This window comes from Xyrauchen texanus, chromosome 32, assembly GCF_025860055.1.
Source record: "Xyrauchen texanus isolate HMW12.3.18 chromosome 32, RBS_HiC_50CHRs, whole genome shotgun sequence".
NCBI classification, from domain to species: Eukaryota; Metazoa; Chordata; class Actinopteri; order Cypriniformes; family Catostomidae; genus Xyrauchen; species Xyrauchen texanus.
Genome location: NC_068307.1, coordinates 16,427,592 through 16,571,770, shown reverse-complemented (window position 1 = coordinate 16,571,770; position 144,179 = coordinate 16,427,592). Strand labels below are relative to the sequence as shown.

Here is a 144,179-nt window from a genome sequence, read left to right as displayed (position 1 = left end):
ATTGCAGGTGAGCGAGTTCTGTGACTGGCCCATTGACTGCTGTACAGACATTTCCAGCCGCCTGTAAGGGGACTGGGTAATGTTTCACAAGTTTTAGAGAGAGTGGTCCGGCTTTTGCGAGACACGCACTCTCTCTTTTTCTTCCTATTGCTAGGAAGACTTACGAGGCTCCGGGTTCAGCACGATCTTGGGCCGAGGACCCCGTTGCTCAGGCGGCTTCCTTCGGTTAGGCGAGCGGCGTTGAGCGCCCGTTTCAGGTCTGCTCTTTGGCTGGGAGACGGGAGGCGCCGCCCAGGCTCGCTGCTGCTGCTGAGGCGGTCTCTGGCGGCTCTGAGACGAGCTGGAGCGCTTGGGCAGGAAGTGACGCATAGCCTGCGAATCCTTCCGAGCTTCAGTGAAACGTTCAGCAAACTCTTTTACCGCCGGTCCGAACAGGCCGCTTGGAGCGATAGGCGCGTCAAGAAATGGTGCCTTATCCGCGTCCTTCATCTCTGTTAGCGTCAGCCACAGATGGTGCTCAAGGACAGTCAGGTTAGCCATGGCCCGGCCGATGGATTGGGCGGTGGCCTTTGTGGCTCGCAGGGCTACGTCAGTGGCACTGCGCAGGTCCTTGAAAGCCTCAGGTTCAGGTCCCGACTCGTCCATGGTGCAGAGAAGTTTGGCCTGATAAACTTATAGAACAGCCATGGAATGAAGCGCTGACACAGCTTGGCCGGCGGCGGCGTATGCGCGGCCGGCGAGAGCTGAGGTAGATCGGCAGGGCTTCGAGGGATGAGAACGGCTTTGGACAGGATGCGGACGATCTCAGAGTCCATACTGGTTCCCGTGCTCGTGTCCGCTAATGTCGACGGCGCGGGGTCGAAGGCCAAGCCCGGCCAGTCGTCGGATGCAGCGTCAATAGAAAGGCTGTCATCCTTTTCACCGTCGCCCCTGACGCCCGAACGAGACGAGACCCACCGCTCTGTTGGAGGGTGCTGGTCCGCCTGCGTGAAATGGACTGGCGGCGGGAGATCTTGGGTAGTGGTGAAGCACGCGGGACTGGCCCGGCGTGACGTCACTGAATTCAGCGTGCTCTGGCAGCCTCTGTGAGCGGGCGCTTTTCTTGCGCTGCTCGAACGGAGGAGACGGCAGCACGGTGGAAGCAGGCTCGCTTTGCAGCAAAGGCGGCAAAGCAAGCGTGCAGCTCGGCGAGGCCCAGGGAGTCACATTCGGGCATCCGCCCTGAATGAGAGCAGCTTCTGTGTGGTCAGGTCCCAGGCAGCGAGTGCAGATAACGTGACGGTCCCCGCCAGGAAGAGGGCCTCTGCACGAGGCGCAGGTTAAAGGCATTTGGAACAACGCCTGAAAATTGCTCTTTACTTAAATCAAAAGCGCCGCAGAGGCGTAACACTTGTAAGTAAAAAAGGATATCAGTGATGCGCGCCGGATGGCGTAGCAGAAGGCTTCGGCGGCTGAAGGCGCCGGCATCCTCTTAGCAGTCCTGCTGTAGGCTTGTCAACGGCGGGCGAAAAGACTCCAACAATCCGGAGGATCCAGCGAAGAGAAGGTCTTCGCTGAAGGAGATTAAATCTAAAGAACTCTCATGATGGGGCGCCTAATATATAGCCCTAGCCACGCCCATCTTGGCGGGCTCTGAGCGCGGGAGCGCTAAGCGCACGCCCATTGGTCGCGCGTTCAGAGTCGCCCCGTCATTGGTTCGAGCAAGTTGCCACAGCACAGCTAATGACCGAGCTGCCTCGCTCATTGCTGTATGCTGTGCAGCTGCAATGCGTTTTACATAAAGACTTCAATATTTCTCGAGAAATTGAGTTTTCCCATAGCATAAGCTACTTACGCAATAGGAGAGGGAACTTTGCACTCCTCCTTTAAACAGCAGACGCTCTGGCCTGTGACGTATAATCCGTGAAAATGCATTTGATTGGTTGCGAAAGTTCCTCGGCTGTGTAGCAACCAATAAGATTCTTAGACCCTTCCCCCATCGACTTGACTGTAAAGGCGGATTATTCTTTGTTTATATTAGGCGGAAAGAATTTCCCGGGAAATATTGAAGTATTGACACAACACTCAGTGGTGTAATTTATGCTGTTTGCAAATCAAAAATTTAAATATTTAGCCTCATAATGTTAAATATCGTGAATATGTAACAGGCTCCATCATATTAAGTCACTTTAACCCCAAAAAGCATTTCGAGTTTTATGCACCAAGTATAAAGAAATGTTTCCGCTTTCTAATGATGGTATTTTTAATCCAATTTTGGCTGATTTAATCATTTGAATGCTTTCCTTGTTACTTTAGTGCATACAACTATAAATGTTTTACTGGGTCAAAGTGCCTAAATCTAAACGACTCGTAAACTATACTCACGTAAACCGTCGCGTTCAATCTCTTTTTTTATTTACTAACGATTTACACAGATCTGCGTGTTTCATGAACGTGGCAGGGTATTTATCTGTTGGCACATTTATTTACGTAACATAGCTAAAAACGAGATTAAATTAAACAAAATAATAAACCGCACACGAATTTTCCCATTCCCTTTTTTATTTCAAAATGATTAAGTTGACAAGCCGTTAAACATATTCAGAGACACGGATAACATTACATTCAGAATGATCTTTGACCCCAGTAAAATCTTAAAAAAATTAATGGCCAAAAATGCCTCAACATTTAAAGATTTAAAGTGTTCTTGGTACTGACATTTCATTCTTTATGACACAATGTCACAAAATTGAAACAGCCCTAAAAAAACGCCCATACTTGTAGTGTTGTATACAAAATAATCTACAATAAAACTATTTCCTGATATTCAGCTTTGTTTAGGTATATATATATATATATATATATATATATATATATATATATATATATATAAAAGATTTAAAAGGCAATGCATAATGTCCTTAAAACGTGGTACCCAGTAAGAGAAAGGGTGCAGATGAGCCAGATGATGGTACTACAAGACTGCATGAAGTACAAGAGAAGCAGAAATGCAAAAATACATTTAAAAAAAAAACATTTAAAATCACCGCCAAGTCTATGGGAGATCACATGGCACTTAGTGTATTCGGTCAGTTATTAAGTAGTTTGGATTCAACAAAAACTGGGTTCTTCACTTAGTTGAGATAACAGTACAGGCTATTAAAGGTACTCATGACAGAGGTGAAGCAAACAAGGGGCGTTAGGCTCAACAACAAAAAAAGGAATGATGTTCACTGATGTTCTCACATACTTAGCTGTTCAACAAACTATTAGAAAGTTAAAATAAGTGAAAAATAATTATAATATTCCCTATCTACAGCATACTGCTCTGTATTGTGACCAGGAAAATAAAATAATACATGACTATGGTTTAAAGAAGGAAGGGCCTTTTCATGGCCTGTGTGGTGTGAGCAAACACTTTTAAAATTTAAATGAACTTATTCCTGGACACACCTCTTTGAGTTGAAGAAAAAAAAAGAGAGAGAGAGAGAATAAAATACATTTAAAATTTAAATGAACTTATTCCTGGACACACCTCTTTGAGTTGAAGAAAAAAAAAGAGAGAGAGAGAGAATAAAATATATAAAATATAGAGAGAAACACGCACAAAACATAAATTGCTACAACAGAATGATTGTCCAGAGAAACACAGACATGCGTCTTATAAGAATCCATATGCATAGACATCAATAATCTACAAGTGCTACACATTTTTCCATTTATTAAACAAATCTAAAACTTTGGTGGCTGTGAGAAAGAGGTGGAATGCATGCATCTAGCTCCATGGTAATTGGAGTCGTCTGCTCTGGATTAATCGCTACGCTGTGCCTCTGTTTTCGGGCACAATATGAGAAGGTGCATTTTCTAGGCAGCACAGGGATATTGCACAGTGTTTTCAGTTCTAGAGGTCTGGAATGGTTTGGATGATAAATCATGTAGTGTATGTATATAGTGTTGCTGTATTAGTGTGTTTGTATATGTAATTATTGTTTGTATGACACCCAAACACACACATATAAACACATTATGTGCCATGTATTTGTGTGTATGCATCCTCTCTTTTTGGTCCTTCACGTCCCTGACTGGTTTTCACCTTCCTACAGGAGGCAGTGGAGGAGCACCTCTCACTATTTCTGGAAAAAGACAAAAAAGGAATTCAGGAAATTAGTGGAACCAAATCCTTGAAATTTAAGTGAGTATTATAATATAAAAATAAAATATAACGTTTTTTATATACCAAAATTTTAATTGATACCAATAGCATTCTTGATATTTATAATTATAATATCACAGTAAAAAAATATATAATATGCTATTATGCTAATGAACACACTTCTTTCTTTAAAAAGTTCAATCTTAATCTAAATATAAACATATTAAATGAAAAAAATGGCATGTTTCCTTAGTGTTTCTCAATTACGTAAACACTGCTTCATGTTTTTTAATTATTCAGGTAATAATAATAAAGTAGTAGCCTCAGTGTTTAGTAAACGAAGAGCATAGCAGGCTAATAATACAAATAAATAAATTGCAGTCAGTGACTTTCTTTTCAATATTGTTTTTGGGTTAATATTAACAACATAATAGACAGCTGCAGATCAAACCCCTTACAAAAATCGAGAGTTTATGGCAAATTGGCTGCAAATTCGTCACTGATTATTTTCACATGCAAATGAACAATTGTCCAGTTGCCAAACGTTTGCTGCAGGTTTACAGCTACTGGTGAAAAGCTGCAAACTTCTAGCAATTATTTGTGTAGAATCACAACCATGTTTTACGGCAGTAATAATTTAGTAGTAACCATGGTTAATTGTGTCGCAATTATGGTTTACCTAAATCCAATGGTTAAACTATAGTTACTGTAGTGAAACCATGGTTAATTTTTGTAAGGATAAACAAAACAGAAGTCTAATAATTTTCTGTTTAGGATCACAAATAATTACTTGAATAATTACTAAAATTCTATTTTAAATTACCCATTTTATTCCAGGAAATCAAAAAAAAAATTTTTTTAAAGAAGTATCAGTATTGTTATCGACAATATTGGACTTGAAATTTCGGATCTAATAGAAAATAAGTTGTATCGGCCATCCCTACATTTAACCGTTACATTTACGCATTCACCAATAGTGCTCGTGCCTCACGGTAAATGCAGTTATGTGCATGTGTTGTTTCACCACTCAGTAAAGCGTATTTACACCTTGTTTTTAAGATGTTACTCAAAGCTTTAGCTCCATACCGTCTGCGCAGGAGCAACATCAGAAGTGCACAGATGCATATGGGTACAGCTTAGAAGGAACATAGGCCTGTGCTATACTACAATGATCAGCCACATTAAAACCATCTGCCTAATATTGTGTAGACACCCTCATGCCACTAAAACAGCCCCAAACCGCATCTCAAAATAGCATTCTGAGATGCTATTTTTCTCACCACAATTGTACAAAGCGGTTATCTGAGTGTAAAGGGATCAATGGAAAGGAGGAGGCAAGAACCGGCTTGATGATATAAATAATATTTTAATGAGAAACTTAAAACAATGACACAAACACACATGACGGACACGTCCGTAAACTATCTCTCTCTCCCGCACGATCCTCTGCAGTGGAACTTTATCCCTCTCGGGAGGCTTGATTAGACTAATACGGGACCGGGTGTGTAAGATCAGGACCTGGCCCCGCCCTCCGCCCTGCCACACTGAGTTACAGTAGACTTTGTCAGTTCGAACCAGTCTGGCCATTCTCTGTTGACCTCTTTCATCAACAAGGCATTTTCATCCACAGAAATGCCGCTCACTGGATGTTTTTGGCACCATTCTGAGTAATTCTAGAGACTGTTGTGTGTGAAAATCCCAGGAGACCAGCAGTTACAGAAATACTCAAACCAGCCCATCTGGCACCAACAATCATCCATACGATTATCTAATCAGTCAATCATGTTGCAGCAGTGCATAAAATCATCCAGATACAGGTCAGGAACTTCAGTTAATGTTCACATCAACCATCAGAATGGGGATAAATGTGATCTCAGTGATTTGGACCGTGGCATGATTGTTGATGTCCGATGGGCTGGTTTGAGTATTTCTGTAACTGCTGATCTTCTGGAATTTTCACACACAACAGCCTCTTGAATAGGGGTCGGCAAACTATGGCATGAGTGCCAGCATTGGTATGCCAGCAACGGTGAGAGAGGAGTAGAAATTCCGTACCTGCATTACAAACTACATCTTGATGTAATCTTTCCTCATGATCACACAGTGTGTTTCATGAGCTGAATGGGAGGCTACATAAAGAGTTAAAATATAACAAGACTGCAGTAAACACAACAGACTCATGTATCACGAGCTGGCAAAGCTTCACTTTCAGTTAATCACACCAGTAAACGTGCCCACTTTGCTACAGTCAGTCTGAGCGGATGACAGTCTAGATTCTGTGTTTCATTTGTTTCTTTTTGCTTTCAGAACAACATGTGATGTAATAAGGAAAACACCACTATTATCCTTGAGATTCCAACCCAGCATACAGGTACACCCTCCTTAAACCATGGTCACACTCAAAATTATATTAAACGATTTAAAGAGAAATATATTGTGGGGTTAAAAAATCTGAATCAATTCAATATATAAATTAAAAACTTTAAATAAAGTTTTAGGATTTTTCAGGTGCAATTCACCGAAAAGGGCTAAATAGTTGAACGGCTTGTGATGTGCGAATGGCTTGTACGAGCAGCGTGAGTCTCGTCAAACTTTAATAGTGTTTAGCAGGGTCAGACTGGCCGTCGGGAGCACCAGGCCTTTTCCCAGTGTGCTAGTGTTGTCAAAAATACCGGTACTGATACAAAAATATGTTTAAGGTACCAGAATTTCTGACGGTGCCGGAGTACCGAGTACCAGGTCTACCCGGTACCCATGCAGCGTCGGGAACTTTTTAACGCTCACAACAAGTAAAAGATGGTGACAAGCAAAGCTGCTGCGTTGTCTCAACTGAATCTTGTCGAAAAGAAAAGTGGAAAAGAGTGGCTGATGAAAAGGGAACATCATAGATCAGCAAAAACCTATTTGTAAACGGTGCTTTCACAATTTTCTGATGAAAGGAGGAAACACATAAAACTTAATAAAGCACCTGAAAGACAAGACACCAGGATTTATTCAAGCAACCAAAGCAGGTTAGTTTAAAAGCATATTATCATTTGCATTAGGGCTGAAACGATTAGTCAACATTATCGACAACGTTGAAAATAAAAAAATTACGAGAAATATTTTCATTGTCGAATAGTCGTTTGATCTCATTTAACGTAAAATGAAATCATATTAAACTGTAATGACGCGTGAGAGCAGCACTGCAGATCACGACTGACGGAGGAGAAGAATTACACAGATCACAGTCCAGTGCACTCTAATCTTTCACAGCTTTTTATCTGCATTTTATGTAGATCCCAAAGTATTAGGGAAAAACATTCAGAAGCAGTCTCGTTGTGGAATAAGCGGAGCCGGAGCACTTTAAAGGAAACATCCCGGCGATACAAATGCAGTTATATTTAATGTGTTATAGCTTTATTAAAGTTCAAATAATACAGAAGCAGGTCATGTTAATAAATTTTAACTCAGAAACTGGCATTTCTCTGTGTGGTCAGCGCCTCTTCAATGAGTTGCGCGAATGTCCCGATCTAAGAGGGAGAGATTGAAATTGCACCCGGCTGAGAGAGACTCTGCCTCAGGGACGCTCATCCCTCGAGCGCGCACACTTAATGCAGCTAGATTAGAATGCGATCACTCGTGACTTATTTTATCATAATATATGTCACTGTGCATTTCTTATTGTGAAGAAAAATGTCAATATGCAGCTTTAGTAATATGAGAGCACTTTGCACATAAGTTTGGAAATTGTTTTTTTTTTTTTCATTCTATTGTATGCTTGTTTATTTTTATTTTTTTTAGTACTTGGTAAAAACTTAAAGTAAAAGTTGCAAAAGTTGAAGCAAATCTTATATAAGTATTCAAAAATACTTTAAACATACATTGTACAGTTTTGTTATAATTCAAAAATAATATATTTAAATTAAAGTGTTGCTCAATGGCATATTTCAGTTTTTAGTTCTGCTGCTAATGTTTTGTTAACTTTGTTAATAAAAGAGTGTTGTTTAGTAACCTGTTTCTGCTTTGGTACCGAAAATGGTATCGAGTACCGTGAAATTTCAATGGTATTGGTACCAACTACTGAAATTTTGGTACCGTGACAACACTACAGTGTGCTGCTGAGTAATTTGGCCCAGCCCATCCTACAGGCGATATAGGCGGCCACCCTGGGCTCCAACATGCCAGCGCAGACTCCATTACAGAGTTAATATTGAAAAAACCCTGTAAGGTAAAATCAATTCAATAGCTTTTATTTTGAAAAGCTGACATGAGTGAATATTTTGAATATACTTACACATCGTAGCGCATTTCTGTTTAAGGGCATTAACTTTGTACCTCGCTTGGACCTCATTATTTGACATACAAATCACAATAATGGTGACAACCAAAGACAACATATTAAGTATAAGATGAGCTCTGAATAAATCACAAAATGACAAATAACTGCAAGTTACAACATATACAATAACAGCAGAGTATATAAAAACTGCAAACAGTAAAGCTATGAGCAGTGTATATTAATTTGCATCATTTATTCATACCGCAGGGAGCTAAAGTACAGCTTGCTGAATAATGCCCATGCCTAATAAAAATGCAGAACTGGTAAATTAAAAATATTACTTTGTGGCTATTTGAGTCTTTGTGACCTACTTTGTTTAATGGATAGCAGAAACAGCATTTGTCAAAGCATTGGGCTTTTCACTTTTTCTCAAAATGAATCTGGGGAAGGGACTAAAACACTGCAGATATAAAGATGTAACAAACTCACATAGAGTGAAAATAAGAGCAATTAATCTGCAAAATATCTGCAAAGTTCTACACTTTAAGAGGCATGTTTATTTAGTTTTACATATATTTATATATGTACATATTCTGACCAACTTTGATTTCATTGATTTAAAAAATAAATAAACATTTAAACATTTATATGAGTAACTGACATAACATTTTAAGCATTGTCATCAGTGTCCAGCTGTGTGACACCTTCTTCATCTAACTATTTTAAAAAACATTTTATGATCTTGTATAGCTATATATACATTAAAATATATCATTATTATTATACTTGTTTCCAAAACCTCATATTAACGAAGACAATAGTTTATTTGCATTTCTAGAAAAAAGTTGAAAGATGATTAAGAGCTTTATGTTTACTTGTCACAGCACCTTAAATACACATTTTCCTTTGTACTTTCATGTACATTTAACCTAACATCTGTATGTTGGAAAAAAGTTTTCAAAAATGTTATTTTTCTGAGCTATACAGTGCTTATTTTAGTGCATTCTCAAAAAAATCCACTCATCACATTTACAGCCTTTTTTATGTTTTAAAGTTATGACAATTTTTGCACTGGTGGGGCCCGTTGTCATGATTAGCAGTCAATAGAAATGTCTTATTTTTTCCAACACAAAAATGTTTAATTGAGTCGAAAAATGAAATCAATGAGGCGATTTGTTATGGTGTGGTATGCTGTGGGCCGGGTTTGGTGGGCCGCTCTGGGCAAGAAAGTCCAGGGCCACTTTTTAGTCCCAGACCACCCCTAATGTTTAATCTCCCATTCAGCTGACGAAAACACGATCATGAGGAAAGATTATATCAAGATGTAGATTGGAATGCAGGTCAGGTGGAAAAAAATTTAAATAGACTGCTCCTCTCTCGCTGTTGCTTGCGTACTAGTGATTACCCCTCTGTGTGATTTTGAAAAAGGTACGACATAAAATATAAAAAATATTTCAGATTCCACACAAATTCGTGATCAGTAATCAAATAAGCAAATTTGTGACATTAACGGCACAGCCATTGACCAGGAAAATAAAAAAAGGTTGCCGACCCCTGCTCTAGAATGTACTCAGAATGGTGGCAAAAACAAAAACATCCAGTGAGCGGCAGTTCTGTTCACTGAAACGCCTTGTTGATGAGAGAGGTCAATGGAGAATGGTCAGACTAACAAAGTCTATGGTAACTCAGATAACCGCTTTGTACAATTGTGGTGAGAAGAATATCATCTCAGAAAGCTATTTTCAGATGCAGATTGACGCTGTTTTGGCAGCATGAGGGGGACCTACACAATATTAGGCAGGTGGTTTTAATGTTGTGGCTGATCATTGTATATCCGAATAGCTCCATATTGAATGCAACGGTTCTTTCATTTTTGTATTAGAAAATCTAAATTCTAATCAGAGGAAAACATGATAATATAATATAATAACATTCTTAAAAACATTCAAGAAATTATGTAGTTCAAAGATAATGATGATGTCTTTACCCCTGTTGGTTTTGCTGGGATAGATCTTCTGGAAAGGTCTGTATTCTTCAGGAAGAGGCAGATCCTCTATTGGGTGGAATTCGTACCTGGTCTCGAAATCATCTAAGAGAAGAGAATTGAAACACATTGTATGCCCCAAAATCAATGACTAAGCTTTTTATGCACCAGGGGATTAGATGAGTGGCTGTGCATGTGCTAATGCTTAACTGACAGTTTGAGAAAAATCGTACCTGTCCTAACGCATCAACATGTCCACATTACTTTAATTAAGCACATCATTCATATTATCTAAAAAATTACATATATCCCACAGTCGTTGGCACTGTGCAGCTTGTGTACACGTAATTACCAGTATCAGGCTATTAGGTCAGATGATGACCTCATGTTTCAGGACTATACATCTCTATGTTCTGAGAAGCTATGTTGGTGAGTACAAGGAAATAAAAGGGCCGCATTTGAATTACTGAGAGGTAATTTGACTGCAGGGTTATTTTTGAATGCTGATAAAACAAAAAAGGCTAGAGATGAATTCCGGCAAACTACCTAGGAATCAATGTTCTGATCTTTAGACACTCCCCATAAACAAACTAATTTACAAATATTAATACATGAATTGATGGTGATTGTGGCAAAAAAAGGTAACATTATCATGTCTGATGAAAAAAGAGGGATATTTATGAAGGAAGATTCTGCAGCTGAATCAAACTTACCAGTAAAGGACTTTGAGACAGATGGTGTATGTCCATTCCGGAGAGGTGGAGGATGAGGTGCATGTCCTGAAGGCTGACGTCCGGTGGAGGAGAGAGGAGGGGGCTTCCCTCGACAAAGGGGTTCAGAGGAGGTTTGTGGCCTATAAGGAGGCGGAGGGGGTGGCGTTTCCCGAACCCCATTACGAGACCCAGGAGGAGGAACCTGAGGAGCTGAATGAGCAAATCGATTAAAATCTACATTTTATTGTTTTGTTGCTACAATACAGCGCTTCCTGCACTACTAATGCTAAATCTAAAACACCATCGCAAAAAAAGGGTATTTTACCAGAGTTTGCAGTATGAATTGAGAATGTGGTTAGTCAAAGTTAAAGAGTGTAACCATATGGAAATTGCAAAAACAAACACTGTTTTCAAACAGCTTTTTCAAATACTCCCCTGTCTGTCTTTGAACAAACAAACACATAGTTCCGCCTCAAACTCACACCATTGGTTGAGCTAATGTTGTTCCTGTCTGGCTGGAAGGGCTGCTCATAACAAACAGTACAATTTTTATAGTGCCAATTTTTATAGTTTTACAGAGACACAGCGCATACAGTTTTATAAGAAATCAACCAATAGAAAGCTTACTAGTATTTTATTAGAAAACATTACACACTTCAGCTTAAAAAGATTCAGCCAAGACAACACATTACTATTCTAAAATCAGAATGTTATATTACATTAAACTGTTAAATATTTCATTTTGAAACAGAGTTTGACAGAAAAAGGACATCTCATGTAAGACAAAATGAGAGGGATAGTTCACTCAAAAATGAAAATTCTCTCACCCTCATGCCATCCCAGATGTTTATAACATTCTTTCTTCTGCAGAACACAAACAAAGATTTTTTTTAAAGAATATCTCAGTGCTACAAGCAAATGAATGGTGACTAAAACTTTGAAGCTCTAAAAAGCACATAAACACAATAAAAGTAATCCATAAGTCTTCAATGGTTTAATCCATGTCTTCTGAAGTGCTCCAATTGGTTTTGGGTGAGAACAGACCAAAATGTAACACCTTTCCACTATAAATATTGACATTAGTCTCCTTGGCTCATAATTTCAAGCTCGATTACACTTCCTAGTGGCATCTAGCGCTCTACGCATACATAAACGAATAGGAAGTGTAATCAAGCTTGAAGTCATGATCGTGCCTAGAGACTGCAATGGCAAGATGTACAGTGAAAATTGAGTTTCATGTTGGTCTATTCATCCAAATCCGATTAGACCGATGTTAATGTCCTTATGGAGCTTCAAAGTTCTGGTCAACATTCACTTTTATTGTATGGACCACAGAGCTGAGATATTCTTCTAAAAAAGAAAGTCATACACATCTGGGATGGCATGAGGGAGTTAATGATGAGAAAATTTATATTTTTTGGGAAAACTATTCCTTTAAGTCGGAGAAAACAGGTATGACTAATCATGACAAAGATGCTTCACATCTCTCTGACTTTCACAAATTAATTATGACAGTATCCGAGCAATATCCTAAATTAAATTCAGCAAGCATGAAATGAAAATTCACCCCATCTATTTTCTAAATGCATGCAATTGATCTTATTGTAAACGGTCTTATATGTTGGTTACTGGTCAGCTGGCTTGAATTTACATTTTGAATGAGGGGGAATAACGGCGAATTTGTTGTTGTGTTTAAGACATCTCCCGCCTGATTTGCTGCGGTGATCACTAATAAATACAACACGAGTTTATTTATATTTTTGAATGCAGTTTTCCTTGGGATGCACAGAACGAGTAAGTGTTTTTTTTTTCCCTTTATATTTATTGTATTGTGATTCAAAACTTTAAAATACAGTATGGTTATTTTTTCCTTATACGTTTTTCAAAGGCTACAGCCTCTTTGTAAGCTAAGATGTGCTTGTGCATTTATGTTGTCAGTTTGGTCATAAATATGTTGAGATCGCTGCTCAATTTCACCAATAACCGATTCTGATGGTGGCAGGTGTGTGTCCACTGAAAACTTGCATTCACATCTGCCTCCGTTCCGCGAGGTAACGTCCACTTTTCACAATCCAATCAACAACAGATGGATAAACTCAAATCCCTGCCCTATGTATTTTTTCTTGTTCGATGAGCTGTTTCACTCAGAAATATGATGCCAAGTGTCAAATGCAAGTAAAAATTGGCTTTACTGTTTAATAACTGTATTAGAAACTGCACCATAATGCATGGTTTAAAATCGAACTGTAAGATCAATATTCTGATGCTATATGATGTAAATCCAGTACAATTCAAATCAAAAGACAGAAAAAACATCTACTTAGGAAAACATTTGCAACATTCAAATTATAATTAGATGTTTATCAAGGATTCCTTAAGTATGTTTTTTTTTTCTCATATGGTGACGTGTGTGGAACATTCATCACGTTATGAGACCAAAATGACAACACATGAAAAAAAATGGGACCACTTTTTAGTGACTTGAAGTTTCACAGAGAGACAGAGACTGGATCATCTAGTACATGATACTGCTGCTAGTGACACAATGAAACAAGCATAAAAAAAAATCCAGCTAAAAAAAAAAATTTTCATAGGGACAGAAATCTGTATTTTTATTTTTTTTAAAACTGGAAATTCTGTTTCACGTCCGGAAGGAAACACATTCTCAATTCAACCACCATTGGTAGGTCATTTTACACCCTGTGTCTGCGTTTACAATCTTTACAAAAGCCATAATCTTAACAAAATAAAAAACAACAGCAAGCATACCTGTGCTGCGGCCCACTGGGTCACGTGCTGGTGGTGGGGGTCGTCTGTTCTGTTGGGCAGGAGGGGGAGGAGGTGGAGCCTGGCCACGAACGTTAGCATTGGAATGTCCCCTCTTGTTCAATGAGTTTCGCCTCTTTGGCAACTCAGGTGCTGGCTCACCATTTGCAACATTAGGTGGCTGGCGATAAGGAGGTGGTGGTGGGGGTGCGTTTGAGGAGGATGAGGATGAGGATGAAGAAGAGCGAGATGAAAGGGGGGGGTGTCTAGGAGGTCCATCACGAGAAGATGATGGCGGTGGAGGAGGACCTTTGGTTGCAAGAGGTGGTGGAAGGGGTTTCTCGCGACTGTGAGGCGACCCAGAAGCCTGTTGTGCTGAGGAGGCTCCACGGTTGCCGGTGCGATTGAACGTCGGGGGTGGAGGCGGGGCTGAGTTGCTGGGTTTTGTGGAGCTGCTGACTGCAGATGATTTGGAGACTTCTGGCAGTGAAGGACGTTGGTTTCGTGGTGGTTCAGGAGGTGTTGCGCGATCTCCTTCTCCACTACGGCCAGAACCATCCAGCTCTGAATGACTTGCAACACGGGACACTGCAGGGCGAAAGCCAGGTGGCCGCAGTGCTGACCTTCCCACAGAACTGTCTGTGAGGACATATCAATATAGATAAATATTAAACTGTTACAAAATTTTGCAAGCTGCCTATCTAGACAGAATTTTAAAGGAATATTACGAGTTCAATACAAGTTAAGCTCAATTGACAGAATTTGTCGAATAATGTTGATTGCCACAAAAAAAATATTTTGCTCAATCCTTTGCTTGAAAAAGGCACAAATCAATGTTACAGTGAGACACTTATAATGAAAGTGAATGGGGCAATTTTTTGGAGGTTTTAAAGGCAGAAATGTGATGCTTAGAATTTTATAAAAGCTCTTACATTAATTCTTCTGTTAAAATGTGTGTATTATATGAGCTGTAAAGTTGTTTAAATCATTGTTTTTTTTTTTGGATTTTAAGGATTTATGAGGTTTAGTCATCATGGCAACAACCTTGTAAAATTGGCTATAACTTTACACAGAAAAGATTATTAAGCACATTTTTAGCGATCATGTTAACATGCATTTTATTTACATCTTGTGGCTATAGTTTTAAAACAGTGTGTACTTTAACATATACAGATTGGCCCCATTCATTTTCATGGTAAGTGCCTCACTGTAACCCAGATTATTTGTATTTTATTTTTTTCTTAAAGAGGGACAATACATTTTGTGGTAATCAACATTGTGCCCAAATGCTGTTGATTGAGCTTAACTTTAAACTTGTAAACTTAACTTGTTACTTATAAATATACTTATGTTTCATTCAATGCTGAAAAGGAGGGCAGCTCACTTGATTTTGGAAAAAGGATACTATTTGCAATAAAGTTAAGGCAAGCTTTAATTCCACATCAAATGTAAAGGGAACATACCTCCAACTGGCCGTAGTTTAGGTACACCTCCACTGAACAACCCTCCCATGGCCATCGGCCCAGAACCACCTCCAAATCCTCCTCCTCCACCACCACCACCACCTCCACCTCCCCCACTGGCACCACTACTGCCACCTCGACCTCCAGGCTCTGCCAGAGAAAATATACCATGATTAGCAATTGGTCTTGTCAATCATTAACTGTATATTCAACAAAGCATAAATGCACTACTGATGACTTACTTTCAATGACAGGGGCACTTCTGTCATTAACCACATTGACTTTCTTTAAATTCTTTCCTTTGCAGATGTCTGTCAGCAGAGCACCTCTTCCCTTGCCTTCATCTCGAGAAAGTTTTGGAGGAGTGGTTTTTGCCTAAATGTAAACACATTCAAAGTTTTCAGGACTTGTGATAAATCAATTAATTAGATGATTAAGTCACGGGTATGGTTTGTTTTTCTGCGTTTCGGATTGGATCATGCCTGGTTGACCGCATTGCCTTTCAAAGTATACTCATTTGCATTGTAGACGCATGTGCACTATGACTGCATTGTGATACTCTTTTAGTACAGTCAATGGCATACGTCGCGTGTCAAGAAAATCTGGGATGAAATTTGCATTAATGGACAGCCGAAGTTTAGTTTAGGCTTTAGGTTAACATAGTTTGTCAATCTGTCTAGAGTGGTCTAGGCATGTCAAACAATATTGATATGTTGGTTATTGATTGGAACGTTATTTTATCAATGTATTTTTGAGGCATCGATACATTAACTTTAGTGACATTTAAATTATAATCCTAATTTGCGTGCTTTCCAATTCACTCAGTTGGGCTTCTAGTGAATGGCTGGCTTAATAGCATTGGGAGATCAAGAGGGGGTGATATAACATTTACTGAAGCAGGTCGAAAGGCACAGGTATCACAACACAGGACCGTTACTATATGGCTCTTTGCACAGTACACATATGGTCCTTTGCAAGAATGAAAGTGACGTTGATGAGTTTACAGGTTAGTGAAGGAAAAACCAAACTTAAGCAATTTCTCTGTATGTAGCTTTGAGGAGGTTACATTCAAGTTGTCAAACCACAAATAGAAATACTTAGAACTGAAATTAAATTGTGTAGGCTATGTGAAAGATGCATATACACAATGACAATATATCATCCACTGATGGCTAGAGTAAATAATCTTTGTCCTTTGATAATGATTTGGGTTGAATTTAATGGAAAACTATGTTTTGCTCCCTGGCGCTGCAGATTTTTAAACAGTCTCCAGAGATAGTGAGCCCGCGCTGTGTATGCACCTTCATAGAAAATTTTTGAATGTGCCATGTCGTTCACCAGACACATCCAGTGTGCCTTAAATTTATCCTGCTGCTCACACTTTACCAAAGTTGTGTTGAAAAATATGCTTGAAAAGACAAAGACTATTGTGCAATGGGTAGCCCTATTTATATCTGAAAAAATCCTGATATATATCTATAATCATTGGGAAAATCTTCAGATTATCGATGCATGAAAAAGGCATCGATCCCAAGCCTAGTAGAGTTAAAATCTACAACTTTTTGTCAAATGTGATTAAAAATTTTGTAAAATAAGAGTTTGTAAAGAACGATACTGTAAAATTATAGTTATTTTTGTCTGTATTGATCTTATTTGCTATCATTAAATTGCATTATATAAATATAATGGGGTGCAAAGTCTAAGACCACTTGTGAAAATGCATCTAATTTGCTATTTTTCTCATTGAATAAACATTTTTACTATTCATACTCTATACTGTATAATCAACATAATGATTTGGATGTAAAGTTGAATTAAGGATTTTCTTAGTATTTGGTATGTACCCCTTCAAATGTTTGCTTATTTGATTAGTGATCTAGATGTGCAGAATGATAGTGTGATGTGATTTTGCAAATGTGTTTTCATGGTTTAAGAACAACAGGGAGAATAACTTGTTGCTTCTGTCTTAGTGAGAATGGTATAAATGCAGTGCTCACTTTATACTTTATACTGACCTGGCTAAAGGTGGGTGGCGGTGGAGGTCCAGGTGGTGGGGGAGGAGGAACAGGCATCTTTACAAATTTCAAAGACTTTGACGGTCACCTCAGTCTGTATGTGGTCTGATTTCTGCACAAAAACTCTGCAAAATTAAAGAATTATACATCTCTGTTTACATGCTATTAATTTTTCCTCAAGTGTGGACAAAGAGATGACTGTCACAAAAATAGCACATACAGGCTTATAAACCAGGAATCAAAGAAGTGACTCATCGCTTTGGTATATTTATCAGTGGTTAAAGTCACGGTACCTCATAAGCACACCTGACACTTCCAGGAACTAATCTGCATTGGGTAAAGATATAAAAAAATATTTGAAAGATAATAAATACTCATTCACACAGGTTGATCTACCTGCATCCAGTGGGCACTCCAAAAACTTTCCCTGTCAAACTTTCCCTGACAGTTCCTGCCTGGGATTAGCACACACTCACATGTCCTCAGATGAAGTAGGGTGATACAAAACTTGAACAGGACTAACTGGAATGTTGCTAAGCAGGATCTGCAATGACACAATGACTAATGGAAGTCAGAGTGTGTGAAAATGGGGGAAGCAAACCAAAACTTCATATAAAGCCTGTGCTTACAAGTTACTTTTGAACCGAATGGGTAATCTTCATTACGTACAAGCTATAAGCCTGTCACTGCTCTTCATTATGATCATGGCTTTGTCTTTATATTATTTTCAATGCATACCTACAGTTTATGAGATCTGTAAAAACATCAGTCTTTAAAGAGAATTGTAAACTAAATGAACCCAAAAACTATTTGATTGTTTCAGGCAAAGATATCCTATTGAACTGTTAACGGTATTAAATATGCTGTGAAACGCCCCAAACCATTGTTGATCTACAGAAAAATAGGCTCTCCTCTAAAAAGCATTCTTTACATTGTCAGATAAAAGGCAGTTTATCTTTGCCCTGATCACCCAGGGGGCTTTTTATAACACCCTGACCATAAATTGCATTTTCAAGAATGTGTTTGTGAATAATGATAAGCATATATATTAGGGACAAAAGTTTTATGGCAAAATTTGTTAACTTAGGCAAATACATAGAGATGTCAAGATGCTTTTTGAGTAACAAATTAAGATAATGATAATAACATTATTTAATAAAAACTATCTGTTCACTTATTTGACAGATATTTAAAAAAACTTTTGATTTAATCACCTTGACCAAAAAAATAAAATAAACAATAATATTAATATATAATATATATATATATATATATATATATATGATACATGTGATAATTGCATTAATTCTCATTAGCTACATGTATTTGCAACATTTAAAAAATTATTAAATATTAGATCAACTTACCTCAAAATCAAACTTTAGATATTGCAATGATCTCATGGATCAGGAACATTTTAGTAGTGTACAGTGAAAGTACAATACTTTCTTAAAGTACTGTGGTGGTATTGCTGTATTACTTTTGATTATCATAGTCTTTGGTGTATAAAAATTTGGGTTCGTCGAGATAACATTTCAGAGCCAAAAAGAAGGAAGAGTTCAAACCAGCTGGTGTGTCAGTTGACACACGTCAGTATCTTTATGGCAACAGATATTAAACTGAGTATGCCTGTCATACCGAAAATCAACAGTCATGAAATGTGATTCAATAACTTACAGGTATGCAACGTCAAAAACAGAAAACATGCCAAGGTGGACTTTGCAGAATATGCGAAAATAACAAAGGTTAAAAATAACAATCGTACATCATTTAGGCGGCTGATGTTGTCATGTTGAATAATAAATTGGTTGACTGGTGAAGAACAATCCTAATGCAACAGTATGTATGCGAACAGGATTGAGAAAAAACCATTAAAGCATGTCATAAGAACGTTAACAAACAGATTAAATAAATAAACTGTTTCTTTCTTCCGGTTGTAAAGACGTTAGCAAAACTTTATTTCTTACCTGTCTGTCGTAAGTTATTGTCCCCAACAACATGAATGTTAAATCGTAACAGGCTGTTATTTTCGTCGATTACCTGCTGTCTGACCGGTCACCTATTTAAAACTGATAACTAAGTAACTATTCGGAAGAGAGCTTGTTGTTGTCCGCTGTCAAACTGAGTTGGTTGTTGCCAACTCTGGAAACGTATTCCAAATAGTTCACAGCGTGAAAGGAAAGCAACAAAAAAGGGCCACGATCACGATTCACAGTATCGATTGTCTTGTTCCTATTAACATTTTTGCCCAGCGATTGAGGGCGAAGTTGTTTCACTGGGCTTGAGCGAACCCAGTTCTACGAAATCCCGGAAATCCCGGAGTCGGTTCAAAATGGAGGCAGGTGGCCGAAAAACTACGAATGCAACCGGAAAGCGAGACCTTTTGCTATAAGACAAAACCTATTTCACTTACAAACATGTAGTGGTGGTGAGCGTAGTTTCAGTCAAAATGCAACAGATAGGCTACTGAAGTAATTGGTGTACTAATTTAAACAGTGTAGGAAAACTTTATTTTAATTTCTTTAATAACTATTAGTGGCAAAAACCGTTGAATTATTGGAAAAAAAATCATAGTTAGGCTACCATGGTCATTTTTTGTAGTTAAACTTACTTAGGCACTCTAACTACTCGATATGATGCAAGAACACATTTGAATTTATTTATTTATTTATTTATTGGAGACATCAAACTGCCCACATGTGGATACTGCCAAATTGTTTTATAGTTTAAGTGTTATAAAAGAGTGCTTTCAAATGTCACATTGCAAAAAAAGGTAAATATTAACAGTGCACTCCTTAGTATTTTGCTCATTAACAAAGTTTAACTTATAAAGACATGAATTATAATTTTGCAATATATGTAGGAGATCATGACCACTAACATCAAAACTAAGACTCCAGTCATATCTATAACATTATAAAAGCTGTTTTATTCTACATGGAGAGGGTGCGACCATGGGGGCTGCCATTTTATTATCACATGACCAGCCGAATACTACTCGCTTATGGTGCGTTCATGTCGGAATTACTGTAATTGCAACTCTGAGGTTCTACTCAGAGCCATTCACATCCGCAGACCTCGTAAATCATTACTTTCTATGTAACACTTATAACGGCAAAACGCCTTTTGTTGTTGATAACAGTGAAATGATTATCACTTCATTAATTCACCTTCAAATGTTGTATTATGCTCAATGACGTAATAAAATAGCATATTAAATAGAAATATGTTCACTACCTTCAACTGTTGAGGCCACTGCATTGGTTGTTTCACATGACTCTCAAGTCGGAGCTTTCATAGATTTCTGAGTTTACGACTTGTAATTATGAGTTCAGTAAAAACGTGAATGATTTTTACAAGTCGGAATCTCATAATTACGGTTATTCTGGCATGACGTGAATGCACCATTATTCTCGGTAACCGTCCTGTTATTTAACACTTTCACTTATTGATTAAAGTAATCATGGCTGACTGTGATTACTACATTTCTACAATGACATCTGAAACTGAAAATTATTGATTTTAAATGATGCAGCATCCAAACCACTAGGTGTCAGTGTAAGTCCAAGATGACACAAAGACAAAAGTTACTGAGTGCACCTTTCAAACTTAATTCAATTTAAAATATAAAAATGTCACTAAATATTAAATCTAAACATGATCTACATTTAAACCAGACGGTCACTATCTAGAATCCTGCAAGCAACTGAAGCCATCTTTACACAACAAAGGTGGCACAGAAGCTGCATCTGAAGTGGCATTAAGTTGTATTTACACAGACTAGTTAACGCTGCTCAGAGGAGACATAAATGTATTTACACAGCAATTACACTTTTATAAATAATGTTATAAGATTTATTTTAAATATAAAATTAGGAATAGAGAAATATGAAATGAAAGAAAATTATATGTTTATTTTATATTAATTATCCTTTTAAATATACAATTTAATTGTAAAATATATGCTCTGTTATGAGAACAACAAAGTTTGAGGCTGGTCTGATGCTGCATTTCATTTACACAGAACCAAAGCAGCATCAGAACAGACTTTGATACTAGGTACAGAGGTGGGCCAAAGCAGGCATCATTTTGTCTGGTTTTTATGTGGCAATGTGTCTCTACAGAGAATTTTAGGAAAGCACAGAGCAGGCTTCATCGTGCTCTCAGTATTTTTTCCTCATTAAAAAATTTTAACTCCTAAAGACATAAATTGTAATTTTGCAATATATCTAGGAAATCATGACCACTCAGATTAAAATGAAGGCTCCAGTCATATCAGTAACATTATAAAAGCTGTTTATTCTACATGGAGAGGGTCCACACATGGGGGCTGCCATGATAGAATCACATGACCAGCCGAATACTACTCGCTTAATCTCAGTAACCGTCCTGTTATTTGACACTTTCTCTTAAAGTAATCATTGCTGACCAGGACTGGACTGGGAAGAGAAATCGGCCCAGGATTTTACATTCGCTGTCCTTTTCTGCATATCGCAGGGCCGTTTTGTGGTCTGTTTTGCAATACACGGCGGCTCATTTCAGCTTATTGCGACCAGCCTGCCCGCTCAGTTCTCCCGATGGCCAGTATGCCTCTGATCGGCCCCAAAGTGCGTTGGCCAACCGGGAAAATGCCCGGTATTCCAGATTACCAGTCAGCTGTTGCTGACTGAGAATACAAAATTTCTACAATGGCATCTGAAACTGAAACCTTTCTATTTTAAATGGTGCTGTATCTTAGCCACTAGGTGTCAGAGTAAGTCCAAGATGACACGAAGACAAAAGTTACTGAGTGCACAAAGGTAATTTTGTAGCCAAATTACCGGTCAGAGATTTTCTGAGTATGGTGTCATAATTCAAAAGCAATGACAATTAGAGATGTGAACAAAAGTTTCCTTTATTATATTTTATTCAAAGTGCAGATTCCATTGGAAATGTCTTGGCCTATAATGGGGCTCATTTAAAAAAAATTAAAATGCCTTTATAATATGCGGTGCAATGGAGCTAAATGCACCCCTTATCGAAAATAAATACACACACACACACACACACACACACACACACACATATATATACTCATGAGGTTTTTATTAGGAACACTATGGTATTAAGTACCCAAAGTTGTCTTCTGCTGTTGTAGCCCCTCCACCTAAAGGTTCGACAAGTTGTGCATTCTGAGATGCTATTCTGCTCACTACAATTCAGATATGCTTGTTGTATATAAACCTAACAGACCTCTCAGATCATTAGGATCAAGTCAGTTAGACATACATAAGTTCATTCAAAACAATTATTTATATGTGCCCCAACAGTAGCCACATATCCAGACTGAATACACTTCTGTTTAGCTGTGCATTTTCTGAGCATTGAGCTGCACTTTTAATTTTACTTTTGTCTTTCTTTCATTTTAATTATCTATTTTATTATTTTTATAAAAAATTTTAATAACTTTTTTCAATATGTGTGTAAATTATAATTATTTTGGGTTATCCTCCGTTTGATCAGGGAACATTAACAACAGTTACGAATGGTGTTAACAACATAGTTATCCTCTGTTTTATCAGGGAAGGTTAACAACAGTGATAGATTGTGTTAACAATTTAATATTCTTTCTTATTATACATTTTTCCAAATTAATTTTATAACTTTTTATTCTTCATGTTCTTAATTTTTTTTAATCTTTTTTTTATGTGTCTTGTATTTTCTTTAAAATGTATATGTAAAGTACTTTGAATTGACATTTTGTATGAAATGTGCTATATAAATAAACTTGCCTTGCCTTACAATAGTACAGAGTGGTTATCTGAGTTACTGTAGCCTTTCTTCAAGCTCGAAATAGTCTGGCCATTGTCTGTTGACCTCTCTCATTAGCAAAGCGTGTCCGTCCGCAGAACTGCTCCTCACTGGATAGTTTTTATTTTTGCCACCATTCTGAGTAAACTCTAGAGACTGTTGTGTGTGAAAATCCCAGGAAATCAGCAGTTACAAAAATACTTAAACCAGCCAGTCTGGCAACCAACAATAATGCCAAGATTGAAATCACTGAGATCATATTTTTCCTGATTCTGATGGTTGATGTGAACATTAACTGAAGCTCCTGACCCGTATCTGTGTGATTTTAAGCACTGCAGCCACATGATTGGCTGATTAGGTAATCACATTAATAAGTAGGTGTACGGGTGTTCCAAAAAAGTACTAAGTGAGAGTATATTTAAATTGGAGAATCAAAATTTGTGTTAACAGAAATTATCAACATTTGTCTTATATTTAAAAAGGCAGAGAGGGGAAATGAAGGTAGTGTTGAGCCAAAGGCAGTGATTTAGAGGCAATAGTAATACAGCAATATTTGCCACCATTTGTAAATACTTTTAATACAACAAAATATTTGTAGTATAACATTTCATATGTTAAAATAACCACATTATTTAAAAACCATTTCCTGTTTATTTCATTAGACTTTAGTCCGTTTGTACCCTAATGTATAGCATTGAATCTATTAATTAATTTGTGCAATAACAGTAACAATCCAAGATGGCACAAAATTAAATAATCACTTTTTACACAACTCATCCACATTATATTCAGAACATGTAAAGAATACATTTTACATAATTTACAATGTTGAGTATTAGCTTTAAAATATTGAATCAGGATTGCTCCACATAATAGTATCAATATCCTATACATTAAATAAATAGATATAAAATCACCTTGTACTTGGAATATATTTGATTTAGAGGCATATGGTCTATAAGTGCAAATGTACATTCACATATATAATGTAACACTTCTTGTATGTAGATGTTTGTCCATAAGTGTTCATGTTAAGATAAGAAGTGTAGAGATAGTTTGTGCAAACCCATTTACAGTGTCTACGTATGTTGATTTATACAAACATGCTAAATAAATCAACCCACTAATAAATTATCAGCTCAGTAAACATGATTACCAATGACAAGCTCATTTTCATCTCCTATTTCCCTTCTTTTTAACTATACCATTATATTAGTTTAGGAAGGTTAAACCTTCCTTTCAATGTGCTTTCTGGAACCTCTAGATCCATTGCATGTGACTGCAGTCCTCTCATTGTTTGTCTACGGCCACTGGATGTCTGTCCATTCTCAATTTGCCTATTTCCCCTTCCATCTATACTAGGCATTCCTTTCCAAGTATAGCATATGTCATCAGTAGTGTAATGACTCTTAGGAATCTTATTAGTTCTTCCATAATAATCTGCTCTACCTCCAATATGGGGTGATCCTTGCATGGTGTTCATTCCCATATTTGAATGTGTCACAGCAAAATGTTCTCTACTTCTTGAAGCATGGGGTTTAGGCACTGACATAGTGTTCCAGTTTTCATCAATATCAAATCCACCTGGTATTCTAATGTCTCTTGAGGGTACATCCATATCATATGTTTTGACTCCTTTGATTTTACCCTTTTGAACTGCAAGATCTTTAGCGTGCATTTGTGCATAGACATCATAATCAGACCCCATGCCTTGAAAATCAGGGCTATCAATTCCTCTTCTAATTTTGGGGTTATTCATCTTTGGAGAATTTACATTAAAGTCCTGTCCTTCTAGCTTGCTTCCTGAAAGACTCAATTTTGGCAGTTTCATTTTACCTGAAGGAGCATCAATGTCAAAGTCTTGTGCGTTCATGTAAAGATTAGGCTTCTCTATATTTAGTCCTTTAAGTTTCCCTTTAGGCATGTCAACATTCATGTCTGGGGCTGTAATATTTGGCTTATGTCCTATGATATTGAAGTCTGGGGAATCAAAGTTGGCCTTAAACAAATCCATTTCAGGGGCCTTGAGTTCATAGTCAGGTGTCTTTATTTTGGGACCTGAGAGACCCAAATCAGGCATCTTTAAAGTGGGCATTTTCCATTTTCCAGAAGGCATGTCCATGTCTGGACGTTTAAGGTCTGTTTTTGGACCTTTGAGCTCAACATTAGGTTCATTAATGCCCATATCAGGGCCATTTATCCCTGCATTTAATTTTGGAATTGATGTGCTCAGATTAATATCTGGCCGATCAACGTCGGCATCCACATTCATTTGTGGCCCTTTCAAGCCTGACATGCCAAAACTTGGCATTTGTAACTTTGGCATTTTGAATTTACCTGAAGGGGCATTAACATCAATATCAGGTGATATGATATCTAGGTTCGGGCCTTTCAAATCAGACTGAGGGAGAGTAAAATCCATGTTTGGATTATCAAGTCCCCCTGTCATTTTGGGGCTTTTGAGGTTCAGATCTGGAGAATTTATTTTAAGATCAGGTCCTTTTGGCTTGTTACCAGAAAAGCCAAATTTTGGCAGTTTCAATTTACCTGAAGGGGTATTTATGTCAAAATCAGGTGCATTCATGTCAAGATTAGGTTTCTTCAAATTTAGTCCCTTAAGATTACCTTTAGGTATATCAACATTCATGTCTGGAGCTGTGATATCTGGCTTATGACCTTTGATGTTAAAGTCTGGGGAATCAAAATCTCCCTTAATCTTTGGAGCTGACAGATCCATTTCAGGAGTCTTCAGTTCATAGTCAGGTGTTTTTAATTTGGGTCCTGACAGACACAAATCAGGCATCTTGAAATTGGGCATTTTCAGTTTTCCAGAAGGCATGTCCAAGTCTGGAAATGTAAGGTCTGTTTTGGGACCTTTGAGGTCAACATTAGGTCCATTAATGCCAATATCAGGGCCATTTATCCCTGCATTTAGTTTGGGAGTTGATGTGCTCAGATTAATATCTGGTTGATCAATGTCGGCATCCACATTCATTTGTGGCCCTTTCAAGCCTGACATGCCAAAACTTGGCATTTTTAACTTTGGCATTTTAAATTTACTTGAGGGGCCATTAACATCAATATCAGGTGATTTGATATCTAAGTTTGGGCCTTTCAAATCAGACTGAGGGAGAGTCAAATCCATGTCTGGGGTATCAAGTCCTCCCTTAATTTTGGGGCTTTTGAGATTCAGATCTGGTGACTTGAATTTAAGATCAGGTCCTTTTGGCTTGCTACCTGAAAAGCCAAATTTAGGCAGTTTCAGTTTACCTGAAGGGGCATTTATGTCAAAATCAGGTTCATTCATGTCGAGATTGGGTTCCTTCAAATTTAGTCCCTTAAGATTACCTTTAGGTATATCAACATTCATGTCTGGAGCTGTGATATCTGGTTTATGACCTTTAATGTTGAAGTCTGGGGAATCAAAGTCTGCCTTAATCTTTGGAGCTGACAAATCCATTTCAGGAGTTTTCAGTTCATAGTCAGGTGTCTTTATTTTGGGACCTGACATGCCAAAACTTGGCATCTTTAACTTTGGCATTTTAAATTTACCTGAAGGGCCATTAACATCAATATTAGGTGATTTGATATCTAGGTTTGGGCCTTTCAAATCAGACTGAGGGAGAGTAAAATCCATGTCTGGGGTATCGAGTCCACCCTTAATTTTGGGGCTTTTGAGATTCAGATTTGGAGAATTGATATTAAGATTGGGTCCTTTTGGCTTGCTACCCGAGATGGCAAATTTTGGCAGTTTTAGTTTACCTGAAGGGGCATTCATGTCAAAATCAGGTGCATTCATGTCAAGATTAGGTTTCTTCAAATTTAGTCCCTTAAATTTACCTTTAGGCATATCAACATTCATGTCTGGAGCTGTGATATCTGGCTTATGACCTTTGATGTTGAAGTCTGGGGTATCAAAGTCTCCCTTAATCTTTGGAGCTGACAGATCAAAGTCAGGGGTATTCAATTCATAGTCAGGTGTTTTTACTTTGGGTCCTGACAGACCCAAATCAGGCATCTTGAAAGTGGGCATTTTCAGTTTTCCAGAAGGCATGTCCATGTCTGGAAGTTTAAGGTCTGTTTTTGGACCTTTGAGGTCAACATTAGGTCCATTAATGCCAATATCAGGGCCATTTATCCCTGCATTTAGTTTGGGAGCTGATGTGCTCAGATTAATATCTGGTTGATCAATGTCGGCATCCACATTCATTTGTGGCCCTTTCAAGCCTGACATGCCAAAACTTGGCATTTTAAACTTTGGCATTTTGAATTTACCTGAGGGGGCATTAACATCAATATCAGGTGATTTGATATCTAGGTTTGGGCCTTTCAAATCAGACTGAGGGAGAGTCAAATCCATGTCTGGGGTATCAAGTCCTCCCTTAATTTTGGGGCTTTTGAGATTCAGATCTGGAGACTTGACTTTAAGATCAGGTCCTTTTGGCTTGCTAACTGAAAAGCCAAATTTTGGCAGTTTCAGTTTACCTGAAGGGGCATTTATGTCAAAATCAGGTGCATTCATGTCAAGATTGGGTTTCTTCAAATTTAGTCCATTAAGATTACCTTTAGGTATATCAACATTCATGTCTGGAGCTGTGATATCTGGCTTATGACCTTTAATGTTGAAGTCTGGGGAATCAAAGTCTGCCTTAATATTTGGAGCTGACAGATCCATTTCAGGAGTCTTCAGTTCATAGTCAGGTGTCTTTATTTTGGGACCTGACATGCCAAAACTTGGCATCTTTAACTTTGGCATTTTAAATTTACCTGAAGGGCCATTAACATCAATATCAGGTGATTTGATATCTAGGTTTGGGCCTTTCAAATCAGACTGAGGGAGAGTCAAATCCATGTTTGGGGTATCGAGTCCACCCTTAATTTTGGGGCTTTTGAGATTCAGATTTGGAGAATTGATATTAAGATTGGGTCCTTTTGGCTTGCTACCAGAGATGCTAAATTTTGGCAGTTTTAGTTTACCTGAAGGGGCATTCAAGTCAAAATCAGGTGCATTCATGTCAAGATTAGGTTTCTTCAAATTTAGTCCCTTAAGATTACCTTTAGGCATATCAACATTCATGTCTGGAGCTGTGATATCTGGCTTATGACCTTTGATGTTGAAGTCTGGGGAATCAAAGTCTCCCTTAATCTTTGGAGCTGACAGATCAATGTCAGGGGTATTCAGTTCATAGTCAGGTGTTTTTAATTTGGGTCCTGACAGACCCAAATCAGGCATCTTGAAAGTGGGCATTTTCAGTTTTCCAGAAGGCATGTCCATGTCTGGAAGTTTAAGGTCTGTTTTTGGACCTTTGAGGTCAACATTAGGTTCATTAATGCCCATATCAGGGCCATTTATCCCTGCATTTAGTTTGGGAGTTGATGTGCTCAGATTAATATCTGGCTGATCAATGTTGGCATCCACATTCATTTGTGGCCCTTTCAAGCCTGACATGCCAAAACTTGGCATTTTAAACTTTGGCATTTTGAATTTACCTGAGGGGGCATTAACATCAATATCAGGTGATTTGATATCTAGGTTTGGGCCTTTCAAATCAGACTGAGGGAGAGTCAAATCCATGTCTGGGGTATCAAGTCCTCCCTTAATTTTGGGGCTTTTGAGATTCAGATCTGGAGACTTGACTTTAAGATCAGGTCCTTTTGGCTTGCTACCTGAAAAGCCAAATTTTGGCATTTTCAGTTTACCTGAAGGGGCATTTATGTCAAAATCAGGTGCATTCATGTCAAGATTGGGTTTCTTCAAATTCAGTCCCTTAAGATTACCTTTAGGTATATCAACATTCATGTCTGGAGCTGTGATATCTGGTTTATGACCTTTAATGTTGAAGTCTGGGGAATCAAAGTCTGCCTTAATCTTTGGAGCTGACAGATCCATTTCAGGAGTTTTCAGTTCATAGTCAGGTGTCTTTATTTTGGGACCTGACATGCCAAAACTTGGCATCTTTAACTTTGGCATTTTAAATTTACCTGAGGGGCCATTAACATCAATATCAGGTGATTTGATATCTAGGTTTGGGCCTTTCAAATCAGACTGAGGGAGAGTCAAATCCATGTTTGGGGTATCGAGTCCACCCTTAATTTTGGGGCTTTTGAGATTCAGATTTGGAGAATTGATATTAAGATTGGGTCCTTTTGGCTTGCTACCAGAGATGCCAAATTTTGGCAGTTTTAGTTTACCTGAAGGGGCATTCAAGTCAAAATCAGGTGCATTCATGTCAAGATTAGGTTTCTTCAAATTTAGTCCCTTAAGATTACCTTTAGGCATATCAACATTCATGTCTGGAGCTGTGATATCTGGCTTATGACCTTTGATGTTGAAGTCTGGGGAATCAAATTCTCCCTTAATCTTTGGAGCTGACAGATCCATTTCAGGGGTCTTTAGTTCATAGTCAGGTGTCTTTAATTTGGGACTTGGCAGACCAAAATCAGGCATCTTGAAAGTAGGTGTTTTCAGTCTTCCAGAAGGCATGTCCATTTCTGGAAGTTTAAGGTCTGTTTTTGAACCTTTGATATCAATGTTAGGTCCATGAATGCCAATATCAGGACCATGTATCCCAGTATTTATTTTGGGAGTTGATGTGCTCAGATTAAGGTCTGCTTGATCAATGTCAGTATCCACATTCATATGTGGCCGTTCTAAGCCTGACAGGCCAAAACGTGGCATCTTTAACTTTGGCATATTGAATTTACTAGAAGGACCATTAACATCAAAATCAGGTGAATTGATATCTAGGTCCGGGCCTTTGAAATCAGATTGAGGGAGAGTCAAATCCATGTCTGGGGTATCAAGTCCTCCCTTAATTTTGGGGCTTTTGAGATTCAGATCTGGAGAATTTATCTGAAGATCGGGTCCTTTTGGCTTGCTACCCGAGAGGCCAAATTTTGGCAGCTTTAATTTACCTGATGGGGCATTAATATCAAGGTCAGATGCATCTATGTCAAGCTTGGGTTTCTTCAAATTTGGTCCCTTAAGTTTACCTTTAGGCATATCAACATTTATGTCTGGAGCTGTGATATCTGCCTTATGACCTTTGATGTTGAAGTCTGGGGAATCGAAGTCTGTGTTAATCTTTGGAGCAGACAGATCCATTTCAGGAGTCTTCAGTTCATAGTCAGGTGTCTTTATTTTGGGTCCTGAGGGACCAAAATCAGGCATGTTGAAAGTGGGCATTTTCAGTTTTCCAGATGGCATGTCCATATCTGGAAGTGTAAAGTCTGCTTTCTGACCTTTAAAATCAGCTTGTGGTCCATCAATCTGACTATTAGAACCATTAAGCCCTGCACCTAATTCAGAGGATGACAATGCCAATTTTGATCCCTCTATTTTTCCATCATAATCAATGTCTGTCTTGTTGAATCCAGGGAGGTTAAACTTGGGCAGTTTTAATTTTGCCCCTTTGAGCAGACTTGATGGAACTTCCATATCAATATCATGGTCATTAAGCTCTGCTTTTGGGCTTTTGAAGTTGCCTTTTGTGAGATTTATCACAGGAGCTCCTTTGGTATTTGGCAGTGTAAGATTTGAATCTGGTGTACTGATACCGAGATCTATTTTTCTATTTTTAAGTTTCCTACCATGTATGTTAATTTCATTATCAACATCACTTGCAATGTCAGCTTTGATCTTTTCTGCTCTCATCAGATCAGGTCCTTGTAATAAGTCTGAGTTGTATTCACTTGTAGAATCCCTGGTATCATCATGTGCCATAAAAGCCCCAAATTTATAAGCAGGTTCTGTTGCATATGGAGTGGGTCGCATACGATCTGCATTCTGGAGGCAAGCTGCAACATTTACCTTGCTTTTACAGTCAGCAGTAGGGAAATCCATTAAATGGGATTTACTGATGTCAGAAGTAGGTCTTTCCCTCTGGCCTGTCAATGAATCTCTGTTTTCTTGAAAAGATTTATTTCCTTTCATGTATTTCTTGACTTTGTTATTGTAGAGCTTGTCATAAGAATCTTTCCACATCTGCTGACAGATTTGAATCATAACATGTCAATGATTTTGGAATAATTCAGGGTTGCAAGAATATGTGAATGTGATGTGCACACACCTCATCTGGAGCTCTGACATTCTGATCCAGACTGTCCATGCTCTTGCTGGATTTCAAATCATACTTTGTCAACACCTGCACCTTATCATTAAACTTCAAAACGTCAAGACCTTCTTTCCTTTTTTTCTGATTGAAGTGAATGTTGGCATCCACAATTCCATCTTCTAAAACATCAATGTAATGTACAATATAGTCTGTTATCAACACTTATCCTTAAGACCTGTTCAACTAGGTTTTCACCATGTCAATGTTCAACACAAAGCAATTTTCTCCACAGTATAAGTATTTTCAAACAGTCAATCTGATGATATCAATAAATATAGGTTGATGTACACAATACAAAGGCTATTCAAACATTCATGAAACTGTACCTTCATGAAAGTCCAGGTCTGTGAACTCAGACATCCCTCCAGAGACATTATCATCAAGAAGCAGGCTGTCAGAGAGGCTTCTTCGATGACCAGCCTGCAAATTCCAAGAATTTGTCATGCCATTATTCATTAAATAAATGTATATGTATATTTGTACAAAAGTGTAGAACTGCATAGAAAAGGTATGAAAAATATATATATATGATTGGATTTATCTTGACACAAAGTGCACACACATAATAAAGTTAGGATATAGACTGGAAAATAAAATGTGATAACATACCATTTTAATAGTATATATTGTATTTACAGCAAAGGAACGCCTCAAACTCAAACCTGTTAATGTAAAAGGAATTTTTAAGCAGGTGTAACTCTATGGCTTGTCATCTCTAAATAAACTTCAAAACACAGTGCTGATGATTTTCAATCTTATAAAAAAAACACATGTAATTGTTAACGGTTGTTAATACTGCACTGACAGATTTTTCCATTGGAGTACTTTTTGAACACACGAGGCAATCAGTGAATGAAAAGGAGCACTTCCTAAACAAAGTTAAGATTGTGCTAGACTCACTAAGCAAACATCATTCCTTAATTAATTTAAAGTGATACTGCAATTTGTTACTTGTAGCAAGAACATTTCTTGTTGTGCATTACACATCTTTGCTTTAAAATATTATCTCTCATATTGCTAAAGTCTGAATCATCCCACTGGAATAAAATGGATGTTTAATCCCACAGGGTTGTTATCAGAGCCAAAATTGTGAGGTCTTCAAGGAATTGTTCTGGGATAGTGTTACAGACAGAGCTAGGAACAGGTTATACCAGAACAAAGTAAACTAAACAGACCTCACCTTGTTAACCACACCCTCTGATTTAAACATGCATGATCACATTGGTAGTGGGCATTTTTATAATCATTCTTATAATCATAAAGATCTGTAATGACACACATTTTTAAAACCAGTTCCACAATAAGTTAATGCAATCTTATGTCATTGAAACATAGACTCCAAAAACAACCCAATTATGAACTAATATCTACTTTCTCTACTACAGTCAGTTTCACATGCCTGAAATGTGAACATCCATGTGTAATGCTTTGTTTTAATGTACATCTATTGTGTAAGCTGTTATATGAATACATTAAAAATTTAAACTAATTACAGTAAAAAAACTAATTTAATCAGTACAGCATGTTTTTTTAATTCTTGGAATATACATTTTCAGCACAATCATTCATAATAGTAACAGCAGAATGCATGCATTTCCTATACATTCATACTTTACCTTCACCACAATACTGACTGTTTTACACAAACATTGTATAGTACAAAATACTAATGTAAAATCAACAAACAGAATAACAAAGAAAAGTCATACCTTGTATCCAATGAGACTGTATTAAGATTTTAGATCCTTGTTACATAGCACTGATAATGTGCCATGCTGAGGACAACAGTTTCCATGCACAGCCGAATGAAAATGTGTTTACCTCTGTTCTCCTCTTACTGTTTATGGAATTCCCATTGCAGCAGGTAATACACATAAAGACTGGACGAACTGGTTTAACCTCAAACACATACCTCAAACCTCATATTCCTTCAGCATAGCTGCCTGTCCTGCACTAGAGTTAGGGTTACATAACAAAAACAAACCACTCCCTGAATCCAGATTGATGGGAAAAAATCAAAAGGAATTGTAAAAAAAAAAAGAAAAAAAGGTACAACTATGCATGCATTTACTCCCTTATGACTCATATGACTCATACACCCACCTGCACAAGGCGTAGTCTCTCTTACCCGAATGAAAACGGTTGTTCTGGGAGGAGATGATTTATTTACACCTTTAATGGAACTGGTTATGCATTATGAACATTCTCAGAAGAGACAATGTGCTGAAACCACAGTAATAAATAATAATAAAACACAGTATAATGCTCACGCCTTACTCTGAAATAAAATAATGTACCTCTTTGAAAAGAGAAAAAGTACTTTTGAGTAGATTTTCTAAAATAAAAAAAAATATAGATTATAAATATATATATAGGATATAAAGTTGACTGAAAGAAATCTGTAAACGCCAAAAAGTAGAGAAAAAAAACTATTTACTTTTGAGACAGCCAGATCATTTTACATAAATTTAACATGTGACCATTTATAAAAGACCAACACAATTTTCTGAGTTTTACATGGGTTTACATAGTATAACATGATAAACTGCAGGTATCTGTAAGTATCTAATGACCATGCACCTGACTCTGTGAGAGCCAGAGTGATGGATCAGTGCTGCACCTTTTTTTAAACTACATTCTTAGCTGAAAAGTCATAAAGCCGGGGCTTAGTCATCCCTTCCGCGTAAGAGTTTCTGGAAGACAGAGCCCTCTCTTTGGCACAGGGCAGCAGGGCTGTCAAACTCCACCACCTTCCCAGCATGCATCACCAGTACTTTATCTGAGTCCATGATTGTATTCAGTCTGTGGGATAAGAAAGGCAGGTCATGTTTACATGACTGTGAATTGATTGACTTTAAACCCAAAAATGACATTTCAGTCAAACTTTTATTAACATCATGTCATTCTAAACCCATAAGACTTTATTTCTTATGCAGAACACAAAAAATACATTTTAATGAATATTCCTGTTCATCAGTTTTTATAATCGCAGTTAATATGGACTCACTTTAAAGCTCAGTAAAGGACCCAAATGTATCATAAAAGTAGTCCAAGTGCAGTAACTCGTGTGTCACATTCCAAGTCTTCTAATAAGGACTTTAGGTCATTTTCAGTGAAAATCTGAAAAAGGCTGTTGCACATTCATGACCGCATAAGAGAAGCATGTTCACGTGAGAGCTTGCATTATTTTTATCACTAAACACACAAGAAACTGCAACCGAGTTTCTTTCTTAGCACGCATGAATGTGCAACAGACATCAAAATTGTCTCTAAAAAAATATTTTTGTGCTGTTTCTAACTATTGCTGTTAGAACACTTGGAATATGACACATGAGTCACATGGACAACTTTTATGATGTTTATTTTATGATAGGCTTTAAAGTGCGTCCATCAACTGCCATTGTATTAAAAAAAAACACATCAGAATATTCCTTAAAATATCTTCTTTTATGTTCCACATAAGAAAGTCATACAGGTTTGAAATTACATGAGGGTGAGTAAATTATGACAGAATTTAAATTTTTGGGTGAACTATTCCTTTAACTGCCACATCTTGCAGAGCTAATTGTGGCAACCCTGTTCAATACTTTGACATATTTTACACTGATATTGTTATTCATAACATTTGGCATTAAAATGTCTAAAGTAACACATCAAAGTATACCAAGTATTAAGAGCAATTTGTGACCTGTGGGCGATGGTAAGTACGGTTTTATCCTTGAATTTTTCTTTGATCGTTTTCTGTAGAAGCAGGTCAGTCTTCTGGTCCACACTTGCTGTGGCCTCATCAATGCATAAAATCTATCGGAGCATAAATTTATAATAAAATACATAGTTAGTAAGATGAGTACCAGGTATTTGCCATAGTTTATATTCCATTTTAACTAACACCCTGTCTACACTGGAAGTGACCAATCGTGTGTAGTATGAACATCACATCAGTATGTTAACTAACCATGGACCAATCAGCTGTGAGCTCAAGTGTAGACCTCATAGGCAGTAAAATTTAAATAAAATACTACTTTGTTTTCAACAAAAATATATAGTTAGAAAGATGGACTTTGCATGGGTGCCTTATGAATAGCAAAATAATTTTACACAATGTAAAATTGCAAATACAACTGCATATATGGTTAAAAACAAAAGATGATTTAAATTAGATAAGGCCCCAGACCCAAAAATCACAAGTTAGCTTTAATGTAATGGTTAGAAGTTAAATACATAACAAATAAAACTCAAAGCAAAAAATTATTTCATTTCAGAAGGACAGTTAAAAATAGCTGTGCAGCACATAAAAAATAGAAACGGCATGCATCAACTGAAGGCACGTCACAACACAACAAAAGCTTTCAGTGTAGACAGCTTCATTAATTATAATAGGAGTGATTTAGTTTGATGCATTGCAATGTGCCATTCGGGTGTAAACATGGTGTAACATGCAATGTGTACATTTGTATCTGTGAGCAGAGCACGAGCAAGACACATCAGCTGCCTTTGGCCCACAGAAAGAGACTTTCCCCTCTCCCCAACCTCAGAATCCAGGCCACCTATCATGGGACAGACAAAACAAATAAAAAAGATTTCACAAATTAATTGAAAAAACCTGAAAGCATAATTTCAGGCACTGGGCAAATCCTTTTAGAGCATATAGATCAAGTCTCACCGATTCTATGAACTACATCTCCCAGGTGACATTGCTTAAGAGCGTCCAGTAACTGGTAGTCTGGATGACGTCCATGGGGATCAAGGTTCTCTCGCACCGAGCTGGAAAACAGGAAGGGATCCTGAGGGATGATAGCCAGCTTTGACCTATAGAGTGCATCACAAAGTAGATCAGGATTTATCAGAAGCATGTTAATTTACAAGTCCGGAACTACCAGAAAATACTAAACTGTTTTATGGGAAACTTATCTTACTATAACCTCACCTCAGTTGACTTAGTCTAACCGAGCTGAGGTCAACTCCATCCAGCAGGATCTGACCCTGGTTCAGCTCCACCATGCGGAACAAGGCAAGGAACAATGAAGATTTTCCCGAGCCTGTACGCCCCACAATACCCACCCTCTCACCAGGTAATACCTCCAGGCTCACCCCATCAAGCGCATTGGGAAAGCCTGGCCGGTATGCCAGCACAGCACCAATGAACTCAACTCTGCCCTGTTCAGGCCACAAGTCATCAACCTGCAGATATAGAGTTCAGGCTAAGGTTGTGTATTACACTTTAAGGACATATTGAAATGTTTAACATTGGGTTCCCCATTCAGGATTTTTTAAATAGACCCGAAGAGATTTGTTATATTTTTACAGAAATTCAATGGCAAATTATCAAATAATTATTTTTTTAAATAAAATATATTTAATTACAACAATCAAAATATAACATTTTACTCTGACCTTTTTACTATATTTTACTATATTTATTGAAAGGTGAGAACATTACTTTTAACTTCTAATGGTGCTGAAAAGCACCACTCTAACCTCAGTGTTGGCTTGCTCAGGCTCCTGTGGGATCATGGTGGAATACTCCTCGGTACGCTCTATGCTCACCAGCTGCATCTCTGTCTGTGCAAAGCTGAAAATCAGGCCTGACAGCAGGTTGGTGATTGACAGCGCATAAGACAAAGACAGACCAACCAGACCTGACAGAAAAGAGAAAAGACAAGAAAGATTTTAGCTCTTCTTCAAACTTCTTCTCATAAATTTCAACTTTGTCATCATTAACTCACCCTCATGTAATTCTAAACCCATAACACATTATTTCTTCTGTGGAACACAAAAGTAGATGTTAAGAAAAATGAAAAAGATGCAAAGAAAGCAAATGGTGACTGAGGCTAACATGCTGCCTAACATTTACTTTTGTGTTCAATAGAAGACAGAAAGATATACTTCTCCACTTCTCTTCTATACGCCGCACACTGCATCAAATTGGTCTGCATGGCTGTCATCCTAGAAGGAAGCCTCTTCTAAAGATGATGCACAAGAAAGCCCACAAACAGTTTGCTGAAGACAAGCAGACTAAGGACATTGATTACTGGAACCATGTCCTGTGGTCTCATGAGACCAAGATAAACTTATTTGGTTCAGATGGTGTCAAGCGTGTGTGGCAGAAACCAGGTGAGGAGTACAAAGACAAGTCTGTCTTGCCTACAGTCAAGCATGGTGGTGGGAGTGTCATGGTCTGGGCTGCATGAGTGCTGCTGGCACTGGGGAGCTACAGTTCATTGTGGGAACATGAATGCCAACATGTACTGTGACTAGGGTTGCAGCGGTATACCGGTTTCACGGTATAAAACGGTTTGAAAATTGACGGTTTTCATACCATGTACATTTGCTTATCTACGGTATTGAGAAAAAAAATGCAACCGGACGGAGAATCTCACATGCGCATGCGCATCTCCTTTCCTCCTTGTCTGCCTACTACCGCAAATTGGAAATATTCCGCCTAATGTAATACTTATTTTGTGCAATCTGGCAACCATGCACGCGAGTGCGCAATTTATATCTGGCTTTCCCCCTTTGATCAAATTTAGTAATCTGTAGTGCAATATTCTGATCTAGGAAAAGTGTTATACGGCTACTCTGTGTTCATTCTTGAGGCTGCTTGTGATGTTTGGTACTACTAATTTTGCAGGTAAACCTTCTCAGTGATAAAAGTAGATCTCGGCATCATTGACACACGGAGGAGTAATCATTGACATGCGAGCAAAAGCAAGCCAGAGACGAATATGTAAATGTATTTATTATTTGTGCAATTTAGAAATGTTGAAGTCCCTTCACGCCTGTATTTTAATCTAACTCTTGCAGTAATCATTTATCATAGTCATGCAGTCTGTGTTATTCAGTTGTGTGATGAAAGTCAAAAGTTGAATTCAACAACAAAAATAATGTCACTTGACGCATCTCCTTGTACTGGAAAACCATGAACAAAACTATGCAACATGAAAGGAAATGCAACCCAGGATACATTAAATGCAGGTTATGTTTGATCTATGGCAGGTCGAGACTTGATTTCAAATGTAAAATCTGTCCTGAAGCAAAATCAGTTGAGAAGCACTGAGATAAAGGGACAGACAGGAGCAGTCTTGACTGTGCTGTCATGCACCTACATTATATGTTAACTGTTAATAATCACAGGACATTACTTTAAAAGTTCACACAGCTGATGTTATTTTTCATTTAGTAGTTAATTTAACATGTAAACTAACATGCTTTAGTTATATAACATGTTATAGTTACATGCTATTTTTTAATCATGTTTATAATTCGATTTATTATTATAATTCTGTTAGCTTTCTTATTTTTTCTATTTATTTTATTTTCTGAGACAGTTATCATACCGTGAAAATCTCATACCGTTGCAACCTTAACTGTGTGTGGCATGGGGGGCGTGGTCGTGTGTCGGTCTGCGGGCGAGAGAGAGAGCGGTAAGGCTTGTCACCTGGAGTTTAATTACCTCTAACACCTGTGTCTTGTTATAGTGATACGGAGAGAGACATTTAAGGAACGCCAAATGTCGAGAGGGGGAGAGAGTGAACGCGTGGTTAGAGGTAATTAAACTCCAGGTGACAAGCCTTACCGCTCTCTCTCTCGCCCGCAGACCGACACACGACCACGCCCCCCATGCCACACTGTGATATACTGAAGCAGAGAATGATCCCCTCCCTTCGGAGACTGGGCCACAAGGCAGTATTCCAGCATGATAACGACCCTAAACACACCTCCAAGACGACCACTGCTTGCTAAAGAAGCTGAGGGTGAAGGTGATGGACTGGTCAAGCATGTCTCCAGACCTAAACCCTATTGAGCATCTGTGGGGCATCCTCAAACGGAAGGTGGAGGAACACAAGGTCTCTAACATCCACCAGCTCCATGATGTCGTCGTGGACGAGTGGAAGATTACTCCAGTGGCAACCTGTGAAGCTCTGGTGAACTCCATGCCTAAGAAAATAATGGTGGCCACACAAAATATTGACACTCTGGGCCAAATTTGGAAATGTTTACTTAGGGGTGTACTCACTTTTGTTGCCAGTGGTTTAGACATTAATGGCTGTGTGCTGAGTTATTTTGAGGGGACAGCAAATTTACACCATTATACAGGCTGTACACTCACTACTTTACATTGTAGCAAATTGTCATTTCTTCAGTTTTGTCACATGAAAAGATATAATCAAATATTTACAAAAATGTGAGGGGTGTACTCACTTTTGTGAGATACTCTATGGATTTAGAACAAATATGATGGTGAGGGAATAATGGCAGAATTGTAATTTTGTGATTAACTATCCCTTTAAGGCTCAACTTGTGAATAATAATTTGAATCCTGTCAATAGTGCAGTTGAGTTTTTCTAAATTTCATGAAAACAATTCAACCAATGAAGTATGTTAATCAGTAAATACTCAAACCAGTGAAAGGCTTTTTAGATTATTTCAGATGAGATAATGCTAAGAATGTTTCATCCTTTGTTAACAAACTAATTAGCAGTTAATAATACTAACTGCTGTACTCACACCCAAACTGTGGAATTTACTTCCACATCATGAGAACACCAGAATCCCTCTCAATAATCAGGTTCAGTCTCAAGATTAATATACACTTACTGAGCACTTAATTAGGAACACCCATACACCTACTTATTTATTTGATTATCTAATCAGCAGAAGACCACATTGGGTTCCACTTCAGTCAGCCAAGAACAGACAAGAACAGGCTGCAGTGGGCCTACCATCTGCGCACCTAAGCAGAAATCAAGATCCATTGGACCAGGCTATGTTTTTCCAGTCTTTGACTGTCCACTTTTTGTGAGCCTGTGCCCACTGCAGCCTCAGTTTTCTGTTCTTGGCTGACAGAAGTGGAACCCAAAATGGTCTTCTGCTGTTGTAGCCCATCCGCCTCAAGGTTCAACGTGTTGTGCAATCTGAGATACTTTTCTACTCACTACAATTGTAAGGAGTGGTTATCTGAGTTACGATAGCCTTTCTGTCAGCTGCAACCAGTCTTGCGATTTTCCACTGGCCTCTTTCATCAGTCTAACACCTAAAGTCCTTATTTTAATTAGCCCTTTATAGGAGTGTCTGCTAAATGCTGTGGATGTAAGTTCTACTCTTATCTCATTAAGTGATTTACCTGGATCAATGGATTTGATCTGATGCTGGATCACAGCGATCAAGCTAATCCCAGTTACCACAGTGACACCGATCATCTGTAGCCGAATATCCAGCCACTGCATGGCAGCATTACTGTTGAAGAGACACCGCTGATTCTGTTCCAAACGCTTCTCGTTCTCTTCCTCAAATCTGCACTCAAACACATAAAAATACAACTTAACACAGAATAACACTCATAGTCAGGTAATCAACAAATTTGTGGTTTTAGAAAAATTAAGAATTGTTGCATTGTGATATTATTTTTGTAACAATTAAGTATATTTTCCTCAAAATCTCATTACTGTAATATAGTAATTAAAATAATTATTTACAGACACAAAGTTTTTTTTATTTTAGAAAAATCTGCATAAATTATGTGAAAACAAAACTTAGTATGGTGAAATATGATTCTGACATTTCACACAAAGATATTTAATCTGATTCAGTATGTAAGGAAAAACACAGGCAGCTTTTAGACCTGGCTGTGTGTCCACTGGCCCGCACTGTGGCCAGCCCACTGAGAGTCTCTGAGAAGTGTGAATAAACTGGAGAGAGAGTGAGGCTGCACAGTCGTTTGAGCTCACGGGACGAGTGGCGATAGAAACACTGAGTCTTGTAGTAGAGTGCCCCCAATGGAACCAAGGGAAGTAGCACCCAAGGTAGTCCATAGCTCATGACGATCAGCATTCCAAGCAGCCCAAAAACATTAGCAAGGAGAATATTTAAGACAAAGGGGAGAGAGTCATCCACACTGTATATATCTGATGAGAATCGATTCAGGATGCGTCCCAAGGGTGTAGTGTCAAAAAATGTCATAGTGCCCTAGAACGGGAGAAGCATATAAAATATGTAAATGATAATCAAAAATTATAATTTAAATAAATACAGTATATTTTATTTATTCAACATTTACAGAATACATATTATATAGTCAAATCAGTAATCAAAACAGGTCATCAATACTATGTCGTAGCATATGCTAACTCAATTTTTAAATTAAGCAAACCTAATATTTCTACCATATTAATTGGCACTCACAACTCGAGATATAGACATGAAGCATTACCTTAAGCACACTAGACAGCAGTCTCTTATGAACGATAGTAGCAGCACAAATCGCTCCATAAGCGAAGAGAAAGGCTCGAGCAGCTGTGAAGACCATGTTAGCTGCCGCCAAAGACCCATACACGGTCATATAAAACTTCAGTTCAGAGCTTTCATTCCCCATCTCTGGACCTCTGACAGGAACATACAACCTGAGACGGGTGAAATCAGAATATTTATCTAGTAAGAATAAGTCAAATGTGCTCCACTGTGGGATTCCATAAAGTTAAAAAAATAAATATAAATTCTGCAGATAACAAATCTTACATAAATTATGATATTTAATAGATATATAACTGAACTATGGTGAATGTTTTTGTGGATTGTTATAAGTTAGAAAACCTTTGGAATTATTGGACCATGTGCCATTCTGACCACACTTGGTTATTCTTTAATATAATCAAAGTTTAAATGTTAGTGTATGTTTATAAGAAAATGTATCTGTATATACTTAATATACACACATGTATATATACACTACAAAAATGGCCTAAATAATAGAAAATTTTCTAACTCACACAAGTCTCTCGGGAGATAGAAAGGTCAGTGTTAAGAGTGGACCAGTTGACAGAGACACCATTTCAGTAGCATTGTCCTTTATATGAGAAATCCAATGGGACAGCCACCAGTCGGACACATTTTTAGAGGCTATGAAGGGCAAATTAAGGTGATCGATTTAATGCAATAATTGTGCTAATGTGATATGATCACATTTTAATATAGGAAGATGATAATTTATTGACTGTCGGCTGTTAGCACCTTGCATTAGGAAAAGGGACAGAAGAACAAAAATAGCCATGCATCCACCCACTGCCTTCCAATACGAGCGATAGACGGCCCAGGAAAGTTTGCCCATTTGCTTCTGCTCCTCCCCAAACATCTTTACCTCTGCTTCTGGTTTCATCTCATTTGCTGCCTCTTCCTCTTTGCCTATCCCATCTGAAAAGGATGGCTTGTTAACATGATTACAGTTCAGGTGTACTATGAAAACAGACTAGTGTAAATGGTGTTGTCATTCAGCATTAATACCTTTCTCCTTTGCATTGCTGTTGTTCTTACTGTCTTTAGGCACACCTTTGACCAGAGACAGGACTTCATTTGGTGTCCCTTAAAAAAACATGAAGCATTTAGCAAATGACAATCACAGCTATTAACAGGTATTATACCCAAATAGATGAGTATTTATATTAATTCATGAAGAGATAGATGGTTTGCAGTGTAAGAAAATATGACATTGCAAATAACAAATAATATTATATAAAAAATATATTGTTTCTATATTTCTTAATATATTATACACTCACCTAAAGGATTATTAGGAACACTGTGTTTGACCCCCTTTCGCCTTCAGAACTGCCTTAATTCTATGTGGCATTGATTCAACAAGGTGCTGAAAGCATTCTTTAGAAATGTTGGCCCATATTGATAGGATAGCATCTTGCAGTTGATGGAGATTTGTGGGATGCACATCCAGGGCACGAAGCTCCCGTTACACCACATCCCAAAGATGCTCTATTGGGTTGAGATCTGGTGACTGTGGGAGCCATTTTAGTACAGTGAACTCATTGTCATGTTCAAGAAACCAATTTGAAATGATTCGAGCTTTGTGACATGGTGCATTATCCTGCTGGAAGTAGCCATCAGAGGATGGGTACATGGTGGCCATAAAGGGATGGATATGGTCAGAAACAATGCTCAGGTAGGCCGTGGCATTTAAACGATGCCCAATTGGCACTAAGGGGCCTAAAGTGTGCCAAGAAAACATCCCCACACTATTACACCACCACCACCAGCCTGCACAGTGGTAACAAGGCATGATGGATCCATGTTCTCATTCTGTTTACGCCAAATTCTAACTCTACCATCTGAATGTCTCAACAGAAATCGAGACTCATCAGACCAGGCAACATTTTTCCAGTCTTCAACTGTCCAATTTTGGTGAGCTCTTGCAAATTGTAGCTTCTTTTTCCTATTTGTAGTGGAGATGAGTGGTACCGGTGGGGTCTTCTGCTGTTGTAGCCCATCCGCCTCAAGGTTGTGCGTGTTGTGGCTTCACAAATGCTTTGCTGCATACCTCGGTTGTAACGAGTGGTTATTTCAGGCAAAGTTGCTCTTCTATCAGCTTGAATCAGTCGGCCCATTCTCCTCTGACCGCTAGCATCAACAAGGCATTTTCAGCCCACAGGACTGCCGCATACTGGATGTTTTTCCTTTTCACACCATTCTTTGTAAACCCTAGAAATGGTTGTGCGTGAAAATCCCAGTAACTGAGCAAATTGTGAAATACTCAGACCGCCCGTCTGGCACCAACAACCATGCCACGCTCAAAATTGCTTAAATCACCTTTCTTTCCCATTCTGACATTCAGTTTGGAGTTCAGGAGATTGTCTTGACCAGGACCACACCCCTAAATGCATTGAAGCAACTGCCATATGATTGGTTGATTAGATAATTGCATTAATGAGAAATTGAACAGGTGTTCCTAATAATCCTTTAGGTGAGTGTATATGTTTAATATATTATATATTATATATGTTTAATATATAACATTCCTGCAAAAAAAAAAAAACATGCAGCTTTAAAATATGTTTTATTTGTGTAGAGCCAGGAGGTCAGTGTCTGATGTTTCGATCTTCTATTGGTCACGCGTCGCCTTGTCGTACAAATTCACGGTTCAGAGTACACCAAGCTTGAAATTTGGTACACAGCGTCATACAGAATTTCTTCGCACGATCTTGCCTTTCAGATCTCTTGTGTTCAGATGCGTTTGAAAAGGAGAGAATGGAGCGCGAAGTGTAGAGTGACTGCCCCTTTAAGTTGTAGTAATTGTGCAAGGCCATTTTGCGATTTCAATCTTAATTCAATCAATCACGCAGCTGATTTCAAAGCATTTTGGATGGTTCCCCCCCATCATGTAGCCTATAGGTAAGTGCCACTTTCACAACTGTCACATCCATTTTGGGTGGTTTTTCTGCATTAATGTGAGAACGATAAAGAATAAAAATTAAGACTTTTTACAAAGTGTGTTACTAATTAATTATAAATAAACCATACATTTTTAATATCTGCGTTTTCATGCTTATAACCGATATGCCGATGGTTTTAATTTGGTCAATAATTGCCCGATAAATATCGTTAGCCGATATATCTGTGCATTCCTACATTATATTCACTGCAAATACACAATAATGAATAATAAAGAATGGTGCAGCACAGGTGAGGTTTGGTACCTGTTCTTACAATCATCCCATTGTCCATCAGCACCACTACATCTGCCTTATCAACAAACTCTATCCGATGAGTACAAAGGATTCTGGTTTTGTCCTTGAGAATTCCCAAGATACATTTCTCCATGAGATGGTGGGCAATATCAGCATCCACAGCAGCTAAAGGATCATCCAGCAGATAGATTTCTTTTTCCTGAAATACAGACAAAATGTTCAGTTAAACTGCATATCGCATTTCTGACCAAACCATTACAAGCTTTCAATTTGAGCCTTTAAACACAAATATATACATTTTTAAGAAACCTCGCACCATGTAAACAGCCCGGGCCAAAGCAAGACGGCTCTTTTGTCCTCCGCTCAGGGTCACCCCGTTCTCCCCCACCTCTGTCTGATCGCCATCAGGTAAGATCTGAAACACATCGCCCAGTTCAGTCTGACTCTACTCTACAACACTAAAATTGTACAATCACATTGTAGTTCTCCATTAAATAAACTATATAATATGGTGTCCTAACCAGATGCATTGCAATAAGATTCCAGTGATAACTAATTTGTCTATCCACACTGAGCCAAAACTGATACACGACGTGGTACAACTATAGCCAATTACAATATATTTAATGTATAATGTACATGAGGAGCAGGATTTTAGACCAAGGAGAGTTCACAGTGGGCAGGGCTACCATGTGCAACCAGTCTACAAAAAGTCTGGTCGCCCCTCACATGAAGAGATTTGTCATAACATGGAAGCTTGTCACTTTATTGCCTAGTATGTGGTTCAAACATACAATTCATTGGTTAAAATGGTATTTAAATTACACCTACATTAAGGTCATCAGCAAGGGCACAGGCTTCAATCACAGCCTGATAGAATATGCTGTCAAAGCCCCTGCCAAACAAGATGTTGTCCCGCACTGTTGCATGCTGGATCCATGGCTCTTGGATGGCCAACCCAAATCCCTGCTCTCTTCCCTGAACATACACTTCACCTCCACACCTAAAGGAGACAACTTTTTTTTTTAATGATATGATGAATGTAAATACCAAAATATGTACACCATTATACTGCTTTTAACCATCTTCTTATTTATTTCCTTTATGGCGTTATCCTTTTGTTTTGTTCATATTGTTGAAAATGGTAACCACATTCACAACCAAACTATAAACTGTTACCTGTTAAGCTCTCCTGTAATGGCAGCCAACAGGGAACTTTTCCCACAGCCAACCTTGCCAACCACAACCACAAGAGATCCCTGCAGTACAGAGACAAAGCTGTATTAGTCACCAAAGACAGAGACATTTACAAAGCAACCAACATTTCCATTATTAAAATAAAAGGAGATATATAGAAAAAGTGAAAACACTCCTCAATATCTATACATCAAAATGCAACATCATCTAATGGACCAACTATTCTAAGTTGAAGCATAATTCTGCATCCTGTACAACATACCCTTTTAATGCTTAAGTTGAGTGCATGCAGATAAAAGCTCCCAGGTGATGACCTGTCCTCTGCCTTGCCATCATATACACTGACAGAATCTGGCTCCTCTGACTGCTTCCAGGAGAAACTGGCCTGGTCCATCTGAACTGCACAGAGAGGGTCCTCAGGAGAAACTGAAGAATATCATAAAGTTATGAAGGATGTGAAACATAATTATCAATGAATCAAACACATTATTAATTATATGCCTACATTTTTACATTTCCTGAGGAAAATTGAAGTGATGCTTGCAAATGAACTGCCATAAAGGGTACTGTTATGCAGATGTCAAGGTGTTCTGAGCGGTTTTTAGAGTGTTGCTATGCTGTTGCTAGGGTGTTTTGGGTAGTTGGTTACAGGCCCAAGTCAAAAAAGCCCATCACCAAGTCATATAGAGACTCAAGTCTCTCCTTCAGTGCCTTTGGGATTTCACAGATTTCATCATTCGCTGCATGATTTGGAGGTATTTTTCATCCCAATAGCACAAACAGAGCGGGACAAGTTATGTGCAAAAGTTTAATACTAAGGTAAGAGGTTTTTTTTCAAAACCCTATCCATCACTAACAAGTAAGAACAATTGTATAATAGTACTGTAATGTGCCATTGCAAGAACCACTTACAGTTACAGTGTATCAGCCTTTAAAGGAATAGTTCACTCCAAAATGAAAATTATCTCATTTAATCACCCTCATGCTATCCCAGATGTGTATGGCTTTCTATCTTCTGCTGAACACAAACAAAGATTTTTAGAACAATATCTTAGATCTGTAGGTTTATACAATGCAAGTGAATGGTGGCCACAAGGCAGCATTTAAGTAATCAATATTTAAGTAAATTTTTTACCATAAATGTCCACCTTTGACCAGTTCTGCCCAGTAGGTGGCAATATGCAACAAATAATACGAATCGTCAAAAAACAAAATAAAAATTTGGACATGAAAGTCGAGATTTAAGTAAATAAAAAATAAAAAGACTTATTGATCTGTGTCTCACCCACACCTATTAGATCACTTCTGAAGATATGGATTTAACCAATGGAGTCATATGGATTACTTTTATGCTGCCTTTTGTAACTTCAGAATACTGACCACCATTCACTTGCACTGAATGGACCAACAGAGCTGAGATATTCTTCTAAAAATCTTTGTTTGTGTTCAGAAGAAGAAAAAAAGTCAAACACATCTGGATAAATTATAAGAGAATTTAAATTTTGGGGTGAACTATCCTTTTAGTGTTATATGCTATAACACTATAGTCAATAACAAAACTTTTTAATAATACCTTCATTTATTTCTCTTTCATGTTGATTCCTGAGTTGTGCTCAAGTATGGACTATTTTTAACCATTCAGAAATAAGTCAGGTACCTTGACTGTAATAGACAGTGAGGTCCTGATCCTGTAGTTTGAGGAAGCGCTGAATGCGGTCCAAAGACACCTTAGCCTCCAGTGTCCCATTCAGCACCCAGGGGAAAGCATTGAGTGGCAGAATAAGCATCCCCACAAGAGCCAGAGTACTAAACACCTGCCAAAAAAACAATACATGTAGGGGAGTATAACAATAATTGGCAATTAAAATTCATGAGATATTGAGACACTTAATCACAGAGATTCTTGCTGGACTGTTTGGACTATTTAAAAGAACATGCACACCTTGGCAGCTGTGAGATTGTTTCCCAGCAAGACGTATGTGATGAAGGTGAGGATTGAGATGACCACAGGTAGAGCAGCCCAAGTGTACACACATACAGCATCCAGGTACTTCAGAATCTTTAGATGATGTAGCTCTTGTTTGCGGGCCTCAGCAACCTTCTGAGAGAAGTGCTCCTCCCAATTATAGTACTTTAAGACCCGAATTCCAAACAGTAACTCCGTCATTAGCTTCAGGGAAAAGGAGCATCAGATGTGTTGAGAACTGCTGGAAGCTATTCACTTAAAGGTGAAGTGTGCTATTTCTGCCCTAGTAGAAGTACCAAACAGAATGGCAAAAATAACTGTTTTCAAACAGGTCTCTGGAACACTGCCAACATCTGCCATTAGTCAAACAGACAGTCCTGCTCCAAATTCACACCACTGGTTGAGCCAATATTTATATGCCAGGCAGGTCGGGGATGCTCAGACAAACAGAGTTTGTTGCTCTGGCTAGAGAGAACCAGTGTTTACATTTTTCAAGGAAATAAATCTACAAACGGCTTACTTGTAGTTCTGCATATTAAGCTGTCATAGTACAAAAAATATTTTAACATCAAACAAATTACACACATCACCTTTAATACCAAAGAATATTAATAACAGGGCAAATGTTGAAGTAATAGATGAAGAAGTCACACCTTAACTCTTGCATCCTTGTACACCAGCATATGTTTGTTGTTTTCCAGAATTCTGGACGCCAGGACTTTATTTAAAGGCACAAGCAGCAGGGCCACACCCAACCCACCCAAAACGGCCACACCCACTTGTAGGTAAAGTAGGACAAGTGCGAGCACAAACTGGAAGGGAAGGCTCCAAACTTCATGGAAGCTGTTGAAGAAGTTTACCAGACGGTCTGTATCTGTGCTCATGAAGTTGACCACCTCGCCCATGTTGAAGCGTACCAGTGCAGACACACTGACCTTTAGGGATTTGCTGTATATGACAGATATCACAGCAGCCCGAGCCTCCAGTGCAACCTTTGAAACTTCATAAACAAAGATGTTCCTCAGGAGGGCAGCTAAAAAGGTACTGGCAAATAGTCCGACAGTACACCACACACCCTGACTTAGTGGTGCCCCCTCAGTCTCCATGAAACCTACTAATCCACTGAGAAGCAAGGGTCCTGCAAAGGCTAGCATGCTTGCCACTAACTTCAACATGCCCAATAGGTAGTAGCGTAGACCAAAAGCCTTATGCAACACTTGCAGAAGCTTGACATCCTGTTGTCTTTCATCGTCAGATATCCTCTCTGGCTGGGCTTCACTCCAGGAGTTTTCCTGCAGGTTTTCTCTAGAAAGTCTATCCTGTCTTTCAGATCTCTCCAGCCCACTTTGATTCAGACATTTCTGCCAGCATTGGTGGAACCGGAGAGTGACTGCTTTGGTACGTAGTCGATAGGGCAGCTGAAAGACGTCACATGGTCTCTCCAGCTCTCCACGTTTGCCTTGCCTCAACAATGGATTCAGCCATAGGTAGAGGAACCTGGATAGCCAGCTGCAGCCTTCCTCTGCAACAGTCAATCCTCCATCAAGCTCTGAGACAACCAAAGGAGCCACATCTTCGGCATTACAGGAGAGGAGGTCCCTTTGAGTTCTGTAACAGGGAAAGGTATAACCAAGCAAATAGACCAAAACCAGAAATGCCCTGGTTACCGTAAAGGCTAGGCGGACAACCTGCAGAGGCTCTAAGACACCAAAGTAAATTTTTTCTTGAATGTTAGCAGTGAGGGTGAAAACTAAATTGGGGATGGAGAGAATAACCACCACAGGAAGCACAACAGGACCTCGAGTTCTTCTGTACATAGATCTTAGTAGGGCCAAAACTGCACCAAAATGAACCAACCAGGCCAACACACCACAGCCATCAGCTAAAACGTCCAGGTATATGTCTGGAGCCTGGAGCTCCAAAACCAGAACCAAGTCTCCAATAAAGAGTAGAGCCAACAGTAGGGTGGATGCAGCCCTTAAGCCCCAGCCAATGGGGAGGGAGGACACAATATGGCTCAGTCTGAGGAGAATAAGACAAGAATTATGAAAAAGACAATTTGAGAATTGTAAAAGCAGTTTCTCATTAAAAGAATATTCCATCATCAATACAAGTTAAGCTCAAAAGCATTTGTGGCATAATATTGATTAACACAAAAAATAAATATGAATACACCAACCTTTTTTTTTTGTAAAAGCAAAAATTCTGGTTACAGTGAGGCATTTACAATTGAAGTGAATTATATATATATATATATATATATATATATATATATATTTAGTATTTAAAGACAGAAATGTGAATCTTTGAATTGTATGAAAGCACACATTAATTTGTCTGTTAATTCTTCATGGGTTATTTAAGCTGTAAAGTTAAATTGTATTTTTTACAGTTGTTTTAGTGTTTATGGTGTTACGTTGAAATGGAAAAAGAAGTTGTAAAATTGGATATGACTTTACACAGAAAAGGTTAGAAAGTGATTTTATCACACTAAAATCATGTAACCATGCATATTCTTTGAGTCTTGTGGCTATAATTTAACATAAATAAAACCAATGTTACTTCCCAAATCAGAAATATTTCTAAGAGAAACAGGTAAATCGACAAGAAAGAAATGCAGGCGGGGACTTGATTTTATAAATCAGAATTGACTGGATGGTACAAAGTGGCCGTACATACCAGAATGGAGCTAGGTGTTTGCAGGGAAAGTGTTGAAAAATATGAGGGATTGGCGATGACAGTCAAAGTTGTTTTAAAGGTGACCAAATTGTTACATTTAAATTAAATTTTAAGGACCATATTGAATCCATCTTAAGGACCACAATGGAAACAAGCCTTTGGGCTTTTTTGTGTTTTTATCCTTTTGAACACTTCGTGTTGATTGTTGTTGTTGTTCAATAAAGTTTTCATTCATTCATTCATTCATTCATTCAAAGATTATGAAAACAAACTTTTCTTTATCTTTGGATTAATGGGTCATTCTCAAAACATGTCTGACTTATTCAGTTCAGTTTTCACCCATAAAAGCTGAGGGTAAACATTTTTAACATACTGATATTATTTTTAACCATAAAGGACGGCTTGACTGTTGTTCTTTACTTTATTATTTTATTTGGCTTCATGAATGAAGCAAGATTTGTAACACCTGTGATGAAAACATAAGTGACAAATTCTCCTGAATTTTGTATGAATTGCATCACAAAACATCCACAATTGATCAGCCTAATATCAATAAATCATACCATTAAATAAAATAATCAATAAAAGTCTTTCACATGAACATTAACAAATATAACACTAATGACATATAAATGAACCATGTGAAAAAAAAAAATCACAGTTAAAATTTAAATCACTCTCCATATATATATATATATATATATATATATATATATATATATATATATATATATATATATATATTATTATTATTGTTATTAACTTATTTTGTTTTGCACACTTGTTAGACATTGACCTGGTACAAGTTTGTCACCATATTTTGATAATGACTAATGTGCACTGATATATTGTGAATAACATGATCAGAAACATTTATTAAGGAAGTAAATAGGGTTGATTTGGATTTCATGTTGCCTAAATAACAGAGATGTACACCTGTTCTGTTCACACACATATATCGGCATATGCTTCCAAAGTGGAAATAATATATATTTATTTTACTACACCTACCTAGGCACACTAATGTAACAAACACTGATGATTGCAACAACAGCATGTGAAAGTGATCCCAATAGCAGCTGGTTCAGACAGGGACTGATGGTGCCATTCTGCCACGCAGGAAATGGATTATCCAAATTAGTGTGACAGAGTTCTGATATGAGCTCAGATGGTCCAAACACACCTGTATTTCCCCCCATAGCTCTGACATCTAAAGGCTGGAACAAGGACAAACAGGTTTGAGAAGCTTTGTACAGGTTTTGTCTAAACCTTTTTTTATTAAGGGGCAACATATTCCCCCTGCAATTGATTGTATATATACTGTATCATATTATTTTGACAGTGAATACAAATATATGACAGCTAAAGGTCACTACAGAGTGTACAGGTGCAAACCCATCAATAAATAAGCTTAACAGAGAAAATAAAACATATAGGGCTACTTGTCTGCTATATTTTTAAATATCTGGGTAATTTCTGTCACTTTCGTTGCCATGGTGAATTTCTGGCCCTCATTTGAATAAGAATGTAATGGGTAGGCTATGAATGAATGCACTGACAGAACCTCGCATTACAAAAACAAAAACAATGTGTATATATCCTGGCAAACATGCGGTCTAGGCATACAGCTCACTTAGTTTTGAGACACAGCCGAGGTCATTCTGGATTACCATTTCCTTGGTATATATTTAAATACTTTTTTAATATCGACAGAAATATTTGTTTCAGCACAGGTAATGTCTGCTATGTTCTCTATTACATAAGTAGCTAATCTATGTGAATTTATATTAAATGTTAGGATTAAAAGCTCACGTTTCTGCTATTACATTAGTAGTTTTGTCAAGGATCTGTACCTGAATGTTTTTATTCTCCTAGCATCATGTTATCGCGGACTGTGAAGCGACACACTGTGAGTGAGTGCCACGATTGCGAATGTTAAATTCAAAATAAAAGTCCCATGTCATAGTTGTACAATTTAGGAATAGTTAACTCAAAAATCAAAATTCTGACATTTAGCAGACGCTTTTATCCAAAGCGACTTACAGTGCACTTATTACAGGGACAATCCCCCCCGGCGCAACCTGGAGTTAAGTGCCTTGCTCAAGGGCCCAACAGCGGCATCTTGGTGGTGCTGGGGCTTGAACCCCGACCTTCTGGTCAGTAACCCTGAGCCTCAACCACTGAGCCACCACGTGATTTACTCATTATCACGTCGTTCCAAATCCCTATGATTTTTATTTTTCATCCGTGGAACATAAAATTACAAGCTTAGCAGAAGTGGATGGGGACTGGGGCAGTCAAGTTCCAAAATAGACAGGAAAGTACCAAAGTGGTGCACATGACCTGTGTGCCATATTTTAAGCCATTTCATTGCTTTGTGTGTCTGTCCAGGGTTGGGGAGTTGTATTACCTGTAATACATACGTATTTTAAAATACATAATAATGTATTATAATTGACGTGCATAATATATATATATATATATATATATATATATATATATATATATATATATATATATATATACACTCACCTAAAGGATTATTAGGAAGACCTGTTTAATTTCTCATTAATGCAATTATCTAATCAACCAATCACATGGCAGTTGCTTCAATGCATTTAGGGGTGTGGTCCTAGTCAAGACAATCTCCTGAACTCCAAACTGAATGTCAGAATGGGAAAGAAAGGTGATTTAAGCAATTTTGAGCGTGGCATGGTTGTTGGTGCCAGGCGGGCGGTCTGAGTATTTCACAATCTGCTCAGTTACTGGGATTTTCACGCACAACCATTTCTAGGGGTTACAAAGAATGGTGTGAAAAGGAAAAACATCCAGTATCGCGGCAGTCCTGTGGGCTGAAAATGCCTTGTTGATGCTAGAGGTCAGAGGAGAATGGGCCGACTGATTCAAGCTGATAGAAGAGCAACTTTGCCTGAAATAACCACTCGTTACAACCGAGGTATGCAGCAAAGCATTTGTGAAGCCACAACACGCACAACCTTGAGGTGGATGGGCTACAACAGCAGAAGACCCCACCGGGTACCACTCATCTCCACTACAAATAGGAAAAAGAGGCTACAATTTGCAAGAGCTCACCAAAATTGGACAGTTGAAGACTGGAAATATGTTGCCTGGTCTGATGAGTCTCCATTTCTGTTGAGACATTCAGATGGTAGAGTCAGAATTTGGCGTAAACAGAATGAGAACATGGATCCATCATGCCTTGTTACCACTGTGCAGGCTGGTGGTGGTGGTGTAATAGTGTGGGGGATGTTTTCTTGGCACACTTTAGGCCCCTTAGTGCCAATTGGGCATCGTTAAAATGCCACAGCCTACCTGAGCATTGTTTCTGACCATATCCATCCCTTTATGGCCACCATGTACCCATCCTCTGATGGCTACTTCCAGCAGGATAATGCACCATGTCACAAAGCTCGAATCATTTCAAATTGGTTTCTTGAACATGACAATGAGTTCACTGTACTAAAATGGCTCCCACAGTCACCAGATCTCAACCCAATAGAGCATCTTTGGGATGTGGTGGAACGGGAGCTTCGTGCCCTGGATGTGCATCCCACAAATCTCCATCAACTGCAAGATGCTATCCTATCAATATGGGCCAACATTTCTAAAGAATGCTTTCAGCACCTTGATGAATCAATGCCACGTAGAATTAAGTCAGTTCTGAAGGCGAAAGGGGTCAAACACAGTATTAGTATGGTGTTCCTAATAATCCTTTAGGTGAGTGTATATATATATATATATATATATATATATATATATATATATATATACTATACACACACACACACAAAATATTAGTAACTGTATTCCACACCAATTACAATTTAAATCACTGCTAATAAGAATACATAAAACATTTATTTTGATTACTTAAGAGATTAATTTGCATTTTATTTTCATTTGTTTTGTTTAATATTTAGTCTATTATTCAGTTGGAAAACATCGATTTGTCAATTTTTTTACTCTAAATCTACACTTTCACTTTTCCATCTGAAAGGGAAAGTGGAGATTTAGAGTAAAAAAGGACATAAATATTTATCTTCTTCTCACCCACATCTTTTAAGTTTATCTTTATGTGATTTTGGAGCTACAAAGGACTGGTCACCTTTCACTTACATTGTATGGACTTACAGAGCTGAAATATTCTTCTAAAAATCGACTATTTGTATTATTTGTGCATATTGCCACCTACTGGGCAGAACTGGTCAAAGGTGGACATTTATGGCAAAATGGACTCAAATATGGTTACTTAAATGCAGCCTTCTGGCCACCATTCACTTGCATTGTATAAACCTACAGATCTAAGATATTGTTCTAAAAATCTGTGTTTGTGTTCAGCAGAAGAAAGAAATTCATACACATCTGGAATGGCATGAGGGTAAATGAGAGATTTTTCATTTTGGGTTAAACTATCCCTTTAAGATGTCAAATAATGTAATTTAAACACTTAATTACATTTTAAAATGACATGTGTCAATAATTACAAAAAAGCATGATCTCTATATTGCGTAATGTGCATCGTTACAGAAAAAAAAATATATATTTCTCGTTCAGATTTTTCAAAATATTTGGACTATTATATTAACATATAAACTTAGCAACTCCTTAGAAAGTCCAGGCCAATTTAATAAAACAATTAACATTAGTCAGAGATATGATTCATAAAATAAACGTGGTTAATGTTCTGTCAAATGATTACTGTATCATTAACAACGTTTAATTAACATCAAGGCTATTTGATGTTATATATTATGTTTTTGTTACTATTATTAACTACATTTTAGAATTTGATCATTTTAGCGCTTGAGCGCACACACATGGTGAGGTGCGTGAGAATTGACCGTCTGTGCGCGTTATTGGCGGGAGCATCCGCCACTGACTCTGCAACATCTGCACAACGGACGGCACGAAACAAATACTGTTCAGGGAACATTCAAATGAAGAATGCGATGGATATATTAATTTGGAACTATATCAGATTGCAGAGGATTTTTTTTTTCCAGAGCCCCCGTTAATTTCCGGCACTAGAAAGAACAAGTCATTTAGCGATCTCTGCCTTTCTTGCAAACGTCCTGCATTATGAATGTTTAAATGGGATGCAAGAGATCATATTAAAAGATTATACGGTGTTTTTGTAAATGACGACTTCAGTCTGTATTTCATGCAAGGATTTTTCTGTATAGACAACTTTTATTGTACTTTTCTGTCCTTTTTGGAGTTTGAAAGCCCCAGTCTACATCCGATTTCATTGTCGGTAAAAAAAGAAACAGCTTGGACATTCTGCTATAAATCTCCTTTTGTGTTGCAAGGAAAGAAGAATAGATACAGTGAGTTTAAATGACATGAGAAAATTTACAGATTTTTTATTTATGGGTGAACTATGCCATTAAATGTAACAATCATGTTCACATCAAAAATAGAGATAAACCATGTGTTGTTTTATGCTTTATTATGTGAGCTGCAGAGGTGGTCTGACTGTAGAAAAAGAGAGCAACATCTCTGGTCTAAGCTCCTCAATACAAGTTATACAAACACAGGTTTACCTACCAATTTTCAAAGCCAGGGATCCTTAAAAGTGGGGTACACTGTAAAAAATGACCGTGAAATTTACAGAAAAACTATGTAAAATCCCTACAGAAAAGTATTGTAAACCCAAAAACATATATTTTTTGTTTGAATTACAGTGATTTTTTGTAACCTATTAAACAGAATGTTTTTGTTATATTTACAACAACAATATGTGATTATAATCAAATTTATTTGTTAAAACTACAAATATTGGTATCAAAAACAGAGAAATACTGTAATACTCATAACAAAACAATTTTGTTAATTTGACATGCAAATATTGTAAAAAATAAAGTTTTAGTCAGTTGTTCTTAAAAAATACAAATGTAAATCACTTTACAAGTTTATGCTGTACTTTTATCATGATTGATGAAACGATGCAAATTGAGGTAATAAAAATGTTTTCACAAAAAAATTAATTGTGAACCTGAGAGATTGCCTATCTTATATATAAAAATAGGCTACAATTATAATAACATTGTTTTTATAATTTAGGCTTTATTGTTGAGTGTGTGTATAAGACATTAAAATGATTGATATAAAGTAATAGCCTACTTCTGTTCAGTCCTTATCCTTGTATAATGCCTTATGTTTTAATGTAATAGCCTGGTTTTCTACATTGGCCTATTGATAAAATAATAGTAATAATTTGAGCATTGTGTCATTATCACAGGCTAAACAACCAAACAGTGCCTTCACATCACTTTATGATTTATTTGTGTAGCCTACTGTATTTATAGAGTGTGTGTATAAGGAATTAAAATTATAATTTTCTGTTCAGTCCTAACCATAATCCTTGTAGGCTTTACGTTTCTTTTAGTCTTTAAATTTTAATGTAATACTTAGCCTAGTTTTCTATTTATATTTATAAAATTTGAGCATTGTATCATTTTCACAGGCTAAACAACCTAACAGTGCTTCCTCTAACCACAGACTTGTACCTGTCCTCTCTCATTGTGCACTAGTCTGCCTAATTTTGAATTTCATAGTGCGCAATTGAAGCTCGTCTCTGATTGGATACTGAAGTGAGAGCGGGAGAAGCACGAGCTCGTTGTTCACGGCTGCTGCAGCTGCTGTGCTAACGTCAATTAACTTGCGAGCCAGCGGCGATTGCTAGAGAGAAAACAGAGGCACAGCAGAAATCTTCGGACCACTTTGTCATTTTAAAAGTTTTTAGGACAAATCTACGATTTTAACACAAGTTTTTTGGAGGGTCTGCTGCTGTTCAATCCGAAAATTGAAAGTTTGCAAGGTAAGCTTCACATTTAGCCTACTTTTTTTTTTTTTTCCCAAGACCAAACGAAAATGTGTAAGCACATGGTGTAAGCTAGCACCAGTTGATATTTAATACCAGTAACGTTAATGTTAACGTTAGCTAGCTAGCTAGATCAATGCGTGATAACTTAGTTAAGCTGAATAGCACAGGCAAACACTTAAAATACTAAAAATGATCACCTGCGTCTTTTGTAAAAAGAAATTGGATACATTAAGAGGCTATGTACTACATTGCAGAGTGCATAGAAATGAGCCCCGTTGTCTTTTCAAATGTGTTGGCGCCAACTGTAGTCAAACATTTACCACTTACTCAGCTTTCAAGGGCCATTTTTATCGTGTGCACAATGCACCTGCACCGCAAGCTGCTCCTATAGCTGTTGTTGCGGATTTAAAATGCGCAGTTTCATTATGTGCCCGCCATTTTCACACGGTGAAAGAGCTAGTGTCTCACTTAAATGATCATATTGGAGAGGGCAGGTCGGTGTCATGTCCAGTAAGTGGTTGTAAGCACGTATTTACAAAAAAGTCATCATTTACTTCTCACATGTGTAGGAAACATAAAGCATGCTCCCCAGATGGTATTGATAACATGTACAGGAAACTCGACCTCAGCCCCCAGATATCATTGCCAGTACAGATGATTCAGAAAACACACATGAAGCCATGCCAACAGCTAGTGCAGCCAGTGATATGCCAGAGAATGATAGTCAGTCTTATCTCAGAAACATGTGTCTCTTTTACCTTAAACTGCAAGGACAGCTGCTTATTCCTGCCTCTACTATACAGACTATTGTTGAGGAAATGCAAAATGTGCATGAGTTAGGTCAAGCCTATACAATAACTAAAGTAAATACTTTATTAAAACATGATATGAGCCTATCAGATGAAGCAGTCACTAAAATCTGTGACTGCATTAAAGAGTCAGATTTGTTCTCTGCCTGTCATCAGGGACAATTAAGAACAACATACTCCAGAAATCAGACATTCACAAAAATGTTTAAATACACAGAACCCCAAAAAGTGGCATTGGGAATGGATGAAAACATGACAGAAAAATGTGCTTACTACATACCAGTGGCAGAAACTCTGAAGAGCTTTTTGCAGTCACATTTAGGGAGGAATACACAGTCAAAACAGTTTGGAGATCCTGATGTAGAGGTTTTTACGGATTTATATGATGGACAAAATTTCAAATGTCACCAGTTCTTTAATGAAAACCCTGAAAGCCTCAAACTGATTTTGTACCAAGATTCATTTGAAGTTGTGAATCCCCTGGGTTCTGCTAAAAAGACGCACAAAGTTCTTGCAGTCTATCTTTCATTAGCAAATTTACCCATTCATTTGCGTTCAAATACTGATAATATGTTTTTAGTCTTGTTGTGTATTGAGAATGACCTTAAGCGTTTTGGAGTAGCCAAAGTTTTCTCAGAGTTGTTGGCAGATCTGAAATCCTTGGAGACCGATGGAATAAATGTAGATGGAGAAACCGTAAAAGGGGTCTTTACTGCATTGCTGGGGATAACTTGGGTTCTCATTGCATAGGTGGGTTTACAGAGAACTTCAGCCGCTCTCATTATTTTTGCAGGTACTGTGAAATCACAAGAAGTGAGTTTGAGGCTGATCCGAATGTCTGTGGTCCTCCACGCACCCCAGAGACGTATGACGCGGCTGTTGCTGATCTCCAGGCTGAAAACATCCAAGGTGTCAGAGGAATAAAGGTAAAGTCTATCTTTAATACCCTTGAGTCTTTTCACGTATCCCAGCCTGGTCTCCCGCCATGTTTAGGTCATGACCTCTTTGAAGGAGTCTTGTCATATGATCTAGCACTGTACCTGAAGAACATTATAAAAAAGCAAAAATGGTTCACATACTCCCTCTTAAACAGGCGCATCAAACAGTTTAAGTACAAAGGATCTGAAGCACTCACAAAGCCATGTGCTGTCAACCCTGACGGAGCCAAGTTATCGGGGCAAGCCATTCAAAACTGGAACCTTTTGAGATTGCTACCAGTTTTGATTGGTGACAAAGTGCAAAACCATGAGGATGAAGTATGGCAGTTAGCTCTCCAGCTAAAAGACATTGTGGATCTTATTTGTGCTCAGAACATTTCCTTGTCCCAGATAGCATATCTTGACATTTTGATCCAAGAATATTTGGAGTCGAGAAAGATGTTGTTTCCTGAAATTCAACTAAAACCCAAGCACCACTATTTGCGCCATTATTCAGCACTGCTCTTGAAATTTGGTCCATTGATTAGGTTATGGACAATTAGGTTTGAAAGTAAACACAGTTATTTTAAAAGATGTGCCAGACACTTGAAAAACTTCAAAAACATTTGTCAAACTTTGTCAGAGCGTCATCAGATGTATCAGGCATATCTTTTAGCCGGGCAAGAATGCAGTAAACTACTGCAAGTGAAGGACAGCTGTGCGTTTTATCCCAACCTCTACAGTAACGCTATTAAACATGCAGTCAGGGAGTTAGCCTTTTCAGAGAGCAATACCACAGTTACCACAAACATTCAGTACAAAGGCACTGCATATAAAAAGGACAGTTTCTTGTGTACAGAAATTATGAGTATATGGAGATTGGTGAACTTCTACTCATCTTGATTCAAAATGACACATCTGTGTATGTTTTGATGGATATCCACAAAGGCATCTTCCTCTCAGAATACCATCTGTATTCTGTGACAAAGGACAGTCTTGGGTTACAGTGTATCAACATTAATGACCTGCCCGATTTCTATCCTTTGGTGTCATACATTCTTGATGGATACCAAGTCATTCCACTAAAACACAGTATTGTGGCAAAATAAAGTCCAATTAAAGCTCACTTCTCACTCTAAATAGTTTGACATTAATAAAAGTGTTACCTGATGCATGTCCCTGCTCTGTTAAGTGTATGTACTGTATATTTTTTTCTGTTCTGTTCGAAGGTGGCATTTTTTCTTCAATGCAAATATGAGTGACTCAGAGCAAACATTCCTAGATGTCGCCATCATGGAAGTCCTACCACAACTTCAAGCAGTGAACAAAAACATCCTGGAAGAGCACTTGCAGTCCATTGGAGTCGAGACGTATGATGATCTACGCTCGTAACGGAGGCTGATTTGATGACTGCATTAAGACCTGTACAAGCCAGAAAGCTTCTTTCTGTTTGGAAACAGAAATGTAAGTAAAAACACCACACAACCCACAACTATTCAAAATCAAAAGCAGACATGGACATTGTGTAATATTGTACAGTGTGAATCATAATCTTATTTTTTTTGTCATTTAAAGACCACACTCCTGAGAACAGCTCCCTATCATCTGTGGAAGCCTCACCTTCCCAATCGCGGTCATTGCTCTCTGTTTCACCCCAAAGTACATCGTCAACCTCCTCCAGCAGCCCAGGAGTTGACACACATTGGGATGACAACTTTGAAATTCCATGGAGTAAATTTCCTGACGAAGTGATGCATTCTTTGGAGAGGGAAAAAGGCCAGGCCCAAAACTGAGGAGGAAAATGGTCCGGATTGTTGTGACTGAGATGATGGAAAAATGCCCTCATGTAGGTAAAAAGCATTCAACTGACGTTGCAACAAAAATGGTGGCAAAATATCCCAAATCTCTCCAGGATGTAATAGATGGTGATATTGTTGGAACAGGCTACCATTCACTTGTCAAACAGTTGCTAAACAGAATTGAAAATGTGAGGCGCACTTCAACACCCAAAATAAGAAAAAGAAAACATCAGACTGATGTCTCAGACCACACAGACGAGATCCCATTAGAAGAGAGAGCAGCAATGCAGGATACTTACGGATGCATTAAATGGAATGTAAAATTTCTGCCCCTTGAAGAAACTCAAGAGAGCCAGCAGCAAAAGATGGAAAAACTCAAGGTGATGTTCCAACACTCTGATGCCAATCCAGAAGAGGTAAAATGTCTAATGAAGTCCACATTTTATACCCAGCGTCAACATGTCAACCAGGGAAAAAGTATCAAATGCCTTAGAGAGGAGTGGCCGTTTTGGTTTGATGAACTTGGCATGTCAGTCCACTTCATGGAACTGACTGGGATTGACCTCAAAGAGACATTCACACGAAATTTGGATTTGAAGGGAAAAAGGCTTCTCAACTACATGACCACAGTTTGTGTCAACAAGAGCAAGAAGCTCCTTCAGAATTATGCAAGGCTTCAGAGGATCGCGAGGACTGCAGACTGGCTGCTCAGATGATGTGATAGAGATGCTCCTGCTTCTGCTCAGCTACTTTGATGAGGAGTCCATGTTCTTCCATGTAGAAGATACATGTCTGGCAGAAGAGGTCCAACTGGAGCAAGTGCCTCTGACACCCACTGTTATTGTCTGTGGTAAGTCTGTTTCATATCTCTTTTTTTTAAATTGCACTGTTTATAGAATTTGTCATGTGAGTGCAGCACTTATTAATATAACCTGTTAAATTTGTTCATAGGACAGTCCTGCTATTCCGCAACAAGGTACATGCTGAGTCTGGATCGGAACCTTATCAACACAAACATCTCCTCCTTCATTTCTGCATTGTGCCTCATGTTCGGGAGTTACTACTGTTTTAATATCCATTATCCATCTGAGCTGGCTTCAACTCTGGAGTTTCTTCAAAGGTGAGTAAACATGGCTTACTCATTTTTCAGACCTGGGAGTCTGTCTCTGAGGTCCCGGTCTTAATCCGGACCTTAACTAAGGCTGGGACTCAAGGCCAAGAGTCAGACCCAGACTAAGAGCCGGACTCAAGCCCGGTCTTAGTCTGGGTCTGACTCTTGGCCTTGCCTCTGGGTGTGGCCTGAGTCTCGGCCAAGCTCGGACCCGGACTCAGACTGTTATATGTGTGTGTCTGTCTCTCTCTCTCTCTCTATATATATTACATTACACACACGCTCAAAAAATAAAGAACACTTAACACAATGTAACTCCAAGTCAATCACACTTCTGTGAAATCAAACTGTCCACTTAGGACACTGATTGACAATCAATTCCACATGCTGTTGTGCAAATGGAATAGACAACAGGTGGAAATTATAGGCAATTAGCAAGACACCCTCAATAAAGGAGTGGTTCTGCAGGACCTGCAGAACCACTCCTTTATTGGGGGTGTCTTGCTAATTGCCTATAATTTCCAGTTTGATTTCACAGAAGTGTGATTGACTTGGAGTTACATTGTGTTAAGTGTTCTCTTTATTTTTTGAGCAGTGTGTGTGTGCATATTTTTTTTCTTTTTTTTTTTTTACTGATCAATTAAAATGCTTAATATGCTTTTATTCTACAGGTGTTTTTTCTCCATAAACCCAGAAAAAGGAACCAAAGTAGAGAACAAAAACTCCAAGCGTCGTCTCAACGTGAACCCTCGAGTCCTCACCCTGATACAGGAACTCTCCGATCACGAGTGGTGTTAAGCCTAAGTATGGACTCTTTCTGTGGACTCTGACTGTTTGTTTAAGAGGTACTGTTAGTTTTCGCTTTAAATCCACAATGTGTATTATGGTTAAGGCACAATAAGTAATTTTTGTTTTAAATGCACTATGTAACTTTTTCTGGTAGAGGGTCCACCACCTGCTTGTTTCATGAAGATGTTCTTTCTTTGTGGGAATGTTCCACAGTATGGTATAAAACTTATCTATCTTGCATTTATTCAATTAGAACTTTTTTTATTGCAAAAAATAATCTTAAAAGGAACTTCGCCGACATTTTGGGACTTTAGCTTATTCACTGTATCCCCAGAGTTAGATAAGTCCATACATACCCTTTTCATCTCCGTGCGTGCTGTAACTCTGTCTGACGCACCCACCGCTAGCCTAGCTTAGCACAAAGACTTGAAGTAAATGGCTCCAGCTTGCATACTGCTCCCAATAAGTGACAATAACGCTAACATTTTCCTATTTATATGTTGTGATTTGTAAAGTCACAGTGTGTACAAATGACAAGGTCATATGAGAGACAGCCATCTTTTAACCGTATACATACTGGGAACTATATTCTCAGAAGGCGAAGCACTGCTACTTGGGCGGAGTGATTAGCGCAACACTCTGAGCGAACTCTCTGCTCCTCACCACGGGGCTTCTCAGGCGCTGCGAGTAAATCACTCCGCCCAAGTAGCAGTGCTTCGCCTTCTGAGAATATAGTTCCCAGTATGTATACGGTTAAAAGATGGCTGTCTCTCATATGACCTTGTCATTTGTACACACTGTGACTATACAAATCACAACATATAAATAGGAAAATGTTGGGCGTTATTTTGTCACTTATTGGGAGCAGTATGCTAGCTGGAGCCATTTACTTCAAGTCTTTGTGCTAAGCTAGGATAGCGGTGGGTGTGTCAGACAGTTACAGCACGCACTGAGATGAAAAGGGTATGTATGGACTTATCTAACTCTGGGGGATACAGTGAATAAGCTAAAGTCCCAAAAAGTCGGCGTGTTCCTTTAACAAACATGCATTCTTACTTTGAGGGGGCTCGCCTCTCCACAGATCTGACCTGTAACTTGGCCTTGTTGGCATCACCTGATTGTCTCCATGGAGATAGATAAGTTTATGCCATACTGTGGAACATTCCAGACAGGGAGAGTGGGTGGTTGTTGTGAATTGGGTTGTTGTTGAGCACCTGACACTTAAACTTTGTGACAAAAAAATGTCCAGATTTAAAGAGGAGTAACTTCTGGAGTATTTCAACTGGGATTCATATTAAAATAACCATTGTAGCTTCTTTGCATGTTGTATACATTGAAAAAAAATGCATCCAATTGTTTTATGCCATACTGTGGAACATTCCAGACAGGAAGAGTGTGTGTTGCTGTTGTGAATTGGGTTGTTGTTGTGCGCCTGGCACTTAAACTTTGTTCAAAAAACGTTTGAAAAGTTTTCAAACTTTGTTTGAAAAAAAAAAAAATGCATCCAATTGTTTACAACTATTGACTATGGCTGTTGAATAAATTTCCCAAAAGTGATATTTTCCTCTCTTGTCTTTTCTCAAGATGTATTTTTAGATCTACCACAATATAACTTCATTATTAAAACATAAAAATACAGCATATTATGAATAGATTTTATGTTTAATATACAGAACATCTCCATTTAAAACGCAGTTTTACTGTTGTTTTTAGCAGTTTAAATTAGTTTTATGTATGATATTTCCCTGTTAATTTTATAATTTATTGATGCACAATAAGCAATTATTACATGTAAAAAATACAGGAAATGGTCTATTTATATACAACACAGTTATGCAAAATTAACAAAAAACATTTGTAGAATTAACCGTTTTTTAATGTGATTCACCCGTGATTTCATTCACTGTAAATCAATTTACATATTTCGCCAGTAAAGTTATCTACTGTGCTGCTGTATTTTTTACAGGAATTCTCTGGTAACCACAGCTGCCAGCGTTTTCCTGTAAAAACAACGGGTTTTTTTTTACAGTGTATATCATGGAAAGATAAAAGGAATCCTTTAAAACTGTCAAATCAAATGTAGGTATATGAACCAAATAATTAACTTATCCACTCAGTGAAAACCCTGAATTTGGTCAGTGCACATAAATTGGCTTTTCTTAACACTTCATAAGTTAGACAAAAATAAAGCAGTTCTACAAATGCAGTTCCATGGAAAAAGACAATTCTCTTTAAATACGGGTGCAACAGACTAAGGCAACTTTTAGTCAATAAAATGGGAAATCTATAAGTCTCGCATATTATAGGAATTAAACTATACAATGTTTTTTCCTTCTCGTTTACACTGTACACAGTCTACATATTTCATGATTGGCAGCACCAGCCAATACACATTTGTGTAACAATTATCCTCCATTTTATGTCCAAACACATCAGTATGAATTCAGACACTATACAAACATAAATGAGCAGACATTTTTTTTTCCTATTAAGGCCTCTTTTAGAGAGCTTGGACAAAAAAAAGGTGAAATTAAAAGGAATGACTGACTTTCACCAACCATTAATTTGAGACTGGTTTAACTGTACCTTAGTTTAAATAAAACCTTGTATATATTCATAACCAATCAGATTATCACCATAGACATTTCTTCCTGCTTCATGAATTCAGAACACAATAGAACACAAACATGAGTTCTTGTTTATCTACATTCTTGCGTGGACAGGCAAGCGATCTTTTAACAAACAGACATGTTTTTTTTAAATATAAATTATTCCTTATTTCAAACTTCATAAAAGAGGGTTCCCACCTTTTCACCTGCAGCAAGTCCAATGATATTGACCTTATCTCCTCTGCAGACTAGATACGATTGTCAAACCATGGAAAAGTATGTAAACCACCCCAGATATTAAAAAACAACCAAACAAGGTTATATGCTATCAAGTTTCATAACTTTCAGGCTTCTGTTTAAAAGTCTAAATCAGCCAGAAGTCATTCAACAACTGAAATTACTTCAAATGGGTTAAAGAGTTGTCCACAGCATTGTTTGTGTTCAAATTTGCCCATGTATGTACAAATGTTGGTTTGTATGTATGAAAACAAACATTTACCAGTCCAGAAACCACTGAGGGGGCATGATAGCTAAAATAGCCAAAAATATACATGTGAAAATTTGGAAATAACAGGGGATAGGAACTTTTTTGGCTGGAGTGTTCATTGATGCTGTAGTTCAAACTGAGAAAGACTTCCTTTCAACTCAACCAAGACAAGAATGGTATCCATGTTCTTTGTTTCTCAGGTGAGAGCTATACTTGTTCAGCCGGCCAGCCTTCCTCTGACAATGAGGGTATGTTAAAAAAGGAGACAGCAAGAGTAAAGTCGAACCGGAAATGGCTGGTATTAACAGGCTTCTTTACAGGGGCACATCGAACACATGAAAGGGGGTTGACCTCTTTATTTTCTCCCTTCTTTCAAGCCCCTGGGAAGAGTGTTTCCCTCCCAATGTTCTTGCAACCACCTGAAAGTAGCTGTTTACAGAGTCTTTGTGTTGATGTGCGTTTTGTAATGCTTTGTGAGGTGGTCACTCCGCATAAAACGTTTTTGACACTTATTGCACTCAAAACGTTTGTCTCCTGAAAACAGACACAAACACACACAATTTGGATTATATCTACATACAAAATATCCAACTACTACACCACATTTCCTATGTACATTCAGAGCAACTAAGATCTTAACCTTAAAACAGTGAAAGTGAATATGAAAGAAATTGAAATATTACTTTGTGTGTATACAGTGGCCCCAGAAAGGATTTGGACATGTATGCATAATATATATGTAAAAATGTACTTCATTAAATAACAAAATATTAAAACAAGTGGCATTTATTTTAATAGATACAAGATAGCACAAGCACACTTTAAGAAGAATATTTGGACATTTTCTGGTTGTCAAACATTAATGGAACACGTCCATAATTAAAGTAATGAGAGTGTCAATGACTGAACACCCACAAAAAAAAATGAACCTGGAACCAGCTGGTTAAAAAAACACACTATGAAAATGGCTTAGAAAAGTGAATTTAGGTCTGAGCAAAGGTCTAGCATCATTTGCTAGCAGATGCCACTTGGTTTGATACTTTGGTATGTAATACAATGACATTGCAACATTTTTAGGTGTGACTGAAGTCTTGGTGCCACCGCATATTTGGATGTTGTGTACCTGTGTGTGTCCTGGCGTGTCTTTGCAATTCGTCACTGCGTGTGAATCGTTTTCCGCAGAAGACCCAGCTGCACACGAATGGTCTCTCACCTGTGTGCAGCCGGACATGCGCCCGCAGCAGGGATGTCTTTTGAAAGGTTTTTTCACAGCCTACTATGTGGCAGATGTGTTTTCTTTTCCCCACTTCTCCAGGCCTTTAGCATACAAAAACCACATGTCACTTTAAATGATCTTATTTAAGCATACTTGGGCTCAGTCTTCACTAGGAAAGTACATTTCAAACAGATTTTGTGTGTGTGTGAGAGAGTGTCTTACAACTTCTTACCTCTTTTCTGCATCCTTGCAGTTTGGGCAGGTGCAGGCCATGCGTCGTTTTTTCTCTCCTGGCTGACTCTGCAATTCCAGTGCGAGTGTCTGCGTTTGCTCCACATGCATGGTCTGCGTTTGGGTACTGCCCAGCTGTAGACCCCCACCTGGAACCGCCTGCACTGTGAGATGCTGCTGGCCTAAAAAACAAATCAATTCCCATTAACACACACACACACACACACACACACACAGAAATTTAGGGCTGTCACTTTCGGTTATTATTGTAAGCGAGTAATCTAACATTTGTTATGGTGATTATTCAAGTAATCTGAAAAAAATACAATTATTATAATTCAGAATGCATAATGTTGTCGAGGTGAAATTCATTTTGGGTAAAAATGTGTTTGCTATACTAAGTTTTGATGCACAGTTATATAATTTTCATGGTTAAACTCTATTCTGGAGACATATAAGCCATTTTATTTAGTTGTTTTTAGCCATCATTTACATGCAAGGGAATACAATAGGTTACTTACAGTAATCGCATAATTGAGTGATGTTTTTACTCCCTTACGCTGAGCTGGAGTAGCTGCGGGCATTGTTGCACTTGTGCTACATACTGCCCAAATTGCAAAAGCTTGCCACGTAAAATGCCTTTATGCACCTGGACATTCTGTTCTTTCAGTAAATGCTATTAAAAATTTCACATGACAAGTCTAGCCGTTACTCTCACAGGTAAGCCTGTTTCATATTGCATCTGCAGGGCAGATAGACATGCATCTGTATGGCTTTAACAGCCAGCTAATCTTTGACTGACAACATATAGACCTGCTGCTTTATTCAGTAAATAAAAGTCCCTGGGTTCCTATGTTGAGATAATGCGATAAACTATCAAATATTTACCAGAAGTGGGGCATTGCATACTATTACAACTTCATCATCATAAAATCTAATTTACATGAGGAAGATTGCATTTACATACAATATGGTGGCCGATAGTTCATTTTTGAGCTGGAATGTAAAAAATACCTTTTCTATGTGGCTTGTTCACCGATTTTGCACCTATATGACTATGCAAAGGTACTCAGAAAGCTGCTTTCTTAAACAAATATTTTTACCAAAGAATATTTGACATTATTATTATAATACATTGTCAACAAATTCTAGAAATTAACACTAAGAAAATAAAGAATACAAATAAATTGCTAAAAAAACATCAGTACCGTTTAGTATTAGTCAAATGCTGACCATTAAAATTAAATTAATAGCTAAATAAACATCAGTACTGTTTAGTATCAGTCAGACTATTTTAATACTGCCAATCAATTAGTGTCAGGTTGTAAAACAAGAAGCATTTGCACCTGTCGAGAGATAAACAGTGGCAGAGGTGTTACATCATATTCTGCTATACAAGTTCAGGTTAAACTTTCAATGGTGGAAAACCAGATTTTTAAATATTAAATTTTATAAACGCGACGACTGGAATGTTCAGTTGAAGGGGGTACCAAACTGTGAATGCTGAACAAAACATTTTGGTGAATACATGTTTACACATTAGCTTCCACCAAGCTGATAAGCAATGGAAGTAACTACGTGGTTAGCTAGTTAGCTCGTTGTCATGGAGAGTAAAAGATGGACCAGAATTGCATCTCACCAACTAGGTAACTACATAGCGTGAAATCAATACTCAGACACAATCCACCATTGTCTGCTGAGCTGCAAAAAGATGCTCTGATGCTTAGCTTTCAATATGTTACATTACTGACTGCACTGACAATCTATAGCTGGCTAACAGTAAACCGTTGTGATAAACAGGAGTGACATGGTAGTTAGGGACAGTGTTAACGTTATATTAGTTATATTGAAAAGGGAAAATTATGGGGAAATTATTAACTTTCCAGTATGTATTTCACAAACTAGTTAGCAGCTTACTGAGAAGACACTGCTTAACTCCAACCGGTCTGCAGAGCCACCATCAGCTAAGAGCATGCTCTACTGGACAAATTATGTTAACAATGTGAAATATAAACAGAACATAAAATATCATATACCATTACTTGGAGGGGATTCCTGTTAAAACGAGCCTATACAACATAATCAGATGCATAGATCATTAGATAATCCACACAATCAGATGCATAGATCATTAGATAATCCATACAAAGCACAATGTACACACAGCACATAATGTGCTATCTGGCTAAAAACACGTTAGCTTTCCTGGACCAAATGACTTAATCGGAAATGATGTAGTACGTTGTCCAGTGCCATGGTACGCTAAACCAATCGTAACAGGATTCAGACCGCTGCAACCAAAGGTGGAAGTCATCCAAATTTGGGCAGAGAGGATCATTTGTTTGAATTGCAAATGGCCACCAGGATATGGCACCAAGTCAAGACACAGACTTAATGATGGCTCAAATGACACAGATGGAACTGAATGAGATCTCATTTAGTGCCCGACCGACTGATATCACAAAGTCACAAGCAGTAACCCGGCTTATAAGCAACACCTGTTTACATGTAACATGTCAAAAGACATGAACTTGGCTATAAAACTTTTGTCTGCGAGTAAAATAAAAGGGCTGGTTGTATTCTACTCTGCGAGAGCTTTCCACCAACATATGAAACATAGCTATTTGATCAGTTTGATGTTTTTGGTGTTCACTGTATCTGCAAAGACAGAATGGCAATGACAATGCTTGAAACAGGTTTTCTACTGTAAATGTGTGAAGCACACACTCACTCACTCACCCCCCGCGTTGGTGATAGTTACAGGAACACCCTGCACCTGCACACCATTAATACTGATGGTCTGAACAGCCTGAGCAGCAGAAGCTAGCTGGGCTGCATTCAGTGTTATCAGACCCCCTCCAGCCGGGGCAATCTTTGGAAGAGTCCTCTCTTTCCGTGTCCCTGTTTGAGCCTTTTTAGAGACCACTGCTGGTGTGCTGGCAGGTGTGGTCGGTGTAGTAACCATGGTCTCCTGTAGCTGTACAGCCTGCCATTCGCCTGAGGCTGTTTTAATCAGCACCTGGAGAGCATAGATTTCACATGTCTAACTTTAAAGTCAATTTCATGTACATATGAGAACATCAGATATTTGATTCCTTGATTATTCTCTGATGGTATGCAAATATATGTTTTTTTGAAAGTACCTGTGTGGGTTCTGAGGGTGTAACCTGCAAACTGGGCTGGACTGTCTGTCTCTGTGGTACAGGGGGAAGTGTGGCAGAGGCGGCCTGTACAACTTTTAAAGCCTGTGAGGGGATCTGAACGACCTGCTGATCGGATTTCTGCTGAACCAACTGCACCTGCTGCACCACAGCCGGCTGATTCCCCCCTGGACTCTGCACAATCAGGAGATTATTCCCTGCCTGTGACAAAAATAAATTATTAGGAACATACACATTCAACAAAAAGAGGTACCTGCATACTTCCTGGGTTGATCTAATGTAAAACATGTCCAGGCCTTATTTAAAAATTAAAAACAGTAATTACATTTTGAATAGAAGTACAAATAATTTTTTTCCACAGTATTTTTTGCATTACTTTAGTGACAATTAAGCAAATTTCTGCAACAAATTCGTAATACTAACAAACATAGCTGCAAATGACAGTATTTTCTTTAGATTTTGGGGGGAAATATGATAAGAATGTCTTACAGGTTTGGTGAGATTCACCTTCACTGCATAGTATACTTGTAAAACTACTTTAGAACAACTGGTCCTTGATAAGTATGCCACTGAAAAGGACAGATACAATCTTCATTTTCCCTTCCTTTCTTGATTCTTTCATAGGCCCCATGCAAACACAAAACGTTGTAAACAACAGCAGCATTCCTTTTGATGCATCTTACTCTGTTAATGTGCTTCTTTTATTCTGAAGCAATTATGGAGCCTTCATTAGAACAATCTGTAAACATTATAAGTGTTTTTAAACCATCCAGGAAACTGCTGTTCACTAAGCAAGAACCTTGATAAGCTACAAAACTTGAGTTTGGCTCCATCTAGGGCTGGACTTTACATTGAATACCTACAATATAGTCGCAATGATTTTGCTGACGATATAAAATTCAACAATATTGTGAATATCATGATGATTTTAATGAGCCTTGGGGTCTTGTTTTCAGTGCAGTTCACCTGCATTGTGAAGTACTGCAGGTTCAAGCATTTGTGCAATTCCAAACATTATTAACCGCTAGAAAGTTATAATACCAATCTACAAACACGTAACAGAGTTTTACAGTGGTTCAAACATGCCTTCATAATTTTTCAAATATATTTTAATTGAATACCTTTGAAATATTAATTATACTTCCCTACAATGGCCGTTTAGATGAAATGATGGTTCATCTGATAAAAAAAACATAATTAGAGATATATATATCGAATATCGTCAATTTGCTGAAAAGTATCAAGATATAATTTCTGAAGCCATATCGCCCAGTCCTAGCTGCAGATGCAGTATGGCAAAAACAGTATGCCAATGGAGCAATAGTAATTTTGAAGCACGATCTACTGGACACTTCACTATCCCATAATGCCATGGGAAGGATACGGAAGCAGAAGGATACATCACATTCAAAACAATGGTGGAAAAAAGTAGATCACTTTAAATATCAATTGAAGAGATTAAAATTAATACAATACCAGACATCGTTTATTGTGCAACCAACATTCCCAAAATAATTTGAAAAAATTAAGATTTGGTGTATAACAAACCTGAAATATACTGGGGACTCTTATTCTGAAATGGAGACTTGCCTCAGTAACAATACTCTATATTTCACTATTTACCTAATTTAGCTTTTTATAGCCTATATATATATATATATATATATATATATATATTCACAAAATGAATGATTTTTTGTGTGTATGTATGTATGTAATATATATATATATATATATTGCCCCAGATGAAGTTTCTGCTGACAGGGCAAGTTTCCATATAATTGCATTTCCATATAGTCGTATCTTTTGCATGCTCTCACTTCAACTTTGAACACTTGATTATCTAATAAAAAAAAATTAAAAAAAATATGCATTGACGTGATGGTAAAAATATGGATGAATATTTTTAGCCCGGACGATGTATGTCCGAAATGTTTTCATTCTACTCACCTGCATACCTAAAGAACGTACTTGATTACTGGCCGAGGAGTGCTTACTTCATTAAACGCAGAACATACTCTGACAGTACACGATTTCAGACACAGCAGTTCTTAGAAAGCCAAAGCAGAAATACAGAAATGTGCACATACCTGAATAATATTATCAGCTGTTGTCTCTATTAGCAATGCCTCCACCTGCTCAGCCACAGGTGGTGGTGAGGCTGGTTGAGGGGCAGTGGCTGGTTGGGCTACAGCCACTTGCCTCTTTCTTCCCCTCTTGCCCTTCACTGGAGCAGCAGCAGTCTCTGTAACAACCTGTCCTCCTCCCACATCACCTGTGGTAATGTTGAGAGGCAGAGTGAGTCCACTAGGAAGTCGTACAACATTAGCATTATTCTGTCGACGCTTTAATGAGGATGACTTGATCGCCACTGTCTTCTGCGGGGGAACCGGCGCTGGAGCCAAAGGTGGTGGGGCAGGTGTGGCAGCCTGAACTGTGACCGGTGAGGTGAAAATGGCCTGGTTGGTTCCAGGGATGATCTGGATCTGTCCTCCCTGAGGCACCATCTGAATGGTCTGAGATCCCTGGAACTGAGGAATCATCTGGTACTGGATGTTGGGAGTGGATGTGCCCGCTTGGCGTGAAGGGCTCTGAATCGTGAAGACAATGGGACTGGCCCCTGAGTTACCAAGGCCCGCAGGCAGCTGGATAACATTCCCTTTTGTTGAGAGAAACCCAAGGTTTTTGGGTGGAGCTGGAGCAATGGGGGCAGGCTTGATGGGGTGCAGACGGCGTGTGGTTGGCTGAGCTGGTGGTGTGCTGACTGGGGCTTGGGCAGCAGGAGGCCCAATCTTACTGCAGGTAGCTGCCAGAAGGGCCAGTGGGGAGGGCTGTGAATCCTGAGAGAATGTGGATGCACAATTACCAACAACAAACTTGATTTAATATAGTTTGCTAACAATTTCAAAATTGCATTCATGACAATAAAAAAAAAAAAAAAAAAAAGAGAGTGCAGATAACTAAACCCAAAACAACTGTGGCTTCAAAATTCATGTTTAATTCACTGTGTAATTTATGAACAAAAGTACATATTGTCAAGTAATGTTTAGCTCAGACCTTATTTAATTAATAAATAAAAATATCCCATTATTAAAACCCATGGGAATATCCTGATGGAACCTGTGGTGAATTATTTTCTGGGATTTTGGACTACAACCTGCACAGTTCTATTTTACTTGAGCTTTAAATCAAGAGTTTGCATTGAGCATGAAAGTCCGTTTTTTGGGGAAAATCCAGAGGGAACCCAAGGCGAATTAGACTTCCGGATGCGCCTACAAAATGACATCAGGTCTAAACTGCTCTATTGCAATGTTGTACATTTAGACATAATGCGGGAATAAAGAGACTGTGAATTGATACAAGAGGCATGAAACTAGCAAAGCTTTGTAGCTAATCAGTTGATTGGGACACTCAATTATACAATTTAGATGACATTAAACAAAAAATGATTCACCACAAAATGCCACAATTAATCAGAATCATGTATTCTATAGAGCTGTTCATTAATACAATTTAAAAGTAAAATATGGCTTAAAAAAAGACAAGTATGATAGTGCAAAATGATCAACAGGACCTTACTTGAGAAGTGGTAGTAGTGGAGGGCTGAAGATATTCACTGGGGCTGACTGCGACAGTGGTGGCCATACTGTCCTTTTGATCTGTGAGAAGAAGGTGTATCTATTTAAAGCTAAGAAAACACTTCCCAAATGAGACTTTCATTTGAGAGAAGATTGATAAAGCAGACATTCTTTAAGAACAGATATTTCAAGTCTTTGTCCTTTCTTGTTATTCTCATGAACCAGATTTGTGGTCACTGATTGCACTAAGAACCGGAAACACCAAAGACAGAATGCACATTTTTGACCATTTCAAAAAGTAAACAAAACACGAACGTCAAAAGCTTTCAGCTATGTCAGTGTAGCTAGGCGTTACCGTTGAAAATCAAACCCCTGGAGAGGAGTGATTCACTGGTGGGAAATTCGCGGACCGGTTTTAAACTTAATATACCAATAGTACGCGGTGGTAGTGGCACTTTACACCATCAGTAAATGCTAAAGACATCTATGATATACACCCAGCATTGCCCCCACTGACCCAGCATGTACAAATATCTCAGATCCCAACCCAAATAAACACTCGATGTTATGTTGCCTGCAAACTGGCTGCCACAGTTAGCAAAATGCACTAATTATAACCATTAACTTGGCTCTCTTTTACATGAATAAACTTCATAGTAAGTCTGAAGTTAACATGAGAAATCTAGACAACTCGCCATCAAATACAACAGTTCTACAACTGAAAATGTGCTCTCATAACCAGCTAATCAAATGATCATGCTGAAACTCTGGAATCGCGGATTCCTTTTGTGCCTTTAAATTTACGGCTAAATTTCTCTTTTTTACGACAGTATAAAATCAAACAACATTTTGATTAAAGCTGCAAGTTGCACCCAGCGACTAACGCTAAAAAGCTAAAAAAAAGCTAAAAAAAAAAAAAAAAATAAATAAATAAAAAAAGACGCCTACGAGTTGTTAAGCTATGCTAATTGAGAGCCTTAAAATATATTTAAAATGGGCTTGCATGGATTCTTTAATCAGCCTTCTACATGTGCACAGCATTCTACGAGTATTCAGAGTGGTATGCGAGTATGCGTGTGGAATAAGTGGGCAGAGAGAGTAGGAATGCGCTGATGGAGAAGGAAACTGCTCGGTTAGCATGCTTAAAGTGCTAACTAGCCAGATAAACTCTTCGCTGCGGAAAAGAACACCGATACCGGAAGTGTGCATTTAATCAAAACGCTGTTCTACACTTGATTTTTTTAAAACACGTATGTGCATGTTAGGAAATCAAACACATTTCGTTTAAATCTCTGAAGGAAATTCTCAAGAAAAGCACATAGTAATAAACATCAACGTTATAATTCCTACCCACCGCTCATGACGACATTCACTCTCCGTGAAGCCTTGAAGAGCCCACACGGATACCGCCCCTCCCGCGGGCCCTGACCAATCCGTGTAGTTGTCAATCAAAAAGAGATTGCCATTCTTACAATCAGAGTAAAGCATTTGTTTGAATGAAGTTCATTTTGGCCAATGAAATGAAGTAGTATTGGTGTGACAGTTGAAGGATATACTATTGGCCAATAGATTGTCGAGTTTCAGGAGAAAAGGCGGGTGTTGTGAAGCAGTCAAAATTATGAGCTGAACCAATTATACTTAGGCTTGAATTTATTTGACGTGCAGCTCGCCCAGTTAGAAATAGGAAAAGCATATCAATCAAAAGTAACTGATAACCATTTCGATCGTTTAACCTGCGTTTGCTATATTAGTTTTGTAATGCTACAGGAAGCAGAGAAGAAGGATGCAGCAGGTGCAATGTCTTCTATCAAAACGATTTTATTGGCTATGGCAATCTCACCAATGCAATTAGCCCATCTGTCTCTCTACGTCAAAAACAAAACATAAATGTTGGTCTTGTGACCTCAATATTGTGAAAGAATTAGAGATAGAGAGCGTAGCTTGACTTTGGCAATGCATTTGTGTATATTTTTCTGGTAGACTATGAATTCATTACTGAAAATTATCTAAAAGGATAAAGTTTAAAAAAAAACCCTGAAACTTTGCAGTTATGCATATTGTGAAAATGACTGTTCTGGAAATATTCCCAAAGAATGGTCATTCAAGTCGTATGCTTAAATGGAAATTTCATTCAAAAATGAAAATTCTCTCATTATTTACTCACCCTTATGCCATCCTAGATGTGAATGACTTTCTTTCTTCTCCTGAACACAAATTAAGATTTTTAGAATAAAATTTCAGCTCTGCATGTCCTCACAATGCAAGTGAATGGTGACCAGACCTTTGAAAAATCACATAAAGGCAGCATATAAGTAATCCATATGAGCCCAGTAGTTAAATCTATAGCTTCATAAGCTCTATAATAGGTGTGGGTGAGAAACAAATTAATATTCTTAAAGTGAAAGTGGATATTTAAAGTCAAACACATCAGGAATGGCATTAAAGTAAATAAATGATGAGAGAATTTTCATTTTTGGGTGAACTATCCCTTTAAATAAAACAATCAAGTTGGAGCACTGCTGAGTTTATATTTAGAAAAATCTAAAATAGTTTTGAATGGTTTAACATGTTTTGGTCACTGCATAATCCTAATACTTCACATTGTTTTATTTCATAGACTTCATAACATGTAGAAAATAGTAAAAAATAAAGAATGAGTAGCTCCAAACGTTTTGCGTGTGATGTTGCAGTTAAAAGTTAAAAAAGTAATGTGGCAGTACACTGATGATGGTACTAGATTATGCCATGGTACTTAATACAGTACATACCATATTTATATGGTATTTACAAAGAATCCCATCATTCTTCATAGAAAACCAAGGAATTACAATAGACTGAATGTAAAAAACATGGGACTTAATGGTTAGTGATATTAATCAATATTGTGAGGTGTTTGTATTGTTAGGAAAAGTAGTTACACTGATGAGACAAAACATCATGACCGCCTGCGTAATATGCTTTTGGTCCTCCGCGTTGCTGTCAAAACAGTGCCGACCTTCCGAACCATGGACTCTACAAGACCCCTGAAGGTGTCCTGTGGTTTCTGGCACCAAGACATTAGCAGCAGATCCTTCAAGTCCTGTAAGTAGTGAGGTGGAGCCGCCGTGGATCAGACTTGTTTGTCCAGCACATCCCACAGGTGCTTAATTGGATTGAGAATTTGGAGGCCAGGGCAACACTTTGAACTCTTTATCATGTTCCTCCAACAATTCCCAAACAATGTGAGCAGTGTGGCAGGGTGCATTGTCCTGCTGAAAGAGGCCACTGCCATCAAGAAATACCATTAACATGAAGGGGTGTACCTAGTCTGCAACGATGTTTAGGTAGGTGGCACGTGTCAACTTGACATATACATGAATGGCCAGACCCATGGTTTCCCAGCATAACATTGCCCAGAGCATCACACTCCCTCCACCGGAGTGTCGTCTTCCCACAGTGCATCCTGGTGCCACCACTTCCCCAAGTAAACTTTGCACATGTACATGGCCGTCCACGTGATGTAAAAGATAACGGGACTCATCGGACCAGGCAACCGTCTTCCACTTTTCCAACGTCCAGTTCCGCTGCTTGAAATGGTGCTCAATGGGCACCATTGTTGGCGTTTTCGACGGTGGACATTGGTCATCATGGGCACTCTGACCAATCTGCGGCTACGTAACCCCATACGCAGCAGGATGCGATGCACTGAGTGTTGACACATTCCTACCGTAACCATCATTAAAATTGTGCCACAGTAGACCTTCAGCAGGTTCAGACCAGACGGGATAGCCTTCGTTGCCCTCACATATAGATGAGCCTTGGGCGCCCAACACACTGTCGACGGTTTGTGAATTGTCCCTCCTTGGACATCTGTCGGTAAGTACTCACCACTGCTGACTGGGAGCACCCCACATGCCATGCCGTTTCAGAGATTCTCTGACCCCAACAATTTGACCTATGGTCTTTACTCCTGCATTCAACACATTGACAATGAGAACTGATTGGACATTATCATTAATCTACCCAGACCTTGACATGTGGCCTTGTTAGGAGATGATAAACGTATTCACTTCACCTGAGTGGTCATAATATGTTGGCTAGTCAGTGTATGTCCAATGGAGAGACTTATTTAAATTATCTAAATAAAATTGTAATCATAAATAATATGAAAGAAGCATCAAGTACACCACCACTTATTTTCCAGTTTACTTTGTCTTTTACTCAAAATACAGTTCAAGTAGCCTTATCAGACTGAACGAGTTACAGTCAGGGAAAGGACAAATAAAGGGGTCACAGACTCCGTCCAGGGACAGAGGCCTGCTGGGGAAAGAAAGAAGAACAAAACAGAGGAGATGGATCCACAAACTGGCCAGTTTAAAAAATTCCAGTGTAATATTCCATAAGTATCCTACATGTGAAGGCTTTTGCTAGTACCTCAAAGCAAATGCCCTCGTTCTTTATTTATTTATTTATTTTTAAGTCCACTGTAAGCTGTCCAGTGACCTTTCAAGTCCATAGTCTATCATTTCAGTCACTGGATTTAATTGCCTGCTCAACATAGACAGTATTCCAGCACTCCTCTGTACTCCCTCTGTACGCGTATTGGTCAAAGAGGAGGTGCCAGTCTGCTGATGTTCATTGGCTTCTGCTGGAAGACTGGCAGGGAGTTGGAGCATAGCTGTGCACCAGCAAGTGTCCATGCACTGTTCCATTTATTATCCACACACAGAAATCCTAAAAAAAATATATATTATTTGAGTTTTAGTTCAAATATTTAACAAAACATCTAAACATGTGGTACATTTAAGTACTTACAGTGAAAAGGACCGATCTGGCTATGTTTCAGACTCGGCTTCCTGTTCCACACCTGCTGCCTGGCGCATGCCTTTGATTGAGAGGTACATCTCTTCCTCTGGGTCATAGTAATAGAACTTCCTCAGGTAGACAATAAGCGGTCTAGAATAGGAAAGAAGAGTTAGAGTTTATAGACACTTTGTAAACAGATGTGTTTGCTACCTTTTAAGTCGATTACGATGGGATATGTATTTCAATAAAACACAATACAATTGCGTGGTAATATGTGATGCCCTAATAACCAGCAGAAAATTAATTAGGCAAAGGCTGATTGCAGAGTGCAAATAGCAATAAATGCTGTTATGTTTATTGTGTTTATTTAGAGTCCCACAGACACCCTACACCAACCCTTAGCCTAACTCTAACCTTACCTCACAAAAATTAATCATGGTTTTACTACAGTTACCAAAGTATCACCCTGGTATTTTGTGGTAAAACCATAGTAACCAAAAAAATAAACATGGTTACTATATTAACACTATATTACTAAAGTTACACCATGGTAAATTGCATTAAAACTATGGCTTCTGATAAAAACATGGTTACTACAATATTACTATATTAAAACCATGGTAAATTTTACCCGGATCAAGCCTTTCCCTCAACTACCGACCTTAACCATGCCCAAACCTCGGCAAATAAATCAACCTTTTATATTTATTTTTATTTATTATTATAATAATATTAAAGAAAATATTAAGAGTGGAGAAAAGAAGCAGGATGGGAAAAAGTGGACAAAAGGCGGATTAGAAACCAGGTCATCCGCATTAAAAAATTTAGTTCCACACTGTCATGTAGTTGCTACAGTTTGTCTTCATTTTCTCTTTTTCAACCAGACTATTGAAGTGCAAATAGCCACACTGTGTGGCAGGTGCTATTTACACCTAGTGCAAATAGTCACTCCATATAAATAAATACACCAAAGAATGAGTAACTTAGTACCCTAATTAAATACAATTCTGTAATTAAGGCATCTGTATAATGTAAAAAATGTATGTGATAAAGCTTCTGTATACATATATATTTTAAAACCTAAAAACATTTCTATTAGTTTTTAAATATAGAACATAACACCAATGACCACTATTCCATAAATCAGAGGTCTAAAACATTAATATAATGTAAAAAAGTAGTAGTCATACTTGGGGAGGGGCAGCTCCTGGATGTGGTCTATGCGGACGAGTTGTCGGATGCAGAAACGGCACAAATGCTGGAGTGATTTCACATTGCTGAAGCGTGAGACTGGATAGAGCAGCTGCACAGGGGTCGGAGGCAGTCCTGAGACAGACACCAGACCTTTTATTACTCCTTTTATGACTCAAACCTGTTTTCAGTCTTTAGAACATATAAACATTACTTCAGCAACTATTTTAGCTCAATTTAGCTTTATTGTACTCTGTGGTTTGGACTTTCAACTCTGAAAAGGCGCCATGCATCCATTTTCAACAGAACAATCAGGCAGCTTTTTATTCTATGTCTGATCAGAAGACCAAGATATTTGCAGTGCCTTACCAGGTACTCGAGAACGCAGGAAGTAGAGGAATTTTCCATTTTTTGAGTGCATGATGGCTCGCTCAATAAATTCAACCACAGAATGACAGCGATCTTCAAATTTAGGGTGGCACCATAAACTGAAGGTTCCTAAGGAGTAAGAGACGAACATAATTTCGAAAAAGTGAAATACATTTTAGAATCACCTTCTAAGGTGATCTGATCACAAGAGGTCATGCAAAACACATCACCGTTTATACACCTGTTAGTAATATACATCTCAAATGCATTAGTGTGTTACTGCATGATGACAGAGCCCAAAAAAGGAAAAGAAAGCATAAAAAAAATCAGTCATGTGTTTTAGACTATTAATGTGGTTTGAGTGATCACATCACAAAAGGTTTTGGACATAAGAGGATATGTATACTGTGAGTGTGCATGTTTACCTCTATAGTGCTCCATGCGTGTGTGATGCGTGACACCCTGTGACCGAAAGCTGAGGCTGAGGATGTATCGTGGGTCTGAACTGTCCCGAACCAAAAATGAGCCATCAGGCTTTCCTCTCAGCTTCATTTCAGCATCCTCCCAGTTCATCGGCCCCCAATACCAGCCACACTGCGGACACACAAACATTCACAATGACCTTCCGACAGTGTTTGAAAAGAAAAGCTGCATATAGAGACAACTCACAAAACCTGTTAAGTCATGTGAATAACCACAGGAAGCCACAGTCATTGTATAAGTCTATAAAAAGCAACATGCCGAATGATGATTTTCTATAATTTCTTGACTGTCAATGCTGTAGCATTTTCTTGGACTGACCCGCTCCAGCTCTCTCAGACTGGCAGTGAAGCTGCTGGAATCGGCCCCTCTTAGTGGACAAATGATCGGGGGTGGGGCCACTCTGGCAGGGGCTAGAGTCTCCATTGGTGATGGGGTCGAATGTGGAAGTGCCCGGAAAAAAGCATCTGAGATACAAATGGATAATGTTCGTTAGTACATGAGCAAATATTGGTTTTTGATCTGCAATCGCTAGTATTCCTTTTGTTCAAATATTGTCTACTAAATGACTGCATATACCTTCTAAATGTTTTTAGAAGGGATCATAACAGAATAAATCCGTTTTCATGCTACATTGGCTCTAAAAAGTATTTAGACACTTAAGCCACACATATTAAATTAATACATATTATTGCATTACTGTAGATACAGAATACTGAACCAGTAGCATCTGCAAACAAATTATGCTAAACCTTTTAAAAAACTATCTTAACTTTTCTAACCAATTTTGCAATTACTTTTAACCAGCTGGCTCTAAGGAATTTTACTGGATGTCTGCAGTCAGTTCCCCTCAAGTTAACACAACTTTTTCTATCTTCATTTTGAACAATATACCTACCATTTTATAATTTATAATCTAAACATTTTTTTTTAATCATAACAAAGACTACTTAGTTGGATATTATGATATCTAATAAAATGACATATATTTACAGTAAATGTCACTTAAAGGAATGCTCCGGGTATTGCTTGATCACCTGAGAAGGATCTAAAAGGAATGTTTGGGGTTTAATACAAGTTAAGTTCAATCGATAGCATTTGTGGCATAATGTTGATTACCACAAATTTTTTTTATTTTGAAGCAAAAATCGAGGTTACAGTGAGGCACCTATAATCTGGCCAATTTTTGGAGGGTTTCATGGCAGACATAATTTATAAACTTAATATAATTTTATAAAAGCACTTACATTAATTCTTCAGTTACAACTTGTGTATTGTGTGAGCTGTAAAGTTATTTATATCACCATTTACAGTCACTTTAGATGACATTACATTGTCATGGCAACGAATTTGTAAAATTGTAAAATCATGTTAGCATGCATATTATTTATGTCTTGTGGCTATACTTTTGAATAGGTGACTATTATAACGTTTATAGATTGGTCCTATTCACTTCCATTTTAAGTGCCTTACTGGAAAACAGATTTTTGCTTTTTAAAGAAAAGGAGGGACAAATTGAAATACATTTTTGTGGTAATCAAAATTATGCCATAAATGCTGTCGAGTTGAACTTGTATTGAACATGTCCAAAAATATTTGGGCCCACTGTATGTTACAGTAAATCAATTTACCATTTCTGAAATTATTCTGGCGATCCAAAAAAAAATTCTAAACATTATGATCTGTTATATTTTATAAATGAATTATGCTGTTACATGACACATTGTGCAGAAGAGGTAGAACACAGATTATGTGTAAACTCTGAAGTATCGCACCATCTTGCTCTCACTTCCTCTCTCTTAACAAATGCACATTTGTCACACCACCTTTTTCCATCAAAAATGCAAAAGGAACAGAAAAATCGAACAACAGGATCAACCAAAACCTTTGTTAAACAACCCGATACATGCAACTGGTGGCATGTATTATTTTTGCCTTTCGCAAAAGTCCACATAGTGTTTCATGGAGTAAAGGTGCTTCTGAGGGCAGAGCACATGACAGTCAACTCACAGAGGGGAGGGAAGGTTGGAGTCTGCTCTCAGAACCAGAAAGGCTCCCTAAAACACCAACACACACTGCCCCCTCCACTGCACCCAAGTCTTACCATTGAGGCTGAGACTATGCTGGATGGTAGCGTGGAGAGGGGGAGGAGGAGGAAGAGGCAGAGGGAGAGACTGCAGGGAAGCCCCCATTACACTCACAAGGAAAGGCCCAGGCTGCGGCCCACCTATATCGTCTGGAAGAGAGCAGGAGTGAGGGTTCAGAGCCAGGAGAGTATGGAGATGTCACAGAAAAATGTCTTACACAGGAGTAAAGAGAAAGGTTGAACTCTATTAGAATGAGCCCAGGGCTATGAAGAGGAATCAGAACATGAATGATATTCAGCTTCAGGACAAAGGGTCATAAAAATCGTTCTTGCATATGTTACACAAAAAAAAACTTTAAAAAAATTAAGCAGCTAAATTTAAGAAGATATAGATTATATCGGGCAAACCACAATATCAGAACTAGGCTAACATGGATATTACATTATATAACTTAGGCTTTATATGGAACATTTATGTATCAAGAACATGTATACTGGCCACCAAAAGTTTGGAATAATGTACAGATTGTTCTCTTATGGAAAGAAAGTGTTACTTTTATTCACCAAAGTGGCATTCAACTGATCACAATGTATAGTCAGGACATTAATGTGAAAAATTACTATTTCAATTTGAAAAAAAATAAAAAATTGAAAGTAAACTACTTCAAAGAGTTTTCATCAAAAATTCCTCCACATGCAGCAATGAAGGCTTTGCAGATCCTTGGCATTCTAGCTGTCAGTTTGTCCATATACCCTGGTGACATTTCACCCCAAGCTTCCTGTAGCACTTGCCATAGATGTGGCTGTCTTGTCAGGCACTTCTCATGCACCTTAAAGTCTAGCTGATCCCACAAAAGCTTAATGATGTTAAGATCCATAACACTCCTTTTCAATTATCTGTTGTCCAATATCTGTTTCATTGCCGACTAAAATTGACCTTAAGACATGCCAGTCTATTACATACTGTGGCAACTCAAAATCAAACACGAAGACAAGGTTAAAAGCATAAAGCAGTAGGACATATCCTCCAATTATGTGACAATATCTTATACTCTTATAGCACTTTAAGAATATGATGCCATGGCAGGAGGCACATCACACATTAACTGCAACATGGGGAAACAACATGGATATCTGTACAAATCCACACACTGATGTGTACATTCAACCACATCCTCACGACACTGGAAAATGTATTTCTTCAAGGGGGTGAAAAGATGAGGTGGAGTACATTTTTTAACTCAGAAGACATGGACCAACTTTAAACCTCTACTACAGACATGGGCAACATACGGCCCGTGGGCAGTATCAGGCCCTCCACATGGTTTAATATGGCCCGCGGCTCATTTATCATAAAAGCCTTTTTATTTTTCATTGGATATTTCAGTTAACTTGCATTGGGACCTACGCGTCTCCACAAGCATTTAACATGCTCAGGGTAGCCAGATAAGAGATGCAACACCCCCAGTTTGACATTTATACATGCGCAAATTGGAAATATTCTGCCTAATGTTACATTTATTTTGTGCAATCTGGCAAACATGCATGCAAGTGCGCTTTTTCTATCTCTTGCTTTCCCCTTTGAACAAATGTTGTGATCTGTAGTGCTATATTCTGCTCAAGGCTACTGTTATAGCAAGGTGTTATACGGCTACTCTGTGTCCATTCTTGAGGCTCTTTGTGATGTTATGTGCTACTTTGCAGGTAAAACTTCTCAGAGATTAAATTAAATATAAAAGTAGATCTCGGCATCATTGACATGCGAGCAAAAGCAAGCCAGAGATGAATATGTATATGTATTTTCTATTTGTGCAATTTAGAAATGTTGAAGTCCATTCGCACCTATATGTTAATCTAACTCTTGTTGTAATTATTTATCATAGTCATGCAGTTGTGTTATTATGTTGTGTGCTGAAAGTCAAACCATCGAGGAGACCCACATCATGACCTTTATAGCATGTAAACAAGTAAACTCGCCCGCTTTGCCCAAACATTAAAAGTTCTATAATTTTTTTAATTTTTAATTTTATTAAAACAGACCCCTGATGTAGAGATTGTTAAATTGAATAATAAATTAACAGGGAAGTAGAGATGGTAAAATAAATGTATAAGCTCAGCCTTTGTAGAGCAATTCAATACTTTAGGCAATTGCAGAATAGTCCCATTAGTCACAGATACACTTCAGAAAATTGAGTACACAACTATTTCTGGGATTAAAAGTTACAAAAACCAAATCAATGCAGAACATTGTATCTCAAAATTAATACAACGTGGCCCCCCATGCACTACTTAAAGCCCGATGTGGCCCCTTTACCAAAATAGTTGCCCACCCCTGCTCTACGATCTACCAGCTCTGTAGCATAAATGCACAGTAAAAAATGAAATAGCTTTTTATCAAGCTTATAGTGGTTTTTAAGTCACAGATACAACAAAATGTGAATTACTTTCATCACCATTAAAAACACACATTAGACCAACAATATTCCCCCAAATGTTGTCCCATCTAGCCTAATAGTGTTTTCTGAACAAATTCGACAATTTCGCTGATTTGCGAGTTTCAAGCATGCATTGCAACGGGAATAAATTATGCGGTTAGTGTTATAGCCTTATTTTTTGCTGTTTGCTGACTTTATGCTGTTGTTTTTTGTTGCAACTGTTAGTCAGTTTTTGTGTGGTGTGATGTTAGGAGCTCATCTTTTAACTTACTGAGGTTTGTTGATTGTCACCGTTATTGAGGTTAGTGTGTTAAGGGTTGAGGTCTATTTTGTGTCTATGCCAAACAACTGTGCGTACTACCTTGCAAGATATACATCTCTTCAGATGCAAAGGTTCCAGTAAACTTAATTTAAAAATAATTGAAATGGGGACAAAATGAAATTTCTTATATTTCAAATTAATAGTTGGCTGAACAAGAAATTAGAAGTTCTCCCAACAAGAATTTTTGCATTAAGTGAACAAACAAATACATATTGACTAAACAACGCAATGTTACTAAGGACAATTATTAAGAGTTGAGAGAACTCAAAAATCTCACTGTGTCATGTTGCCTTGATTTTTTAAGTTGGCTCAACAATTCTTTTTTTACAGTGCGTGCACATTTCTCACTTAATCATGATAAAGAATCTGCTTCCTAGTTTAAACAGGCTGAATAATCCCACATACTATGCTTAATCCTCTTCTCTCACTGATGACAAAAGAACGCTTCATCATACATAAATATTCAGATCTAAAACCTATATCTCCAGTATTGAGATTATTTGTCTTCAATCCCAGATACCACACAACAGCATTGAGCTGATAAAATGGCAAACTGCAGAAATTGTGCAGACACTCAATATCTCTCAAAACCGAACTGCTCCTTTGTGTGCAAAACACTGGTTAAATCTAACCACACTTAGACCTTACACAATACTTTTATCATTCGTTTATGTTTGCAGAATGTAATCTGAGACCATGAAACGAAAATAATGAAATGACTGAAGTCAGAATATAAAAGTGGAAATGAAAAGACGAAGTGAAAGAATAAACATGTGGGTTTGAGATCCTTCACAAGTGTGATAGAGAATCTGGAAATATAGAAGATAGGGGTGGCAGTACAAAAGATAAAAGGAATATACTAGGGGGGATATATGGGGGTCAGGGGAGAAATATTTGAAAAGTGTAAAACAGATGGAGATGTGAAAGACAAAAAAGAAGGAGAGTGCTAATGCAGGAGATCAAAGGGTGTGTGTGTGAACATCTGTAGAGGGGCTCACCTAGCAGACTGAGGCTCCGGCGCGGAGGAGGTGGAGGCGTGGGAGGGTGAGGGGAGTTTCTCTCTCTCTGAGATATGTCCACATCAACCAAGGACACAGTCTCTCCTGGAACCAGAGTGATGATATAGAACTTATAAGGAAGACATCGACATTTCTTATAATAATTTATCTAAATTTCTAAGACTGGCTTAAAATGAGACTTATCTCACCCAAATCATGTGTCTGTGTTATTATATTCCCCATATGCACTGTGTAAGCTCATTATCAGTATTAATCAATATGCCTTCATTTAATACTGTATATTTCAACAATGGTCCCTTAGGCTTTAACAGCATTATCTTCCCTTAAATGTCCTTTTTCTAAGTGTTCTTTTTACCTGTGAATATAGGAGTAAAAGAGGCAGCAGAGAAGGCACTCTGTGCCCTTGTTAGTCCAGGTTGGCTGCGGGAAGGAAAGTATCATGGTAAATATAATAGTTTGAGAAAGCAGATATATTTAAGGTACAACAACAAAAGTCTATTCATCCAAAAATGAAAATTCTGTCATTGATTATAGATCCTCATTCTGTTCCAAAGATATAATTTTCTTCTGTGGGACACAAAAGCTGTTAAAAGATTCAAGTCTGAGTCACTTTTATTGCATCTTTTTCTGTACAATGAAAGTTAATGTTGACTAAGGCGAAAATGTAAAAATGCTGCCCAACATCTCTTTTTGTGCTTTACAAAAGACAGAAAGTCATACAGGTTCTGAACATTCTGATGATGAGTGAATGATGACAGAATTTTCATATTTGGATGAACTGTCCTGTAAGGTTAGCGTGATTTAGTCTACCATTTATTATGCATTAAAGGTATACACATAATCATGAAACTTATGTTTGCAATGTTAAAGGGATAGTTCACCAAAAATGACTCACCTGTATGTCTTTCTTTCTTCTGCTGAATACAAACAATAATTTTTAGAAAAATATTTCAGCCATGGTCCTCACAATTCAAGTGAATGGTACCAACATTTTGAAGGTCCAGAAAACACATACAGACAGCATAAAAGTAATCCATACGACTCCAGTGGTTAAAGCCATGTCTTCAGAAGCGATCTGATAGGTGTGGTTGAGAAACAGATCAATATTTAAGTTATTTTTAAATATCAATCTCCACTTTCACTTCCTTTGTTTTTGGCAATTTGCATTCTTTGTTAATTAACAGAAAAAAAAGGACTTAAATATTGTACTACATACTACATCTATGATATTGCTTCTGAAGACATGAATTAAACCACTGGAGTAGTATGGACTACTTTTATGCTGCCTTTTTGGAGCTTCAAAATTTGGGAATCCATTCACATACTAATGCATTGTATGGACTTAGAGCTGAGATAATTTTCTAAAAACCTTCTATTGTGTTCAGCAGAAGAAAGACAGACATACACATCTGGTATGGCAATGGGGTGAGTAAATGATGGAAGATTTTTCATTTTGGGGTGAACTACCCCGAAGCGTACCTATATGGAGGGTCAAAAACTCACCTGCCCGAGTCATGTTCCCTACCAATTGCTCCTGACATGTCAACTAAACTGCCAGCTGAGGAAATGGAGAATGTTACTGAAGGTCTTTTGTCCAAAAGATTGTTAGAGCCACTACAGCTTTTAGTTCTGAAAAGTTTACTCAGGCGGATTTTAAGCGAGCCCTTCCTGGATTTTCCTGGTACTTTCAGAGTCTTCTCTCCTCCGCTTGCCCCATGCGCTCGGGACGCGCTTCTTTCCGGCCAGGCTTTCGGAGTGGATGCCTGGCTGGGTAGGACCTGTGGCGTCAGTTTGTCGGTGGTAGTATCATCCTGAGCCCTGGTGTTAACTGAGTCTCGCAACAAACAACAAAGTCCACCTGAGACCCCCATGGTTTGCCCGGCCAGTACCGACGGGAAACATTTGAGTGTAAACGCACCTGGCGTCGTGTTTACTATGTCCCTTTCTCCGTGTTCAGGAATGTGTGACTCAGTCTTTTGACAGGTATTGATGCCCAGACCATTCACCTCTTCAGACCCGAGGCCCTCCAGGACCAGCAGCGCATCGCTGGTCTCAGTCGGGTCGTCGCCTTGCCTGATACCAGCTACCGCCGAACCGAGAACGCTGTGACACGAACAGTGCGGTAGCTCGCCGTCTTTGAGCAAAAAATCGCTTACCGGAGCAACTCCCAGGTCCCCGAATTTCCGCGCCAGCTCTAACACAGGACCGTCGGGCAGCTGGAGCTGTCTCTGCGCCGTTGTGCAGCTCCAGCTGGGCTCTGTCATCGAAACAGCGTTGGTTTTATCCGCTGCCGGCAGCCAATCTTTTTTGTCTGTGATCAAACGATGCCGGTTGCACAGCTCTGCTGCCTCCTTATCTGTAGCAACCGTCGGCAGCTTAAGCTGAGGATGCAGCGTCCATGTATGAGGATGCTGAGCGTCCACGGCGCTGAGCATGTTGCTATTGATGCTGCCGCTAGACTCGGAGGAAAGCACCGCTTGGTTTTCAAAAGCCCCTACTTGACTCTGATCATCCAAATTATTTTCAGCAGAGTCTCTCGATATATTTCTGAATACTAACAGTTGAGGCCCCATTCCGCCTATGTGCGTGAGATCGTACCCGTGGGCCTCGACTGAATGAAGCGGGGGAGGCGGTACAGAGAGCGACGGTCTAGTCGCCATCACTCCAGTGTCAGGTGCCTCCGTTCCGTTGGCTTGCGGAGCTTTGCTCACCGCTGAGATGTGGCCGTGTCGGGCAAGGCCGACCATTTGATTCTGTGTGCATTCAAAGTTACCCTTAATACCTCCATGAGACAAGACCTCCTGCACTGTCGAAGACAGATTCCCATTCTCCTCATCCAAGCGGTCATCCTCGGCCGCGGAGACCAGGCGCATCAAGACAAAATCGGGAGACATATCTTGCGCGTTGTTCATTATTATTCCTCAATATACTGAAGGAATGAGCGATATTAGCGTTTCACATTGCTCCAGTCATAAGATATAGGTTGTCTAACGGTAACGGGAGTCTAATCCTCTTGGTGTTAGTTTTAGCCCAATCACTCACTCACCGCTAGACAATTAGACAATATAAACTCTATTTCACGCGCTCCTTCAACATTGCGTACGCTCTCCTTCGCGCGGACCCCGGCTATTTCCAAATATCAGCGTCATTTAATGTCCGGCCTCAAAAAATGTCCACGGGTCTTTACAGGGTCATACATAACGCTTCGTTTCACAGAATCTTAAAGGCGTCTGTGGTCATATTACATATATCTCTACGGCACACACCGAGGCCCCACCCGCGCGCTCACTTCCGCAAATTCGATGCGTTTCGTGTTTGCCATTATTGGTGCCATTGCTGTCCACTTGGCTGCAGGCAATGTGTTGTCCCCCTTACTGACGTGCACCGTGGTGTAATGTATTTTTGTTCACGTCCTGCTGGACACACAGATGTCATTTACCGCGCTGTTGTGAGGAATTTGACCTGCGCTTATCAATTAATGTTTGTTATGATGATACAAAAATTGTTGTGGCATCGCCTCTCCTTATAATTTTAGCAGAATTTAAACTTTCCTAGCACATTGGTCACATAATGAGTCAAAGTTCCTGGCTAATAATTATCATTATTTGAATACATTATCTTTGTAGGCCTATACTTATTCATCTTCTCATCCATAAGGCCTATACATTTATGCAAGAGAATATCATGCTATAGGCTATGACATTTAAAATGAATATTATGTAGCATAAATACATTTATTTTACTTAAAAACACTGTGATTTATTTTAATATATGATGTGTATTACCTAGAGAGACAAAACAGTTATTGTTTACTATCATCCATTGTTCTGTGGTCAAGATTTTTACTGTTATCTGCGCTATATTTGTATTGCATTTGCAATGCAACTGCATTGATGGACCGAATGATGGCGCTGTACACAAATATTAACACATTGTGACAAGCCTAACGATCACTTTAAAACCAACCATCTCATAACACAAAGAGTTTATGGTTTTGATTAACGTTAAAGGTTTTAACTAACATTCAGAAGAAGAAAACGTGTGTTTTCAATTCAATTCAATTCAAAGGGGCTTTATTGGCATGAATGTAAACGATACAATATTGCCAAAGCGGAGGCTGTGTAAAAAAGAACTACACCTTAATCTATACATTTAGTTTAACAAATATAAAAATAAATAATAAAAATAAATACAAAACAGGTTCAGAACTGCTGAAGACCACAGTGTTTAAATAACTGAAGAGAACTGACATATACTGACACATAAATGAATATACACACATACACTGAGGGTCACTGTGGTGAACATTGGGGTGACACACGGGGGTAAAACACATAACACAGATTCACCCGCTGTCTCTCAGGCTGTGACACGTTAAAACGTATTCACTGTATCTCATTTGAGAAATATTGAATGTTTTGACAACATCCTTTTCAATGAAATACTTAAATGCACACAACATTGTCTGAAAACACATCCATATATATCCCCAAAATCATGTTCACAATCTAGGCTTTGTAAATTGTGTGCATTCATAAAGACATATAGAATATATATATATATATATATATATATATATATATATATATATATATATATATATATATATATATATATATAAAATAGATATACACAAATATAGCATCTGCAGTCCGAAGTGGGGGTGGGGCCCAACAAGAATGAATGTAGAATCTTAGTACCCTGTTGCCATGTTACCACAACAAGGATTCGAATGCATTACCCAATATGACTGGATTTGTCTGAATCATCCTTTCTCTCTCTCTCTCTCTCTCTCTCTCTCTCTCTCTCTCTCTCTCTCTCTCTCGCTCTCTCTCTCTCTCACATACAAAAAATGTATGGTGCTCGCTGTAACAGATTCACAAACTCACACTCACATACACAGTCCATAAAGGGGGGTCTTGGTGTTAATCCACAAAGCGGTGATATACCCCAGCCGAGAGGATTACCCTCCCATCCTCTCATCCATCAGCCCATCCTCATACACACACTTCAAAACAATCCAGCATTAACAGATGTGCTTCTCTCCACACCCAGCACTACCGGGAGATTGGAAGAGCGAGAGAGGGAGAGTACGGGAGAACCAGTGGCATTTGTCTTTCATTCTGCTTTTTCTGTTCTCTGTCCAGTTTCTCTCAGGCTAATGAACACCTTGCTGGATGGCGATCAGTCTCTTCGTTGTCATAGCAGCACTTGAGTCCTCAATTTTGCAGCAGCGTCATCTTGATTAGCTTTATCTAAGAAGCAGCTGTAAGAGTGCAGACCAACTGATACACTGGGTGCAGGGGAGTATGGAACTTAAGCGTTGCCTCCTATGAACTTCATCTTCAGCTTTGAACATTTGCAGTGTATGTCAGTCATTGCATGCACACTCATATGTGTGAAACCTAGACGCTGGTGACAGCAAAGTACAGTGCAGCTCCGCTCAACCCCACTGACACTTACCTACACTAAAGTAACATTGGAGAGAAGAAACAAAGGTGAAATGGGAGCGTGCACTCTGAAAACATCTTTCAGGATGTGAGAAAGCTAGAAATTAACCTTTTCCTTTGAGGGATATCGCAAAAGGCATTGGAGGAGAAGAAATTAAGAGATCTGCAAGGATGGGCCCCTGTGTTGGTGCACTATTGCTGCTGTTGCCCTGCTTGATTTCTGCTCAACTAAGCACTGTGTCTGAACCTGAAGGCACCTCCAGCCTGGAGCCCACATCAGCACTCCTGCTTCCAGCCTCAAACACTAGCATCATAGCAGGGAAGAGCCTCTCCCCCAGCATCCTGCCCACCAGTCCGGGCCCTAGCCCAACAGTAAAAGTGAGCATGGGGGAGGACTGGCCTGCTGCAGAGAATTACCTCTACACAGGTGATTCCTCCTCTTTGGCTTCTTCTACCTGTACACAGCCTTTCCAGTTGCCTGTTCAGAGGGGAGCTCCACCTAGAGACCTTCCCCCTCTCTTGCATCAAGCCATAGGATCTCTGACCAATGCTGCCAACTTCCTCAACTTGATATTCCAGGCTAGTGAGCTTAGAGAAATGAGTGTAAGAGAGGATATTGAGTGGTATCATGCCCTGGTCCGGGCCATGCTTGAAGGGGACCGGCCAGGCCTGGTCAGACGAGCTTTCCTGACTTTTGATGCCGACCCCACAATCCAGCAACCGCAACTGGTGCTTCGTGCCTCCAAGGGCTCAATGCAGGATATTTTCCTGCAAGAACTTACTGCTGCCTGGGGTGGCCTTCTTCCTCCAGCCCCTGACCAGAGCTGGTTTAACACCTTCAAGTCCAGCCCCCCACCCCACCATGCCATGTCTAAACAGGTTCTGCTAAATGATCTGAGCACTCTAGATACACCCAAGTGGGCATTTGGGGACAGTTATGTGATCAATAGCAGTGGGGTCCATTGGGGCAAAGCACCTTTTCTTGAGTGTGAAGGTGGCCGTTTTATGCCAAAATGGCTAATAAGCCTCTCCATGCCCTTTTATGGGTTGAAGCCAGACCTCAGCCCAGAATTCAGGTCAGTAAACTTCATTCTAGACATCAATGAACATTGTGCATCTTTGTTGTCATGAAAGTGGAGTTTAATTTTCTTGTGCTCAAATTTTTGTATTCATACTGTCGAAATACGTCACTATTATAAACCATTTGGTCTCCATTTTTTTATTTATACTCTACTCCAAACTCTTCCATCATTACCATTATTTGTCATTACCATATCTTTGTTTTCTCTCCATCCATTCTGGTGTTAGGGGTGTGATCCGTGTTGACGTGAACATCCAGGGATTCAATGTGGATCAGTGTGCCATTGGAGACTTCTGGTTTGCAAAAACACACAAGTGTAATCGTACCAGTATGGAGGTGAGTGTACACTGCCTTCATGTAGAAATTAATAATTCAATACGTAACACTTTAGATGTTTACTAAAAAGTGCCAAAAGCTGTAAATAGTGAGGTCCATAAGAAACTTACTGTTGATACTGGGCCATGATCTAAGATGCAAGTTTTCAATTTAACCCTATAAAGCCATGCTTACCATATTTGAAATATTTGATTTTCTAAAGCCTCTACATAATCAACATGGTAAATACTTGCAAGCCTGTCCACAACATCGAACTGAATCAAACTTTAGTTCCGGGTTGATGACGCAAGATGCACAGCTGTACTGGCTAAGCAGTATGTCAAACTGTCAGACTCAAAAAGAACCGAATGAGCCGGTCCCATTGACTGTCGAAGTTTGCTGAGGATTACCACGGACTTGCTATGTGTTGCGATGGTAATGGCAGTAGCCAAATTAAACATTTAAAAACCTACAGATGTTTGTTTCTGTGTTATTTATTAATTAATTTCAAATAAGTTCTTGAGACTTAAGTAGCCTAGACATCTTTCCTCGATGATGTTACTAATACAGGCAGGCGGCTCTTACGAGTTAATAGACCGGTTATTGAACCAAAGAACCCGTTTGAAATGAAGGAATCAAACCTACAGGCAGAATTGAAAGTCAGCTCTTTGGTCGTGTCTGACTCAAAAAGTACCAAAAGAGCCGGTCCACAAACTGTCGAAGTTTGCAGAGGATTACCAAGGTGTCTGATGAGTGAGCTGCTGATCCTATGAGCATGTGTATACTGATGACATAAATGAGCATGGAGCAAACTGTATGTTTCTTTAATGACAACCAAAACGTATGGGGAATATTCTTATGACTAGTTTTATTAAATAAAATGTAAGATACGTAGAACATATCCGTGTTTGTGTATCAGTATCTGTATTGGTTGCTTTCGGCACAAACTTTAATGTAGGAAACTTATCCTATATGTAAACAATATCAGTCGTATTCAACATGCCATTCAGGATGACAGAATAAATCACTGATGACAATACATTTCACCAGAGCACTGCAGGGGAGTGGAGAGTCTTCTCGCTGCCATGAAGATTCCATCCACTGACCCATGTGTATCGATGGCGAAGGGTAGAGGGTTTCTAGACAAGAGATGATCGCTGTCTTGAAGAAAGACATTTTGAGGAAATGGTGTCTGTGCATCTGTTTTTATAGCAGACAGTTTTGTGCCAAAACAAGAGGGGCTCAAACACCATGGCCAATATTAAAATATTGGCTTTATTGTAGAGAGATTTCAAATAGGTTGTGTATGAATGCACTCCCCATATGCATAACTATGTTAATCAGGGACGTGCACAGACATTTTGGGGGGCTGGGGCTCAAGTGGAAAAAAAGGGCACTTATCATAATTATTTATAAAAAAAATTTTTAAACAAAATGTTAAATATATTAACACAACTCTGACTTCCTTACCAATTTATCTTAATTCCCTCACACTCACGCAATGGTTTCATACTCAACAGATTTCTACAAAATATTGAGATTTTGGTCAAGTTTGCTTCCATGTCTTCTTTTACTCTAATGGGAAGAAAACTTGATAAATACACATTTAGATGGTGTTTGTTTTAAGCCTACTACCCTCCGTCTGTTTGCATCTGTAGATTTCTTCTAAATTAACCAAAACAATCTAATATGCATATTTAAACATAAAAATTTCAGGGGAAAAGACTCTTGATGTAAGTCATTAACTGGGGAAGTTATGTGGTGATATGCTTTAGTTATTTTGTTTCACCTGCAGTGCCTTGTCAAGTTAATGCCTAATTTGCATATCAATGTGGCGATTGTGATGATGTTTAGTAGACACAAATTTTACTGTATTCACCTGTAGTGTCTCCATTAAAGGGGACCTGTTAAGCAAAATTCACTTTTACATGGTGTTTGCACATAAATATGAGTCAGCAGTGTGTGTACACAACCACCCTACAATGTTAAAAGACCACCCACTCTTATATTTCTATTCATCAAAAACAGTGTGTCAAAATGAACGGTTTTCGTTTCTGCTCTAAAATGACGTCATGACGTCACGAGCAGTTGTCTCCCACGACTGGTGATGGGCTCCACCCTACTCCCCTGAGTGATACACACAGTCCGCCATTTTCTTCTGTGATGGAGCAGATAGTGAGAAGAATAATGTCTTAGCTTTGTAAGCGTCATAAGTGTTCTTTTGTTGACTGTAAAAGTGAACGTAAGATGCTTCATGTACTCCCGGCATCAGAGCCCCAAAAAGAGGCATATATAACATGGTATAATAAATGATCCGTCAGGTATTTTGAGCTGAAACTTCACAGACACATTCTGGGGACACCTGAGACATATATTACATCTTGTAAAAAGGGGCATAATAGGTCTCCTTTAAGTACAGTACATTAGCCTGTATGGCCATGATATTGCCTTAGCTAAACTTTAGCTAACTTATAACATTAGCTAGTAGCTAATGAGTCATGCATGTTAGCATGACACAAGTTAACTAGTCTTAAGAAGTTAAGTCTTTTGGCTAATTAGCTGTAAAGTCGGGGCACTGGTAGATTAGTCTTTTGTTCATCACCACTCACTTCCACACAAGCCAAGAAAAACACAACTGGGAAAGGAGCTGAGAGGGGCTGCTGCCTGCCTGTCTGTGTCTGATGTGTGCTGTATTGCTGCGCAGAGACACAGAGGGAGAGAGGGAGGGCATCAGAACTTGAAATGTCTTATCTCCTGACCTGATATTTAGATTTTTTATTCAATAAATATATTTGTTTGACAGGGAAGCTGTGCACAAACAGGATCATTTGCGCACAGCTTCCCTGTCAAACTAAAATATTTATTGAATAAAAAAAATATATATATATATATATATATATATATATATATATATATATATATATATATATATATATTCCTTTATTTAAAAAGAAAAGAAAAAAAGCACCCCAGGAAAAAGGGCACTTTCTCTTGAGGAAGACAAATGGCAGGTGCACAAGTAAATAATAAATAAATAAATGTAATAATAAAAAAATAATTAAAGGAATAAATGTCTTGATAAAACAAATATAATTCGTTTTTAATTAAATGTATTCCAGAATTTATTATTGTATGACTTTTTTCCTTCATTATTTTCTATATTTATTTTTTATTTTATTTTTTTTATTATTTATTCGTTTATTTTGCATATTTTTTTATTTATGTGTTCATTTTTTTATTTTTTATATTTATTTATTCTCACATATATATAAATAAATAAATAAATGTGGGAATATTTAAATATAGAAATAAATACATGTTGAATAAATAAATATAAAAATAAATGATGTTTGATGGAGGACTCCATTGAAATGCACATTCTTCCACTGCAAACACTTCAGACATGTTTGTAAATTCTGTTATTTGGTTTGTGTGCAGCTATGTTGTGTTTTCGGTTGTTAATATCACTGGTTTTCCTGTTGAAGCAAAACAAAACGACTCGGTTACTAACGTAACCTCGGTTCCCTGAGAGGAGGGAACGAGTATTGCGTAAGTAGCTTACGCTATGGGAAAACTCCGTTTCTCGAGAAATATTGAAGTCTTTGGTCCTGTCCCAAATGGCACACTCCGGACTTGTGGACTTCCTCAGAGTCCACACTTCGGTGACGTCATGTAGTGCAGACTTATAGGGCCCCTCGCGCAAGTCCACAAGGGCGCATTGAGAAGTATTTTTGGGACAGCCTCGATCGTTAAGCGTGGTTATTGTTGGACAGGAGCTGCAGGTTCGGTTCGGGGAAATATGCTGCCTATTGTTGTTGTTTTTACTATTGTGTTTGCGAGATGGCTTGCCATGCAGAGAAATCACATTTATACGCTCCGACGTCGTAGAAGACAAGATTATTTTTCATGCATACAAATGCTGATGTTATGCACGGAGGAAAGGGTAAGCAAGTAAATGTTATTGACTTTGTAGATAAACATATAACTTGTCAAAAGTCGTTAATGCATTAAGTCATTATTATTTGATTTACTGTTTAATTTTCTTTTTTCTATATATACATATATATATATATATATTTTATATATTTTTATGTGTACCTTGTTTTTTTATGTCGTTTTTAATTTACAGGTTTAAATATCCATACTTCACTTACATATGACTCAGTAAAGCCCTGCCATTCGGTTCTATATAATGAATCGTTATGCGATCAGCCTATTATTCAGCGCGCTATTACTATGTTTGAGACATCAACCACTGGTCGATGACCATAATGTTTGTATAAACTGTAGGTAACAACTGGTAAAATGTACACAGTCATAAAAACCATAATGATACTTACACTTAAATATTTTCTTCTCAGCCATGTTATCAATTGTCTGTGTCCGTGAGCGAAAGCGCTCTTCACACCAGTTGTCTGATTGGCCTTTCGCAAGGACTCCTGGGTACTTGAAGTGCGTGAAGCCTGGATCTATGCGGGCTTCGCGGAAGACCGCTTCAAGGGTACAAAGGGGGCCCTGCTGAGCACACTTCAGAGCGTTAAAATGCTAAATGGGACGGCCTACGGCCTCGTAGACTCAGCGAGCACGCGCAATTTAAGTCCACGAGACCGAAAGTCCGCATGAAGTGCGCCATTTGGGACAGGGCCTTTATGTAAAACGCATTGCAGCTGCACAGCAGACAGCAATGAGCGAGGCAGCTCGGTCATTGGCTGTGCTGCGGCAACTTGCTCGAACCAATGACGGGGCGACTCTGAACGCGTGACCAATGGGCGCTTCACGCCCGAGCGTTCAGAGCCCGCCAAGATTAGCGTGGCTAAGGCTATATATTAGGCGCCCCGTCATGAGAGTTCTTTAGGTTCAATCGACTGAAGCGACTGACCAAGCACAAGCACGGCAGCTTACGCAATACTCGTTCCCTCCTCTCAGGGAACCGAGGTTACGTTAGTAACCGAGTCGTTCCCTCTTGGGAGGTCTCTCCTATTGCGTAAGTAGCTTACGCTATGGGAGCACCATGCAAAACGCTGTGCGTGCTGACTTCGCTCTATAAAGCCAGAGGCGGATGCCTGAGCCTTAAAGCAAAGTGATTATCCAACAAGCCGGCCAACGGCGAGCTATATAATGGGAAAATACAGAGCGCCTTTGCCCCAAGGAGGTCTATGGTGGGGCACTCATTGTAAAAACACAAGCACATAACTTATGTACTGATTTTTCTATGTATTGATATGCATAAAAAATCCTCTAAGTCAGTCAGAGACGGACCTATAAGGGAGGAGATAATGCTCAGCATATACATACTCCAGTCCATTCTACAGTCAGGCTGATAGAATGTTGGAATGCAATGAGGGGACCTGTAGGTTATAAAACCTGATAAATGTCGAAGGCGAGGCCCAGCCTGCCGCCGCACAAATATCTTCAATGGGTATCCCACTCGACCACGCCCACGAGGAGGCCATGCTCCTCGTAGAGTGAGCTCTGACGCCTAAGGGGCATTGAAGGCCCTTGGCTTCATAAGCCAGCGCTATAGCATCCACTATCCAGCACGATATTCTTTGCTTTGAAACCTTTAGTGTGGCCGCCAAAGCATACGAATAATTGTTCCGTCTGTCTGAACGGGGCAGTACGTTCCAAATATACTCTGAGCGCCCTGACCGGGCAGAGTAAATTAGCGTCGCTTTAGATCCGCTGGGGACGATAAGCTGCCAGAGATATCACCTGTACTCTGAAGGGTGTGGAGAGCACTTTAGGAATATACCCGTGCTTTGGCCTAAGGACAACTCTGCAGTCGTTAGGTCCAAATTCCAGGCAAGCAGCGCTTGATGACAGCGCGTGCAGGTCGCCCACTCTCTTGACTGAGGCGAGCGCCAGCAAGAGAAAATGACTCTTTTTGTGTTTTCTGTGTGTTGCCGTTAAAACGGCGTTTGATTGCAGGTGAGCGAGTTCTGTGACTGGCCCATTGACTGCTGTACAGACATTTCCAGCCGCCTGTAAGGGGACTGGGTAATGTTTCACACGTTTTAGAGAGAGTGGTCCGGCTTTTGCGAGACACGCACTCTCTCTTTTTCACGCCCGCGCGCTCAGAGCCCGCCAAGATTAGCGTGGCTAAGGCTATATATTAGGCGCCCCGTCATGAGAGTTCTTTAGGTTCAATCGACTGAAGCGACTGACCAAGCACAAGCACGGCAGCTTACGCAATACTCGTTCCCTCCTCTCAGGGAACCGAGGTTATGTTAGTAACCGAGTCGTTCCCTCTTGGGAGGTCTCTCCTATTGCGTAAGTAGCTTACGCTATGGGAGCACCATGCAAAACGCTGTGCGTGCTGACTTCGCTCTATAAAGCCAGAGGCGGATGCCTGAGCCTTAAAGCAAAGTGATTATCCAACAAGCCGGCCAACGGCGAGCTATATAATGGGAAAATACAGAGCGCCTTTGCCCCAAGGAGGTCCATGGTGGGGCACTCATTGTAAAAACACAAGCACATAACTTATGTACTGATTTTTCTATGTATTGATATGCATAAAAAATCCTCTAAGTCAGTCAGAGACGGACCTATAAGGGAGGAGATAATGCTCAGCATATACATACTCCAGTCCATTCTACAGTCAGGCTGATAGAATGTTGGAATGCAATGAGGGGACCTGTAGGTTATAAAACCTGATAAATGTCGAAGGCGAGGCCCAGCCTGCCGCCGCACAAATATCTTCAATGGGTATCCCACTCGACCACGCCCACGAGGAGGCCATGCTCCTCGTAGAGTGAGCTCTGACGCCTAAGGGGCATTGAAGGCCCTTGGCTTCATAAGCCAGCGCTATAGCATCCACTATCCAGCACGATATTCTTTGCTTTGAAACCTTTAGTGTGGCCGCCAAAGCATACGAATAATTGTTCCGTCTGTCTGAACGGGGCAGTACGTTCCAAATATACTCTGAGCGCCCTGACCGGGCAGAGTAAATTAGCGTCGCTTTCGTCCGCTGGGGACGATAGCGCTGCCAGAGATATCACCTGTACTCTGAAGGGTGTGGAGAGCACTTTAGGAATATACCCGTGCTTTGGCCTAAGGACAACTCTGCAGTCGTTAGGTCCAAATTCCAGGCAAGCAGCGCTTGATGACAGCGCGTGCAGGTCGCCCACTCTCTTGACTGAGGCGAGCGCCAGCAAGAGCGCAGTTTTGAGCGAGAGCTGTTTAAGGTGCACGGTTCGGAGAGGTTCGAACGGGGCACTCTTAAGTACGTCCAGGACCGTGGCCAGGTCCCAGATCGGCACCGAGGGGGGTTCATCCTCCTAGCGCCTCTTAGGAAACGAATGATTAGGTCGTTTTTCCCTAATGAACGTCCTTTATCAGGATTGTGTAACGCCGCTATGGCAGCCACTTAGACTTTGAGCGTGGAGGGTGTGCGGCCCGCCTACAGCAGCTCTTGCAAAAAGGCGAGTACACTTGGTATCTCGCACGATTTGGGGTTCAAGCTCTTGGTATCACACCAGTCACTGAACACTTTCCACTTTTGGGCATATAAGTGTCTCGTAGAGGGCGCTCGCGCCTCCGTGATGGTTCTCAAAACTCCACTGGGGAGGTTCTCGGGAACCCGTTGAGGGGCCATGCATGGAGGGCCCACAGATCGGGGCGGGGATGAAGAATCATCCCGTTGGCCTGCCTGAGGAGGTCTAGCCTCAGCGGAATCGGCCATGGGGCAGATTGCATCATCTGCATCAGTTCTGGAAACCACGTCTGGTTTTTCCAGAGAGGGGCTACCAGGAGCACTGCACATTTCACTTCCCTGATCCGACTGATGACCTGAGGTAGCATCGCGATCGGGGAAAAGCATACAAGGGGCGGCTCGGCCAGACTTGGGCGGCGCGTCCGTGCTCTTTGAGAAGAAAAGGGGGCAGTGCGCATTTTCCCTGGAGGCGAAGAGGTCGACCTCCGCCTTGCCAAAGGTTTGCCATAACCACTGAACCGTCAGGGGGTGGAGAGACCATTCTCCTGGGAGAACCTTGTCTCTGGACAGCATGTCCGCTCCCTGGTTCAGGACGCCTGGCACATGCGCTGCTCTCAGCGAGCACAAGTGGTGCTGTGACCATGAGATGAGCTCCCTGGCCATAGAGTGCAGGGAGCTCGACCTGAGTCCACCCTGGCGATTTATATACGATACTATCGTCATGTTGTCCGTTCGGACCAGGACGTGTTCGTTTTTCAGGTACGGAAGCAGGGCTAACACTGAGCTTACAGCTGTCAGAGGCGCGGGCGCGCGCTGAGCAGCCTTGTTGAGTGCCGAGTGCAGGGGTGCGTGTGAGATTACAGGCACGCGCGCTATCTCCGAAATGCTCGCAGCATGAGCTGGAGAAATGTTTGAAAATGTATGGACATTGTTTTTGGGTGGGGGTGCATACATCGTAATAGGCACGCGCGCCACTGTCATAAAGCTTCCCGCTCTTAGCGGGGAGTTTCTTGGCTCGCGCGTCGCATCCGTGATGCTTGCGGCATGAGACAGAGAAATGTTTGAAACTGTATCGACAGTGTTTACGGGTCGGGGTGCATACATTGTAATAGGCACGCTCGCCACTTTCATAAAGCTTCCCGCTCTTAGCGGGGAGTTTCTTGGCTCGCGCGTCGCATCTGTGATGCTTGCGGCATGAGACAGAGAACTGTTTGAAACTGTATGGGCAGTGCTTATGGGTGGGGGTGCATATACCGTAGTAGGCACGTGCGCCACTTTCATAAAGCCTCCCGCTCGCGGCGGGGGGTTTTTGGCTATGCATACAGTGTTTGTGTGTAGGGGTGCATGCAGGACAGCAGGCACGCGCGCTACCTTTATAGTATGTCCCGCTTTTACTGGGGAAGTGTTTATAACTGTGGGAACAGTGCTTGCGTGTAGTGGTGCATACATGACAATAGGCACACGATCTACATATATGGTGCGTCCAGCTGGAGCTGGGGAAGTATTCGGCACTGTTTGGACAGTATTGATACGTGGGAATGCGCACTTTAGTGTGGACACGTGACCCCTTAGTGACACAGGCAGAAAATGACTCTTTTTGTGTTTTCTGTGTGTTGCCGTTAAAACGGCGTTTGATTGCAGGTGAGCGAGTTCTGTGACTGGCCCATTGACTGCTGTACAGACATTTCCAGCCGCCTGTAAGGGGACTGGGTAATGTTTCACACGTTTTAGAGAGAGTGGTCCGGCTTTTGCGAGACACGCACTCTCTCTTTTTCTTCCTATTGCTAGGAAGACTTATGAGGCTCCGGGTTCAGCACGATCTTGGGCCGAGGACCCCATTGCTCAGGCGGCTTCCTTCGGTTAGCGGAATGCGAGCGGCGTCGAGCGTCCGTTTCAGGTCTGCTCTTTGGCTGGGAGACGAGAGGCACCGCCCTGGCTCGCTGCTGCTGCTGAGGCGGTCTCTGGCGGCTCTGAGACGAGCTGGAGCGCTTGGGCAGGAAGTGACGCATAGCCTGCGAATCCTTCCGAGCTTCAGTGAAGCGTTCAGCAAACTCTTTTACTGCCGGTCCGATATCGCGGATTGGAGCGATAGGCGCGTCAAGAAATGGCGCCTTATCCGCGGCCTTCATCTCTGTTAGCGTCAGCCACAGATGGCGCTCAAGGACAGTCAGGTTAGCCATGGCCCGGCCGGTGGATTGGGCGGTGGCCTTTGTGGCTCGCAGGGCTACGTCAGTGGCGCTGCGCAGGTCCTTGAAAGCCTCAGGTTCAGGTCCCGACTCGTCCATGGTGCGGAGAAGTTTGGCCTGATAAACTTGTAGAACAGCCATGGAATGAAGCGCTGACGCAGCTTGGCCGGCGGCGGCGTATGCGCGGCCGGCGAGAGCTGAGGTAGATCGGCAGGGCTTCGAGGGATGAGAAGCTTTGGCTTTCCATCCAGCGGTGGAGGGTGGGCACAGATGGTTGGCCACAGCCTCCTCGAGGGGCGGGGTTCCCTCGTAGCCTCTTTCTCTCGCGCCGTCCACCGAGGAGAGCGAGGAAGAGAAAGAAGGCTTCAGGCGAGCAGAGTGCGGTGCTTTCCACGACTTTGTGAGTTCGTCGTGAACTTCGGGGAAGAAAGGGGAGGGTCTCTGTCGAGGGGCCTGCCGGCGCCCCTGCAGGAACCACTCGTCCAGCCGGCTGCGGGCGGGTTCTTCCGGAGAAGACCAGTCGAGCCCGAGGTCTTCCACGGCTTTGTACAGGATGCGGACGATCTCAGAGTCCATGCTGGTTCCCGTGCTCGTGTCCGCTAATGTCGACGCCGCGGGGTCGAAGGCCGAGCCCGGCCAGTCGTCGGATGCAGCGTCAATAGAAAGGCTGTCATCCTTTTCACCGTCGTCCCCTGACGCGCCGAACGAGACGAGACCCACCGCTCTGTTGGAGGGGTGCTGGTCCGCCTGCGTGAAATGGACTGGCGGCGGGGAGATCTTGGGTAGTGGTGAAGCACGCGGGGACTGGCCCGGCGTGACGTCACTGAATTCCGCGTCCTCTGGCAGCCTCTGTGAGCGGTGCTTTTTCTTGCTCGGCTCGAACGGAGGAGACGGCAGCATGGTGGAAGCAGGCTCGTTTGCGGCGAAGGCGGCAAAGCGAGTGCGCAGCTCGGCGAGGCCCAGGGAGTCACATTCGGGGCATCCGCCCTGAATGAGAGCAGCTTCTGCGTGGTCAGGTCCCAGGCAGCGAGTGCAGATAACGTGACGGTCCCCGTCAGGAAGAGGGCCTCTGCACGAGGCGCAGGTTAAAGGCATTTGGAACAACGCCTCGAAAATTGCTCTTTTACTTAAATCAAAAGCGTCGCAGAGGCGAACACTTGTAAGTAAAAAAGGATATCAGTGATGCGCGCCGGATGGCGTAGCAGAAGGCTTCAAAGGCGGCTGAAGGCGCCGGCGTCCTCTTAGCAGTCCTGCTGTAGGCTTGTCAACGGCGGGCGAAAAGACTCCAACAATCCGGAGGATCCGAAGAGAAGGTCTTCGCTGAAGGAGATTAAATCTAAAGAACTCTCATGACGGGGCGCCTAATATATAGCCTTAGCCACGCTAATCTTGGCGGGCTCTGAGCGCACGGGCGTGAGGCGCGCTCATTGGTCGCGCGTTCAGAGTCGCCCCGTCATTGGTTCGAGCAAGTTGCCGCAGCACAGCCAATGACCGAGCTGCCTCGCTCATTGCTGTCTGCTGTGCAGCTGCAATGCGTTTTACATAAAGACTTCAATATTTCTCGAGAAACTGAGTTTTCCCTTAGCGTAAGCTACTTACGCAATAGGAGAGACCTCTCGAGAGGGAACGACTTTTTGCTTGAACGCTCCATCTCGCGCGTGCTGCGTGTCTACAGTTTTACTCTTGTGCAAAGACCTCTGTGGTTCCTCTGGCGCGTTTTGAGCGAAGGTGAGCAATCATTTTCAATTAATTCCTATGGAAGTTGAGCGCGGTGCATTATGGGAACGACAACAGTGCATTGAGGGTTGAAAAAGTTATTTTATGCAAATGAGGAATGAAAAATGCCAGGCGCTAGCCAATTACTGTGAGATGAAAGCAGTGTTCTCTGTCACAATGGTGTCAACACCTGACGATAATGATATACTTTCTGCTGGATTCAGTGCTTGAATCACATATTTTTGTCTTTTAACAGACTTCAAATTAATATTGCACACATTAATTGTGGCAATACTGGGTAAACAAAAACTGAAATATGTCAGCACAGTTTACATACTTTTGGCATGTGGAAAGAAAGATTGCATCTTTCTGTCTGTAATCGTGCACATATATGATGATTATATTGAATGTGTACTAGGGCTGAAACGATTAGTCGACATCAATAAAACAAATGTTCACAAAAATGTTCGTTGTTTAATAGTTGTTTGATCTAATTTAATGTAACATGAGATCACTTTAAACTCTAATGATGAGAGCAGCACTGCAGCTTGCACCTGACTTAGGAGAGTAATAAGTAAACACAAGTAAAATAAGTAAACACAGATGCACTCTCATTGTGGAATTAGTGGAGCTGGAGCTGTCGCTCCTCTGAAGAAAAATTTGCGTGTCGAGAATATTTAAAGAAAACACCCCGATATTACATCTTAAATGCAGTTATATTTAATGCGTTATAGTTTTATTAAAGTTATAATACGGAAGCAGATCATGTAAATAACTACAAACTCAGAAACTGGCATTTTTCTGTGTTGTAAGCGCCTCATCTGTGAGTTACACGTATGTCCCAATCTGAGGGGGAGAGATTGAAACTGCACCTGGCTGATGAACACTGTTGTGGGGACGCTCATCCCTCGAGCACGCACCCTTGCTGCAGCTAGATTAAAATGTAATATATGTCAATGTGCATTTCATATAATGAAGAAAATTGGCAATACGCAGCTTTATTAATATGAGAGAGATTGTTTTTTGTGAGTTAAAGATGGATTGAAGTGATGTAATGTTGGAGTAATGAGGCAGACGAGGAGTTACGGATCCAAACGCAGCTGGGGCTTTATTTGAATAAACAGAAGAGAAACACAAACAAACAACCCACGATGGGGAAATAAAGCATAAAACAGTTAACTAAAACACGAAGGATCAAACGGAGCACTTGGGCAGGGAACACATACCGGGTTTACACCAAACAACGATCGACAAAGACAGAAAAAAGACACGGGGTATAAATACACAAACATAGGATAGGTGGCCAATGAAAGAACAGAACTCAAACAGGATAACAAGGTGATTAACAGAAACCAAAGGCAAATTAACAAGTGCAGGTGTAAACAATGAACAGTGAGCACGAACGCTAACAGAGGGTTATGGAATCAAATACGGGACTAAAGTGACAACTAAAAGAGATAAGGAAAACAAGAGGGCAACAGTGAAACAAGACAGGGTAATCATTACATAGCCCCCCCCTTAAGGATCGGATTCCAGACGATCAAAACAACAAAAGACGAAAAAGACCCACAAAGAAAAACCCAAATGAGGGCACCAGGGGCAAACAGACAGAGACAAGTGGGCACATGGGCGGACCAGGGGGGGTACACTGGGCAGGCAGGAAGTCCGCGGGGGCCATTAGGCAGTCCAGGGAGGTGGAGAGGGCAGATAGATAGACCATGGAGGCCGAGAGGGCAGGCAAGCAGTCTATGGGGGTGTGTCAAGGGACCAGGGTCAGGTGGCCGCAGAACAGAGGCCGGTTTAGATGGCCCGGGAGCTGGCCACTTGGCAAGGACAGGGACCGGGGGGCCTGGGAGGAGGCCACTGGGCAGGGACTGGGTCAGGAGGCCAGGGAAGAGGACTCAGGACAGGAACAGGGGCAGGAGGCCTGGGTGGAGGCCACAGGACGGGAACAGGGTCAGAAGCCCTGGGAGGAGGCCACAAGACAGGGACCGGGTCAGGAGGCCTGGGAGGAGGCCACAGGACAGAGGCCAGCTTCGGTGGCCTGGGAGGTGGTCGTGGGCCAATGGCCGGTTCAGGGGACCTGGGAGGTGTGGCCACTGGGGAGCTGGCGGAGCCGCGTGAGGCGGAGCCAAGGAGGACCTCTGAGGCGGGGCAGTCGAAGATTTGGGTGGCGGCGCCGCAGGAGGCATAGGCAGGGCTGCAGGAGACCCTGGGGGCGGAGCAGAGGCAGGCAGAGCCATGGTGTACCCTGTGGGCAGAGCCGTAGAAGGCTTGGGAGGCGGCGCCGTGGAAGGCTGGAGGCGGAGCCGAGGGAGGCTCGGGAGGTGGAGCCGGGGGAGGCGATGGCGTAGAAGGCTCAGAAGGCGGAGCTGAGGGAGGCTCAGGAGGCGGAGCCGAAGGAGGTTCTAGAGGCGGAGCCCTAGAAGACTCTGGAGGCTCTGGAGGCGGAGCCGTAGGAGGCTCGGGGGGCGAAGCCCTGGAAAGCTCAGGAGGCGGAGCAGAGGGAGGCTCTGGAGGCTCAGGAGGCGGAGCTGAGTGCGGTGGCGCCGTAGACAGTTCTTGAGGCGGAGGCCTGGAAGGCTCCGGGGACGGAGCTGAGGAAGGCACAGGAGACGGAGCCAAGGAAGGCTCAGGAGACGGAGCCGCTGGAGGCGGAGCCGTAGGAGGCTCTGGAGGAGGCTCGGAAGGCAGAGCCGTGGATGGCTCGAGAGGCTTGAAGGGTAGAGCCCTGGGAAGCTCGAGGGGCTTGAGAGGCGGAGCCCTGGAAGGCTCGAGAGGCTTGAGGGGTGGAGCCCTGGAAGGCTCGAGAGGCTTGAGGGGCGGAGCCCTGGAGGGCTCGAGAGGCGGAGCCCTGGAAGGCTCGAGAGGCTTGAGGGGCGGAGCCCTGGAAGGCTCGAGAGGCGGAGCCCTGGAAGGCTCGAGGGGCTTGAGGGGCGGAGCCCTGGGAGGCTCGAGGGGCTTGAGGGGCGGAGCCCTGGGAGGCTCGAGAGGCTTGAGAGGCGGAGCCCTGGGAGGCTTGAGGGGCGGAGCCCTGGGAGGCTCGAGGGGCTTGAGGGGCGGAGCCCTGGAAGGCTTGAGGGGCGGAGCCCTGGAAGGCTCGAGAGGCGGAGCCCTGGGAGGCTTGAGAGGCGGAGCCCTGGGAGGCTCGAGAGGCTTGAGAGGCGGAACCCTGGGAGGCTCGAGAGGCGGAGCTCCGGAAGGCCCGAGAGGCTTGAGAGGCGGAGCTCCGGAAGGCCCGAGAGGCTTGAGGGGCGGAGCCCTGGAAGGCTCGAGAGGCTTGAGGGGCGGAGTCCTGGAAGGCTCGAGAGGCGGAGCCGTAGGAGGCTCAAGAGGCTCTGGGGGCGGAACCGTCAGAGGCTTGAGTGGATCGAGAGGCGGAGCAATCGGAGGCTCTGGAGGCGGAGCCGTAGGAGGCCCCGTAGGCGGAGTTGCAGGAGGCTCGAGAGGCTCTGGGGTGGAGCCGTAGGAGGCTTAGGGGGCGGAGCCCTGGTAGGCTCGAGAGGTTCAGGAGGTGGAGCCCTGGGAGGCTCGAGAGGCTTGAGGGGCGGACCCCTGGTAGGTTCGAGAGGCGGAGTCCTGGAAGACTCGAGAGGCTCGAGAGGCGGAGCTCTGGAAGGCTCGGGAGGCGGAGCTCTGGAAGGCTCGGGAGGCGGAGCTCTGGAAGGCTCGGGAGGCGGAGCTCTGGAAGGCTCGGGAAACTCGGATGGCTGAGCTCTGGAAAGCTCGGGAAACTCGGATGGCTGAGCTCGGGAAAGCTCGGAAACTTCGGATGGCTGAGCTCTGGAAAGCTCGGGAAACTCGGATGGCTGAGCTCTGGAAAGCTCGGGAAACTCGGATGGCTGAGCTCTGGAAAGCTCGGGAAACTCGGATGGCTGAGCTCTGGAAAGCTCGGGAAACTCGGATGGCTGAGCTCTGGAAAGCTCGGGAGGAGGAGCCCTGGAAGGCTCGAGAGGCGCTGGCTCTTGGACGGTCACGGCCATTGGCACTGGCACTGGCTCTTGGACGGTCATGGCTACTGGCACTGGCTCTTGGACGGTCGTGGCTACTGGCACCTGCTCAGGGACGGTCGTGGCTTTGGGCACTGGCTCTTGGACGATCGGGGCCACAGGCGCTGGCTCAGGGACGGTCGAGGCTACAGGCGCTGGCTCAGGGACGGTCGAGGCTACAGCGGCTGGCTCAGGGACGGTCGAGGCTACAGCGGCTGGCTCAGGGACGGTCGAGGCTACAGGCGCTGGCTCAGGGACGGTCGAGGCTACAGGCGCTGGCTCAGGGACGGTCGAGGCTACAGGCGCTGGCTCAGGGACGGTCGAGGCTACAGGCGCTGGCTCAGGGACGGTCGAGGCTACAGGCGCTGGCTCAGGGACGGTCGAGGCTACAGGCGCTGGCTCAGGGACGGTCGAGGCTACAGGCGCTGGCTCAGGGACGGTCGAGGCTACAGGCGCTGGCTCATTGACGTTTGAGGCTTGCGGCACTGGCTCATTGACGTTTGAGGCTTGCGGCACTGGCTCATTGACGTTTGAGGCTTGCGGCACTGGCTCATTGACGTTTGGGGCTTGCGGCACTGGCTCATTGACGTCTGAGGCTACAGGCTCTGGCTGGGTTACCGTGGTTGGCGAGGATTCGGGCTCGCTCACAGTGACATGCGGGTGCTCTAGCTCGCTCACCGTGACATGCGTGGGCTCTAGCTCGCTCACCGTGACATGCGGGGGCTCTAGCTCGCTCACCGTGACATCGCGGGGGCTCTAGCTCGCTCACCGTGACATCGCGGGGGCTCAGGCTCGCAGACCGGGGCTGGCGCGGGCCGGGAGGCGGAAGCCCGTCTTCTTTCCCTCCTCCGGGCAGACGCAGTGGGCCGCGCTGGCTCATGGAGGGCGACTGGCGTGGGGGCAGGCTCGCTGACAGGTGGGGCTGGTGTGACAGGGTGCGGTGAGCTGCACGCTAGTAGGGTCATCTCCAGGTAGTCGCGGAGAGTGCTGCCGGGTGTTGCCTGTGGCACCTGCTCCCTCAGCGAGGGATTTAAGCTATCCCTGAAGAAGACCATCAGCGCAGAGTCCGGGAAGTCAGTAGCGTTGGCCAGGAGGAGGAAGTAGCGAGCGTGGTCTACGAGCGGGTAGTGCTCTTGCTGCAAATTGAGCAGCCGACATTTGGCTCGGATAGCTGCTGGATCCATGTGCGGTTGATCGTTCTGTAATGTTGGAGTAACGAGGCAGACGAGGAGTTACGGATCCAAACGCAGCTGGGGCTTTATTTGAATAAACAGAAGAGAAACACAAACAAACAACCCACGATGGGGAAATAAAGCATAAAACAGTTAACTAAAACACGAAGGATCAAACGGAGCACTTGGGCAGGGAACACGTACCTGGTTTACACCAAACAACAATCGACAAAGACAGAACAAAGACACGGGGTATAAATACACAAACATAGGATAGGTGGCCAATGAAAGAACAGAACTCAAACAGGATAACAAGGTGATTAACAGAAACCAAAGGCAAATTAACAAGTGCAGGTGTAAACAATGAACAGTGAGCACGAACGCTAACAGAGGGTTATGGAATCAAATACGGGACTAAAGTGACAACTAAAAGAGATAAGGAAAACAAGAGGGCAACAGTGAAACAAGACAGGGTGGACTATGGAGTTAAATAAGGGAACAAAGTGAAAACTAAGTGAAAAAGTGACAAGATGGAAAACAAGAGGGTAACAGAGAGACAAGACAGGGTAATCATTACAAGTGAACAGAAAGGTGAGAGAGGGTAGTCTTCGCCCCATTTTACACTGCAACAAAATATGTTTTTGATTTGTTTTTGTTTTGGCTTGTTTTCCAATATAAATATGTAAAACTCTTTTAAAACAATGTCATTTTTTTTAGCAACTGTACTGCAGAAGAATAAAATGTTATCTGAGAATGTTGAATATAATATTAAAAATAAAAATATTTTAAAATATCTAAAAATTATTTTGAGATATTCTCTAAAGAAAACAATTCTCCATTTGCTGAGCTACTTCATGCAGATGAAGACAAAGTAAAAAAGAATTCCGTATGTGAAAGCATCTTGGCACATCCAAACCGTGTGTTTCCACTCACTCCATTTGTGCCTCCTCACATGATGCTGAACCAATTCAGCCTAATACTGTCTCCAAACTAAAGACACAACTCAAAGTGTTTCAAGGTCAAGTTGAAAGCAAACATGTTGAAAACAAAAATGTCTCAAGAGAATGTGGTTAATGACTTGCAGAAGCAACTAGCAGAGTGGCATAGTCAACTTACCACTGTAAAATCAGCAAAAACAGCCAAATCCAAACCTGTTATGAAACCGAGCAAATCACAGTCAGTGCAAACAGCTGAACTTCCTCGCAGATTCTCCAAAAACCAAACAAACAAGCCAAAGCCTGGATATTGTTTTCACCGTGGCGAGGATGTCCATATTGCCTCCACTTGAGACAATGACCCAAACCCTTCCTTGGTAGCCTCAAAGAGGAAACAATTTAGAGAGGAACAGCTTTGGATTTGGGAATACTTTTATTGGATGGATTAAATTACTTTATAGACACCCGGTAGTGGCCGTACAAACAAATTGATTAATTTCAGATTATTTTACTCTGGATAGGGGCACCCGACAGGGTTGCCCTCTTTCCCCATTATTGTTCTGTCTTGCCCTGGAACCATTAGCAGCCGCGATAAGAAAGGAGGATGATTTTCCAGGGGTGGTGGCAGGAGGTGTGGCGCATAAGCTTTTGTAATATGCAGATGATATTTTATTATTCATCTCCGACCCCACTAGATCTATGCCTTGCCTTCACAGAATTATTCATTCCTTTTCTAAGTTCTCTAAATTTGAATAAGTTTAAGTTGAATTGGTCTATATCCGAAGCTTTGTCTCTGACAGTGTACTGCCCTGTAATGGCTTCCATAAAAAGGTTTTCGAGCGATGTGGACAGGTGGGCTTCATTATATTTATTTATGATTGGGAAGGTTAAAGTTATTAAAATTAATTGAATTCCAAAATTTAACTACATACTACAATCTCTCCCTGTAGAAATCCCCACTCTTATATCAAGCAATTTGATAGCATAGCGAAGACCTTCATTTGGAATGGTAATCATCCTAGATTACTTTTTAATAAGTTACATAGGCTGATTGACAAATGTGTGCTAGGCCTGCCCAAGATTTCATTTTATTATTATACATTAAGTCTCAGACATTTGGCTCATTGGTCACTTCCACCTGAGAGTGGAAGTGACCAAGAACCCCTCCCTTGTTTTGTATTGAACAGGAAGTTCTTGCCCCTATTTTGCCATTGCAAAGCCTTTCTATCAAACTAATCAGAGAAGTTAAGTCACACCCCATTATCTCACATTTGCCCACGGGATGGGCAAAAGTGTCCAGAGTGTTTAATCTGACATTTATTTTAATGTTGCCTCAAGTATATGGCTGAACCCAAAATTATGTATTGATACATCAAGAATTCTTTATACAGTCAAGAATCAGAGTGTATCGAATCTCACCGGTTTATGACATAAAAAGGATTCAAAATAGCAAAGTGTGCAGAGCTCGCCGTTCACATGTCCGACATTAATTTAATGAAATAAAAACAGCAAATTCAACTTACCGTTATTTGTCTGTTTCATTTGAGTGTTTATACAACTGCTCCCACAAACTTAGAGTTCTTGTCATAAACACCCTCAGTTCAACTTGCCTTACCTGAAGCGGAACTCTTTAATGAAAAGTTAATTTGCATGTGAAAATGATCAGTGGCAAATCTACGTCAAGTTTGTTGCAAATTTGCCATGAATTCTCGATTATTGTAAGGGTACAATCTTTAGTACAGATGCCTCTGAACAGTAGTTTCTGATAAGAACAGGTTGGACTAGAGAGAGACGTTTACTTACAGTTAGTACAACAGTAAATTACAGACATTTCAGTATGTGTGTGGATAGTTTTCACAAACCAGGGACAGGCAGTGCCAGAGCACATTCAGAGATCCACTTGAAACACTTTGTCACTAAATGTCAAGAGGACATTTATAGTAAAGTGGTTTATTTTGCATGTGTCTCTGTGTATCTGTGAGCATGTTTGACATCACAAGATCAGGCTTTTACTGTTTCTGGATACACATTCATAAAAAATTGACACAATTTAAATAATACTATAAACAATTTATTTACAGACATATTTATTTGGGCACTTATCTACTTTTAATAATCAAATGATATATGTTGCCATCAGAAGATTTGAAATCTATATATCATCACATAGTTATTGTTTGAAATCTATTAATAGACCACTTGTTTTTCAAATATACTCCCAGACTATTATACTGTATATTACTTATATTATATGTATATTACTATATGCTTACATATCCCCACAACTCCGACCCCCTCTCAGCCCACCCCTAAGAGGGCAGGAGTTAAAAAATAAACCCTTCCAATAGACCCCCCTACCCTCCTTACTAACCAACAGAGCACAAGCTCACAAGCGTTGGCAGGTACAGCAATAAATAAATGGAGCAAAATATAAATAGAACAGTATCATGTCATAATGATGGCATTACTTACTCAACACATTAGTTTGACACAATGAATAATATATTCCTATGCACCTTTTAGAGGTTACATATGATGTTGGAAATCTTGGCGCAATCACTGTTTGTTTTGTTTATTTAATGTTAATGCCTTTTCATTAAAATGTCAGATTGTGAGAGATTGGAATGAGTGTTGGTTTTACTGAGGAACCGCTTGATACCTTGAAGATCTGGAAAAAAAATTCAGCTATAAAATATAGCTACGATTTAAAATAATTATGTGAATAGAGACTTACCAAGTAGTTTATGTGTCTATGTGTAGGGTGCTGGATTTTCCTGATTAAAAAAGAGATAAAGCTCAGCCAATAGAGGTATTACACCTCCATTTAGGATTTAGCTTAGATTAACTCTGAGTCTGATGTGTGGGTCAGCCGACTCTCATAGATAAACTGCTGATGAGAGACTATATATGCAATTAATGGAAGAAAGCAGAGAGAAAACAATAATAAAAAATCACACATCACAGGCAGGAACATAAATGTTGATTGCCTCTTTATAAAAGGTTGTTTTAACCATTGAAGGTGAAGCACATGAGCAACTTATAAAGTCACTCTCTCTTTCTTCCCTCCAGTGCGTGCCAATCCCACAACAGGGTTTCCGGATGGGTCGGTACTGCTGCCGATGTAAAAAAGGCTTCTACAGCCCAGTTCCAGACATACCAAACAAAAGTAAGAGGCTTAAAACAATCATATATTGGTTGCTTGGGAACAAACTTAAAATTATTCAGTTGTATTAGATAAGACAACATATAGCAAACATAAGGCATATAAAAGTGTCTGAATTGAATGATTAAATAAAGGTCAAAGTAGAATACTAGATGAAACCTTAACTTATATTTACTATATGTCTGGTGTGCGACCCTTCCCCCCCTCTGTTTATGAATGGTGTTACAGGGGGCAGCCATGCAAATTCGACCCAGGCTTGTTACCCTGATGTCCCTGTCTGTCTACCCTGTTGGCCTGGCTGTGTTCAGTGTGATGATGGGGCCCCATGTTGGGTGCAAGAAGACTGGCTCCTCAGATCAGGTGTTTTGGCTATGCAGGGGCTCTTTATGGTCCTTGTGCTTATCAGCATGCTGGTGGCATATCAGTGCAGAAGAACCAAGGTAAGTTTTCAACTGACCCTTTTCAAATTTTGTTTGAAATGCAAAAGTAAACCGTAATGGTGTAAACTTCTATAGCGGTGAATGAGAGACCACAGCAAATATTATTTTTGGTTAATATTATTTAACCACTATTATTTGCAAAAACCCAATTGCAGAACCCCATCACAGGAAAATTCAGGATGCAATACAAGTTAAGCTCAATTGACAGCATTTGAAGCATAATATTGATTATCACAAAAAAGCGTTAATTGTTTTCTTTAATAAAAGGCAAAAATCTACAAAAGAAGTGAATGGGCCAATCCGTGAATGTTTTATTTGTCACTGTTTCAAAAGTATAGCCACAAGTCGTAAACAATGTGCATGTATAGGGTTAGTGTATAGGGTTAGTAATTTTAGTGTGATAACATCGTTTACTAATCTTTTCTGTGTAAAGTTATAGCCAATTTTAAAACTTCATTGCCATGACAATGTAATGTTAACAAACACTAAAATGACTAAAATTATGATTTTAAGTGCCTCAATGTAAATTAAATTTTTGCTTTTTTTAAAGAAAAGGAGGAACGAGTCTAATTTTCTTCTTTTTTTTTTTTTTTTGATAGTCAACATTATGCCACAGATGCTGTCAATTGATCTTAACTTGTATTGAACCTGGAATATTCCTTTAAGTAATGCTGTATAACATAAAGAATAATGTTACCTTACACTTCTAAATAAGGCGGAAATGCATAATCACAATCTGTGAAAGGGTCCATATGTCATACAGGATATATCCTCACACAGTATATATCACCATCTGGGGATATCAGGATCCATAATTTCTGGCACTCAGAAAGGTACCACCTGGGGCTTGATGATTCTCAGTTTATAATGGGTGTTTTCTTATATAAACTTTTTAATTTACCTTTAAAGCTCATGCAATTACAGAATCTTTTGAGTTTTACTGTGTTGTATAATGAGAAAAAGACTATAGTAATCTGACATTTTGGATAGTGGTTCAGAATTAAGGAGTTAACAGCTACACAAATGCTTGTATCTGTTTATCTTTTAATGCACTAAAGGGATAAAAATTAAAAACATTATAGCTGCTTTTTTTAATTTGAAATGAGTTACAGACATTATATAAAAATTGAGCATTAAAAATCATCAGCATTGAAGTTTGTTCACAATGCACAGATAATGCATTTGACAGCTACAGGGATTTCACTTGTTTTCTTGACCTCTGCTCTCCCACTCCACCTCTCACCTTTTTCTGGCTCTCAGCGGATCCGATCGTCAGGGCTTTTGCTGCTGGAGATGATCCTGTGCGGTTCTCTGTTGCTGTACTTCCCGGTGCGTGTGCGATTTAAAATATTATTTTCAGATTAACATACAGCATTTGAAATAATAATGGCAGTGTGGCACCTGGGATGGAGAAAATTATCACTGCATCTTATCAGTCAGCTGCAATATCTAATATAAATAATATATATTAATAGTTATGCTTTAGATTAGGACTAGATTCATATTAGTTTAAATAGATTCTTCTTTGAAGTTTTTTGTTTCTGTGCTTAGTATCATAAAAAAAAAGTCTCCCATTCATAATTTGCATTAAAGGAATATTCTGGGTTCAATACAAAGTTAAGCTCAATCGGCAGCATTTGTAGCATAATACTGATTACCACAAAAATACATTTTGACTTGCTTCTACTTTTCTTTAAAATCAAAAACAAGAATCTGGGTTCCAGTAAGGCATTTACAATGGAAGTGAATGGGGCCAATCTGTAAATGTTAAAATACTCACAGTTTCAAAAGTATAGCACAATACATAAACAATATGCATGTTAACATGATTTTAGTGCGATAAAATCACTTACTAACATTTTCTGTGCAAAGTTGGCAATTTTACAACTTTGTTGCCATGATGATGTACAAATTATGATATAAACACATCTTTTATTAAAATAGCACATGAGTTTTAAAAGAACAATTAATGTAAGTGTTTTTTTTTTAATTATGTTAAAAAAATTTTCTTGTTAACCCTCCATAAAAATTGGCTTTTTAAAGAAAAGGAGCGATGAGTCGAAATACATTTTTGTGACAATCAACACTATGCCACAAATGCTGTTGATTGAGCTTAAAGGAAAAGTTCACCCAAAAATGAAAATTCTTTCATTATTTATTCACCCTCATGCCATCCCATATGTGTATGACTTTTTCTCTTCTGCAGAATACAAACAAAGATTTTTATAAAAACAACTCACCTCTGTAGGTCCATACAACGCAAGTGAATGGGTGACACATTTTTGACACTCCAAAAAGCACATAAAGGGTGCATAAACGTAATCAAATGACTCCAGTGGTTAAATCCATATCTTCAGAAGTGATAGTATAATTTTGAGTGAGAAACAGATCAATATTTAAGTACATTTTTGCTAGAAATTCTTCTCCCTGCCCAGTAGGGGGCGCATTTATGAAGAATGTGAATCACCAAAAACACAAGAAGAAAAAAGTGAAAATTAATGTGGAAATTGACTGAACTGGGAAGAGAATTTATAGTGAAAAAGGATTTAAAGGAATAGTTCACCCAAAAATGAACATTTGCTGAGAATTTACTCCAAGAGGCCATCCAAGAGTTTCTTTCTTCATCAAAACAGAATTTAAGATTTTTAGGATTTAATTTTAGGCCTTTAAACAATGCAAGTGAATGTACTCCATTTTTTTGTGCATCAAAATAATCTACATGACTCCAGTCGACATATAAAGTTCTTCTGAACCCAAATGATTGATTATTTTTAGAAACTAAACAATACTTATATACTTTTTAATTACAAATGTTCGCTATCGTACATCTCTGTGACTCACGCTCATAACCTCATTGGTAAGGTCACGCGTGGAAGAGGAGGCAGGAAGCACGTCATTGTTTACAAGAGAAAATTGCACAGACCACAGACCAAGCACCATTCACAAACCAAAACAATTTGAAACACTACGTCAGAGGATTTTGATTTTAGAAGAGAAGAGGAGATGGAGTTTTTCGCCCAACCCTACCTATTTTAGCCCGAATGCACCGAAGAGGAACTGAGGGAGACGGAGGATGCTGCAGCAGCGGCGCAATCACAAGTCTCAGGGAGGCAGAGATCTATCTCCAGAGATCTACTACCATGGTGGTGCACATGTAGTAAATGCCAACCAATGCCAACAGAGGCAGAGAGCCTGTGCACGATTGGACCATAGCAATCCCACCATTGGAAACAATTAGTGAGACAGCCAATTAACAAGGACAATTGCATCTATGTGAACTTCTTTTAATTTCATTTAATTATTCATTAAATTATCATTTAATTATTTTTAAACACTATTAAAAATCGTATTTTATCTAAATTACACAATGATGATTAATCGACTTTATAGACATTACAGTTTTATCGTCTGTTAATGCTGATATTCTGTAAAGCTGCTTTGAAACGATGTGTGTTGTGAAAGGCGCTATACAAATAAAATTGACTTGACTTGACTTGACAGCCGGTGACAACACTCCTATTAGCTGCATTACCGAACATAATGGTTTTCCACCATTACAGAGACCCAGCATTTTAGAGGTGTTTTTCAGTTTGCCACGAATAAACTGGAAGTGACGACCGAGGCCAGGAGGACCCAAAGGCACCCTATCAGTAGAGTAAGTATCATGTTTTGTTTGTTACTATAGCTAATATATAGAAATATTTAGGCTATATGACAAAGTTTTCACACATACCTGAGTTTGCTGGTAAAACAGCACAGGCACAGCTGATGAATTCAGATATCGACCCATTGTTTCTTTTGATGGTCTGAAATCCTCAGGGGTAAAATGTTCACTGTACACCCTCCAATATTTGAGAGAATGTAGGGAAGTACTGATATCCAGGTTCAGCGTGATAAGCCAGAGCTTCAGTTGCTCATGATCATGTATAGGCAAACAATGAAAATTTCATATTTTTCCCAGCGTGCATTTTCTTTGGGGTTTCTGAAGGTTGAAGCATTCAGGATACACACACCAAACGACCATTTTGAACAATAAACTTATACAAATACAAATCTACAGCAAAGACAATTAAACTTATGTACAGCACTCCTTCTCTTGTAAACAATGACGTGCTTCCTGCCTCCTCCACTCGTGACCTTACCAATGAGCTTAAGTCATCCCTCTCATGAGCGAGCGTTACAGAGATGTACGGAAGCAAGGGACGTTGTGTCGATTGTAGTGACACAAGGGGTCTCTTCTGAGAGCTTCACGTACCTCTGAACTTGAGAAAAGGCCAATATTAAGTTGGCAGACAGAAGTTGCATGCCCCGCCACCCGGACATACGGGTATAAAGGGGAGCGGGCGAGCGACTGTCTGATTTTTTCTTCGAAGCCGAACGGTTGTGTGATCAGCAAGCTGTGTGTCACGACTGCTTCACCCACCTCTGCAAGAGAGCTTTCTGTTGTATCTGACGGCACATTCCAGCGGCTTTCTCCTCTCTGCACGCTGTGCAGACTCTGCACCTGGGCGCTTCGACAGAGCTTCTCTCCTAAAAGATTTTAATTTCTCTAAAAGAGTTTATTCTCCTCTAAAAGAGTTTTTTCTGGTAAAAGAGCAACATACACGAGTGAGTGTTGAACGTCCTTTTCAGGATTGAGGAAGCAGATGGAGGCCATCTCTCACATCATGCTGCGCTGCCGCAGCGCAGGCCGCCCCCTGACTGCTAGCCATGGGAGTCTCCCTGCAGGCGGTGTACGCCCCCCATCTCTAGGACTACTTCTAGGGCCCGTAAGACCCCTACACGCTCCTGAGATGGCCAGACGTTTGCTCCGGAGCTTGTTGCAAGACCACTCCATCCCCCGGTGGAGGGCAGGGAGGAGAATTCTCAGTTTTACCTTTTTCTTTTGCCGCACACCCTTTGGGCTGCGGTACCCAAATTATCAATAAAAGAGCAATTCCCTCACCCAGGGTCATCAGAGCGGTGCGCACCGTTCTCTCGGCACCCCGGCACCAAAACTTTGCAGTCCCGGCTCCCCGGACGCGGCAATCTCGCCTCCGGACCCACGACTGCCCAGCCCTGGCAGGCCAGCGCTGACGAGTCTCGAGGAAGTCCATACAGGACCCCCTCCTCTGTCTACAACCCTCCCCATGCCGGGTGCGCGGAGAGAGGTAAGTGCTTTGAGTTTTTTCTCAGCACCCAAGCCTCAGGACACGATTTTGCCTCCCGACGCACTATTACCTGCTCCCCCGCGCTGCGAGGCCCCACCCGGTATGTCCAAAACAATCGTCCCATTAGTGGCCCTCGCACGGAGCTTAGACGCATGGCTTGCGCTTCCCAACCCATCGTGATGGCTGGCCAGGACCATCCGACTTGGCTACGCGATTCAATTTGCCAGGCTCCCACCTCGTTTCAGCAGTATTCGCTCCACTCCGATGCGCGGCGGAAACACCAGCACTTTACGAGCAGAGATTGACACTCTGCTACTCAAGGACGCGATAGAGCCTGTCCCTCCAGCCGAGATGAAGAAGGGTTTCTACAGCCCTTACTTCATCGTACCCAAAAAAGGCAGTGGGTTGCAGTCAATCTTGGACTTGCGAGTTCTCAACCGGACTTTACACATTTTTGACTCCCGTTCAAAATGCTCATGCAGAAGCGAATTCTAACCTCCATTCGGCATTAAGATTGGCTCATGGCGGTAGACCTGAAGGACGCGTACTTCCACATCTCTGCCTCGACACCGACCCTTCTTATGGTTCGTGTTCGACGGCCAGGCGTATCAGTACAAGGTACTCCCCTTTGACCTGTCCCTGTCCCCTCGCGTCTTCACCAAGGTCGCAGAGGCAGCCCTTGCCCCACTAAGGGAAGTGGGCATCCGCATACTCAATTACCATGATGACTGGATCATCCTAGCACACTCTCGAGAGTTACTATGTGCCACAAGGACTAGGTGCTCGCGCACCTCAGCCGTTTAGGGCTTCAGGTCAAATGGGGAAAAAGCAAGATCTCTCCAGTTCAGAGCATCTCTTTCATTCCATTCATTCCTGCAGGAGAGGCTGTCCCCCTCCACCTTGAAGGTGTATGTAGCAGCCCACCACAACACAGTAGACGGCAAGTCCCTTGGTAAGCACGACTTGATTATCAGGTTCTTTAGAGGCGCCCGGATGTTGAACCCTTCCGGACAAGCCTGTTCCCCTCTTGGGATCTCTCAGTGGTCCTCTAAGTCCTTCAGAGACCCCACTTCAAGCCACTTGATTCAGTCAAGCTCAAAGCCCTCTCCTTGAAGATGGCCCTCCTGATCGCGCTCGCATCCATCAAGAGGGTTGGGAACCTGCAAGCATTCTCTGTCAGCGACACTTACCTGGAGTTGGGTCCGGCAGATGCTCACGTCATCCTAAGACCGCAAGAAGGGGAACGTCATGGTTACTGTTGTAACCTCCGTTCCCCGATGGAAGGAATGATTCCCCTTGCCACGTCACTATCCCTACCACAGTTATGCGCCATAACCTTATTCTCGGCAGACATTCCCTTATTACCAGTCTGACAGTCGCTCGCCCGCTCCCCTTTATAGCCATATATCCGGGGGCAGGGCATGCAAATTCTGTCTGCTAATGTGACATTGGCCTTTTCTCAAGTTCAGAGGTACGCGAGGCTCTCAGAAGAGACCCCTTGTGTTTCTACAATCGACACAACGTCTAGTTCCTTTCATCGGGGAATGGAGGTTACAACAGTAACCATGACGTCTTGTTTCTAAAAATAATCAATTGTTTGGGTTCAGAAGAAATCTATTTGTCGACTTGAGTCGTGTGGATTATATTGATGCACCCTAAATATGCATTTTGGACCGTCGAGTAGATTCACTTGCATTGTTAAGAGGAGGAGGCCTGAAATTAAATCCTAAAATTATTCAATTCTGCTTTGATGAAGAAAGAAACTCAGATACATCTTGGATGGACTGAGGGTGAGTAAATTATCAGCAAATTTAAATTTTGGGGTAAACTATTCCTTTAAATATTGATCTGTTTCTCATCCACACCAGGACCACATTGGGTTGCTCTGGTTGCTGCTGGCACACTGTATGAGTGTATGTAGCTTGCTAGCCTTCTTAGCATTGCTTTCTCTTATTCTTATACGTTCATAGTTTTATTCTTTGTCGTTTTACCGTGTGTGTCTGGCTTTTCTACTATTTCAACTGCGTGTACTTTACCACACGCACCCGTTTTCTCTCTTTTTTCTTTTCCTGCTTGTCTACATCTGCATGCATTTGTTTTCTCCACTGTGTTTTACATGGATTATTGCATCAATCTCAAACATCTGCTGATCAGGAACCACATCGATCTCAAACTCTCGCCCCTTAAAACCAACTATAACAACAACAACAACAAAAAATTGCGGTGAGTCATGGCATACGCTCATGTTATTTCCTCCTGCATTCCATGCCACATGTTTACTATAGCCTCTTCCGTCAGTAGAGAGAGAGATTCACATGTGGTAAATGTAAGGAAATAGTCAAGCTGATGGAGACGGTTAATGAGTTAGAGACATGCATCCGAACACTAGTGGAGGTCAGTGAGAAAGAGAAGCCGGTAGATACTGCTTTGGATGTGGGCAGTACAGCGAGCAACACGCACACTTTAGAGATTGGCACACTAATTATTGGACCCAAAAGATCTAAAAATAAGCTGCTAAAATATAATTTGACTCTCCATGAATGTTCCATGTATACTGTTACGTTGTCTTTTACAACAAAACATCTGGGTGTTATATTTGATACCAATCTGTCTAATTTCCAATGTTTGTAGAACAGCATTCTTCCTACTCAGAAATATTGCTGTTACAACACATGCTCTCTGTTGCTGATGCCAAAAAACGAATTAATGCACTCATGACCTCAAGACTAGTTTATTGTATGCATTACTTGGAGGATGTCCTGCAAGTTCAATAAATAAACTTCAACTGGTTCAAAATGCAGCTGCCAGAGTGCTAACTGGAACCTAATCACATTGGCCCCATTTTATCATCATTACATTGGCTACCTGTTAAATTTTGTGTTCATTTTCAATTCTGTTAACTACATAAAAAGCTTTGAATGATCTTGCTCCACAGTACTTAAGTGACGTTCTGACATGCAATATTCCATCCCGTTCATTACAATCACAAAATTCTCTAGTTCCTAGAATATCAAAATCCACAAAAGGAGGTAGATTATTTTCCTATTTGGCACCTAAAATATGGAATAGTCTCCCTAACACTGTTCGGGATGCAGACACACTCACTCAGTTTAAGTCTAGACTAAAGAATCATCTATTTAGCCAGGCATACACCTAATTTATCCATCAACTCACAATTAGGCTGCTTTAGTTAGGTCTGCCGGAACCAGAAACATCTATCATAATGAATAGCTCTGCAAAAAATGTAATGACATTTACGCTAATATTATTCTATTTGTTTCCTTGTCTCAACCTCAGAGCCGGCCAGATCCAGCTCAGTGTCAGACTCCACTGCTATGTGTCACTGAGAGTTGACTAAATGCAGCTGGTGCTAGCCAGACATGACTTCAGTCTTTTACGATGGACTTCAGAGGATGAACTGATGCCAACTCCAACTGTAAGACATCGGATACTTCATATGCCACAGCCTGAACCTTGGATTTAGGATGGACCCTGCCGAACCTCACCGAAATGACCAGCCGGTTGAACCGCAATGCACCTCATTGATCTCTGCCTGCATCACCTTTGTCTATTGATGGACTACACGCTTATAATGGAATACATAGACTATCATTTAATTGCCAACAAAGGCCTTCATCAGCCAACTAACAAAGGACAATGCATCTATGTGCATTTCTGCAGTTAATCCAGGATGGACTTCAAAGACATTAGTCATTAATCTTACAGTTAATAAAAAAAAAAAAAAAAAAAAAAAATGTAAACACTGGACCTTAACACTTACTTAGTTTACTAATCTTAAACCATGACCTGCACTGCACATAACTAACTAATATTGGCATTATATTCATGTTGGTTAGCCAGAGAGGAACTGTCCCCACAGTGAGTCTGGTTTCTCACAAGGTTATTTTTCTCCATTAACCAACATCTTATGGAGATTTGTGTTCCTTGCCACAGTCGCCTTCAGCTTGCTCACTGGGGTTCTAAATACAGTTATGATTTAATTATTAATTTTTTATACACAATTTACAATCATATTTAATCAAACTACACAATGATCACTCTTAAGACTTTATAGATATTACAGTAAACATTTTTTGTTAATGCATGATTTTCTGTAAAGCTGCTTTGAAACTATGTGTGTTGTGAAGAGTGCTATACAAATAAAAATGACTTGACTTGGCATTGCTTATGAAGACATTCATAAGCAATATTATTACTTTTATGCAGACCTATGTGATATTTGGAGCTTCACAATGTTGGCATCCATTCACTTGCATTGTATGGACTAAAGGAGCTGAGATATTCTTCTAAAAATCTTAATTTGTGTTCTGCTGAAGAAAGAAAGTCATACACATCTGGCATGGCATAAGGGTGAGTAAATTAAAGATAATTTTTATTTTTGGGTGATTTATTCCTTTAACTTGATTTGAACCCTGCAGTTTTGTTATCTAAATGATTTACTACATAGCAAACTCTGATTAAAGGTTTTTAGTGAACAAAGTGTAAATATAAATATTTAAGCATTAAGTTTTACTATAAAATAGGATAAGAATTTTTACAACTTCCATAAATAATTTTATATGTCTAAATGCTGTTCTTGATCTTTTTTATCTGTGTTTTCAGGTCTTCATTCTATACTTCAAACCCAGTACTTTCCGGTGCATTCTACTCCGCTGGGTCCGTCTGCTTGGTTTTGCCATTGTTTATGGAACTGTGACACTCAAGATGTACCGGTTTGTGGCACATCAGTACTGTCTTCTGTGATCTTATCTCTCTCTCCTAATTGTCTCCCCTGTATGTCTGTCCTCAGACCAATAGTAGTGTTGTAATAGTAGTAGTAATGTTGCATAATAAAACACCACCCCAGGCTATAAGTCTACACTAGGTAATCAATCTATTTTAACCATATTTAAGTTCACAAGGACTGGTAGGATCTTTAGGCAGCTCAATCTCTTCCTTCTTTTTGATCATAATTCTCTTTTACTGGAAGTCAGATTATTTTGAGCCAGATTTTACACTTTGGCCACATTTACAGTCAACCAATTATGATTTTTTTCACCAATACCTGGCACAGATTGGATCTTGTTGCGTGCATATAAACATCCAAATAAATCAGCAATCAAAATAAATCAAATTAGATTTTTGTATCCTATTTGGGCCTATGTGGTTGTAAATCTGATATGATTTCAAAACTTAAAAACTTGTACCTCCTAATTCCTATTTTATTTATTATTTATTTATAATATTTTTATGTCATTAATATCCACTGTGACACAATTTTAAAAAAAAATCTATGCATATCCAAAAAAAGTAATTCCGGGAACTACAAGAAGACAGGCAGATATGAAATGTCAAGCAAATGAAAAGCGATGAGCATTAATCAAAATTACTAAGTAGAATTATCCAAACGCAAATAATAATATTGCCAGCCTAGTGAGCCTTGGCATGGTATCAATGTAAACATTTGATTATGTTTTATGTAAACTTGTATGGGACAATAAAAAAAGTGTGCCTTACAATTGAAATGTATGAAAACAACAAGACAAGTCTATGATTTTTTTTAAAAAGCATTGGCTAAAAGTGAATAAGCTGACAAAAGTAGTTTATAGGAAGAATTCACTCAAAAATGATACATTCTTATCATTTATTTACCCTCATGTAATCCCAAACTCATATAACTTTCTTGTTTCTGTGGAACAAAAACATAGATTTTTTTTTTTTAAGGATAATGATCTGCTTTTGTCTATACAATTTAAATCAATCGGTTCAAAATTTTCCAGTTCCCAAAAAGAACATACAGGCAGTGTAAAAGTGACCCATGCTACTTGAGTGGTTTAATACATGTGTTCTTGAAGCAATATAATCACTTAGGGTGTGAAACAAAGTCAAAAATTCATTTTTATTGACCAAAAAGCCCCCCTTCTGCCCAGCTCTCCTGTGCACATTCATGAGAGAAGATCGTTTATGCGTTGTATGGACTAATTTTATACTGCCTTTGTAATTTTTAGACTTGAAAGTTTTCGACCCCCATTTACTTACATTGTACGGGTGATAATAGCAGAGATATTCTTAAAAAACGTCTTTGTTTCGCAGAAGAAACAAAGTCGAATGAGTTTGAGAAGGCATGAGGGTGAGAATATAATGAGAAAATTATCATTATTGGTGAACTATCACTTTAACCTAACTAAACTCTCAAATAATCAGCCTGAATCATGTGTTTCCAGGGTTCTGAAAGTGTTCCTCTCACGAACAGCTCAGAGAGTGCCATACATCACTACCACAGGCGTGCTGAGGATGCTGGGAGTCATAGTGCTAACTGTCAGCTGGTTTCTGTGTGCATGGACAGTGGGTGTCCTGCAGAATCGAGACCGGAATATACCATTACTTATCATATCCACCACCTCAGCAGGACAGGGCTTCAATGTGTGCGACCTGGACCGGTGGGACTACATGATGGCCCTGGGTGAGTGATGTCATTTGACTAGTGGCAGTAGTCCGTGGGTTTTCTTTGGTGTCTGGCAGAGAGATTAATTGAAATGGGGGCACATTAGTAGATCAGACAATTGAAAGGATGAATGGTCCTGGATAATTTAATGTTCTTTCAAGCATTTAATTTGTTAACCGCTGTCATTGAAAATGGTTCAGCATTAGACAAAATACAATACTAATAACATGGTACAACAAATAACAGTAATGTCACTGCTTTAAATTAGTAAATGAGGGACTGAACTGAAATGGCTTTTTGGTTTTGATCTGTCCTAGCGGAGCTGTTGTTTCTGTTCTGGGGCAGTTTCCTGTGCAGTGCAGTTAAGACGGTACCCTCAGCATTTCATGAACCACGTTACATAAGCATCGCTATCCACAATGAGCTACTTCTCTCCTCCTTGTTTCATCTTCTCAGGTGGGAGAATGGAGTTGTTGTGATTTGTAACTAGTCATAAGAGATTTTATTGTTTTAAATTAGTTTTTGTTTGCCCCTGTTATTTTCAGATTTGTCAGGCCATCACTTCATCCTGACTGGATGCTCTTGCTGTTCTTCACTCACACGCATGTCACAATTACAGTAACACTCTGCCTGCTCTTTATACCAAAGGTACTGTTGCTGTATTAATGATTCCTTTGTGCAATAATGTTTTAACCCATTTTTTAAACCTTTCCAATGACGTCTGCATGCAGCAGGTGGATCACTTTAGCCCTAAAGTTAGCTGCCTAAGTAACACATAAAAACACTCCCTGTGTCCCAGTTCACATAATTTTCATCCTAAATAGTATGCTAGTATGCTAGTATGCAGGATTAGAATTAGAGAGTCATAATATGTTGAAAATACTGTAGTAAGCCAAAGGTGTCTGTATAATATACTTTATCCTGTAGATTCTGTAGATATTTTTAAGTGTGAATTTGTTCAGAAGCTACCACAGCAGTTTTTAAATGCACAAACAAAAATCAATTACCTAATGTGTTATACAGTGGCAAGAAAATGTATGTGAACTCTTTGGAATTACCTGTATTTATTTATATATAAATTTGTCTTAAAATCTAGTTTGAGCTTAATCTCAGTTACAATAATGTACAAACACAATCTGTTTTAACTAATAACACACAAATTATTGTTCTTGTACATATTGAACACATCATTCAAACATTCACAGTGTAGGTTGGAAAAAATATGGGAACCCCTAGGCTAATGACACCAACAAAAGAGTCAGGAGTTGGTATACCTGGCATAATGAAATGAGATTGGAGGGTTAGAGCTACTTTGACTACTTTGATAAAAAACACTCAAAATTTTAGTTTGCTAGTCACAAGAAGCACCTGCTGACATGGACCATGATTACAAAAAAGATATCTTAGAAGATTTACAATCAATAATTTTTGCTTTGCATATAGCTGGAAAGGGTTACATGTATGTTACATGTTATCTCGAAGAGCTTAGATATTCATCTGTCCACAGTTAGACAAATTGTCCATAAATTGAGACTATGTATTACTGTGACTACTTTCCCTCGAAGTGGTTGTCCAGCCAAGATGACTCAAAGGGCACACCACAGAATGCTCAGTGAGGTAAAAAAATAACCCTAGAGTAACAGCTAAAGACTTGAAGGAAACATTGGAACTGGTTCACATCTTTGTTCAGGAGTCTACAAATGGGAAACATTATACAGGCAGGATGTCTATGGCATTACACCACAAAGAAAGCAGCTGCTTTCCAACAAAAACATAGCTGCATGCCTGAAGTTAACAAAGACCACCATGACACTTCACATCGCTACTGGGAAAATGTTTTGTGGACAGATAAATCTAAATTTGAATGGTTTGGGAAGAACATGCAGCACTACATATGCCATAAAAAGGGCACTGCATACCAACATGAAAACATAATTCCAACTGTGAAGTACGGTGGAGGTAGCATCATGATTTGGGGCTGCTTTGCTGCTTCAGGGCCTTGAATTCTTGCCATCATCGAGGGAAATATTTACTCTTGTTTATCAAGATATCTTACAGCATAATGTCAGGGTGGCTTTGTGCCAGCTGAAGCTCAGTAGAAGTTGGGTGATGAAGCAGTACAATGACCTAAACATTGAAGTAAATCAACTACAAAATGGCTTCCAAAATTTTTTTTTTTTTATAAATCCAACTTTTGGAGTGGCCCAGTGATATCCCAGACCTTAACCCAATAGAGATGCTGTGTAATGACCTCAAGAGAGGTGTTCACACCAGACACCCTAAGAATATGGCTGAGCTGTAGCAGTTCTGTAAGCAAGAATGATCCAAAATTCCTTATGAACGTTTTGCAGTTCTAATACGCAGCTACTGGAAATGCTTGCTTATTGCTGCCAAAGGAGGATAGACCAGATATTATATTCAAGGGTCCAATTACTTTTTCCACAGAACTGTGAATGTTTAATGGGTGTGTTCAATAAAGACATGCAAATTATAATTGTTTGTGTGTTTTAGCTTAAGCACATTCTGTTTGTCTATACTTGTGATTGATGTAGATGAGATCACATTTAATGATCAATTAATGCAGAAAACCAGCTAATTCCAATGGGTTCACATACTTATTCTTGCCACTGTATATATGCACTCACCAATCACTTTATTAGGTACACCTGTACACCTACTTATTCATGCTATTATCTGATCAGCCAATCGTGTGGCAGCAGTTCAATTCATAAAATTATGCAGATTTGAGTCAGGAACGTCAGTTAATGTTCATATCAACAATCAGATTGGGGAAAAAATGTGATCTCAGTGATTTTGACCCTGGCATTATTGTTGGTGCCAGATGGGCTGGTATGAGTATTTCTGTAACTGCTGATCACACTACCACACAATTGGCTGATTAGATAATCGCATGAATAAGTAGGTGTACATGTGTACCTATTAAAGTGGTAAAGAGTGTATATAATATATAATTATATGTAGTCAATTTAGCTAGATGATAATGTTCACAGTATATGCAAATGCAAAGAGTATAAAGTGACTTACTTTCTTCCGTGGAACACAAAAGATGAATTTTTATTAAGTCTTCACAGTGTTTATTTGCCATTTGCAAGAGTGCTTCTGTCACCAAGACAAATTCCTTTTTGAGTGTTAGCATACTTGCCAATAAAGCTCATTCTGATTCTGAGAACAGTGGCTCTGTCAAGCTTGAAAAAGACAAAAACACCATAAACCACAGTGAAAGTAATCAATACACGATATCGCACGATTCTGAAGTGATAAAATCTCTGTGTGATGAACAAACGTTGTATTCACTCTCAAATCAAATCATTAATAATCTCTGTATATAAAATATGTTGGCTACTTCGATATCATTAAACCTCATCATGGTTGTCATCACATCTTGTGACCAAACTTCAAGATGTCATGTTGCAAGGACCGATGAGGGATGACGTTATCGATGTACCTGCCATATTTGATTTTTGTAATTAGTAAATAATGACAGAACTTTAATTTTTGGATGAACTATTGCTTCAATGGACAAATAAAGTTTGTACAGCATTGTATGGCATCTCCCATTTCTGTTTTGTGTGTATAAGAATGATGGAAAAAATTAGCATTGTTGTTTTTATGTTGCAGTTTCTTCACATGTCACGGTCGGGCCGGGAGGAAATCGCTGCAGAGGTATACGAGGATGAAGTGGACCTGCGGCGCTCATGCTCTAACCTCAACAGCAGTTTCACCTCTAACTGCTGGAGTGATCACAGTCTGGACCCAGATGACTTTCGGGTAAACTCTTTGCCCCGCTGCAGCCCTACTAACACACACCCTCACATTGTCCAATGAAGAAAAAGACGGACACTAACACATTATAACAATGTCTGCTTATGGCATTAAAAGCATTCATTTTACATTATCAGTAAATTAATATAAACAATTCCATAAAGATTACACTAAGTAAATTCAAAATTTTTACATGACCTATCTTTTCCATCTCTTCTGCTATTATTTGCCCTTTTTGGAAAAATTGCCATTTAACTTGCCATCTTTCGAAACATCGTGATGTCTGCATACCATCAACAAACTGTCCCAGTGCATTGCTCCTTCCAACTTCCTCATCTGAAACCCCTTTTTTCCTCTACACCAGGATGAGCTGAAGAAACTGTATTCTCAGCTGGAGGTCCACAAGACCAAGAGGATGGCAAACAACAATCCCCATCTGCCAAAGAAGCGCAGCTCTCGACTCAGTATTGGACGCTCCCTCATTAAACGAATCACAGACATCCCAGAAAGTTTAAGCAGACAATGCAGCCGTGAAGACAAGGATGTCAGTGCCTCCATAGGAACTATAATCCGCTCAGGATCTTATTACAAAAGTCATCAAACCACAAGCTTTAATATAATGAATGAAACTTTAATGCAGCCCTCCCCAAAGCTTCGGAAGTCCCATAGTGCCTATGACTGTGCCCCAGAGAGAGACGTATCCCTATTAAACTCCTCCATAAAGAGCACAACAGAAAAGAGGGCTTCACAGCATTCCCACACAGGATCCATCAATACAACATTGCTGGTCTGCAAATCTGCAAGTGCCCACAATCTAACAATAGACACTAACCTTCTACTTCCTGAGCCCACTAGGTTTCAAAAGTCACTTAGTGTCATAGAACGCAATGATCATCGCTCTCTGACTCCATGTAGAAGCATTGAAAATGTGTCACTTCCTGGCAAAGCAACCCCAGCGGAAAAGCCCCAGCAAACTGTGAATGTCAGCATAAAGAAGCAGACTTCAAGTGCCTTGCTCTCAGAGTCATTTGACAAGGCAGAGGTCTGCCCGTGGGAGATTCCCGAGGAGCTTCCTGCAAACAAGAATCAAAAACATGTCACATATTCTCTTTCAAATCAAGAGGAACCCAAATCCCCTGGTGACAAATCATCACCAACGCTATTATATATCTGTCCATGGGAATACTTGCCACCTCCTACTGCCCCTGCAACAGAAACTGGGAATGTAATACAAGCAGATGTTAATTCCACAAAACCCAAGCCTCTGATCTCATGTAGTGCTCCAGGTTCTCCACATACAGTCTCTGGCAAGCAAAAGGAGTTTCGCGTTTTCTCTTTCCGCTCAACTACCCAGAGCTTCCTTGCAGCAAAGGGCCTGGAAGAGACTGGGAGAAGTAGGAGCACAGAGAAAAGCTTTCAAGAAAGCAATGTTAAGGAGGGGATGCTACTAAAATCCCTGTCCACATCCATGAGACTGTCCCCATGTAGTGCAGCTTCAGAGAAGCGTACCCCACAGACACAAAGACGGGCTATGACTACCATAGGTACTAAACCTTGCCTTGTGAAACAAGCAGCAATACGGCTGCCATCTACAGATTCTCCTGAGAGGAGCCCAAAGCACACTGCTCCTGTTCACATCTGTCCTTGGGAGTCAGAGGAGGTGATCTTGGAGGTCAAGAAGCAGAATGTAAATGAAAATATATTACAAAGACAATTCAGTGACAAGCAAGCGCTATCCGTGAAACGTAATACTGATAGCTACAAACCCCCTGGGTTCCAACTTAAATCTTTATTGGCTGTTCCAAATACAGAGGTGTGTCCATGGGATGTTCCAAAACCTTTTCATCAATCCAGCATTTCTGAAGTTTGTGCTTGGGAGGTTGTGGAAGCAGAGCAATTGCAAACCAAAAGCATGCATACTGATGTTTGTTCTTGGAAAACAGATTTCAACCAATCGAGGCACACTGAAGATGATACCTTTAATACCACTGTTGAAGTTGGGGATGTTCAAAAGCAGGCAAATTTGAAGCCTGAAGCATGTCCTCCGAATGGACTAGACACTAATACATCTCATGTTAGACAGGAATCCACCAAATCCTCTAGTGACACAATAGAACCTGGTGAAAGGATAATTTATGTTCATGCAGGACAACATCCAGTAGACCAAGAAACAGTTCAGGGTGAGGCAAATTCCTGGGAAACAAGAGAAACCCAAAAACAAGAAGAAAGTGATTTTCCTGAACCACCACCTCCACCTGAAACTGACATAAGTCCCTGGGATTCAGAGACAATGATTAAAAAAGCAACTGTACGCCCATGGGAAGTAGAGGACTCTAAGAGGTCAGAAGGAATGGAAAGTGCCAAGAACAAGGGGCCAACAAAATTAGAACAACAACAAGAAAGTGTCTGTGCCGATGTTTGTCCATGGGAGATAAGTGAGCCAACTAAGACCTTGCAGAAGCAAGAGAACATCCATGCAGATGTTTTTCCATGGGAAACTGTAGTGCCAGTGAAGACCTTGGAGAAGCAAGAAAGTGTGCATGCAGATGTTTGTCCACGGGAAACTGAAGTGCCAATGAAGACCTTGGAGAAGCAAGAAAGTGTCCATGCAGATGTTTGTCCATGGGAAACAGAAGTAACATTGAAGACCTTGCAGAAGCAAGAGAGCGTCCATGCAGATGCTTTTCCATGTGAAACTGAAGAGCCAGTGAAGACCTTGGAGAAGCAAGAAAGTGTCCATGCAGATGTTTGTCCATGGGAAACTGAAGTAACATTGAAGACCTTGCAGAAGCAAGAGAGCGTCCATGCAGATGCTTTTCCATGTGAAACTGAAGAGCCAGTGAAGACCTTAGAGAAGCAAGAAAGTGTGCGTGCAGATGTTTGTCCATGGGAAACTGAAGTGCCAATGAAGACCTTGAAGAAGCAAGAAAGTGGCTGTGCAGATGTTTGTCCATGGGAGATGAATGAGCCAACAAAGACATTGCAGAAGCAAGAGAGCGTCCATGCAGATGTTTGTCCATTGGAGGAAAATGAACCAGTCAAGACGTTGCAGAAACAAGAAAGTGTTCGTACAGATGTTTTTCCAAGGGAAACTGAAGAGCTAGTGAAATCAAACCAACAACAAGGTGTTCATTCAGATGTTTGTCCATGGGAAACGGAAGTGCCCATGAAATCACTGCAAAAACAAGAAAGTCTTTGTGCAGATGTTTGTCCATGGAAAACAAATGAACCATTGCAGACCTTGCAGAAGCAAGAAAGTGTTAATTCAGATGCCTGCCCATGGGAGGCAAAACCATCACCCAAACAATCTATTTCACAAGACACTGTAAAAAGGCAAGACAGTGCTCAAGAATCTTACTGTCCCTGGGACAACTGCATGGAAACTCCAGAAAAAACGGAAGGAAGCACCAGTCAAACTCCCACAGATTGGGGAGAAGTAGGTGCAACACAGTCCCCAGAAGAGATGAGGGTTAATACTCCACTTGCTCGGTGTGACGCATTGTGCCCTTGGGAAATGGAAGGTGGCAGACAAGAATCTATAACAGTGCATGATAATTCAGGTGTCTTCACTTGGGAAGAAACGATACCAGAGGAAGATGATGGTGATGCAGAAACTGCTGCGGAGGCCTTCATCTTCCCTCCAGACTTGTGAGCTGTAAGGGCAATTTTATTGAGCTTTAAGTTGAAAGACTCAAAAGTTGTGACAACATAGACATGGACCAGTGGTCACACATTTAAGCCAATGAGGGTTAACCCAATGAAGAATGTTCCTTCACTCCCATTAGCAAACTTTAATGACTGTCATTTAGAAATGGATTCCACCGATGGCAACTTTCTCTCTACCTTCTCAGCTTAATAAGCTGTATGTGAAGACCGACTATGGCTTCAAGATGGACTGCTCTCCTGTGCACATTTTCCTTTGGTCTTACATTAACATGAACCCTTCATTTAATTTGGCATCATTTTGTGTCATTGTGTTCTTATTACTTTGTAGATTGCTAAAGTTTTTAAAAACCAGCATCACCTTCAAATCCAGATGCTGACATACACTGGGTAAAATGTTTAGAACATCAACATCACTTTTTTCTTTGTCATAATCTGTTGTTTAAACTTTAAAAAAATAACTAAGTGAAGAGGAAAGCTGTAACTGTACATCCATGTTGATTTTAATTTAAGCTCTATTGACAGCACGAATATATTTCAACCAACCAAGCTTATTTTAAATGATGACTAAACAGGCTATGAATCTATTTTAGACAATAGCTGATCAGGAGTTCCATCTACAAATCATTATTAAAAATAAAGTAACAGTATGCATTACCTATTATATATCAACATGACACATACTTTGTTATAATTACAGACTGCGTCACAAAAGGTTTAAATATTACCGGTAAGTCCATATTGTTCATTACTATTATTCCGTTTTTACAGTTGTACTTAATTACACCATAACATGGACACTAATGTAAAGCAACTGAAACATTTAATGTAATCTTGATCTATAAGGACATATGATGCAAGAGTGTAACTAATTCCTATAAAAATATATATTTAAGTTTTAGTAATGAGATTAATGTTCTTTTTGTTTTGTAGAATTCAGATTTGAAGTCCCCTTGTGTGTGAATACATGTGAAAAAAACCTTGAGGGTTTACAAAACCAATGTTTCTTTCAAATTAAGGTTGTTAAAACTCAACCTATTTACATGCTGTTTTATTTTAAAAGTCATGACGGAAATTAGCTTAAGTAATGATTATTGAAATGCACTTATAATTTCCGCTAGTTAGATTGTTTTGGATATTCTGTAATCTATGCACTTGCAGTTTTACAGTAGCTTTCAAACCAGGAACATTATGACTGTGTTTTTGTATGAGTAAACATTTTGCATGAGAACAGTCAATTTTCAATAGCAGCCAAAAGAAGTTTCAATGTAAAATAAATGCAACATTTTATTTTTATATTCATGAAAATCTGTTGAATGATCATTCTGAAATAAACTTTCTAACCACACAAATTTGCTTTTAATTAAGTTTAATGTGTGGTCAATGTAACAGTATTTTAAATCACTGTAGTTAAATATAGAGTAGTTGTGTATGTCCCTGTGAATCAAGACATCAAAATGTAAAAACAACATAAAAAGGTAGGGAAAAAGCAAAAACTCTGTGTTTCTTAAATACAGCAAACATTTATTTAGGAAGATAATGACCATTTTGAATTAGACTGTACAGAATGGACCTGTGCAGGGGTGGAATAAAGCACTACCAATCAGAATTACTTGTACCACTGCACTGCTTTGGGCTTTGGTACCTGGTAATTCAAATCCTCAAACACTTCTTCGGGCTTGAGCTTTGGGCCAGCAATCATGACAGTCTGTTGAAATAAAAAAGCCAGAAGTTTAGGAGTTGGGTTCTGCATTTAAATGAGACCATAGCAAACAAACTGCATTCTAGCAATGTGACACAATTTTTAAATAAAATCATTAATATAGAATACATAAAAAATCTGACCTTAAATAACTGTTATAGTGTTGTCACGGTAACAAAATGTCAGTAGTCGGTACTGATACCAGTGAAATTTCACTGCTCTAGATAACAATTTTGATACCACAGAAAAAATTTGCTAATATGAGAATGTGCTACTGAACACACTCCTTTAGCAAAAAGTTTAATTTCAATGTAAATAATAAATTAAAAGATATGCATGTTTTCTTCGTGTTTCTGACACTTGTTTGTTTTTAATCAGGGCCCTCCTGAAATCTGATTTATTTTTCCCCAAATCCTTTTATTAATATTTTTCCAGAATTCCATGTTTTTAAAGTTTCATTTCATTATCAAAATTGTGTCTAATCAAAAAATGTTCCTTAAACTTCTTAAAAACTAAAAGTAAAAAATAGAACAATTGCTTATCAATATATCATTGAATTTTTTTTTAACAAAGTTTTATTCTGTATTTATCATTATTATTTCTACAGTGAGGATTACATTTTACTATACAGTTATAATATATTTATGTTGCAATTTCTGGCATTTAGCTTTTATTATGAATCATGCTTTTATTTTTATGTGTATTTTGACAGATGTTTAACTTCTCCGGATAAACAGTTCACTACATGGCCCAGTGTGATCGTTAAAAGCGCAAATGCTGTGATTTAATTATATAAAAATAATATTTCAGTGTGGATTAATGCTCTGTCATCATACAACACGAATAGTTCTCAATGTCTGTGGAGTTTCCAGTGTATGAGCGGTCTGTTTCACACAAACATTTTAAGCTCATGCAGCTCATACAGACTAAGATTGCAGAATTTCATGGTTGAATAATCACAGAGCACATGCTCAAATAAGCGTGTGAGCTTTTGAAAGTTGTGTCGGTAAGAGAGCGTGCAGGTACCAAATTGAGTCGGTGAGTACTACCGGTACTGTAGAATCACTGGTATCGTTACATCTTTTTTATTTTAGAACCGGTACTTTTGACAACACTATATTGTTATTAAAGAATCCATAAATACTCTGACCTTAATAATGGGATCTTTTGGTGGAGCCCATGCAGGAACAATCTTGCCGTGAAGTCTCCAGCACCCATAAGGGTTGACAAGATGTCTCTCTAGCACCAGGTATTCCAGGACATCCCTGGGTTCCTCCTCATCCCCCAGCATCAACCGACCAAAGCGGTCATAGATTGCCAATGTCTGAAATGGCAAAACCAGATGGCAGAAGAAAATAAAATGGATTGATGCACTTTTTAATTATTAAAAAGTTATTATCAGCTTAAACTCAGGTTACACCCATATACGGTAATAACGCTCTTGCACACAGCTGTTTAGTTGCTCACCTGTCTGGAGTGCATGCGGAGAGTCACTTGAGCATACAGGTTGCCCTTGCTGATCATGTCAGGACATCGTGCATGAACCACCCGTGGTGGTTCCAGTGACTCAATGAAGCGCCAGCGTAGAGTCTTATAACGGTTTCCACGAACCATCTCCTACAAAACATGGCACACCACACAGGTTAGATGACTGAAAAGGTACATAGTGATACATACAAAGTCTAAGAGAAAATTGATGGCTTATTACCGTTGAGGGCAAATAATGAGTTAAATTGCTACACTGAAATTTGAAATCTCAAAGATTTACTTACAGGGTAACATCTCTCTGTCACCAAAGAATGAAGCTTTTCTTTATTAAACCTAGGAAGCACAATAATAAGATGTTTAAAACCAAATCTATATTCTTTCAACACATTTTCAATCTTTAGTGTTCAAACAAAACTGAAAATTCACCCTCATGCCTTTCCAAATCCATATCACTTTTTCTGCGGATCACAAAAAGAGGATTTTTTTTCTCCCCAATTTGGGATGCCCAATTCCCAATGCGCTCGAAGTCCTCGTGGTGGTGTAGTGAAGCCTCAATCTGGGTGGCGGAGGATGAATCTCAGTTGCCTCCGTGTCTGAGACCGTCAATCCACGCATCTTATGTGGCTTTTTAGTGCGTTACCGCAGAGACATAGCGAGTGTGGAGGCTTCACGCTATTCTCCGTGGCATCCCCACACAAATCCCACGTGCCCCACCAAGAGCGAGAACCACATTATAGTGACCATGAGGTTACCCAATGTGACTCTACCCTTCTTAGCAACCGGGCAATTTGGTTGCTTAGGAGACCTGGTTGCAGTCACTCAGCACCCTGGATTCAAAATCGCAACTCCAGGTGTCGTAGTCAGCGTCAATAAACGCTGAGCTACCCCCACAAAAGGAGGACTTTTAAAGGATGTCCCATTCACTGATTTCACAAGCTTCTCTCAGCACTCATGAAGGTGCAAATGAAAGCCATGGTGAAAGTCAAGATTTTCACTGTAAAATAACTTCCATTTCATGGTGGTTTCTCACCAAAACCTAATATACCTTCAGAAAACTTGGAATATAGTGCATGAGTCACACATGGACTTCTTTTATGACACTTTTGGGCACTTTTCTGAGCTTTAAAATGAGTCACTACTAACTGCCATTCATATGAAATTTAGAGAATAGGACATCCTTTAAAATTCCTCCATTTGTGTTCTGCAGAAGAAAGATAATCCGACAGCTTTGGAATGACATGAGTGTGAACAAATTGGTAATCTCTTCCTCATCAAACTGTTTTACTCAAAGAAATTATTTGCAATTTTGAAACTTACACTGGAGGCCAAAAGTTTGGAATAATGTACAGTTTGTGCTGTTTTGGAAGGAAACTGGTACTTTAATTCACCAAAGCGGCATTCAACTGATATCAAAGTATAGTCAGGACATTAATTATGTGAAAAAATAGCACCATCACTATTTGAAAAAAGTCATTTTTTTTATCAAATCTAGACAGGTCCCATTTCCAGCACCCATCACTCCAACACCAAAATTGCTAATTTGGTACTATAAAATCACTTGCCATTATATCAAACACAGGTGAAAGCTATTGGTTCGTTAAATGAAGCTTAACATAGTCTTTGTGATTGTTTTTGAGTTTCCACCGTATGCAATAGACTGGCATATCTTAAGGTCAATTTTAGGTAAAAAATGAACCAGCTTTCTCTAGAAACTCGTCAGTCAATCATTTTGAGGAATGAAAGCTATACAATGCCAAAACAACTGCCAAAACAATTAAGATTTCATACAAAGGTGTACGCTACAGTCTTCAAAGACAGAGGACAACTGGCTCTAACAAGGACAGAAAGACATGTGAAAGGCCAGATGTACAACTAAACAAGAGGATAAGTACATCAGAGTCTCTAGTTTAAGAAATAGATGCCTTGCATGTCCTCAGCTGACAGCTTCATTGAATTCTACCCACTCAACACCAGTTTCATGTACAACAGTAGAGAGAATACTCAGGGTTGCAGGCCTTATGGGAAGAATTGCAAAGAAAAAGACATGTTTGAAACAGAAAAACAAAAAGAAAATGTTAGAGTGGGCAAAGAAACACAAACATTGGACAACAGATAATTGGAAAAGAGTGTTATGGATCTTAACCCCATTGAGCTTTTGTGGGATCAGCTAGACTGTAAGGTGCGGGAGAAGTGCCAGACAAGACAGCCACATCTATGGCAAGGGCTACAGGAAGCTTGGGGTGAAATGTCCCCCGAGGATCTGGACAAACTGGCAGCTAGAATGCCAATGATCTGCAAAGATGTCATTGCTGCATGGAGGATTTTGAGATGAAAAATCTTTGAAGTAGTTTAAGAAGTTCTGAATTTTTTTTCAAATTGAAATAGTAATTTTTCATGTTATTAATATCCTGACTATACATTGTGATCAGTTGAATGCCACTTTGGTGAATAAAAGTATCAATTTCTTTCCATAAGAGCAAAATCTGTACATTATTCCAAACATTTAGCCACCAGTGTATGAATAATATCATTTCCACTTAGACTAAATAAACAAAAATTATCTGAGTGCACATTTAAATTGAAATTAGAGATTACAACAAAGTGGTTAAAAGATAAAAATACAAATAATGACAAACAAGTACAATACAACTATAAATCCATAGTAGTAGCTGCTTTATAAAACAGCAAATCACTGAACCATTTTATAAACTCCTGAATTTCTTTTTTACTGTGTGAGTGCTGCATGAGCCTCTATGAAAATCTCCTGTGCTCGTGCTGGGAACTCCTTTGTGGAGAAATCTGGATCATGGTCCTTTATTTTACGATTCCTGAAAAAAATCAAAATGATACCAATATGTAAATAATTATGCTGCATTACACAAAAAGGGATAGTTTGCCTAAAAAAATTAATTCTCATAATTTTCTCACCCTCATGCCATCCCAGATGTGTATGACTTTCTTCTCCAGAACACAAATTACGTTTTTTAGAAGAATATTTCAGCTCTGTAGGTCCAAACACTGCAAGTGAATTGTGGCATGAACTTTAAAGGTCCAAAAAGCACATAAAGGCAGCATAAAAGCATTCCATAAGACTCCAGTGGTTAAATCTGATATGATAAGTGTAGGTGAGAAAAAGATCAATATTTAAGTCCTTTTTACTCCAGATCTGCATGTTAATTTTCAAATTCTTCTTCTTTTGTTTTTGATGATTTGCATTCTTCGTGCATATCACCACCTACTGTGAGAGGAGAATTTATTGTAGAAAAGGACTTACATATTCATCTGATTCTCACCCACACCAATCAAATTGCTTCTGAAGATATGCATATAAACACTGGAGTCATATGGATTACTTTTATGCTGACTTTGTGTGCTTATAAGACCTTCCAAATTCTAGCCACCATTCACTTGCATTGTAAACTACAGGGCTGAGATATTCTACTAAAAATCTCAGTTTGTGTTCAGCAGAAGAAAGAACTTCTTACACATCTGGGAAGACATGAGGGTGAGATGAGATCAATTACATTTTTTGGGTGAACTATCCCTTTAATGCATATGATTATGAATCAGGGATGTCAAGAGATGGTCTTTACGCCAGCTGTGACGCTGCGCTCTGACGGAGCTGCTCCGTGCGCTGTTTCAGACCTTCTTTGGACAGTGTGGAAAGTCGAGCGTCTCCTTCAGGAGGAACGTATGGATCAAAGATACCCGCTGGGAAACAAAACGTATAAATGTGTTCCATAATGACTTATACAATGTTTGTAACAGTAAAATGTATCTGAACTAAAGAGTAGATTTATCACAAATTCTGATAAGCTCATACACACCATATATGTTTCTTAGGATCTTAAAAACCTTTTCATCACAAGGCTTGTTCGTAACGCTTGAAATTAATTTTGCATGCAATAACAGGAAAACGTTTTACATGTGCACCTGTGCATGCAATGTTGATGGCTCTCTCCATGTACTGCTGGCGGACCACCACACCCGCAGCTCGGGCTTGAGCCTCCTGCTCGGCTTGTGTTTTCTTTTTCACATTCACAGCCGGAGGAATGAAATAGCGCTTCTTTGTGCGGATCGGAACCACCACCGGTTGCGGGAGCCGCACGTCCAGCAGAGGCGCAACATACTGGATCACATACGGGATTAGTGCAATTACACGGCTGTACAATTAAAACTATATTTATTTTCTGCAGAGTTCTTTGGCCTACTCAGGCTTAATAAAGAAAACAACTGTGAAGAAAGAGCGATGTATTTTAATCATATCATTGCTGCATGCTGTCATTAAAGCCATGTTAGTAATAGTGCTTTACATGTTTTGTCAATACAGCACAGACATACTGTATAATCGCAACAGCTGCCCTTTAGGAACTAATATAAGATTTGTGTATTAGTTTTCTTACCTTAATATTATGACATGTTGTTAAATGACAGGATTTCAACGTCCTACATATGGACGTCGCCATCTTTACAAAAGGCCTCCTTTTCCTGTGCCTGAACAAACACTTACACGTGGGAATCTGTCATCAGCGACACCCGGTGGTGAGGAGAGGTACAACACCATCTGTCGTCAACAACTTCAAAGTTAGTATGAAAAAATAAAAATAAATGAAATAGTGCTGATCATTACATTTCTAAAATTGTGCATCCTCGTTTTCTTTCCTTGCTTTCTTGCTGGAATGTCCCTTTCTATGCTCAAGCGTGTCTTCGGGGCGCTTGCCGTTGTTGAAACTTGATCAGAATCACAATAAGCTGTATTGCATACTTACACATCTTGGTGACAGGAGACAAATATATATATCATATTCATAATAAATCCTAATAATTATTTATGAATATTGATTATTATATAATAAATTATGAAGTGTTTATGAATATTGTTTATTTAAACTGCAAAGGTGAATCTTTAATACAATGTGTTGTGCCAAATGTGAAAGGGGTGAATTTATGCGTGAGGTGCTTTGACAAAACAGACATCCGTAGTGGAACCTGTGGATCCTCGCTCAAGCCATGCATATAGGCCTATTGTTATTTACATTGGGCAAATATATTTATTAAATGTAATTTTATTACGTTGCCTATCGTATTTTAATGGGGATATAATTTATTACAGCTGACAGTTATGTGAGCAAACAAGGTTTGAACATCAACCATATCAAGATCAAACTGAAGTTTACGGTTTTTTACCACTTGCGTACAAATCTTGGATTAATTCAGGTAAACGCTGCACGCATTACTTTACGGCAGAAGTGGGGGACTCGAGTTACATGACTTTACTCAAGTCGCAAATAAGGACTTGTGACTTGACTTTGACTTTGACTTGAGAACCAGTGACTTGAGACTCGACAATGACTTGAATGGTTTTATTATTTTCAATAACTTATTATAATCGGTGTGTTTAAAAGTTTTTGCGACAATGTAAGCCAATGAAAATGCAAAGCAAGAATATCTGATACAGCCCCACAACCTCCAATTTCATCAGACATTAAAACAAAAACAAGGAAATGTAAGTAAATCATATCGTTATCATTTCATTATCCAGAAAGATTTATATGTAAAATGACTGAGGGTTGACAGTAAATTAAAATGATTCATGATAAATCTCATGTTTTGTAGCACAAATTTGAAATGACCCACATTGCATCTAAATGTGTGTGTGCCTTTTCTAAACCTTCTAAACAGTCAACAATATACCATAACCATTTGTTGGCAATATAAAAACATAACAGGCAGATTTACAGTCACAACACTTTATTTAAAACATGACAAGCAGTATAAAATATACAGAATGACTTGTGACCAAATCCAAGTGCTCTCATATAGTTTATGACTAAAGACTTTAACTAAATCCCTTCAATGCAATAGGCTATTTATGACTATTATATATTAAAGTATCACTGACTGTCTTCATAAAAGTTTCGATGGCATTTTCGTTTCATCTTTCCTCTGTATAGGGTCGGGGACCTTTTTTTAAGGAGCCAATTTTAAAATAATTTGGTTGATGCATTTATTCGACAGAACCAAACAACAAACGAATAATTTACTATTTTCAAAATCAACGTTTTTCAATAAATTTAAATGTTTATATTGCCCATAGGCTACTCAAAAACAAACACATATATGCAAAAATTAATCGGTAACATGTTGCAATATGGAATCGAGTGCACGTGTTTGTGCGGGTCTCCAGAAAATGACTTAATTTAATAATAATTGTTCATGAAAATTTTTACTTCCCTTTTGGGCTGGGCGATATGTTAAAAATATTTTAATGATAATCGCATTTAAAATATCGCGATATCCGATTATATGGTGAATATTTTTGCTTGATTGATTTTGCTTGAAAAATTAATTTATTGAAACACGAAAAACGAAACGAAAAAAGCAATAAAAATAACGAAGTGATTGAATAATCTTAGATATAACCACCTCCCCAAATACAAACATTTACCATCTCCAAGGACCCCATTTGCCATCACGCAAGTATCTGTCAACAACACCAGCTGAAAAATTACTAATAAATTAAGAACTAAAGAAAATTATAACTGTAAAGATAAATATAATAATCATCATAATAAATAACCCTAATAAATTCCCCCCAAAAATACTGCCAAATGTGTGTTGTTATCGAATGTGTTTGTATTGCATTTGGTTTTACAGTTAATTCTGCCTAAAGAAAATTAAATAGATCTAAATTTTAACTTCAAGATGACCCTGTTATATACTTAATGATTTAATCACTTTTGTCTTTGTTTCTTTAATACAAAGATACCTGTAGGAGATCATGAGCATCATTCTCATAGATTACATTATTCTTCCAAACAATTTTCAGTCAAATGAAACAGAGAAAATGAGTGATAACTCTTTACATGCGCTTGTTCCACGAGACAGGGTCCCGCTGCACGCCAAACAGCAAATCAGACACAAGCACTGACAGCTTTTCTTTTGACTGTTCTTAAAATGTAATAATGTAAAAAATGTGTTCTCAGAGCTCACTGCACACATCAAATCAGATGCACATCGGTGGCTTTTATATTCTTCAAAATATAATCACGCTTCATCAAACTTCATCAAACGTGTATCTTTGTGTTTAATTTCTTGTAATATATCACTCCGAGAAGTCTTACTGGTCGCCTTACAGTGGCTGGTATATCAGCAAAATACTCCGCATGAAAAATCCGCATTTGGCTTGTTAATTTCAAACCTTGTTCACCAGGAGTATAACAAATTCGGGAGAAAGGAAATCAAAATATGTCATTGACTTCAAGCTTTGCAATCGCAC

General features: G+C 39.8%; 6 protein-coding genes and 1 long non-coding RNA gene across 12 annotated transcripts; 2 read left to right on the top strand and 5 right to left on the bottom strand.

The window, feature by feature from the left end:
* Window positions 1-2,531: 2,531 nt before the first annotated feature.
* LOC127625797 (WAS/WASL-interacting protein family member 2-like) lies at window positions 2,532-19,665 on the bottom strand. 2 transcript variants are annotated; one of them, XM_052101155.1, is made up of 9 exons: window positions 19,302-19,665; window positions 17,731-17,878; window positions 17,335-17,446; window positions 15,562-15,694; window positions 15,320-15,469; window positions 13,860-14,495; window positions 11,091-11,300; window positions 10,381-10,482; window positions 2,532-4,112 (listed from the first exon to the last, which is right to left on the bottom strand). In XM_052101155.1, exons 3-9 carry the CDS (start codon window positions 17,389-17,391, stop codon window positions 4,069-4,071), a joined length of 1,332 nt encoding a protein of 443 aa, XP_051957115.1. In that variant the 5' UTR covers window positions 17,392-17,446; window positions 17,731-17,878; window positions 19,302-19,665; the 3' UTR covers window positions 2,532-4,068. The 2 variants fall into 2 exon arrangements, with proteins under 2 accessions (XP_051957115.1, XP_051957114.1); XM_052101154.1 differs by lacking the exon at window positions 17,731-17,878.
* Window positions 17,334-52,467, bottom strand: LOC127625796 (ATP-binding cassette sub-family C member 10-like). Of its 3 annotated transcripts, XM_052101153.1 has the most exons (25): window positions 52,403-52,467; window positions 51,561-51,766; window positions 48,524-49,892; window positions 47,847-48,074; window positions 47,562-47,718; window positions 46,167-46,330; window positions 45,887-45,966; window positions 45,539-45,710; window positions 45,024-45,122; window positions 44,717-44,906; window positions 42,516-42,593; window positions 42,246-42,425; window positions 42,005-42,134; window positions 41,449-41,638; window positions 40,861-41,204; window positions 40,363-40,532; window positions 36,717-36,877; window positions 36,166-36,419; window positions 35,902-36,047; window positions 35,688-35,785; window positions 34,927-35,039; window positions 32,948-34,040; window positions 31,848-31,900; window positions 31,565-31,658; window positions 17,334-17,459 (listed from the first exon to the last, which is right to left on the bottom strand). In XM_052101153.1, exons 2-22 carry the CDS (start codon window positions 51,746-51,748, stop codon window positions 33,905-33,907), a joined length of 4,647 nt encoding a protein of 1,548 aa, XP_051957113.1. In that variant the 5' UTR covers window positions 51,749-51,766; window positions 52,403-52,467; the 3' UTR covers window positions 17,334-17,459; window positions 31,565-31,658; window positions 31,848-31,900; window positions 32,948-33,904. The 3 variants fall into 3 exon arrangements, with proteins under 3 accessions (XP_051957113.1, XP_051957112.1, XP_051957111.1); XM_052101152.1 differs by lacking the exons at window positions 17,334-17,459; window positions 34,927-35,039; window positions 35,688-35,785; ... (17 more) ...; window positions 51,561-51,766; window positions 52,403-52,467 and adding exons at window positions 23,659-26,523; window positions 27,739-31,108; window positions 31,194-31,357 and having other exon boundaries at window positions 32,948-33,902; XM_052101151.1 differs by lacking the exons at window positions 17,334-17,459; window positions 34,927-35,039; window positions 35,688-35,785; ... (17 more) ...; window positions 51,561-51,766; window positions 52,403-52,467 and adding exons at window positions 23,659-31,108; window positions 31,194-31,357 and having other exon boundaries at window positions 32,948-33,902.
* A 4,759-nt stretch (window positions 52,468-57,226) lies between these two features.
* Window positions 57,227-61,413, top strand: LOC127626385 (uncharacterized). Its single transcript, XR_007968443.1, has 4 exons — window positions 57,227-57,390; window positions 58,999-59,131; window positions 60,352-60,586; window positions 60,698-61,413. It is a non-coding gene; the product is annotated as an uncharacterized LOC127626385 (long non-coding RNA).
* Window positions 61,414-64,505: 3,092 nt separating this feature from the next.
* LOC127626290 (transcription factor Sp2-like) lies at window positions 64,506-75,492 on the bottom strand. 2 transcript variants are annotated; one of them, XM_052101984.1, is made up of 8 exons: window positions 75,458-75,492; window positions 74,105-74,184; window positions 72,616-73,365; window positions 70,508-70,726; window positions 70,104-70,383; window positions 67,366-67,546; window positions 67,041-67,234; window positions 64,506-66,451 (listed from the first exon to the last, which is right to left on the bottom strand). In XM_052101984.1, exons 1-8 carry the CDS (start codon window positions 75,462-75,464, stop codon window positions 66,351-66,353), a joined length of 1,812 nt encoding a protein of 603 aa, XP_051957944.1. In that variant the 5' UTR covers window positions 75,465-75,492; the 3' UTR covers window positions 64,506-66,350. The 2 variants fall into 2 exon arrangements, with proteins under 2 accessions (XP_051957944.1, XP_051957945.1); XM_052101985.1 differs by lacking the exon at window positions 75,458-75,492 and having other exon boundaries at window positions 74,105-75,451.
* A 2,794-nt stretch (window positions 75,493-78,286) lies between these two features.
* On the bottom strand, window positions 78,287-90,015 carry LOC127626158 (suppressor of cytokine signaling 7-like). Of its 2 annotated transcripts, XM_052101742.1 has the most exons (10): window positions 88,294-90,015; window positions 87,146-87,210; window positions 86,770-86,874; window positions 83,033-83,164; window positions 81,250-81,395; window positions 80,874-81,042; window positions 80,449-80,577; window positions 80,079-80,214; window positions 78,898-79,038; window positions 78,287-78,816 (listed from the first exon to the last, which is right to left on the bottom strand). In XM_052101742.1, exons 1-9 carry the CDS (start codon window positions 89,700-89,702, stop codon window positions 78,918-78,920), a joined length of 2,412 nt encoding a protein of 803 aa, XP_051957702.1. In that variant the 5' UTR covers window positions 89,703-90,015; the 3' UTR covers window positions 78,287-78,816; window positions 78,898-78,917. The 2 variants fall into 2 exon arrangements, with proteins under 2 accessions (XP_051957702.1, XP_051957704.1); XM_052101744.1 differs by lacking the exon at window positions 83,033-83,164.
* A 2,396-nt stretch (window positions 90,016-92,411) lies between these two features.
* Window positions 92,412-134,061, top strand: LOC127625611 (probable G-protein coupled receptor 158). The gene is made up of 12 exons (XM_052100893.1): window positions 92,412-93,316; window positions 93,549-93,657; window positions 114,136-114,232; window positions 114,458-114,669; window positions 115,930-115,998; window positions 124,443-124,552; window positions 126,044-126,282; window positions 126,582-126,720; window positions 126,810-126,912; window positions 129,904-130,053; window positions 130,412-133,109; window positions 133,173-134,061. Exons 1-12 carry the CDS (start codon window positions 92,412-92,414, stop codon window positions 133,697-133,699), a joined length of 5,358 nt encoding a protein of 1,785 aa, XP_051956853.1. The 3' UTR covers window positions 133,700-134,061.
* A 942-nt stretch (window positions 134,062-135,003) lies between these two features.
* Window positions 135,004-141,384, bottom strand: LOC127625618 (39S ribosomal protein L45, mitochondrial-like). The gene is made up of 8 exons (XM_052100903.1): window positions 141,304-141,384; window positions 140,834-141,029; window positions 140,494-140,611; window positions 139,630-139,728; window positions 137,185-137,233; window positions 136,880-137,029; window positions 136,563-136,736; window positions 135,004-135,418 (listed from the first exon to the last, which is right to left on the bottom strand). Exons 1-8 carry the CDS (start codon window positions 141,364-141,366, stop codon window positions 135,320-135,322), a joined length of 948 nt encoding a protein of 315 aa, XP_051956863.1. The 5' UTR covers window positions 141,367-141,384; the 3' UTR covers window positions 135,004-135,319.
* Between the last annotated feature and the right edge of the window lie 2,795 nt (window positions 141,385-144,179).

What these genes read in the sequence shown, in the direction of transcription:
- LOC127626290 (XM_052101984.1), bottom strand. An exon ending in AACTATCACCAACGCGGGGG is followed by an intron (nt 67,547 to 70,103) that starts GTGAGTGAGTGA and finishes TTTGTTTTTTAG; the next exon opens with GCCAGCAGCATCTCACAGTG. An exon ending in ACACGCCAGGACACACACAG is followed by an intron (nt 66,452 to 67,040) that starts GTACACAACATC and finishes GTCTGTTTTCAG; the next exon opens with GAGACAAACGTTTTGAGTGC.
- LOC127625796 (XM_052101151.1), bottom strand. An exon ending in AGACCTGGACTTTCATGAAG is followed by an intron (nt 31,358 to 31,564) that starts GTACAGTTTCAT and finishes TTGATGTTTTAG; the next exon opens with AAGATGGAATTGTGGATGCC. An exon ending in ATGTCAGAGCTCCAGATGAG is followed by an intron (nt 31,109 to 31,193) that starts GTGTGTGCACAT and finishes ATCTGTCAGCAG; the next exon opens with ATGTGGAAAGATTCTTATGA.
- LOC127626158 (XM_052101742.1), bottom strand. Translation starts at nt 89,702, where the DNA reads ATGAACAACGCGCAAGATATGTCTCCCGATTTTGTCTTGATGCGCCTG. An exon ending in CCTGCGTTCTCGAGTACCTG is followed by an intron (nt 80,215 to 80,448) that starts GTAAGGCACTGC and finishes TGTCTGTCTCAG; the next exon opens with GACTGCCTCCGACCCCTGTG. An exon ending in CAGGAGCTGCCCCTCCCCAA is followed by an intron (nt 79,039 to 80,078) that starts GTATGACTACTA and finishes TTCCTATTCTAG; the next exon opens with ACCGCTTATTGTCTACCTGA.
- LOC127625618 (XM_052100903.1), bottom strand. Translation starts at nt 141,366, where the DNA reads ATGGCGACGTCCATATGTAGGACGTTGAAATCCTGTCATTTAACAACA. An exon ending in TGACAGAGAGATGTTACCCT is followed by an intron (nt 137,030 to 137,184) that starts GTAAGTAAATCT and finishes CATGTTTTGTAG; the next exon opens with GAGATGGTTCGTGGAAACCG. An exon ending in CAAAAGATCCCATTATTAAG is followed by an intron (nt 135,419 to 136,562) that starts GTCAGAGTATTT and finishes TTATTTCAACAG; the next exon opens with ACTGTCATGATTGCTGGCCC.
- LOC127625611 (XM_052100893.1), top strand. Translation starts at nt 92,412, where the DNA reads ATGGGCCCCTGTGTTGGTGCACTATTGCTGCTGTTGCCCTGCTTGATT. An exon ending in GTGACACTCAAGATGTACCG is followed by an intron (nt 124,553 to 126,043) that starts GTTTGTGGCACA and finishes ATGTGTTTCCAG; the next exon opens with GGTTCTGAAAGTGTTCCTCT. An exon ending in GACGTTGCAGAAACAAGAAA is followed by an intron (nt 133,110 to 133,172) that starts GTGTTCGTACAG and finishes ACCAACAACAAG; the next exon opens with GTGTTCATTCAGATGTTTGT.
- LOC127625797 (XM_052101155.1), bottom strand. Translation starts at nt 17,391, where the DNA reads ATGCCTGTTCCTCCTCCCCCACCACCTGGACCTCCACCGCCACCCACC. An exon ending in AAGTGCCCCTGTCATTGAAA is followed by an intron (nt 15,470 to 15,561) that starts GTAAGTCATCAG and finishes TTTCTCTGGCAG; the next exon opens with AGCCTGGAGGTCGAGGTGGC. An exon ending in TCCCAGCAAAACCAACAGGG is followed by an intron (nt 4,113 to 10,380) that starts GTAAAGACATCA and finishes GTCTTTTTCCAG; the next exon opens with AAATAGTGAGAGGTGCTCCT.